Source organism: Antennarius striatus, chromosome 7, assembly GCF_040054535.1.
Source record: "Antennarius striatus isolate MH-2024 chromosome 7, ASM4005453v1, whole genome shotgun sequence".
In the NCBI taxonomy this organism is placed as follows: domain Eukaryota; kingdom Metazoa; phylum Chordata; class Actinopteri; order Lophiiformes; family Antennariidae; genus Antennarius; species Antennarius striatus.
The window spans coordinates 20,262,843-20,378,781 of record NC_090782.1 but is presented as its reverse complement, the minus strand read 5'-3'; the positions used below and the strand labels follow the sequence as shown (position 1 = coordinate 20,378,781).

The 115,939-nt window shown below is 41.1% G+C and overlaps 8 protein-coding genes and 2 long non-coding RNA genes across 18 annotated transcripts; 6 read left to right on the top strand and 4 right to left on the bottom strand.

Moving 5' to 3' along the window:
- The first annotated feature begins 4,855 nt into the window (after positions 1 to 4,855).
- si:ch73-61d6.3 (occludin) lies at positions 4,856 to 25,691 on the top strand. Its single transcript, XM_068318903.1, has 9 exons — positions 4,856 to 5,094; positions 9,405 to 10,005; positions 11,387 to 11,578; positions 11,936 to 12,103; positions 16,078 to 16,241; positions 17,844 to 18,062; positions 21,029 to 21,200; positions 21,820 to 21,861; positions 22,054 to 25,691. The coding sequence occupies exons 2-9, from the start codon at positions 9,424 to 9,426 to the stop codon at positions 22,153 to 22,155; spliced, it is 1,641 nt and encodes a 546-aa protein (XP_068175004.1). The 5' UTR covers positions 4,856 to 5,094; positions 9,405 to 9,423; the 3' UTR covers positions 22,156 to 25,691.
- A 146-nt stretch (positions 25,692 to 25,837) lies between these two features.
- Positions 25,838 to 35,399, bottom strand: LOC137598589 (nuclear receptor subfamily 2 group F member 6-like). Its single transcript, XM_068318910.1, has 5 exons — positions 33,091 to 35,399; positions 31,912 to 32,006; positions 28,342 to 28,676; positions 27,492 to 27,738; positions 25,838 to 27,016 (listed from the first exon to the last, which is right to left on the bottom strand). Exons 1-5 carry the CDS (start codon positions 33,357 to 33,359, stop codon positions 26,742 to 26,744), a joined length of 1,221 nt encoding a protein of 406 aa, XP_068175011.1. The 5' UTR covers positions 33,360 to 35,399; the 3' UTR covers positions 25,838 to 26,741.
- Positions 33,155 to 48,341, top strand: LOC137598591 (uncharacterized). Its single transcript, XR_011036704.1, has 3 exons — positions 33,155 to 33,290; positions 48,038 to 48,149; positions 48,231 to 48,341. It is a non-coding gene; the product is annotated as an uncharacterized lncRNA (long non-coding RNA).
- Positions 43,208 to 52,841, bottom strand: ushbp1 (Usher syndrome 1C binding protein 1). Of its 4 annotated transcripts, none has more exons than XM_068318899.1 (14): positions 52,616 to 52,841; positions 51,089 to 51,312; positions 50,744 to 50,874; positions 50,371 to 50,537; positions 49,951 to 50,139; positions 49,541 to 49,785; positions 48,946 to 49,086; positions 48,664 to 48,752; positions 48,428 to 48,533; positions 48,048 to 48,294; positions 46,634 to 46,792; positions 45,837 to 45,928; positions 44,437 to 44,559; positions 43,208 to 44,280 (listed from the first exon to the last, which is right to left on the bottom strand). In XM_068318899.1, the coding sequence occupies exons 1-14, from the start codon at positions 52,619 to 52,621 to the stop codon at positions 44,115 to 44,117; spliced, it is 2,085 nt and encodes a 694-aa protein (XP_068175000.1). In that variant the 5' UTR covers positions 52,622 to 52,841; the 3' UTR covers positions 43,208 to 44,114. The 4 variants fall into 4 exon arrangements, 3 of the variants coding, with proteins under 3 accessions (XP_068175000.1, XP_068175002.1, XP_068175003.1); XM_068318901.1 differs by having other exon boundaries at positions 50,371 to 50,534; XM_068318902.1 differs by lacking the exon at positions 43,208 to 44,280 and having other exon boundaries at positions 44,464 to 45,028.
- Positions 51,228 to 59,051, top strand: babam1 (BRISC and BRCA1 A complex member 1). Of its 3 annotated transcripts, none has more exons than XM_068318913.1 (9): positions 51,228 to 51,330; positions 54,636 to 55,075; positions 55,167 to 55,225; positions 55,313 to 55,433; positions 55,513 to 55,591; positions 55,710 to 55,734; positions 55,819 to 55,948; positions 56,068 to 56,154; positions 57,395 to 59,051. In XM_068318913.1, exons 2-9 carry the CDS (start codon positions 54,650 to 54,652, stop codon positions 57,593 to 57,595), a joined length of 1,128 nt encoding a protein of 375 aa, XP_068175014.1. In that variant the 5' UTR covers positions 51,228 to 51,330; positions 54,636 to 54,649; the 3' UTR covers positions 57,596 to 59,051. The 3 variants fall into 3 exon arrangements, with proteins under 3 accessions (XP_068175014.1, XP_068175013.1, XP_068175012.1); XM_068318912.1 differs by lacking the exon at positions 51,228 to 51,330 and adding an exon at positions 53,414 to 53,444; XM_068318911.1 differs by lacking the exon at positions 51,228 to 51,330 and adding an exon at positions 53,438 to 53,554 and having other exon boundaries at positions 57,395 to 58,419.
- A 1,028-nt stretch (positions 59,052 to 60,079) lies between these two features.
- On the top strand, positions 60,080 to 66,252 carry plvapb (plasmalemma vesicle associated protein b). Its single transcript, XM_068318757.1, has 9 exons — positions 60,080 to 60,569; positions 60,864 to 61,040; positions 61,668 to 61,761; positions 61,950 to 62,151; positions 62,234 to 62,453; positions 64,198 to 64,347; positions 64,461 to 64,583; positions 65,483 to 65,560; positions 65,882 to 66,252. Exons 1-9 carry the CDS (start codon positions 60,366 to 60,368, stop codon positions 65,888 to 65,890), a joined length of 1,257 nt encoding a protein of 418 aa, XP_068174858.1. The 5' UTR covers positions 60,080 to 60,365; the 3' UTR covers positions 65,891 to 66,252.
- A 1,621-nt stretch (positions 66,253 to 67,873) lies between these two features.
- On the bottom strand, positions 67,874 to 81,902 carry gtpbp3 (GTP binding protein 3, mitochondrial). 3 transcript variants are annotated; one of them, XM_068318756.1, is made up of 11 exons: positions 81,780 to 81,902; positions 79,026 to 79,294; positions 78,616 to 78,702; positions 76,837 to 76,919; positions 76,522 to 76,641; positions 74,210 to 74,282; positions 73,095 to 73,238; positions 71,876 to 72,041; positions 69,686 to 69,816; positions 69,237 to 69,423; positions 67,874 to 69,002 (listed from the first exon to the last, which is right to left on the bottom strand). In XM_068318756.1, exons 1-11 carry the CDS (start codon positions 81,830 to 81,832, stop codon positions 68,771 to 68,773), a joined length of 1,545 nt encoding a protein of 514 aa, XP_068174857.1. In that variant the 5' UTR covers positions 81,833 to 81,902; the 3' UTR covers positions 67,874 to 68,770. The 3 variants fall into 3 exon arrangements, with proteins under 3 accessions (XP_068174857.1, XP_068174855.1, XP_068174856.1); XM_068318754.1 differs by lacking the exon at positions 81,780 to 81,902 and adding an exon at positions 79,606 to 79,902 and having other exon boundaries at positions 79,026 to 79,297; XM_068318755.1 differs by lacking the exon at positions 81,780 to 81,902 and adding an exon at positions 79,606 to 79,902.
- Positions 76,334 to 76,963, top strand: LOC137598522 (uncharacterized). The gene is made up of 3 exons (XR_011036693.1): positions 76,334 to 76,391; positions 76,497 to 76,623; positions 76,852 to 76,963. It is a non-coding gene; the product is annotated as an uncharacterized lncRNA (long non-coding RNA).
- ano8b (anoctamin 8b) lies at positions 81,831 to 110,353 on the top strand. 2 transcript variants are annotated; one of them, XM_068318752.1, is made up of 20 exons: positions 81,831 to 81,990; positions 95,239 to 95,349; positions 96,133 to 96,265; positions 98,830 to 98,968; positions 99,072 to 99,168; positions 99,330 to 99,446; positions 99,645 to 99,772; positions 99,907 to 100,068; positions 100,169 to 100,321; positions 100,563 to 100,689; positions 100,864 to 100,919; positions 101,004 to 101,078; positions 101,261 to 101,395; positions 102,656 to 102,903; positions 103,310 to 103,469; positions 103,621 to 103,998; positions 104,799 to 104,990; positions 105,226 to 105,357; positions 106,166 to 106,276; positions 106,673 to 110,353. In XM_068318752.1, the coding sequence occupies exons 1-20, from the start codon at positions 81,831 to 81,833 to the stop codon at positions 107,444 to 107,446; spliced, it is 3,588 nt and encodes a 1,195-aa protein (XP_068174853.1). In that variant the 3' UTR covers positions 107,447 to 110,353. The 2 variants fall into 2 exon arrangements, with proteins under 2 accessions (XP_068174853.1, XP_068174854.1); XM_068318753.1 differs by lacking the exon at positions 101,261 to 101,395.
- A 410-nt stretch (positions 110,354 to 110,763) lies between these two features.
- dda1 (DET1 and DDB1 associated 1) lies at positions 110,764 to 114,186 on the bottom strand. The gene is made up of 5 exons (XM_068319464.1): positions 113,865 to 114,186; positions 113,260 to 113,340; positions 112,994 to 113,045; positions 112,689 to 112,750; positions 110,764 to 112,546 (listed from the first exon to the last, which is right to left on the bottom strand). The coding sequence occupies exons 1-5, from the start codon at positions 113,871 to 113,873 to the stop codon at positions 112,442 to 112,444; spliced, it is 309 nt and encodes a 102-aa protein (XP_068175565.1). The 5' UTR covers positions 113,874 to 114,186; the 3' UTR covers positions 110,764 to 112,441.
- Positions 114,187 to 115,939: the final 1,753 nt, after the last annotated feature.

Sequence of the window (115,939 nt, the reverse complement as noted above, 5' to 3'; positions counted from 1 at the left end):
TCCTCCTCATCATGGACCGGCATATCCAGTGGACATCATCTTCAGTGGGTTTTCACACCCACCCTTCCTGCCAGGAGCTGTTACTGAGTCTGTGGAAGATGTTTTCAGGATATTCATCACTGGCTGTTCCAGAACTGCTTCCAGTATGGCCATCCCAGTCGTGTTGATCTGCTGTGGCATTCTTGCTGGTTCCATTTTCCTTCTATAGTTACCGGTTTGGGTTGAGTTGGGTAGCGAATTGTGGCTGCTTCTGTAAATAAAAAGATTTATTACAGAAATGAGTCAGCCTTACAAGAATCTGTACGTTGAGAAATATTACAAACCATCGTGACAGAAGTACAACTAATTTTAAAAAATCAAGTGGTTTCCTTATGTGTGCATACATTCCCAATGATCCATAGATTCATGTCTGTAAAGCACGATTTAGCTACTTGTATTGGGCTCCATTCATGAATTCCTGCCCATGTGAAGAACAGAAATTATCTAATGACAGTAAACTATCTTCAGACGGTCCGATGACGTCATCAACCATCTGCGTGCCTTCACGTGTCGCTGATTGATGACAGCTTTTGTTTGGCGATTGAATTCAGTTGAAAATCATACCGGATCGTCTATCAATAATCCATTACACTGATCGACTATTAATATACAACTTCAAATATTTATAAGTAACGACAACAGAGCTGTGAGTGTGGATTAACCGGGTCGTACAGGCTGTGCCTGCTAATCGGCCTGCAGGTGTGGCGACGCTGATTGGTTTAAACAGTGGGCGGGGTGGGCACTGATTGGTCGACAGAAACCGGAAAACGCCAGGCTATCGCTGTCAGCCCTTTTCCACGATTGTGGTGAAAAGAAGAAGCACAGTACAGTAATCTAACGACATACTGACAAGATTTTAAAACAGTGCTTTAATATTAGTAGATATGGAGAAACTCAGATCATATAAAAAAATGATTTAATATCACGAAAACAACAACACAGGTGAATGAAACACGAGATTAAAGCCGAATTGATCAATTGTTTTGTTTTGATCTCAGAAAAACCGATCTGACTTTTATTCTGTTTGGCCAGAATACAGAGGAATTGTTAACAACACAAAGCTTTACACATATAAGCAACAAATTCTTTGCAGGTGTTGAAAAAGAAAGTAAGGAAATGTTAAGCATTATTAAAAGTGTTGGTTGATTTGATTATTTTTGTGTCATGCCGGAGCAGATGTTCTCATAACATCCTCCTGGAAATTACATTGTCAGCAGCAAAAAAAACCCAAACCAAACCAGGGGAACATATTTTACAATAGCACAATCCAGGGAATAATATTCCCACAGAAATGTACTTAATGCTGCATATTTGCTGTATAACCTGTAGAGTTAGGTAGTTTGTTCATTATAGGACACAACATGACACACTTCTATTAGGCTGCTTGGTGCCTCTAAAACTGTGCTGTTTAATCCTCTCTGGAAGAGTCGTTCCTCTCAAACTGTGAAATGAAGCTCTCCAGGTGACTTCACAAACCAAACACACTGCTTCTGTCCTTCCACACTGCTGCACAACCCTAATCAGCAATGCCTGGTTTGCTCTGAATGAGACTAAAGAAGTACTGCCTGTGCTGCAAAAGCCTAGCAGGATTTATTCCCTTTTTGCCATTAATACCTCACTGTTTAATGATCCAAGAAACATCACGGAGCTACACCACTGGACTGGGTTTTCTTTATGACAAACATGGGCCCTGTAGTTTACTTTCGCTTACACACACTGTACACCATCCAGCAGCGTGAAAGACTCATTAGTTTCAAATTACTGTAGTATTAAGGCGAAGCTGAAAATAAATCTCCAACTTCCACTATCTACTGCTGTTTTGTGTGCTGGTTCAGAAAAGATATCACAGTGTCCAACTGTTTTGGAAAATTACCATTTAAAACTGGAAACTGTCTTAATAAACTATGGTGTCTCGTAAGATTAAAACCAGCCTTATTCTTTCACTTGTAGTTTTCTTCATGGGGGTGGAGCTGCAATTTCTAACTCGTTTTATGCAAAGGGGCCGAATGTATGTCAAAAATCCATGCATATTTTTATGTTAAGCCAATATTTATTAAATTCCTTGCTTGTCATTGGGTCTATAGCTTTGGGGAAAAATACACACACCATCAGAGACATTTTGTTACTTGTGCCTTGTTCAAACGCATTCTCTCTCTCTCTCTGTGTGTGTGTGTGTGTGTGTGTGTGTGTGTGTGTGTGTGTGTGTGTGTGTGTGTGTGTGTGTGTGTGTGTGTGTACTTTGAACCTGAAGACTTGAGTTCACAAACAAGGACTTTTAGGCAAAATCCAGACACAAAGTAAATCATTTCCCTCTCAAAATAGAATAATTCTGCATTTTTTAAATGGCTGAAGCAACATAATTATTATTAACTAAATACAAGACGTGTTTGAGGTTTTATCAAAGAAAGAGCATGTAGACGTTAAATTAAGTTCCACAAAGATTATTATGTCTGATTCGCTAATCTCATAATTTACTAACTACAAACTGCAGTTAACTGTATGTTGCCTTGTTTGGTCAAAGGAAAAGTGTACAAAATAAACCAATGCTACCACCTATTGTCTGAGTTTACAACTGCATTACTTTTATGGGTTGGACTCTGAAATTTTAAAACATTACATTCTGTCATATAATAATAATAAAACCTCCACCTGAGAATCTTTGACTTACAATCAGGTCATGTCACTCTCTCCCGCGTCTTCTTTGGTGCTCTTTGACCAGAAAAGGGGGGATCTTTCCCCACTCAAGGCCTACTTATCTGTCTTGGTAATCTGCTGTCATCTTTACGACCCTGCAGCCTGCTTATTGTCATGTTGACCCATCCTTTGCTTTTCACTTCCTCCTCCTTCTTGTATTGATCTCCACAACTATAATGGCTGTCTGTATCCCAAGTGGATGGAGGTAATAGGAAAAAACAAAGGTCTTTAAAACCCACAAGAATTCAATTTGTTCTGATTTGTGAAATGGACTGTAGACACCATTTTTATGCAGGAATGCAACTGAATGTGTTTACTGAAATAAATGGCACAACGTAGTTAGACAACATAGATAACAATATAACATAAACGGTGACAGATCCCTGTGAGAAAAAAGGAACACATGCTGCGAGATAAGAAAATGTAGTCCTCACTGTGATGAAATTTAGACGCAAAAATTAAATCTAATCTACAACAACAGAAAATGTTTAGAGGATGGGTGGGAATCAGGGGCATAGCACTGGAGTGGTTCAGGTCGTACTTGGCAGATCGAACATTCTGTGTTAGCCTTGGAGACTCGGTGTCCTCCTCTGCTCCTCTCTTGTGTGGGGTCCCAGAGGGATCAGTTCTAGGCCCTCTTCTCTTCTCTCTCTATCTGCTCCCGCTTGGCTCCATACTTAGGAAGCATGGGATTCATTACCACTGTTAGGCGGATGACAGTCAAATTTATGTTCCGCTCAAAAAGAAGAATGCTTACTCTATCACTGCATTAGATTAGTGTCTTGATGACATTAAGGCCTGGATGGCTCTGAACTTTTTGAATTTTAACGAAAAGAAAACCGTATTGATGGTTTTTGGTGGCACCACTGGAACACCCCTTCCAGATCTGGGTTCTTTGGCCCAGCATATCAAACAAACTCAGGGTAAAAAAATCTCAGGGTAAAAATGGATTCTGACATCAAGCTTGACAGCCAGATTAGGGCAGTAATTAAGTCAAGCTTTTATCATTTGAGGCAGCTGGCCAAAATAAAACCAATTCTCTCGAGGCAACACTTTGAAATAGTTCTCCATGCCTTTGTCACCACTATCCTGGACTACTGCAATTCCTTTATGTGGGGGTTAGTGATTCTTCCATCTCCCGTCTCCAGATGGTCCAAAACACTGCTGCATGTCTTTTGACCAGCACCCGTAAACATGCACACATTACCCCCACTTTAGCCTCACTCCACTGGCTGCCCGTACATTTTAGAATCCATTTTAAAATACTTTTATTTACTTTAAAATCCTTAAATGCTCTTGCCCCGCCTTACCTCTCTGAGCTTCTGCTCCCTTACGTACCTGCTCGCTCTCTCAGGTCAGCTGATCAAATGCTCCTGAGTGTGCCCAAGACCAAACGGAAGCTCAGAGGGGACCGTGCCTTGGCTGTTGTGGCCCCTAAATTATGGAATAATCTGCCTCAACAAATCAGACAGGCCTCTTCTCTGTCTGTTTTTAAATCTCGTGTGAAAACCTACCTCTTCTCCTTGGCTTGTAACATCTAGATAGACACTGGATTTCATTTTATTTGATCTTGTTTTTATTGCTCTGATTGTATGGCTTTTGCTTTTATCCATGTTGTATGTTTTTAATTAATTAATTTTACTTACAATATTTGAGCCATTTTGTCTTTTATCTACTGTATAATGTTTGTTCTTTTTATATATTCGTCTGTACAGCACTTTGGTCGACTGTGGTTGTTGTAAAGTGCTCAACAAATAAAGATTGGATTGGATTGGATTTATGAACCCAAACATTTGTATTAACTGCATTTCCCCCTCACATATATTTTTTCTTAGCCAGAAATTATTACCCTTGAAGACCTACATTCTCCTGCAGAAGATTATGACAGCAAGGTTCTAACCTCAATTTTATCTAATTTTTGTACTTTTAAAATATTTCTTTGTTAATAAAATAATTGATTGAAGATAAAATGTGTCTTTCTGACAGTCATCCGCCTGGTAAACTTGTTTTAAACCGTAGATAGTCCGACCTCTGGCGGTCAGAGCCTGGCGGTGTAACGGTGTTGTGCGGTGGGCCTCATCACCGCGGACAGGCGGGACAAAGCACTTGTTCAGAGGCTGCTGTCTGTGAAGGAGCCGTTGTTTCAGCCTCGGATAGCCATTAACAACGGACCAGCGACTCCGCGGTTAACCTCACCCAAAGTGGTTCATTTTGCTATTAACAGCAAAATATTTAAAGTTTTTTTTTGTCGGATATATTCTATTTATTCCCCAACTGTTCCAAAGTTTTAAAAAGAACCGGACAGGAAACGGACGGCAGCGCCCAACTTCCCAACATTATTCGCTCTTCATCGATCCTCAGGTAAGATATCTAGACGTAGCTTAAGGTGAATTTAATAACATGAACACTTAAGTGTTATACAGTATATGATTTTACATGCATGAATGTGTTTTATTTATTTGTCTAAAACTAAAGAAGTATGTGAGTGATTTGATCGGTACCGTTAGACCTGTGTCCTTACAGGTGGGACCCCTCATCTTTCTTATTCTCTTGTGCTAGCTAGCTAACAACATTGTTGACTTAAACTAATGCTGAAGCCCGCTATTCATAATTGAATCGGTTTAAATCCATTTCTCGGTGAGAAAAACAAAATATATTGGAGATACAAGTGTTCTTAATAAAGTTGCCCTTCTGTAATAAGTCTGAGGGCTACAGTAATTAAATCTGTAAACCCTATCAATAACAAAGAGTTAAATACCTTACGAGCAGAAATCACAACAGGTCCCACAACAAGAGAATGATCTCTGTAGTACAACACTAATGGTGTGTTTGTGCCTTGATTCATTCCAAACACACAAATAAAGCAGTTGAGATTATAAAATACAGAGGGAAACATTACTATGATAATCACTTGCTTCTCATGACCCATAGGATAACATTTCTGTTCATCCAAGGGTTTTAAAATTAATTGTTTTGTTTATTTCATCTTTGCTTGGGTGGGTTAGGTCTTAATGAAATAACTTGTATCTTGTTTTATTTTGAACTGTTATGAGCTGTCTTAATCTGCTTCATAAAGCAATGACGCAATACAACTCACAGTAATGAATTCAAAATTATACCCTGATCTACTTACATACAGTAGTGTCAAAGATCAAAGCTAGTGCTCTGACCTACTGTCATTGATCAAAGCACTAGCTTTGATCTATGGTCTTACACAGGGAGTGTGCAAAAGGGAGTGTGCAAAAGTTGAAATTTGACCTTGACCTCGTTTCCTCAAGGTCTAGGTCATTATCTCATTTTCATCCCCTTTGCTGTCCCAGTAATGTGCTTTTTGTTTCATCTCACTATTTGCAATGCTTGTGAAGATATTTGGTGGACAGGCGAACGGACAGACGGACAGACGAACACACGGACACTGACAATTACATCACCGCTTTGAAGCGGGATGTAATTAGTGTGTCACTCATCAGTATTTATTGCAGCAGTAATCCTCTTCATCATGGACTGACACAAACCGGATGTCATGCTCTTCTCCTGCTTCTGAATCTGTGGAGGATGCTCACACTGGCTCACTCAAGCAATCCCACAGGTTTTCAGTTGGATTTAGGTCAGGACTCATCGCTGATAATTTCAGGAACATAACAACCCTGTCTCTAGCATGCCTATGGAACAATCCCTGCGAGGCAGATGTCATTTTCTGTCCCATCCTCATCAGTTTTTTCATGTCTTTTTTTTAAATGGGAGGTTTAGTGTACCAAGGTAGAGGTATCTTGGGGTTACATTTTTAAAGGCATCCTGGTTGTCTCTCTAAAAATTGTCTTTTCTGACTCCAGACTACTTAAAAATATCAGAGATGTTTTCTTAAATCGAGTTAATAAATTAGTTTTGTGTTATTAGATTGCTCCCTCTAGTGCATCTGTAAATTTTGATTACCTGTACTTAGTTTATATAAACTTATGGCTAAGAGAAGCTGAGATGTAGTAAATAAAAATGCTGATTTAATACGCCTCAACTTGTGTAATACTGGTGGTTTTAAAACCACCAGTATTACACAGTATTAGAACTTTATTTGTTATAACATATAGGCATTACATCTACAATAATAATCCATCTGTTTTTTAGAAGAAATATTTGAAGACACCGTCTATGTTGTATTTTGCTATTTTAAGTGTGTCACTGAAGTAAGACACATTCTTCAGTACACACAGGCAAAACTGTATTTAAACTGTTCCATGTAAACCAACACATTGATTCGCAATATAAGCTTAGAAATAGACAATAAATCCATCCCAGGATGAAAAATTTGTACTAAGTCCAAAATATAGAACAATAAACAACACATATGCTCAGTGAATATCACAAAAATACGATTCTTTATGTAGACTCACTGAAAAACATTAAAACACAATAATACATGGTGAAAGAAGTTTTAGTGTTGTGTCTAACCATGTCAGAGTTTGCTAGATCTCCCCTCTTAAATCAGTACACCACAGTGTCCCCAAAGTGTGCTGTATTATTTGATAATATGAGACCATATGGTCATGCTGTTCCTCTCATGTAATCAAGGTGACAGGTTTGAGATTGGTTGTAGTTCATGTTTAGATTTAGGCTAATTCCAGAACCACCTCCAGCATGCCACCAGTGTGTTCCCGGTCATGTTACCCCAGCTGTAGTTTTAGATAGGTGTACTAAAAGTATTTGAAACTTACCATGCTTTTTTTTCACAGGTTTTATGGCCAAAGAGATTTTCAGTGGGGTTCTTTTGAGCAGGAAATCTTTGCTGATTAGTGTGTGTATGCCACAGGATTTCAGCCCACATTGGGCAGGGGTCTAATTGTTTTTGACAGATGTGAGGCATGTGACTGTAAGAGTGGAATTCCATTATCAGCAGCAGATGATAGACTCTCTGTGTTGTTGTGGAGTCCAGTCCTGCTGCTGGTGGGTGTTTGGTCTGACCTGTGACTGAGGTCCAAATGCTGCCCAGCTTGAAAATGACATTTATGTGCCAGAAGAAGACAAACTCAACTGTACTAAAAGTCCTACAACTACTACTGTTATTCCTTCTACAGCTGCAGCTGCTAATGCAGAAAACACTGAAGCAATATATCCTGTGCTCAGGGAACTTGGGAAGGGGATCAAATAACTGAAATTCTTCCCTTTAAATGCTAAAAATAAGACATTGTGTTTTTGTGGTACATCTTTCTTGTCGAAGTTGTGGTTCTCGTCATACTCTGTCTTGTCTCGTGTAGTCTATTAGTCTTGGTCAACAAAGTAAACTCAAGGAAAATACGTAAGAAACAGAACAATGTTTCAGTGGACTGAGAGATTTGAGACTGTGTTGTTGAAAATGGATGTTAGGAGGTCAGAATATAGAACACCTGACGCTGCTACACACCCATCCACCTGTCGCCACTGTCTTCTCAACATGCCTCCCTCTAGTCAGGAGCAGCACAGAGGATCCCTTGTCTGATCCTCACTGGACAATACCCCAATTTTTTTCAGCCCAACTCCATGGCAACACTGTTCCAGTGTCGAGCAGCCTTAACTTTTGCTCCCCCTGCTCTGAAAACAAAGGAAAGAAGTTATGGGATTGAGAGAAAGGGGAGTGGGACAGCTGGGGACAGGGGAATTGTGAGGGAGAAGAAGGATAAGGAGGAATGAATGAGCAAATAATGGGAAGGTGTCTGGGATGGAGGCTCTGAGGCGAGTCGTCTTCTGGCTGAGCCTCATAAAGAACAGAAAGTTATTGCCAAGAGAGTGGGCAGTGCCAAGGACGTTCTATCTGTCTTATCTGTCTGTCTTTCGGTCCGTCCGCTCCCCTGTCTGTCTGTATGTCTGCCCGTCTGTCTGTCTGTCTGTCTGTCTGTGGCAATTAAAGAAAAGGTGGAAGCAGGAGAGGTATCACTTTTATTTCTTGGTCCTTGCAGTAACTTTACCCTGAAAGTTTCACATTTTTTAAAAAACTGTTTCGACCCATGGGTGACCAGGTTCCTGTGCATGTCCACACAGAAGAATGGTCATTGTTAAATGGTCCACACTGTGGCCTTGGATGTTGCTCTGTCAGCTTTGTAACAGAAAGTAAGCAACACTTCTAGAGGAAGGTTGGGATGTGAAATGTTCAAAGTCTGGCTGGACATTGTGGAAGCTAGAGAGAGACGCCTACAGCCTGTGAAGAGGAAAAAAGGAAAGTATTGTTATTTAGCTCAGCTCCTCTTCCTGGTACCGACATCTCCACATTGACTGACTTGGCTGGTTCACAGATCTCAAAGCTGAGGTCTTTTGTCAAATATTTATATTTTCTGTCAATATAGGAAAATATGTCCAATCCAGATAGTGCTCTGATAAGAGACATAGATTTTGCTCTCTGTGAAAACTCATCTGTTCAACCTGACAGAAAGAGAAAATTGCACAAACAAACCAAACTTGCGTCTTCATAAATCATACCTCTTTGGAAGCAGTAAAACATTTACACTGTTCTGTTACTGAGTTGTATTACTGAAGACAGTCACGCCTATATTTCCCGTATCAGCACGCAGTGTTACTCTTATCAGCGTTGCAGAAAGACAGAGCAGGACAACACTTCCTACCTTTATGCAATACACTTTACTCTCCTGACGATCCTCAGAATCTCTTTTTCTTTTTTTCTTGGCTGTTTTTTTTTTTTTTTACAGTTTTGGACATATTAGAAGAATGTTTGACAAACAGCGTTACGAGAGTCCACCTGTCTACAGCCCTCCTTTCACACCAGCATCCAACAATGGCTTTGGGCCCCCAGCAAGCTTCCATGAGCCTCAGAGTGAGTACAACGCATACCCCCCTCCTCCAGGATCGTATTACATTGAGGATAAACCACAGCACTTCTACAAATGGTTGTCACCTCCTGGGATTGTCAAGGCCATGCTGGCTACGGTGATCATCTTGTGCGTGGCCATATTCGCCTGCGTGGCCTCCACTCTCATGTGGGACATGCAGTATGGAATGGGAATGGGCTATGGTGGCGGCTACAGTGGGGGTTATGGATCAGGATATGGTTATGGAGGATATGGGGGCTATGGAGGGTACGGCAGTGGAGGCTATGGAGGCTACGGCAGTGGCTATGGATCCTACATCTCACCTTACTCAGCTAAAACCGCCATGATTGCCATGTCAGCCATCAACTTCATTGGGGCACTGGCCTTCTTCATCGCTATGTTCTCTAAATCCGACACTGTCCGGAGTAGGAAGTTCTTCCTGGCTTTGCTGATCAGTAGTGTCATCATGGCTGTCCTGCAGGTAAGACTTACTCATAGTTTTCAGTCTGCATTAATTTCATTTTGTGTGTTCTGCTTTGCTTCTGTGTTGTTTTTATAGTCATTTGAAGCACAAGAACATGACTTTGATTTTGGATTAAGATGTTGATCTCGACTTTTCATTACTTTATTAAGTATTACTTCAGTAATACTTAACAATTTGCTTGTAGGGTGCAACACAACGTGGCTGCCCCCTCGCAAGAGTGGAAAACATAATTTCCCCAAGGGGATCAATAAAGGATAATAAATAAATAAAATCATAGTGCTTATTTTTTTCTGTCCAGAATAGAACATTCATTAGCTTATGTACTGTAAAATGTATTTAGAAGCAGATTATTATGAAGTGCTTAGCCTGAAGAGGATCAGCATTCACACATATTGTGTAATAGACAAAAACACACTGACCAAACATTAGGGACAATTTTTTTTGTCCCCTGACATTAAATTGATAAATGTTATGAAAGACAGAAACCCTAAAATATAAAAGAGTTTAATAGAAGTGAAGACAATATACTTGTTTTATGTATATGTATTTACATATGAATGTATACATTTTCTGTAAAAGACTATTTTTATCACACATCGACAAAGCGTGAATTGGATTACATTTTCAACGTTGCTCATATAACATTTGGACATCATTGACCTGTAGTTGTTTTAAAATTAAAATTTTGATGATCATATTAGATTAGCATTTTCCTGCTGGATCATCTCACACGGATATCTGACATTTGGACGTACTCTAATCATGATAACTTTTGTAAACTCTCGGTTCTGTTGTGAAGAAGCGTGTATGGTTTTGATAATACTTAAATACCAAAGTTATCATCAGGATCACAACTCCATACACAGTTTAACACTGTTCAGAGCCCAGTGGTTTAAAGCACATGTTCATACAGGTGTCTGTCCAGGATCACATTCCATAATATTTACGCTGCAAGTATTTAAAAATACTGCAGATAAAATATCTGCCTGTCTGAGATCTAATCTGATAGAAATGTTTCTGCCTTTAGAGTGTTAGGGTTAGACTGTCTAGATGTTCAACATGTAGAGGGTTTTCAAATAAGTTAATTTCATTGTGTCTGTCAGTTGGACCTTCTCTAAATCAATCGATATTTTCCAGTAGACTTCACTTGATAACATTCAGAGTTTTACTAGACAGATTAGAAAACACCACAGAATCAACAGATGATTGTTCATTAAAAATACAACAAGTTGTTCTTCTGCACCCTGTACAAGACGGAGTTTTCTGATCTGATGCTGCTATCATTCTCATATCTGATTTGAACATTAAGGAGTATCACACCAGTCTTCTTCATTGGCAGTTTTTTTTGTCAGTATACTGAACGGCTGTGTTATTTCAGGGCATCATCAGCATTGTCTACATTGTTGGGGTGAACCCAATGGCCCAGAGCTCCTCCAATATGATGTACAATCCCATGCTAATGATGTGTCAGAACCTCTACCAGACGGGCTACTCACAGATGGGAGGAGTGGGGGGTTTCCCTATATACAACCAGTACCTCTACCACTACTGCTATGTGGACCCACAGGAGGTTTGAAGCTTCTTCTAAACATATCTGTCGATGTCATAGGGTTCAATGAGTCTCTAATGTGATGCAAAAGGTCCAACCCAAGGCCCTCTTCAGGATAATTTAAAATAGATACTGTATAACAGTATAAGATTGAACTAAACTGGCCATTAAAATTTTTTGATTTATTTTTCCCACATTAGGCATATCTTATTTTAATATTTTCCATCAGTGTTCTGTAATTATATGTCATCATGATACAGCTGTACCATGTTGGGTAAAATTGAGCAACAAATTATGATGTGTCTTTGTTCCTGGATAAACTGACTTTGTTATGTACCTTATCTGCTTGACAAACTTCCATCCTTCTTGCTTTTGTAGGGAGTTGCCATGGTCTGTGGATTCCTAGTTGCCATCGCCTTCTGTGTTGCAGCCTTCTTTGCACAAAAAACAAGAGGGAAGATTTGGCGCTATGGGAAACCAAACATCCACTGGGAACAGCCTCTTGTTGGCGGAAAGGCCTCGGAGGGCAGAGATGTAGAGGAATGGGTAAGACAGTTACAGTTTAATAAGACTGGGCTTACATGGGATTTACAAAGAGAAATCATATTTCAACCCTAACTGACCCTGACTTTGTGCATGCACAGCATTTCGTTGAGTCAACCAGGTCAGAGAGAGTTTAAATCCAGACGAAGGAAAGTTGATTGAACACACTGTTCACTGTCAGATTTGATTAGATGATTAAATGAGCAACTGCTCTGTGTTTTTCTGCATGTAGGGTTCAGCCACCAAAACTGACATTAGTTTCTATCCATTTTCACAATGCCAAGTAGGCAACTATCTAGATCATCAGTGAGGTAGTCATCCTGCAGAGTGAGTCATAAAGATAGGTCATAAAGATAGGTTGGATGAATGTGCGCTGATGCATATGCATTAAAAACCCAAGTAGATAAGTGTACATAACTGAGGTTGTTTTGTCACTATGCTTTGCAAAAATATGACCATGTAGAATTATAATCCCCAGTCTGGATCGCTCATGATTTTATTCATCGCCTTTATGAGGATAAAGTCTAACATTGACTTCACATGTAGAGGTTTTTTTCAGTTTATAGGATCGAGCAGGGAAACAGTCACATTACTGTACTGTGTTTCCTTTGACTGAATCACTTTGTTCAGGGTCAGGGCTGATAGCAGTCAGCAATTGTTTGCTCATGATCTACTACCTGGTTTCACTCTAGATAATTATTAACCGCTTGAGAAATTAGTAAGCAGGTAGATGGTTTCTGGAGAGCCTGTCTTCAAGTTTTTAAATGTCAACATCCCACTGACCATATGGGACTGTCAGATATGACTTAACCTGCCAGAAGTGGTGAAGGAGAAAAAAATACTAGGAAAGCGCAAGTAATAGTAGACTTTGTACTTTTACTCTGTCTATTTGGCCTCACTAACCCCTATAAAATACTTGTAGCACTGATAAGTTATTTAAAGTGGGCGCTAGTTATTTGTTTTAGCAAGTATACATGCAAAGGCTTATGCACGCAAGTATGCATTATATCACATTGTTTTCTGTATCTTCGCACTTAAAGGACTTAGAACTACAAAGTGCTGCAACATTTTGTTCACTTTTGTCTATAAAGGATGTAGAAATATCTGTGATAACTTTATCTCTGACTGTACAATATCAAATAAGCCTGAAACAGCAACCCTGTGGTACGTTGCATCACACAGGGCGTTTGTTTATGAGTGATTGTCATTGCCTGGAGCATGCCATCATGTGCACAGAGGTGTGCTAGCAGCGAATAAGTTAAGCCCAGCGTGAATCACATAACAAGCACTAGTGTCTCGTAATAGAGCCATGCTCACTGATGTCATCACACTTACTCTTGGTACAGTAAAGAACTGTGGAACACTGCTTTTAGAAAATCAAATTATAATGTAGATTTTGCAATAAAAAAGTGAAAGCTAAATTTCCTACTCTGTCATACCAGCTTCAACAACAGCCTCTTTATATGTTGGACTGTATCTTTTCCTAATATTTCGAGTGTCTCCATGTTCCATTGCAAAATATATTTGCTGGGTTGCTGTGCTACCTGTATACTGTATTTTTGCCACAGAATGAGTCATCATACTTCTTTAGCTTTAAGCACAAGGCTGTGTTAAGTTTAAGGCTGTGGTTGGGATGAGACTGGAACCATCTCTGTTGTTGAGCTCAGGGAGGCTTGGCATACTCCAATGACCTCACACACTGGCCTCATTCAGCTCGTCCTGAAGAGAGGGGGTAATTGGGTCTGCCGCATGAAGTCATCAGAGCTGCTTTCTGCAGGGTTGACTCTGTGCTGGGAGCTCTGGAGTGTCACACAGATGTGGAGTGCAAGCATCCTTAGGGTAGTCTTCAAAGATGTGGATTAAAATATCCAGATTGAGAATGAACCTGGTGTGAGTGATTTAAGATGGATATACATATGCTGTGCAGTATTTTAACATAAACTAGTCTAATCTCCGTCATGCCTGCAATTTAGAGGGCTTTTGCTTTTCAATTAGGCATTCTTACGTTACATAATTTGGTATTTTTCCTCCCTCACACCACTCCCTGAAATGTAACCGCTTCTGCTATGCTTCCATTTCCTTCTGCTATTCAACTCTATTTTTAATCCTTACTCTGCCTTTTCTACCTTTCCATCTCTTCCTGGGTGTCCTTTGCTCCCTCTTCTCTCATTGAAATTGTTGAGATTCTTACATGTAGTGCAGTCTCCAAATGGGATCCTTAAGCAGAAGCACTCCACCCAACGTGATTATTGTTTTTGAGGGCTAGGCTCCTGTAAGGCTCTGTTACTGCACCTTGAAGAATTCAGGAGACTGAAATACCACCCAAGAAAGCAGGAAGATGTATGTTTTGTACAGGTTTTATACAGTAAAAACATGTATAGAAAATATTCATGCATTCTTGTATGGAGAATAGTTGTCAAATCTCAATTTGGAGGAACATGATTTGCATTTTATGAATATTTGCTCAGTGAGCTAGGGAATTTTATGCATTTTCATGTCAAGTTTAATTTTTGTGGATTTAATCAATTCTGTGATCTGATGTTTTTTTGCATAAATCCCGAGAAAGGCACCTTGAGGAAGCCCTATAGAGTATATTATTTTATTTGGAGTGACCTCACTCATCTTAGTGTTTCAACATTTACAAATTAATCCAATGGTTTCTGCTATCATTAAGTCAGTTTGACTATCAGGTAGCAGAAAAAACAGAACAACCTGTTTAAAGTTGACACTTAACTGCTTTCTTCAGGTTGTGTTAGAGATGTGTAATGATTGATGAATTTGCTGGACCCAGTGGAAGTGGACGTGGAGGAAGCAGTGACCACCCCCGAAGCCTTCATTGTGTGGAATTCCTTCATGTAGGCTGACTGACCTCACAGGAAGGACTTGAAAACACAGATTAAACGTATTTACATGACAGACGTGGTTTCCTTTTGTTTGAAGAGAGAAAGGAGGACAATCATTGCAGGTGTTCATGAAGACGTGGGACAATAGAAAGAGGTGAAAGAAAAGCTTGAAACATTATCAGATAACTTCTGTTAATGCAATCGGAAGCCAGATTGTTCATCACTATTGTATAATAGGATCACTGGCTACATACACAATTCATCATCAGTCTGCAATTACAAAATCAAACAAGTAGCACAGTACAACAGATATTACATGTAACTTTTTTTGGACTAACGCAGTCTTAGCATTATTCAGCATCTCTAGTGTTTCATATAAACCTTTCTGCTGCGCTAATGCTGTAAACATGGTGCCATATCTAGATACCAGCTTCTAGCAGAATTCCTGAGGAATCTCAGCCTGTTCCTCACAGTGAGATGCCTCCAGCTCTGCCATATTTTTGTTTTTTTGCTTTACCCACTTTCTGTCAGTCAAGAAACGACCACTAGAACGATGCAGGACTTCTCCTTGAATGCACTTCTGGCTGGTACATTGTTTTAACATCTGATTTGCTAATGGTAGCTCTTAAGAGTCTTGATACTCAGGATGGTGAATACATTTGAGACTACAGTAGTCATTAAAAGTAAAATCTTAAGTAAAACATTTTAAGAACTGTTCTATGGAGAATTCAAACTGCTCATGTGTGATTTGGTTTGCAAAAAAACATGCAATCCTGTAAATAACAGATAAAGTTGAGTTTACAGTTAATGTTTAGTTTCTTTTACTGTTAGCCTCTGGTTATCTTTTGTTTTCGTTCTCTTGACCTTTTCAAGCATAGCGACCCAAAGAGACAACCCAAACTTCACTGGAGTGTTAGGCTGTGCTGTCCAATTACGTGCCTGACTGCTCTTTCATACTTTAAGAACTAATTGCTATGAAAGTAATCTCTGGTGAGTTTAAGATCTAAGGAACAGAGGCGAAAAATAAGCATTTCTTTCAAAGGATCAGTCAGAAAATAAGCAAGTAGCAGGTTCTGGTGTTAGACATTGTGTTTGCTGAGTCTGTTCCTTCAATTTTTTTGCCGTCTCTTGTAGGTGAACAATGTTGAGGACAGCCGAAGCGTTCAAGATGCTCCTACGCTGCTGGTGTCAGAGAAGGGAGCTGGTCTGCTCAACGCCTCAGCCAACAGCGTCATCTCCTACCCCCCAACCAAAGTCGACAGCAGCTACTATAATGAAGAAGACTACGACAACAATGAGTGGGTGTCCAGGTTTTCTCAACCACCCAGAATTGAGATTGCATGAAGCATGTTTTAGATGATTTATATGTTTGTGAACATCTTATTAAAGTCATACTGGATTTTAAGTTAGAATTTCTGACTACAGCAAGACATATGGTTTTAGACATGGCAGTGAATAATTAATTATATTAAGTACGGCACCAGGATAGGTTCACTCAGGACTGGGCACAACCAATAGTGACCAATAGAAGTACAATGTTAGGGGGTTTCTTTAAAGTGATGAGTATCTATGAGGAACCCTGGTGTGTAAACTGTAAAACAATTGAACCATGTGAGTCACACACATAATATCTGTTCACAGCTCCGTTTTAAAGCCCAGGAAAACATATTGCCCTACCCACCAAAAGTGCTCTGTGTGTGAACTTTGAGCCCTCGTTGGATTAACTTTCCTTGTTTTTACTCTCATGGAAATCTCAAAGGCAGGGAAAAGACAGGATGGTTGTGAACAAATATATCTGTCTTTCTTTGAAGCTACAAATGATTTCTCAAACACCTTGTTTTTGTTGGTTTTAATGTTCTCAAGATTGCAGCATGTGTGACAGACTTTTTTTCAGTTTCAGTACTTCTGAAAAAACGTCCTAAATGACCTGATTTGTGTGGAATAGTCTTCTAAAGTTCAGAGCACAGTTTGTGTAGATAACTGCAAGGATTTTAATTTAGCACAAGCGACAGACTGTTTGGTCATTTCCTCTCTCACTAAAAAATACATAGCTGAGATTTTCCTGCACAGAAGAATGTTATCCTGAAGACAGGCGGTGCTCTCTGTTGACAATAATGCAGCTTTCTTTGTAGGAGCTTATAATATCTGCACAGCTGGATTTGGATTCCCCACCAAATCCCTTTAAACAAATAAACCTGAGCATAATTCTGTCTTGCTGACCTCTGAGGGCCCCCACATGGCCCACTGCAACTCTGTCCTGTGTGAGCAACAGTAATCATTAGCGTTTCACAGTGTTGACCTTCATACATAAGATTTCTGTCTGGACAACATCCCTAAATATTTGTTTCCATCAAACACAGTCTCACATTGAGCTCCTCATGTTATTTATCTATTGCTGCTTTTGGCTTTCTTTGTTGTGTATGTTCAAGGATGGTTTTTACGACATTTTGATAAAATTCCCTCGCAGAAATATATTTTAGGAGCAGTAGGGAACTTAGTTTTTCCTGGATTTTGCCTTTTAGGCGTCATGCAGTCTGACTAATGTTGGTCCTACAGGCAGCCTAAAAAAATGAAGAAGGGAAGGCGAAGAAAATGTAAAGATACAAGAACCACGTTATTTATCCTGAAGTTTTTTTTTTCTTCTGTCAACTAATCTAAACATGAGTTTTCATAGCGGGAGCACATTAGAAATGTAGAAATCTGACATTCATGTTATTTCTGTTTTGAAAGGTACAGTTACAAATTTCATTGTATTCTAGCTGTTTTTTTTATTTAAGTATGAACACCAGTATGAATGTGGAAAATTGAACTTGTTTGGAAGTAAGTCTGTCTGACTTAAACAAATCATTTTAACCAGTATTTTTAATTTTTTAAGGGTGTGTCATGTTCTGGTCCTGCAGGTATTCAGAGAAGCCCACCAGCAGACCGTCAGAAGTTTTCTCTCACGGTGGAGGAACCAGCTCCAGCCCTTCAGAGGAGACTGGCGGGGGCCGTAAACCCTCTGCCAACAGGGGCAAGAGACGCAGACGAAACCCCGAGCTGGATGAGTCCCAGTACGAGACAGAGTACACCACAGGAGGAGAAACGGGCAATGAACTGGACGGAGAAGAGTGGGATAGGTGAGAATTCAGCATCACTGCACTGCTGCAGCTCCTCCGGATTAACGATGGAAATGTCTTTATCTTAAAACACATAATTCAGATTGCAGTAAAATACTGCCACTCCCTCAGGACCTGACCTCCTTTTTTTTGAATGAGCTTAAAGTAGAACATTTTCACCACCACCCCAACCACCACCACCACCACCACCACCAGAGAACAGTAGATAAACCAGTTGTTCAGCAGAAAATTGTGGAAAATTCTCCCCAGTTTGTATACTGTATGCTTCACCCTGTCCAGGAGAGTCACTAATCCTCTGAGGCATGCCACTTCACATGGGTTGTACCAGACATAATTAGCGAATTGGGCCAAAGGTGCAAAACGTGGGAGTCAATGTAGTTTATGAGAATATAGTCCCATTATAATTGGCTGTGGTCTGATCTGCCTGTCTGTCCCTGAGAAAAACAACTGAATCGCAATACATTATTGCTTCATCTTTAGAAGACAGCATTGAATTTTGAGTTCGCAGTAGTCAGGATTTTTTCTTTAACAGAGAGAACTGTGAGAGCAGGAATTTAGTATTTGCTCACAAATTTGGACATCTGATGTGGGAGGAAGTTATTAGGCATTCATGCTATGGGTGTACAGTTGTGTTCAAAATAATAGCAGTCCAACATGAATAACCTGTTTTTGGTATAAATTATATTACTGCATGGCAAATAATTTACCAGTTGCTGTAGTAGGGTCATAGAAAACCAACAGAGCCAAAATTCATGATATGTACGCTCCTGAGTTTGTGTAATTGAATAATGAATTGAAGTGGCGAGTTCAAAAAATAGCAGTGTGGAGTTCTATTAGTGAAGTCATTCAATCTGTGAAAAAACAGGTGTCAATCAGGTGGCCCTTATTTAAGGATGAAGCCAGCACTTTTGCTCATGCATTTCTCTCTGAAAACCTGAGAAAAATGGGTCGTTTCAGACATTGTTCAGAAGAAAAATGTACTTTGATTAAAATGTTGATTAATGAAGGGAAACGTATAAAGAAGTGCAGAAAATGATGGGTTGCTTGGCTAAAATGATCTCCAGTGCTTTAAAATGGAAAGCAAAACCAGGGAGACGTGGAAGAAAACGGAAGACTACCATTCGAATGGATCGAAGAAAAGCCAGAATGGTGAAAACTCAGCCAATGATCAGCTCCAGGATGATCAAAGACAGTCTGAAGTTACCTGTGAGTACTGTGACAATTAGAAGACGCCTGTGTGAAGCTAATCTATCAGCAAGAAGCCCCCGCAAAGTCCCACTGTTAAATAAAAGACATGTGCTGAAGAGGATACAATTTGCCAAAGAACACTGACCAAGAACTGGCTGACCAAAGAGAAATGGAGAAACGTTTTGTGGACGGATGAGAGTAAGATTGTTCTCTTTGGGTCTAAAGGCTGCAGACAGCTTGTCAGACGACCCCCAAACACTGAATTCAAGCCAGAGTACACTCCAAAGACAGTGAAGCATGGTGGTGCTAGCATGATATGGGGATGTTTCTCTTACTGTGGGTGTCGGGTCTATTTATCGCATACCAGGGATCATGGATCAGTTTGGATACATCAAAATACTTGAAGAGGTCATGTTGCCTTATGCTGAAGAGGAAATGCCCCTGAAATGGGTGTTTCAACAAGACAACGACCCCAAACACACCAGTTAGCGAGCAGCTTCTTGGTTCCAGGCCAACAAAATTAAAGTCATGGAGTGGCCAGCCCAATCCCCGGACCTTAATCCGACAGAAAACTTGTGGGGCGACATTAAAAATGCTGTTTCTGAGGCAAAACCAAGAAACGCAGAGGAATTATGGAATGTTGTCAAATCCTCCTGGGCTGGAATACCTGTTCACAGACGCCAGAAGTTGGTCGACTCCATGCAACACAGATGTGAAGCGGTTCTCAGAAACAGTGGCTAAAAAACTAAATATTAGTTTAGTGATTCATAGGAATGCTGAATCCTGGATATTTTTCAGTTTACACAGTAAATATTTCAGTTTGAAAAGTAAAATGAAGACATTGCTATTTTTTGAACAGCCCAATGTTCATTTTTCTTCTAATTTTCTAATTTTCTGTAATTAAAGAATTTCTGCTTTTTTCTTCATGTTTTGATTTAGAATTAGTGCTGTCAGGCGATCAAAATTTTTTATGTAATTACAGAATTTGTAATTAATTAATCTAATTAATTGCATTTTAATGTCATATCTGCTAAAGGCCCCCAAATAAAGAATTCGAATTGTAGGACATTACAAAATTGTAGTGCATGACTAATCAATAGAATACACCAAGAGGAAAAGATTTTTGATGCTCCGATGGACATCCCGGCGGGGGCGGGAGTCGAGCCACTGATGGCCGGGCGATCCGTCTTCAAGACGATTGTTCTACCGCTGAGCCACTGCTGTCCGAGTCGCCCAACGTTTGTTCTTTTCATAAATAAACTTTTCGCCCACAGGTCCGAGTGCGCTTGCCTCGCTCTCCTGTGTCGCGTCCATCTCTGTTGTCAGTCACCCTGCTTTTGACTATAGTTGCGCAGGTACGAAGTGACGTATCACTGCAGCCTACGGGTCCCTCAATGGGCCAAATTTAAAATGCTTTCGCATTGACTTGCCACTCGCGATTAATTGCGTTAATTTTTATAGTGCGTTAATTTGCAGCATAATTAATTAATATAATGTGCAGTGTTCCCAATGCATGGAAATAAAAACCATTATAAGGATTTTGGGTTTTACTCAATTTTTTAAACAGACTGCTATTATTTTGAACACAACTGTATGTTGAAACCAGCAATTACAGTTTATATCCTCAATCTGAGCACTGCTTTCCTGTAGTTCAGTAATAAACTTGATGACCTCAACACCAGCTGTTAAGTGTGATATTCTTGTGCAGGAACACCAATAATGTTTTTAGTCTCATTATTTTTCTCTGATGCTGTCATTTAACCCTTCTCCTCTTCCAGGTCCTACCCAGAGATAACATCCGATGCAGATCGACAGAAATACAAGAGAGAATTTGATGCTGACCTTAGGGAATACAAACGCCTGTGTGCTGAGATGGACGACATCAACGATCACTTGAACAAACTCGGCCGGCAGCTGGACACAATGGACGATACCTCTGCTAAATATCAGGTCAGAGCAAAACAAGAGTCATCTCATAAACATAAAAGATTATCCTAAATTATAAATCAGGAATTCCAGATTATCCTGTATGAATGTTTAGGGTACGAGTGATGGAAATTTTTAGATTCAACAGCACTGATCTTGTGTTTAGAGAAGACCTTTGCGTGAACAATTATCTCCTGAATCGTTCCTGTACAGCTGCCAGAAGTGAGATTTGCAGTTTATATTACACAACTGCAGTCGGATTAAGATATTTCTTGTTCAAACTCCTGCGGAACCCCTGGAATCGCACACTTCGCTCCTTCTTTTTCCATACTCTTCATTTGTCCTGTCCTCTTAGTCCCTGAACACTTCTGGGTGATTTAAGGCTTTCAAGCAAGAACTCTGCAGCAAAGGGTTGAACAACATCAAATATTCAGCATATCTGACTGCATCAAGTTGAACGTGCCCTCTTTCACCTGGATGCTGAATGTTTGTGTAGATGTCAGTTATGTTTTTCAACGGGGAGGACAGTTCTTAATATCAGTGAATAGATGTAGATTCGCGTCGGATGCTCAGATGGACACATAAAGACAGATCCAGTTTGTCCATGAACCATCATTAACGTTTCTCCTTCCTGTTTCCACAGGCTGTAGCAGAGGAATACAACGAGCTGAAGGATCTGAAGCAGGTGAGGAAACATCTCTGGTGATACATTAAATCACTAAATAAATATGATTCTTCCAGTTAGACAGTGTGTGTGGATTCTTTTAATATCTTAGTATTTCATTAAAGATTTATACTTACTACAACAACAAGCAATCTTATAAATTAAAATTAAATATTATCAATAAGTGATTCTACATTTGTTTCCTATGTGTAGACATCAGACTACAAGTCTAAGAAGAAACAGTGTCGCAGGCTGAGACACAAATTGTTCCACATCAAAGGAATGGTGAAAAACTATGACAAGAACCACTCGTGAAGCGCTGAGCCGCTCCACTCAGCTCTGGCTCTCCACAGCAAACACAGACACAGGACAAGAAACACTCCACAACGCTACGAAGACTCTGCAACGCCCTGAGACCAAAGTGACCTGCAGAGGACCGACACACACATACAGCACATGCAGAGCATACTGTAAATGAATAATAATCATCTTGTATTATTGACTAACTCTCTACTGGAAGACACTGGAACGAAGGCCCTCAGCTGTCGCCATTCCCACAGCATTTCCTCTGACAAACTCAGCTGGTTGTTTGCAGTGCCCGGCGGCGTGAGGATCGGATGGCGTGGAGGGAGAGAGGTTGTTTAAAAGTCACCTGACCCTCTGCCAAAATGTGATAACAACTTGCTTGGTTTCTGTGACTGTTTGCGCTCTAGATTAGCAACTTTTCTTTGTTTTATCGAGGCAGATAAGAGGTGGAACAGTGTGGCAGTGAATGTGGTAGTTAATGGACGAGACAGGTAGCTGGGATTGTTTGTGAGCAAAGATGCAGTTTAATTTAACCCTTGGCTTAGTGTTATCTCTGTGACAAATAAAATACAAATTGTCTTTTCTCATCCTCTGCATCAGTGTTTGAAACTAACTGTAAAATCAGTGGAGGTAACCATGGTGTGCTTTACTTTTATCTGTGTCCTAGTTTCTGTCTACAAAGAATTTGATGCTGATCTCAGGCAGCGAGACCAAAAAAGGCCACAGACAAAGATTATGTGTAGTATTGTTGTATATACTGTATTTCAGTGTGTCCTGTTCCTTCTACTCAAAAAAGAACTCATGTCGGTTGTGATGATATTATCTGTCATTTGTTAACACTCATAGTAGCATGTTTTGTTAAATCATTTGTCTTTCAGAATGTGCTTCTGTACAAAAATAAGTTCAGCAGTGAGATTATTTTTTTATATTTTTTACTCCACCAACTGGAAATCATGCTCTGTCACTATAAGCTACACTTTTCATTTGATTTGTCACCAATGAAAATGATCATCTGCTAATTCCAAGTCTTAGTAGTGTAACATTATAAATGTGTTGTTATTTTTATGAAGAACATTGTTGTCATTTTACAAACCATTTGCGAGCCATTTATTTTTGTATGAATTTATTTTCTTTGTTATGATAAAACCATTTTTGTAACTGCAAAAAGGTATGATGTCTAAAAAGTATTATGTTTAGTAAGTAATAAACTTGTCTAATTCACCCAAACCTGTTTGGCTATTTTTTTAGTGTATTTCCATGACTCCTGGTGTTGGGGGGTTTTCAGTGAACGTCCAGCAGGGAGAGCAGAGACTCTTTTTGAACAATGATCTCAGTGTAAACTGTTACTGCCCTCTTTCGGTTAACTGCTGTGATAATCCTCCCCTTATATACATATAATATCATATATACAAAAAACACTGTTAATTACAAACAACTGTATATTTTTTTGCAGTTGATATACCAAAAGATAAACCCTTAAATCATGTCATACTAATAGGAAACTTAACTAAACCAATTAAAAAATATTAACATGAATCATATTCCAACTTTGTGTTGTTACTATCAAATATATCAATCAAGAAGAAAAGAATCCTTTGTACTTTCAGTTGGTGCCATAATTCTGATTTTTGTTATTTAGCAGTTTTTTCAAAAATGGGCAGTTTCTTTTAATGTTCTGTTTCTTTTGCATTTGTGGTGATAACCAGTTTTTAGTACAACGTCCCATTTCATACTCAAAACATAATTATATTCAATGTGTGGTGAACTGGGACACAATTCCTGTAGCTGATATTATAACTGAATATTAACAAACACTAATAATGCACATGGCAGCTCACTGTCACTCTTGGAGTTTTAGTCTCTAAGAGTTACCTTCCAGTGTAATATTTATTGTTGATTTTTTTTTTTTGACTGGTGAATATTTGAAATAAGTAGACACAAGTAGACACAATATTCCAAATCGTGAAAAACAAACGTCCCAGGTTCTGGAAAAATTCTTTTTAAAATTAAAAATAAACTGTGACAAGCTGAAAATCCATACATTATGCATCTGGAGGAAAATTTGTTTGGAGTAAACTTTTCCTTCTTCATAAACAATTCATTACTAAAATTATTTTAGAGGGAAATTAATGAACTAATGATTACCTTTTCAATAAGGAAATCTGATATCAAAATTATTATATTTTTATAGCCAGTGTTTGTGATTCTTACAGATGTGTTTGCCAGTTCTTCAATAATCCATAAAGAAAATGTTCCTACTTTGACTAAAATAACATTTTTTTGTTGTTTTGTTGCAGATTTGGCCTGACGATAGAAATATGCTTCTGTCGAATATATAAAGATACACAGTCAGATCACTATAGTTTATATTCAACAAATAACACAAAAGGATTGAAAGACAGCAATATGAACTATTGATGAAGTTGAATGACAGCATCAGTAATTGAAGCCATTGTTCCTTTTTTATGAGAAAACACGTTTCGAAAATGGCCCAATTTGTTTGTCACTTAATTTGGCAAAAACAACAACAAAACAAAAACACTCTTGGAAGTCAATCTCAGTCATGGACAGAACTCTACTGTGAAGTTTGTGGATGAAGACATCACTGCCCAGATTCATACTGGAAGGAAATAAACAAATCAAACGGTTGCACAACAAATAAAATTGTCTCAGTGTGACCAAAGGTCGCCAACGATAGCGAAACGGGGGCCGTGGCACACCCATTGACATCAAGGAGCTGAGGTGGAGCGGGTGATCAATGTTAAGTCTCAAAAGACATCTACACCCTGATGAAGACAGCAAAGAAGTGACTATTCTTTGTTGGGAAACTCTAGGAGGAAAATTTACCGTGCCAACTTTTACACCGGGGGAATATAAAGCATGAACTGGCTTGAGATGTGCATGATCAGTTTCCATTTAGTGAGTCACATGGTGAGGTAAGGCAGAACCGACGATGAAACAACTCTCACCCCAACCCCATCCTCATCCTCCACTCTTCACAAAAGATCCCCATTTCAAAGCTTATTATTTATTTACTAATTGTCAAACTTTTTATTTTATTTTGAGTAACACAAAGGGACTCGAGCTACAATTTCAATGAATGGTTTTGTGTCATAAACCTTTTATATCAGTACCAAAAAACAACACATAAGGTTTCTTCAGTATACATGATCATATCTGAACGTGCCTTTTCCCCATCAGACGATGCTTTAAGACACTTCTTTAAAACGTGTACCACAATTAAAATAAAAAGAACTACCTCTAAAAGGAAAGGAAAAGGTCTCCTGTTTCCATCAAATATTATACTTCAAGACATTCTTTGTTTTTGTTTTTTTTTGGCCAAAATTTGATGGACATACAGAAGGAGAACATTACTATTTGTGGTTTCTGTATTAAAGATAATTTGATCCCTTTTGCTCATTAATACACAATCTTTATCTGAAATCTATAAAACCTGAGGTAATAATGTTGAACAGGGTTGTGACTGTCTGAAGAGCCAGGATGTGTTTGGGTACATTCTACACTTCCTGTCGATTACTACGACAAGAATGTTAGTATATAACATTCTCTAGTAAAGGAATAGTTCAACAATTTGGCAAATGCATATGGAACCAACAGCATGTTAGTTTAGCTTAGTTCAGCTTAGATTACCAATAAGACTGGAAAGATGGATAAACGGATAACCTAGCTCTAGGTAACAAAATTATTTTTTAAAATTACCAGTTACACTTAACTTGTTGAATCCATTTTTTAAAAACAAAATAACATTTAAAAAAAAATGCTTTAAAACACTTGACTCATTTGCCAGTTTAAAATCAGTGTTAAAGCTTTTTTCACTTCAATTTTCATACCGATTGAACAAAAACTAAATAAACATGTCTGGTGGTTGGACTGTGTCACATCAGAGCAGCTGTTTTGCCTCATTTCTGGTGCTTATATTAGACTAAGCTAAAACAAAAGCTTCCATCGTTAGCTTCATACTTGCAGTACAGATGAGAAAGTGGAAATTCCTCATTGATATTGTCAAATAAATCAAATAAAAGCATTCCTCCAAATGTCAAACCATTCCTTAAAACTTATAAAATGTCTCATTTTGTATATACAGTACAAAATCCATGCATTATCATTGTTTCGAATGCCATAGGCGACAATATTTTGTCGTCATTTACTCAAGCAAAAGTTGGTTTAACGCAACATGTACCGATTGTAATGATAAAAGCTTGGGCTAGCTATGATGTGGCACAGCTATGGCTTCATTTTGACTTCGAAACATAGCAGAGCAAAACTACACAGAGCCTGGATTCAATCTGAGTCACATGGGGATGATGTGGGAGGAGGTAGTACAGGCACAAGGCCTCATGTCAGAGTCTTACATTTACTTAAAGCCCTGTGTTTTTGTCCAGAATAAGAGGGAGAGAGATCAGACTCAGGTCAAAGCAAAATTGACAAGTGCCTCATGTGTATAGCCACATAGATATATAAACCAAACATTACAGAGCTAATGCTAATAAAGCTGACCGCTACGTTCACAAATGTTCAAGCTTTATCGGCTCTGATTCCTTCCAATCTGATCTCCATCCATCTCACCGTGGAGTTCACTGTCCGGATGCGTAGGGCCAGCTGATGGAGCTCCCTGATAGCTGCATGTCCCGGATCAGCGTCTCGATGGGGGTCTTTCCCACCAGCCGCATGAAGAAGAGCTGGGAGATGAGGTTGGCCGGCACGGCCCGCAGGGCCGGGAGGCGCAGCAGCAAGCGGCCGAAGCGCTGAGGCTGGTTGGGATACTGCAGCCTCTCGTACTCTGTCAGGGCGACCTGAGCCTTCTCCTGCAGGGACTCCACATGGGCCGGGTCCGTCAGACCACACGCATCTGTAGGAATCAAGTAGAGGATGCTATCACTATTTGATTCATGCAGCTTTCTTATTAAACATTTGTTGCTTCTGGACTGCCATCTAACGTAAATTCATGCTTTGCAGGAAATTGATTGTGACATTTGGATGATATACCTCTACTACCGGAAGATTTAGGTCACGTTTCCTTTACTCATTACTTTTGTACTATTTATCTTCCCTTCAATGCATCTTGATCTGTTCCTTCGTTTCTAGACTTCATGCATGGTCGTGGAAGTGGTATAAATAGACTGTTTGTGTCCTTTCCATGAGGTCAGAAGTCACATAAAGCCAAATCAAAGGATCCCTGGGATTTGAAATGTAGTTGGCTCAGAAAGTTGAGCTGCCTCTAATACCTCAGTTGTTTTGGTTCCCAGTAAGGAGATCATTTGCGGGTAAAGACATCCTGTGAGTATCATCGTTCAGATAATCTTGTAAAAATTTAATAAACTTACCGGGTGAAAAGAGTGCAATAGCTTTGAGGCAGCTGTACTCGGCCGTGTCCACCTGCAGCCTGTTCAGCTTGTCCACCTGGTCCTGGAAAACCCTGACCTCGTCCATGAAGGACACGACGCGCTCAGCGGACATGGGCGATGAGTGGAACCCTGCGGCCGCCAGCAAAGGAGCCATGTGTATGGGCAAGGCAGACTGAGCTGCGTTCAGGATGAACAGCTCGCTCCAGCTCAGCCTCAGCAGCGCCACCTGTAGGGTCAGTTCCAAATGATGAAAAGAATGCACGCGTTTCAGTCCCAATAAATTTTTCCACTGACATGTAATAATTGAATGTAATTGCAGATTTGTGGTTTCTTTTTTGGAGGAGGACCTTTTTCTTAAGTGATTTATTTATTAATAAATATTTGTTTCCTTGTTTCTTTTTAATCCAGGTTTAAAACTTAATGTGTTACTCTCTGCATCTTCTGACCTAGTCTAGGATATAACAACCAGTTTGTACATTTTTAAATAAAACAATATATAAATTATAATCAATATAACTATCCAACATTAAAGTGTTAAAGTATAAGTCCTGGATAGGCATGTGATCCACCTTAAAATTTAATCACCTCCTCCTCATTCCAATGGTGATTCATTACAAAATTTAATTGAAATCTGTTTGGAACTTTTTAAGCGAGGATTAAGTAATGTGTATGACATCATAACCTAAATTTATTATTAAACAGATATGATATACATTGGCTGATTTTTGGACTTCAATTTCAAAATGTTCTCTGCTCTGAAAATATGTTGTTTTTTTAAAAATGTATTTTGAAATAATACATAACAAGAAAAGTGGATCGCTTGACCCACCTGCTCTGAAACTGGGAGTTCAGGGAAGTATGGGATGTTTCTGGCCCACTCGATGGTACTGAAGAGTAGTCTGGCTGCCAGCTCGCAGATGCTGTCGATGCCCATGACGGAGGCTCCGCTGGCAGAGGCCTGCATCTGGGCCTGGCTGTAGGGGGTCCCGTACCGGCTGCTGGGGTACGGCTCGGCCCGCAGGAGCTGAGAGATGAGCTCTGACACCGGCTGCCCGTTGAAGTAGTCGGCGCCTATGTGACCTGGCACTGCACCTCCAACGCCTCCCGCCAGCGAGTTTGGACTGATGCCTTGGTGAGAGGGAGGGATTCGACCCCGCTGGACTGCTGCAAGATGGGAGGGAAAGGAAAATCAAGAACAGATGCCTCTGAAGAAACAGTCGCCATCAAACCAGAGACCTACAATGACACTGAAGTAAATCTAGAAGAGTAAAAACAAGTAGCATCTATTGATAGTAGATTAAAAATCTGCCACCCACTGACAAAGAACTTATTGGAATACCTTTAACACGTTAATCTTGGTCTGTGCGCTGTTTAGTTAAGACTGATTTGTGTCTGCTGTCAGTAAAAACTGACGTTCAACTTCCTCTCCTTCCAACACGGTGACCTCACCACCTATTTAGTGTGCATTCCCTCCTAAAAGGAGCTTACAGACCTGGTAGTCTGTCAGGAGGATTACACAGTGGACTACTCAAAGGACTCTGATGAAACCTATCAGGATGGATGGTCATGTGACCGGGATCATTACAGTAAATTTTGAGCAGATACAGGAATTTTATTTTGCTCTCTTTAAAGCTGCGGCGTGTCTTTATGTCATGTGACTGTCACGTCAGCTACGTCTTTGAGACTTACAGGGAAACTGAGCTGCCTGCTAGTTTCATTCAAGTGAAAACACTTGTGAACTTTGTTTATAAGACCACGAACCAAAGGAGAAGTTTTCATCACAGTTCTCTTATATAAGAACTGAATCTGGAACGATGCAAGAACATAATACATATCCTTCCCCACGAAGTTCCACAGTTTACCTTTAAAGATTTGTCTAGCTAATTGTTACTGCTTCACATTTTCACTATTATACTGTCTCTGCTTACAATACAATACTTTGCCTACAAAAGACTCAATGTTATCAAAAGTCAGGATTTAACGATCTATGCTTTTTACTGCTATAATACAATGAAGAGTAACCTGGTGGAGGCATCTGGCATCTCTGCTCCTCTTTATGCTTTTGATCAAATCATTGGGTGAATGACAGTTTTGAAGGTCAAAACTGTCATTCATGTATTTCTAAAGTAACCTAGAGGAAAACATTCATGACAGCCGAACCGTTAATGTTCTGTGAAAACCACATCTACAAAGAACTCCCAACATTTTTCACCTTTTTTGTTGTCGATTGATCTTATGAATCAATGGGACAGTAGAGATTTGAAGAAATCTATTTCCTCTAAGAAAAGAAAATGTTTCCACCTTTCAGACAAATGTCCTTTTTAGATAATCCTGTATATTTTATTAATGCATTGAGGTTAACTTCTTTTCTACTCAGAAAAAAGAGAATAACTGTTTAATTAACTTTTGCCAGCAGACACTATTACTCTTTCTTTGGATGTATGAATGTAAGTCCACTGCTTGGTGCTGACTGAACCCTGATGGTGACTTCCTTCAATCATAATATGGGACACACAAAGACTAGTGTTCAGATGCTTGAACTCGTCCCTGCGCGAACCTTTAACAGCATGAAGTTGTTCTTAACTCACAAACATTTATTCATGAGTCACCAGCAAAGCCTAAAAATGTAATTAAAGTGTAATTAATCCCTAGTTGCTGCCCAGCTGCTCTCCGTGCACCAAACTACAACTAAAGCTGTGACTGTCTACTTCCCCAAAGGAGTTGATGATCATCTTTATTTCTATATGATGTGTAGTTCAAACGGCTTCACAGTTCCATGAATAACCAGTCCCAGTGTAACACCTAGCATGGTGTCCACTGACAGTGACGCAAACACAACTACAGTTCATTTATAGTTGACAAGAATAAAAGAAAACAGATTGTAAAATGGTTTATGATGTGCTACTGGGGTAATTATATTTATTAACTCGTCTTTACTGAGGATCAATGAGGACGAGGGTTAAGGAAGCAGGAGGTGAAGCAGAGTGAATGTAATAAATTGCTATTGTTGTTTCATTTTTATTGCTAAGCAAATCAAACGTTGTTTCTTTTGTCCTGAGCTGAGCACCGGGGTCAAAACACGCTTTGGTTGACAGTATAAATATTTTGCTTGGATCACTGGCAAATGTCGGCGAATGTTTCTGCTGAAGGAAGCGCTTTCTCTGCAAAATCAACCATTTCTGATATTTATTCATTTTTAAACGGTTCCTGTTTATTTGTGTTTGTTTGGGTTTGCTTTGCTTACAACTTGTACGTGAATCCAAGGAGAAGAACAGATTTAGGAGTAACTAAATGCATGTTTTTCTGGTACATAAGAAGGATTCTGATCTAATTCAATTTGATTTACACTACTTTAAAATGATATTACTAGCAAATACTACATGATTGATTAATGACCTGTAGAACCTACTGCAGCAAAAATACACTGCTTTGCCATTGTGTTAGGAATAACCAAAGCAAATACTTATTACATTTAATGCAAAATGCTGTCAATATATCTTTACTGCTTCATGTTTAGGTACAGAACTTGTATATTTAAAGAGGGTTTCTTTTTTTTTACCGCTGTTTCTGCTTTTTCTGCTTTTACTCTACCCTGCAGTCACTGTTTGTTCCGTCACTGAAGAGCAACCAGCTTAACAGACAGTCAGGATTTCCATTTTTTAAGTCATGTGGCAAATGTGTTAGCAATGCATTACTCAACAGCCTTATCTCCATGAAAATACGTCCGTATGCTGCTCATTTACAGAGGGATTTACGCTAAGAAAGGAAAAACATTCTGCATATTTTCGGAAATTATTAGCTGTTAGTTTTTTTTAATTCAACTGTATTTGCAGTCACATTTTCAGCTTTAACTCCAATCTGTAGTTCGGTTTAGGCAGCAAAAGCTCTTAATTAATTAGATTGCCAGTCAAAATTTTACTGATATGTTTGGCATCAACACGTTTGCAACACAACTATTTGTACAGGGTTGAATTTCTGCCCAACTAATGAATGGAATTCTAATGTTTACTCTTGTAGCACTGCTTTGGTCTCGACCAGGCCTCAAGGGAAATATTTGGCATTTTAGCTGCTAAACGCTCCACCATGTTTGCTGTTTAGTCACAACTGTCTCTCTCCATTCTGGTTTTTTTGTGTGGCAGTATAAAGCTAGCCTGTCAGAGCGTTTTTATGGAAAAAAAAAAAAAAAGGCTGCATGTTGCTATGAGAAACCTGGCAAATGAGTGTGAATGAAAACAGTGAAGTGGTGATTGGCTTTATTCCCGACTCCAACAATAATCTCAAGCACAGATTAGTAGTTTTTCACCTCTAGCTGTTCAAATATATTCATGTATCTACTAATCCTTATTAAAAAAAACACCTCTTTCCACCTGCTGTGCACGTGAATCAAAGCTTTTGATACCTTCTTTGCGCATTCCCACACGGAAACATTTCTTCAGACGACAGTATTGGCACTGGTTGCGATGATGCTGGTCGATTTGGCATTCTCGATTCGACCTGCACAAGGGAAACAAAGCAGAAGTGAGTCTCGTATGTGGAAGTGAAGTCTCCGTCTGACCTCTGTGATGAGTGAACTGTGCGAGCTGGTGTGGCTGAAAAGCCATCAAGGCTGTGACCTTTGTAAATCATCTGCCCCACACGCCCTAGTATTGTGTTTTACAGCAGGAGGAGGCCAACGCTTCACAGAGAGCCCTTTTCACGCTCTCTCTCTATATATATTTATATACGTACAGTATATATGACTGAAAATGTATCTCCCATTCAGACTCAGTGGGTTATTATGTAAAGAAACCACTCTGTTCTGAGGCTGAGAGTTGTATTAGCACAAGAGTAGAGAACGGAGTTTCATCGCTGTGCTCTGAGGAATAATGGGAATGTTGACCTTCTGAAGCAATCCGCCCTCAGTTGCCTGACCTTCAGGGCTTTTATTTTATTTATTTTTTTTCCTCTAGGACTGTTGGTGAGAATAATCCAAGGTTAGGTCATAACATTCCGTAGTGGGACATGGTTAATGCGTTCTCCCATGAACGCAGATGTCTCTATAATGGCATGTGTAACACTAAAAACATTGTGACATTTTCCTCCACCCACGCAAATTTGGTATTTATGACCACTATGTACTCTTCATGACACACTATAATTTACTATTTACTAAATAAATAAATAAATAAATAAATAAATAAATAAATATATATATATATATATATATATATATATATATATATATATATATATATATATATATATATATATATATATATATGGACTTTTTAAAAAGTATTTATCAGTATACAAAATTTGTGGTCCTAACCCAAACAAAATAATCCTGTGTTATCACAACTGTGTTTCATTGTATTATGATTTATTACTGTAATTAATTTGCATTTAAATCATCTTATAAAAATCCCCTTCAATTTTGCAATATTATTTTCCACGTGTAAAAAAAGTTCACTCGTGTTGAACTGAGTGTATTTAGTGTTACCGAATACACAAGTTCAACAAGAACAGCGAACATAATTATTTGAACAGAATGCAAACAAACCGAGCAAACGACAGGAAGCCGTTTCCCAGCAGCCCTCACCTGCAGGAGTAGTTCAGGTTCCTCCTGATGCTCCTCTTGAAGAAGCTCTTGCAGCCCTCGCAGGTGAACACGCCGTAGTGTTTCCCGCTGGACTTGTCTCCACACACCACACAGTCCACCACGCAGGCCTTGTCTTCGTCCCCGACGTCCACATCGCTGTTCCCGGCCTGAGGCGAGCCCTCCTCTTCCTCCCTCCTCAGGTACGTCTTCTCCTCAAGTCCATTAGTGTCCCCGTTGGGGTTGCCCCATCCCCCGCTCACCATGGCCATATTCTCTGAGACGAGCAGCCTTCCGAGTGGATCATACACAGACCCGCCCTGTCCCCCAACCCCCAGCTATCGGAAAAGTCTTCCAAACACCAAGAGCGGCGGATCCGGATCAGTATTACAGCCTGTTTTTGCTGGAGAAGGTCTTAAAGTGTGAGAGAAACTCCCCGACTCCCTTGCTGTGACCTTTCTCCCCTTTACCGTCTGGTTGTAATGACCTGGAGGTCCTTCCCAGTGTTGTTTTCTTTCTCTTGTATAATCTCTCTGCTCTCTCTGTTCTTGTCTTCCACCCTGTGTTCACCACCCTGACCTCTGATCAGCAGCTCTCGAGGTCTGAATAAACTTCAGAATCACATAGAGCGGTTCAGAGTTCAGGCAGGAGAAAAGGGCGCAGCCCGGCTCTTTTCACAGGAAACAATAAATTACACTTTGACTCCTTCTCTGCTTCTCCCTCCCTCTCACTTTCTCTCTCTCTCTCTCTCTCCGGCACCTCACCTATCCCTGAGCATGGTGTCGAGGGACAAAACAGCCGCTCTGCAAATGAAAAAGAAGCTCTGCCCCTCTCTCAGATCATGACTTTTTCCCAAAAGGACAGGCGAGTCTGAAGAAAAATAAAACACAGCTCCGTTCAGGCAGGGTAAACTTCCCTGCCCTCTCCTCCAACTTCTAAACTAGTCCAACCAGTTCCTGCTGTGCAGAGGTGTTATCTGCTAATCTGAATTAGTTCTAGTCCAGACTCACTGTTGACTTGTCCGGCCTGTCGTGTAGGCAGGAATGATCGTGATGGAAAGGAAAAACAAGATTTTTGCTCCGGAAATACTTAGTCATATGTCCTGAAAGCAGGAAAAAAAATTCATGTAGGATTTTGGATTTTTTTGTGTGGATAGTTTCAGGTTTTGTTCAGAGAATTTTCATCCAGGAACACTTCTGTCAATTACTCAAATTAATTCCAGCTGAAATTGACTCCACTCTTACTATTTTAGTAAGACTATATCCCTTAAGTGTCGGTAAACATAAACCATCAAGTAAATTTTCCTCTCCTCTGGGGTGAAATGATGTTTTCTCCTCATCAGATACTTCTGAGAAGTCCCACAAAACACAAGCTAAACAAAAAAAAAAAAAAAAGCAGAGTTGAGAAATCCTCTCTCAGAGCTGCAGAGTGTCGTCTCTCTTCCTTCTCTTGTTTTGTCAGTGCTTGTCCATCCAGCAATAACAACCAGAGGCCAAAACCTCTCTGCATTCCCTGTCAGCAAGTCAGGGTGTACTGTTGCACTCCTCACTTCTCTGCTCGTCCTTTTTTCTTCCCCCTCTTTGTGCCTTTCCCTCTGCCAGCCCCGGCAGGAATAAATTAGGCAAACAAGTGCAGGGAAAACACGGTCGCCGACTTCGGTCAACAGACGTCACAATGCGGGGCAGCCAGGAGATCGCCTCCTCTCCTGCTCCTCTCAGTCGTCTCTCTGCGCCTCTGCCTCGCTCCCTCCTTTAGGGAGAGAGAGAACGTGTGTCTGTGTGCTCAGGGATTTGACACTGCTATTCAAGCCTTGCCGTTGCCATGGCGCCGGATGCCTTATAAGGCCAGCGGAGTCAAAGAGCATGGAGTGGGCTGTAGCCATGCAGTGCACACACAGCCTGACTGGCTGCTGGTTTCCCCTCTGACCCCTGGGCCAGCCTGGGAGCAAAGGGGGGAGTTAACCCTAACACTGCTGTAAGACAAAGACGGGGGCCCTGGGGTCGACACACTGCGAGTGCACGACACTCACACTCATGTTCTCCACTCCACTCTAATCCTAAAGAATTCCTCCATCTCTGTTGACCCAACAGTGAAGGGGAGGGCCTGTTGTTGTTGGTGAACGACTCGTCAAAAGGTTATACGATACGCTGCCGCCTCTGTTTCACACCTGCCGCATGCACTCAGGTCGACGTGTTCCACAGACTGCTGCGTCCTGGATGGGCGGGTTTTCCTGTGCACATTGTAAAGAGGAATACACGCCGGACCTGTCAGAAAAGAAATGTTGAAATTGACAGAGAGCGGTTGAGGTGGACTGACTTGTAGTCCGAGTTTTGTGCTGCAAATGTGTCCTTTGAGCTGCGAGGTGGAAAGCAAAGAAATCAGGGTGTGTGGGCGGGCGAGCAAGAACGTGTGTCAACTTCCATCCAGACCGGAGTTCACCACCCACCTACGACTAAAACTCAGCAATGGTGTATCACACTCACCTAAAGCTCGAGTTTTAGTTGACCAGATGTGATGTAACCATATTTTTATTTGCTATAAACACAATCATTCCTGAATCATTCCGGTACCAACAGTTGATGCAAAGTTTTCCAATTAAATTTTTAAGCGCCCAAACTCAAGCTGTGGTTTGATTGTCAATTTTTCTTCCCCTTTGAACACGTTACATGGTCGAAAGCTTTCCAAACCCTCCACCTTCACACCTTTCTCATTTTGCAATCAGTGGTCTGCCTCTGACAATTTCTTGTACAGTACTGGTATTTGTACAGACTGCTCTTCTGCATAGCAACAAGACAAATGGGCAGGCTCAGAATCTCTCTTTCCTTCTTGATTTTGAAATTTTAAACAATTTCTGATGCTTTCTGTTAGCACGCCATTGAACATCTGTTAAAAACGGTGTCTTTCTCGCACATCAACTTTTCCATATATAATATTTTGAAAATATCTCAACAAATTTTTTGTATTCATGGATTTCTTTAAATTTTGAGGAAGATCTGTGGAAAGAAGAGGATTCTGGGTCACTTTTTCAAGACGAGTCAGTCCAGCTAACACAACTTTCTCTCTTTATTGAAATTATAATCCAGGTCTGGGAACATGACTCCAAAAACTGTCCGTTCTTCATAGTAACAGAAGCCTTATTACATTCTCCTGTTTGTCAAACCCAGCTGTAATTTACCCGCGAACACATCGGTCATTTTGGCAGTTGGCTGAGCTCCTGTGGAATTTCTGGCCTCCTTTTTCTGTCATACCAAAGTCATGTGAAGATCTCCATGAAAAAGAGAAAGAAAAATAAACCATCACAGATTTCAATGGCACCTTCCACATTTAGGAAAGGAAGCCTCTATCCACCAAAAGTTCTTCACACAGCTTTAGAGGAATTCCCCCACAGTCAAAAACATTGTGTTTCTGTGATCATTTGAAGAAGATGAACGTCGAAAGAACAAAGAGGTAAAACTTTGTAAAAGAACAACGAAAAAAAAGCAATAAAAGAAAAAAAAAAAAACACACGATGATGGCAAGAAAAGGAAGCATTTCTGTTAGTGAGGTTAATTCAGCATTTTAAATCTGAACATGAGTGCATTTGAACCCACAGCCGTCACAGTGACTCTCCCTGTGTGTGGATGGAGCTTTTGTTTGCTAAGAGGTTATCAGGAGCCACACTAAAGCTGTCATGCACTGAATTAATGCTTTCATTTATGAATGTGTCTGTTGAAGGGGAGTTTGGACATGTGGTATATGTTTTTGTAAGACCGATCTGTAAAAATATAATATCTGTAAAAGACTGGATTTTGCATACCTTAATAATAAAAATGAAAAGTTGTAAAAATCATGTTTTTAAACTGAACAAAAAACGTTTTTTGCAAAAGATGTGGTTATTTAAAGTATGCCTTTCGCAAATATATTGTGTGTTTTCTTTGTTTTTGGTTGTTTTTTTGCATAATTTTAAGTTTGTCTTGTGGAATTGCTCCAAAGTTCTTTTATGAAGCACTGTGATGTACAAAAAGTGGAGAATATGTAGGATTGTCCATTAATATCCACGGATGGATGGATGTATTGACGGATGGATGGGTGAATATATAGATAAAGTCGGTTGTGTTCAGTTTGTCATCATAAAGCAGATCACAGCGATCAGTGCTGTGGATGAAAGAAGGATGACCACAGTCTTTACTTCACAGCTTTGTGTCCGTGTTTGTAACCCCTGTGTGTGTGTGTACGTGTGTGTGTGTTTGTGTTGTGTGTGTGCTGAAGTTATACAGGTCATTGTATAACTCGGTGCGTCAGTGGACATTGACGCACTAGTCGTGTGTTGTGTGTATCTGAGACAGAATGTGCCTGCGCCTTTCTGCATAAGTACATATGCCTTTGTGTGGGTGGGGTGTGTGTGTGTGTGTGTGTGTGTGTGTGTGTGTGTGTGTGTGTGTGTGTGTGTGTGTGTGTGTGTGTGTGTGTGTGTGCGTGTGTGTGTGTGTGTGTGTGTGTGTGTTCCTTGCTCTTTGAAATGCTGGTCAGGAATGTGGCTGCTCTCAGCTTGAAGTCGACTGTGGTGGAGTCTGTACATTCTCAACACAGTCAGGAGTCCAGCGCCATCACACAACCTTTTAGAGCAGTCACCTGAGCGCTGCACACACTGACACGAACACACACCTGCAATGTAAACCTGAGGGCTAGCTGGTAATCTTCTTCACTTTAAAAACAGTAATACTTCCACAATTTCTTTTGCTACTGCAAATATTCACTACCAATGACCCTAATGTTCCAAATTTAAATGGTGAATATAAAAGCCTTTGAAAATTTGCTGAGCCATAAGATCAATGAGTATTCCACATTTATTTATTTTTCTATTTTGTACCATTTCTCTGTGACCCTACTGTATATCTACAAGGAATTCTCTCTCAGCAGTACTCCACATATTTGCTTGTAACTCTGATAAATACGTAGCCGAAGTGCAGTGGAATTCAGAAAACGTGGTTAAACTTTAACTCTGGAATAACTTTGGATGAACAAGCTGGAGCACATGACTCGCTGCTCCTTCCTCATTGGCCCCAATGCCCTTTGGCCTACAGGCTAGCAGCAACTCCATCTTCCCCTCTCTCCCCCCTCGCTCTTTTACTTCTCACAACACTCTCTCCATCCTCAGGCCTTTGACCTCCAGCGAATGATGGAGCAATTTAAAATACAGGGCAGCGGATCCTGCCACAGAAAAACATCTGCTGGTGTGACACTAAACTGAAACACACAGTGTCCAATCAATATTTGCCCTCCTCCCCGCCCCGAACCTGTTAGAGATGGTGGGAAACTTCCCATTTGGTGTTGCTTCCTTGTTATTCAAATGTGTTCACTGTGAACAAGGCATCAACCCACTGCAAGTGTCAATAGAAGCATATACTGTCGCAGCAGTGGAGTCTTTTCCCATGTGTCTGCTGTAAAGATAACATTTATCACTGAACGCTGCTGTGAGTTGGAAAATGTTTCCTGGTTTAACCCAATCAGCTCTGATGGCAAACTTATTTACTCATCTTTTTTTAAATTAGTTCTATATTGATGAGAAGTACAGAATCACTTGTATGGTATGAGAATCGAAAGGCAATTAGCTCAGTTTAGCATTAAGTCTGGAAGCAAATGAAATGGTTATTCTGTCTCTGTGTCAGTTTAAAAACATTTCAACCCATTTTGACTCTCATAACGTTACTGTGATTACGCTTCATTCAGGAGAGAGATGTGATAGACTGTCATGAAACATTTACGTTCCGCAGTATGATTGCAATCGGACTGCATTTGCTTTTAGCAACAACAAGATAAATCTCTTCATGGAGTCAAGAAACTGATGGTGGTGGCGGCTGATGACTCTCCTGAGATGGAGGAGGCTGTTAAAGCTAGTTAATTGTGAGCATAACGATACACTGTAGTCCTCCTGATCAAACTTTCATCACAAGTCATTTGGACTTTTTTTTCCATTTGTTGTGACTGAGTTCGTCAGTTACACATCTTGACCTGATGCTAACAATTTCTCCTGCAGAGATTTTATGTTTTCACATTGAGTGCATCAAGCAAATCTTCTGAGGAAAACCTAATGCTCACACGTCTTAATGCAATGCACATTGCTCTGATTCTCTCTGATCTTCTACTTCATTCACCACAACTGTCTGTACAACGGGGATTTTTACTATTTGACTTAATATTTTTGCTTCATTTGTGTGGTTATAGCAATTGACAGGTTGTCAATATGTTACCAGTGGACAGCCCATTTGAAAGATGAACATTCAGACGAGGTATTACCTTAACACTCTCTGCAGCCACAACATATTTGATGGTGCTCCTCAATCACCAAGTTCATTCTCCTGTAAATCTGTGTCCAATCTGTTGCTGGCTGAATGTGCCCTCTGTTATTGACCAGACCATGTCTGTAGGCCAGCTAAGGTGCTTAGGATACCAGAAAATAAACCTTATTAGCTCAGTGAAGACAACTCATATGCTTTAAGGGGATTACAACAAGGCCCCTCCCCCTGACATCTTTTGCTTCTTAACATCTTATTGCTGTAATGCTCACAAGCTAATGAGCTAAGTGTCTTCTTTAGCTCATCTGTCCTGCTGTTGGTCTGGACATTGTTGAGGACAGCTATCAGACATTCTGTGTGATGACAATTATATTGTGCAGAAGCTCTTGAGTTAAAGTCCGACTTTCACGTTTAGAACATTAGCGAATTTATTATTACTCAAAGTAATACAAAAGAAGAATCATCTGCAGTCATCACCAATAAAGCCCACCCCTTCCCCCCCCCCCCAAAAAGATCTTACAGCATATTTTAACAGTTTCAACAAAAACTGGACAGTCTAATCAAACGTAAATATGCATAGCAGTACTGTTGCCCCTATTATGAGTTTGTATACTAAATAAATTCATCACTTGTGTCGGGTTAAGTTAAAATTACACATTTTTCAAAAAGTAGAACCATATGTATTTCAAGCAAGTCTCTGCTTGTTTGTTTTTGTACTTAGGTTCAATCAGCGGTGAGAAAATATCAAACCAGTGGCTGCATGTAAGGTGGAAAAAAATCAATTCTTGAACAGGAAACATGTCAAAGGCTGGACGGTCTTTTCAGAAGAAGAAGGTCTTTTGTCACTGAAGACATGGGTAACAATTACTTCCAGTCTGAAAATACAGCAAAGTAGATCTGAAGGTGCTTGTGTGAACATGTAGCAACGAAACAAGCTATTACCTCAGTTTAATGTGGATTATCAAACTGATTTCATGGAATAAAGACATGTTTTGACGTTCCATCACTTTTTAAAAAAAAACATCTTTGTTTGAACATGACAACTTCCCCCAAACAAGCATTTAATGAAAATATAATCGACCAAGTTGGTGTGAGAGAAGAGGATTCAAAGGACAGGGCTAGATGGAGGAAATTGATTTGCTGTGGCGACCCCTGAAGGGAAAAGCCGAAAGGAAAAGAAGAAGATAATCGACCTACTTTGACAGACATTATTTTAGCATTAGTTTAGGAAAACCTTACCTGTCTAGTTTTGTAATAGTGCTCATTCCTTTTTATTGTTTTATTGATTTATTTCTTACATCAGTAACTAAAAGCTAGATTATACCTTCTTGCTTCATGAAAGGGTCAAATTTCAAGCATCAGCCTATGAGCAATAGGAAAGATATTCCTTTAATAGTGGCCTGAGCATGACAAACCCCAAATTTGGACTCCCTTCAACCAACATCAAGGGTTCACAGTCGGTGGGAGATGTTTGCTGTCATTATCTGAGTGGGCGAGAGCAGAAAGCGGATGTGATCGGCTGTTTGATTGAGGTCAAATCTCTTTCGTGCTTCTTAGTGCCATTTGTGGCCCATTGTCCTGACCTCTTCATCGGTTGGCCCATGTCCATAAGCCGGACACTGAGGCGTCACGTCAGCCTGGCAACCTCCCAGGGCACAGAGCGGAGAATGGAGAGATATAGAGAGGAAGAGGAGATGAGAAGGGATATGAAGTGGTTGTGACAGGTGAGCTAATAGCTTTGAGGAAGAGAGGGCATGGGGATGAAGGCACAGCCTGTGATCTCTTTATACAGCTTACAGAGGGACAACTTATTAAAATGAGGAACGGATGCAGTGAGTAAATGAGTTGACCTAAAACCTCTGGGTCACTGCCCCCCTTCTTGTGCATGTGCATGTGTGTGTGTGTGGGTGTGTGTGTGATTCCATCCACCCCCACACTCATTGACAGCCTTTGCCATTGTCTAATAATGGTTTGGGTACTTTTCCCAGGCACTGAAAGACTCCCTGATCCACAGGCACCGATGGCAGCTGATAGATGTGTGTGTGTGTGTGTGTGGGGGGGGGGGGGTGAAGATGTCCAGATATATAGAGTTTAAAAGTTACTAGATGAGATCCTCACTGCCTTCCATCCAACAAACGACTGCTTTGAACACCACAATCTGTCCTCATGTACTTTGTCTGACCTCTTTATCTTTGGTGGTCATTAATGCACTTTTGTTTCAATGCCTTTATGTTATCACACACACGCAGACGTGCAATACATTTATCAGGAGCAAGATTAGATTAGATATTTCCTACTTTCATGTTGGATAAGGTTAAAACAAGGTGTGCATACACACGTTTGCATATACACACAACACAAAGGCCATAATGTATTGTTACTTGGGATAGGATTTGATCATGTTTAGGATAAACTATTATCAGTCAATTATGTAATTTTGAGTCAAGTTTGTGGCACTATTTTCTGGTTTTGTGGAACTTTCATTTGACACATAATTGCTATTTACATAACAAGTTTTTAAATGAAATAATTACATCACTAAGTGGTTAAATTTAGCTCCATCAGCTCCACCAACCATCTTCCGGGATGCAGTAAAATCTGACATGGTAGATTACCAATTATGATGTCATGTTTCACTGCAGAACGAGTTTTCTTTTAAATAACATTTCAATTGCACTCCTTTTTTTTAATTTTTATTTTACGTTGCTACTTATTTATCCCATTACTGAATAACTGGACATCTATTAAGACATGCATAATAAACAATACCTTTATCCCCCCTCTTTGATTTAAGAGTCACCCAGAGGTTACAACGACCATGTTGCCTAAAAATACGTTTGATGAAGTCAAAAGCTTAACATTGATCTCAGAGAGAGTGAACACAAAATGGAATGATAATTGTATCTCCTGCTCTAATGGCAGCTATTACAACAATAGTGACGATGACCTGGAGGAATAGGGGGAGCGGCGAGGTCAGGCCTTCTGCGATGACCTCTGCTCGGGAAAGGGCAAGCTCAGGCAAAAGTCAGGGCGTCAGGGCTCGCCACCTCGTCTGGCGCACTGAACTCGCCATTCACAGGCTAACACAACAGCTAAGCACCGCTGTGACCCTGTGGGTGTGACACTCAACCTTTGCCTTAACCTCCTGACCGCTGGTCACAGCTGCAGCTGACTGCCTTGAACAGGGTCAGGGCAAAGGGTGAGCTGGAGAGGGGGGGGGGATTGATAGAGATGATTAAGAGATGAGTGAGGAGAGGAGATGTAGGGAGAGGAAATTATGGTAGGAATGAGTGGATAAGTGAACCATATCCAGAGGAAGGTAAGAGAGAGCTGGACCTTAAAAGGTCGCTCAGGACCTTTAAATGCAACAAGTATTACTTCCTGAAAATAGCTCAAGGTCATCACATCATATTTAGTGTAATATTACAAATACAGCATAACAGGGAGTAGGGTTTGTCAGAGAGCTCCAACATATACACATATAAAGTCTTATTTGCAATTATGAGCAATTCGAATATATAATTCAGCTGCAAATTATGATTATTTATTGATTCATCTTATTTGCATCAGGCTCTGTTTTCGGGATTTTGGGAGCACAGCTGCGTATCCATAGAAACCTTTGTGTGAAATGTGATGTTGCCTCATGTGATGTCATTTGAGTCAGTTGAGAATACAAGTTTGAAAAGAGAAGCAATGTGCAAGTCTGAGAACATGACATCTGAATTTGATTAGATGATTGATTGTGAAGTTGCATCATGGGTAACGTAGGTTTTGATAAGGAATACGACGGAATGAATCACCGCAAACCAAGAGCTAATTATTCTCGCTGGAGTCCACAGAAACAGTTTACAACATTAGTTTAATTTATTGATTATAAATGTAATACATAAATAATATACTGTGGTTCCACTGATATACAAGCATCTTTTGAGCATGTTTATTAAAGGGAAAAAGAAAGAAAGAAAGTCATAAAGAGCGTGAAAAGGAGAATAAAAGTACTGAAAAGACAAATGGGTTTGCATCATGTGGACCATTGTCCAGGCCCCCATCCCCCTTCTCAGATTCACAGAGTTTGCTTGTCTGGGAAAAATGACATGTGCACTCTCGAGGTCAGCCCCCCCGAGCTCTTGAATGAGCCTTGAGCCAGATATTCATGACTGTAGGTCAGCTGTTTCACTAAAATGCGACATGTGTCTCATGATGCGTGACTCCTGTCAGACAAAATAAAAGGTAATAGCTCGGTCAGGTTATTGCTGATTTTTACAAGGGTTGAAACAGCAGATCTGATCATGTTTTGCTGCCCTGCATTATTGATGCTCACATCTCAAAAGCAACAGAAGATCACTGAGAAAATGAAAAATAAGTGAAAATGAATATACATCTATATACAATGACAAAAAATCGAGTAGAAATACATGTCAGGTAACAAAGTTAGGATTCTGTAGCTTTGATTACGGCTAATACAAAAGCTAATATAAGCATGTTGGTATGTTCATGTGTAATATTTACAATTTTCACAATTTTAATTTATTATTTTAGTGTGCTAACATTTGCTAACAGAGCACTGATTACACAGTAGATCTGGATAGGACATCATAACATTTGTGGCTCACCAAAAACATAGGTAGCTCCTCAAGGCACCACACATATCAATACTTCAATCCATTCAATCCGAAAAAATATGACTAAATTACAGTTCTGCAGTAATGAGGCTGCTCCGTGGCTGATTTAGCTGTCTGATCGAACACACGATCAAAGAACAGTCTCTTCCCTCCGACACTCTGAGGCCTCTCCTGAAGCTTTGGGTGGTCCACTCTGGTGGGGGTGACTCTCCGTCATGGCTGCCATTCTCTGCTCCAGCCTCCACACCTGTTCCCTGTACTTCCTGCGAATCTGCCGGTAGGAACTCAAGGCTTTACTGGAATGGAAGGAACCCACAAGGTTTCAGTTTACCACCCCCTCAATAGCAAGGACACTGATGAATACTCCGTCTTGGATTGGGTTACAGAGGCATAAAGGTGACAGTTAATGAAGACAAAAACATGTAGTTGAGTTCTTTTCTCTGGAAAATTACCTGTGAGCTTGAGTGAGCCTAGAAATCTGCTCTCCATTGTCCCTCCTTTGGGGGCTTGTTTCTGACAGAGCTGTGTCCGAACAGTCCGGAGGTAAAGCCAGTCTCTTCTTCAGGGCTTGTTCCCTTGAAAGAAAAGTAAGATCAGATGATCGGAAAATCTCAATGGTGAGAGTTATGGACTAAATAATCAATTATCAATCTTTTTCTTGAAAGAATAATAGTTGTTAAACTGTTAAAACACTGTTACAACTGAAAGTCCTGCATGACATTTTTTATGCAAATCTAATTATGAGTCAAGGAAAAAGTTTTTTCCACAAGTATGAAATGGCATTGAAAGAAAAGACTCAAGTAAAATAAATATAAGTCTCTAAGCCTCATACTGAAGTGCAGATGAAACAGAACCGACAGAATCATGGCAGCGTGCTCCTTGTTTTTAAGGCACTCCAAAATCTACACTACATTAGTAACACCATAAACTTGATGACCTTAGAGCTGATGTCTGAACACCCTTGCTTTATGTGAGGGTGTGTTGTACACAAGGTCAGATTGGACAAAGGATCCACAAGTGTTCATTTTCTACTGGTAGTTGTTCCTAAGCAACAGATACAGTAAAACCAGTCAATAGGTAGCAGAATCATTCATTTTCTATGCACTGTTTAGTGTAGCGTATCATAGCATAGCATAGCATAGCATGTCCAAATAACTCCCACAGTGACTAGTTCAGGCTCTGTAGGGCACTGGCGTCGCGCCCAGAGTGTCACATGGTCACACCCCCAGTCAGCTGGGATAGGCTCCAGCAACCCGCGACCCGTGACGGAGAAAGATGAATGAAGAATGAAAATGAATGAATGAATGAATGAATGAATGAATGAATGAAGATGACCATTCCAGACTGAGTTTATCCATCAATGTATGTTCTTATAGATGAGAAGAACAAAATCTGATTATATGCCTTGCAGGTCACGTGTCTGTTGGAGCCTACCTCAGCGGACTACTGGCGAGAGGCAGGGTACACCCCGGATGAGATGCCAACTCACCGTGGGGCCAAAATATAGAAAAACAACTCCACACACTCACAACTACAGACAATTTGGTGTAACTAATTCAACTAAGTTGCATGTTTTTGGAGGTGAGATGAAGCCTGAGAACCTGGAGATAACCCACGGGGAGAACATACAAAATCCACACAGAAAGGAATGAAACCTACAACCTTCTTGTTGTGAAGCAACGAGGCTACCCTCTGGGCCAGTGTTCTGCCCTGGACTTATCTGTTACTATTATCACTGTGCTTTGCTGTAGTTTTTTTAATTGATGCTGCTATTGACAGTAATTTACCTTCAGAGGACACGAACACAGTGTTTGTGCTGTGATTTAGACAATAAACTCGACAAATGACTCACCTCTGCAGGACGACCTGCAGCTCTTTCAGAATGGCTCTGGTTCGAGCCACGTCCCCATCACTTCCAAGGTTAGCTACAGTTTCACAGAGCCTCTGAAACATAACATTCAGTTAGTATGATCTCTTTAGCTCAAATACACCTTTCCAATTACTTCTATGTGACTGAGCACAGAAAGTTTTCTAAACCAGAGGTTCCACACCTTTCAGCTTGCGACATTCAAAGTGATGCAATCTAATTCCAAATCAATTTCAACCAAACAATGATTTAACCTCCAAAACTGTTTCATTAAGACTGATGGACTGATAATATGGACTTGAGTCGAATAAATATAACCATAGAGAAAAATATTTTTAAAGAAGAATGTTTTTTCTATTATCAGTTACTGAGCAAAACCAAGTGATGCTTGGCCTGACCTTGTGCCTCTTATTAAAGTCCATTTGAACCATTTCTATGGAATATTGTAGAAGAAAAAGTCATGTGTAGAAGAACATTTTAACACCTTATGCCCCAAAAAGTACTCTTTCAGCTAAAGTTCTGTCAAGTGTTCTTTCTCACTTGACAATGACAGTGTGTGGTACATTATGAAACTGTGCTGCTGCGATAGGACAGGCCAGCAGAAGACCTTGAAGACCAAAAATACCACATGCCTGGAGGGATTCTGCTTTGGTAGATGTGTGATTTCCCATGTGGGACACCCAGGTTTGAATCGGGTCTGTCACAGTAGACCAACGACCTGCTCCCTCTTGTTCATTTCACCTTGACTTTGGAGTATTCTCTGTTGGTGCTGAGAAATCTACCTGTTGTTCACTCTTACAGTCCTCCAGTTCCTCTCTGAGACTTTCTGGACCAAATGCTCCAGCCCCATCCTGAGCGCTTTGGGCCATTACGCTCCACTCCAGACCTCTCAGCTTTTTCTCTTTCAGGCAGATGAGGCCTCGCAGATCGGCCAACTCCTCCTGAACAAAAGGGGTCGTGTCATAAATCATAGTATAGAATGAGTCCAATGCAAATACAGTAAACCTGTGCTAAAAGACTGGTAACTTTTTTTTAATCAACCAGCAGTTTTTACTGAAACTTTTGGCACACTTGTGAAACATAACAAAGAGAATTTGTAGAATTTTGTAAATGTTTTACAACTTGGGTAACTCTACTAGCCTATCATTGCTTAACTTCTTCTTCTTTTCCTTTTGGCTTTTCCCTTCAGGGGTCGCCACAGCGAATCAATCGCCTCCATCTAGCCCCGTCCTTTGCATCCTCTTCTCTCACACCAACTACCTTTATGTCCTCCCTCATTACTTCCATAGTCCTATACTCTTGGCGCTCCTGTTCTCTTTCTTCGTGCGAACACACTTTCCTCCTCTCCTTCTTCGACCAACAGTAATCCAATTTCCACCGGTAACCTGTAGGTCAACAGCGCCGATGGCGGTCATTGTTAACCCGGGTCTCGACTGATCCGGTATGGAAGTCATAGGTTTGGTTCGCATCTTTGATTTGGCAAAAGTTTTACGCCGGATGCCCTTCCTGACGCAACCCTCTGCTTAACAAAGGCTGGAAACAATGAAACAGCTTGCTGGCTCTGTCTACATGTTAAAGTTTGTGCTCGCCAGAGCCTCTAAATCTCATTACTCGACGGGTTCTTTGTCAAGCAAATCTGAGCTGTGGTTGCTTTGGCAGCATGGCGGTGTGGCGGTTAGCACTGTCACCTAACAGCAGGAAGGCTCTGGGCCTGTGTGTTCCTCCAGTTGGTCTGGATTCCTGCCACAGTCCCAAAACATTGGTGAATTGATGACTCTACATTGTGGGAGCCTATGTGTCTGCAAAGAAAGAGTGAACTGTGCAGAGTGTACCCTGCCTCTCGTCCAGTGTCAACTGGGGTGCGCTCCAGCCCTCGTAACCCTGTAAAGCATAGGCGGTAATACTCGCTGGAAGGACACAGTGGTTCCACAGGGAATGGATTCAATCCAGATGACTGGCTGGTTCAATGGTAGCATTTTCATGACAATTCTTTTTTTGCTTTTAGGATTTGAAGTTTTGGGCTTCTGTAATGATTTGCGTGTTCTTATGCTCATAAAACTAACCCCCCCAAAATCCTTTACCTTTTCAGGTTTCATAAATTAAATACTGTGCTTATTTATTAAAAGCTAAACAAGCTCTTATTCAGTAAAATAAAGCCTTCTGCATTGTTTTCATCACAACTTCAGAGACCCCTACCCTGACAGAGATGAGTTCATGGAAGAGTGATGCTTTCTCTCTCTTGACATCAGGAGGCTTCGTGTTATCTTTAGCCCCATGTCCTCCTCGTAATTCCGGCAGGTGAGCAGTTTTGGGGCTGATTTTTCCTTCAAATCCCAGACTCATCTTCGGTAGGCTGATATCTGCCCTGTCCCTCTTTAGGCACTGAATTTTCTGACGGAGAAAAGCCTCTCGATCCACCAGCTCGGGCATCCTGTGTGGTGAACTGATATTCACACTTCAATGAATCATCTCTGATTGATATTTTAAACTTTTATCTTATACATTTGCAGCTCTGGTCATCACTGACATAATTTCATTTTTCTGAAATTTCTCTTTTCTGCACTTTAAAATGTCACCTCTGGCCTGGGGGAGTGTGTGTTTGCTTCTCCTCTGTGACCCCCGCTGTTGAGAATGAGGTGGACAGTTCCTCTGTTCCCATCTGGTCTGTGTCACTGACCACCTCTGATGGGAGAAAACACTGTGAGCCCACCTGTGTAGTTGTGTGACTTTGAATGACAAGCCTTCCTTTTGTGTATGTAATTGAATTAGACGGCTGAGTTGTAACCAGCATGAAAACACGGCATACAAACACCTGCTGAGTCCATCTGCAGATGGATGTTTTGCTGCTTGGAGGCATCATATAGCGTCAGCAGTTCACAGTAGGCCCCTTCACACTCCTCACTGTCAATCACAACCACAAAGACAACACACAACCTCATCACATAGGAGAAACTACATTAATGCTGTCGTTTTAATAACCTGGATATATCCATTATTTTCTGACGCGTCAAATCACTTTGCAAACAAAGATCAGGGATATGTTTGCAGAGTGCAGACAGGCCTTTGTGCTTGTTTGTGCAGTTCATGTGTGTACCAGTTTCTGAGAGCCATCTGCAGGGCCGAACAGTCAGACTGAAGTCTGTTTAGAGTGAGAAGGATTTGTCTGGACTCTCCCTTTCGTCGCTCCAGAGCTGCGGTCAGACGCTCGTTTTTGGCCCTCAGCCGCTCAATGTACCTGAGATCATGAGGAAAAAGGAGGGAAAGGCAAACTTTTAATCATTTGATTTTAATCAAACAAATGTTTAAGCATATGAAGAAGCACTTCTTCTTGCGGAAAATGTTTTTAGTGTAAATTTAAATAAAGAATATTTAAAAAAACAACAACTCAAAAAGGTTGAAATAGAATTTAAAAACTCAATTTATTGTTTTGTATTAAATACACTCAATCTGAAGACGTTAGCAAAAAAACAAGATTGTCTGCATAATTCACAGTCCTGTTTTCATTATATATAGTCTGAGTGGCTTTGTTAATGAATAATAAATAATAAACGGTTGTACATGAAAATTTTCTCTTCACAAAAAAGGTTGAAGAATTTAAAATCATTTCCTTGTTTATAATGTTTCAGAACCTCCGAAAGCTACAAAACCAAAGCATTGCTATTCAGTAAATGTATTATATGTGATATCACCTGTTGAGTCTCTCCGTCTCAGACTCCAGGCTGATGGGACTGGGACAAGGACTGCAGGAACTAGCAGAACCCAGAGGGGAGCCCTCCTCGCCTACAGACAGAGGTATTACTGCTCTGGCTGCTCTTCTGTAGGGTAAAGGAGAACCTGGGAAGGGAGGAGAGGCCCAGTCCGGGCTGAGAGCCCCAGAATTGGTCTGATGGGAAGAACAAGCACCTGCTCTCCAGAGCTTATGGACACCAACCAGCTGGGAGGGAAGTGGTTAAATGTTTAGTCTTCTATTTTATATTGTGAACTGAACGCAATCTCTTGTAGATACTTCATTTGCAAACATTTTTTAAATTAATTTATGTTTTTGCCATTTTTATATGTCGTACTGTGCAGCAAACAATGACAGAAGAGTATCTCTCACCTTCTTCTTTTCCTCCTCCATCTGGCTGATGGTCCTTTGTGATCTTTCCATCTCCTCCTGATGACTCTGCAAGATGCTCCTGAGAGCAGAATCATGTGTGTCCGGATCCAGGAGGTCCTCCTGATTTTGATCCTTTGACAGACTTGATGGGCATGAAATCCCAAACTCTCTTTCCATGTCTTCTAAAATCTACAACCAGAAATCCAAATTCATTAAGTGCGGTTTCAGGTTTAACATTTGGAATAAGTACAAAAAAATGCTTCACTCTATAAAGAAACTTTTCACATTGAAAGTACTTCTATGGGCTAAAACTTACAATTGCAATCATGAAATTCATTTTCTGAAACGATGCAGGAAATATGAATCTGTTTTCAATAGAAATTGCCAAAGAATTATGGGGATTTGTTGCAGTCTTGATACCTGAGCGGCTTTCACCCAGCTCTCCTGGGCTGCTCTCAGATGCTCTTGGTGCTTGACCTGGTCAGAGGCGGTGATCGGGGCTGCCCAGGACCTTTTACAGCTGATGGAGTCTTCCACTGATGATAAGACTTCCTGGAGTTTTGTCCAGACGACACCACCGCCCCCTACTGGAAGAGTAGCATGGGTACAGTTCAAATATCAGTTGACTATGACTAGAAATACATTTTTATAAAAAAATTACATCCTGTTTCTCCTAAAGATAACATGTCTGCTTTTTTACCAAGTGAATATATGTGATTTTTAGAAAATGTTGTGCTGTTTACTGGTGCATTTATTGATGACATCTAAAGAAAAAGACAAAGTTACACTCAACCTCGGCCGGTCAGAGTAGGTTTAGATGGGGCAGCAGAGTCAGGGCTCCTCTCATTTCTGTCCAGTCTGTGGGACAGCAGGTCTGGAACCAGCGGTCTGGATGATCCAGATGGCCTCATATCCCCTGGTTCACTGCACAATACCAGCAATATTAGCTTTTTTTTTTTTTTGCATGGTAATATCAATAATAATATATTAGTGTCAGACAAGCTCAAAGCAAATCAATACACAATTTATTGATGGTAAAATATGCACAAATGGACATGGTTTAAGCAATTTTTTTTTTAATTAAACCAAATCAATTCATTCTGATAAATCAATCTAATATTCTCGTCTGTGAGGTCACCTCGGTGCCTTTAATGACCCCATCTTCTTATTCAGCTCAGCGATGATGCTGAGGAGTGTGCCCATCTCAGCTTCGCACTGAGCCAGTTCTGCTGGTGAGGGCTCGAGGTTTGTTATGGGGTCAGAGCCCCTGGGGTCGAAGGTCATTTGGTCGATCTGTGTCATCACCTCCCTGTCACGCCCTGACCCAGCATCCAGGCTGTCACATCTGACCAGGCTGAAATCCTACAGGAACATCATTTGGTGAATATAATAGGAGATTTATTTTACCCCTTATTTAAGCTTTCTTCTTGTTTTGATTTGGTTCTACACATACAGTACAGTGCCTTGTATTGCCCCCCCACAAGAACTTTTTGAAATTTTGCCACATTTCAGGCTTCAAACTTAAAGATAACAAACTGAAAATATTTTTCATGAATCAACAACATGTGAGACACAATCGTGAAGTGGAAGCAAATGTATTCAACATTTTATATTGTGTTTGCAAATAAAAAACTGAAAAGTAGGATGTGCAAAAATATTGGCCCCCTGTTCTCTCAGCTCAGCTAAACGACTCCAGAAGTTCTCTGATGACTTCTGAATGATCCGATATTGACCTAAATGACAACAATGACAAACAGAGTTCACCTGTGTGTCATTTGGTCTCACATTTGCACGTCCTACTTTTCCGTTTTTATTTGTTAACACAATATAAAATGTTGAATAAATTTGGTTCCACTTCACGATTGTGTCTCACATGTTGTTGAATCTTGAAAAATATTCTCAGTTTGTTATCTTTAAGTTTGAAGCCTGAAATGTGGCAAAATGTCAACGAGTTTTTGGGGGGTTAATACTTTCGCAAGGCACTGTATATGTGTAACACGTATGTTTTTCTATCTGTGAAGAATCAGCGTTTGGTAATGAGTGGTTAATAAATAAATCTTGCAAAATAAAACTGAAATTATGCATCTAATTAAAAATCTACTACACTCTTGAACTGTCCATTGTTTCTATTGTTTTAAGCAGCGGAAAAGGAGGGAACTAAAACATCCTGAAATCCAACTTCCTGCCTGGCAAATATTTGCATTCCAAACCATGTATTGTTGTGAACAGATAATGTCAACTATATATCTGAAATATGAAATCAAAACGAAACGTTTACCAGACAATACCAAGAGTTTACCTTTGGTATTATACAATGACTGTGTTTTGATCCGAGACATTCTAACAGGTCTCATACAAGCGATGAGTGTTGACATATTTTAAATTCCTGCAGTCAGTAATATATCTGTTATGCCCACCTATTTCAGTTAAGAATCATTGAATAGCTATCTAAGCAATGAAAAACCATGATAATAACTTTGGTTGATCACAAAACAAACAATCACGTTTATATTTTGTAAGAAAGTCTCAATTTCACTGGAGAATTTGAAGGTACAAACAAGACCTCTTGAGTTAGGTTTATACATAATACACCATAGAAAACATATACATCAGTCAAAATGACAGCTACTTAAGCCATTAATATTTTCAGGACAAACAAACGTACCTCCATAGGTCCTGATGACTGTAGCAGTGATTTGGTTCCTGCTCACTCCTTAAATGTTTTACAAAATGAGAGAATGGTTTCTTCAGTCCTGTTATTTCACGTTGTTAACATTTTCCAATCGTGCCACTGCAGGCTGCTCTCCTCCTGTCTGCCAAACAGTGTTCAGTGTGATGAATGAAGTAAGTGGAAAACACTTAGAAAGTAATCCCACCCATTCCCTGTCACTTTGTGAGCTTTCCTGTTATGGCCACGGTTAGCCTGCATGTGTTTTTATAGTAGTCTGTGCTTTAGCTGTAATGTGTTATTATGTAATGAGTGAAAAAACCACCAGGCTAGACAATGACACTGGCTCCAATAAATATCTTCATGGTTAATCCTTTTAAGCCCAAACAATGGGGTTTGTTTTCATCCATTTCAATTTGTTTTTTTGGTTGTCCACAAGTTTAGACAAATTCAACTTCATGAATTTCCATATAATTTGACCAGAGGACTGAAAAATACGATTCCATAAGAGGCAGCTATCATGATGACAGACAAGGCTACAAAATACATTTTTACAAGGATATGAGTTTGACTCGTATAATGAGGCGTGACTGCACACTATTTAAAGACTATTTTTATTGTAATTGTTTGTGTGTTCATGTATGAAGTTCAGTTTGGCATTTTTCTGCTGGCACGAGAATATTTGCTTGACGTTTTGTTTGAATTAAGTGGATTTATTACAAATTGCAACTTCTAATAGACAGCAGGCGGCGAAAACGCAACCGTCTTGTTAAACTTCATTACCCAGCATTCTCCACGACCGCGATTCCGGATTTGACCATTTCCGGTAAGGAAGTCGCCAAAACAAAGCAAATGATAGCTAGTCATTGAAATATTTAGCCATTTCCAATGAGTTTAACTTTATCTTAACCCCAGGAATTTTTGGTTTGTTATCACGTAAGTTTTCTTGAAACAATTCAACTTAAAGCCATGCATGCAAACAGACTAGACTGCCTTGCTGTCATTTATCTTAAAGCTAACTGAAGCTAACACCATCTCGTTGCTGCGCTGTCAAACATCAGTCCGTGCTAGCTGAGGAGATTCACTGTCCGGCTCTCTGGGCGCGTTGATTCATCAGTTTTTAACTAAATTATTCTTGTCGTTGAGTCAAAAATGTCAAACATAACTAAAAATCTTGATTTTGTTACTTCATACGAACTGAATCAAATCATTAGTGTTAATTTCTTCTTTTTGGTACGATCATGAACTTGATACAACGCTAGTGTAGAAGGTGGGGAGGAAAAACTGAGTGTGAGTGTTTTTGTTTTGTTTATTTATCAATACATTGTTGTCCTCCTCCGATAGTCACATTCTGCGAATCAAGGAGTCCATGTTTTGACTTTGATGTATTCATTAAGTTTGTAATTATAATGTCAGAGCAACTGGGAGGCCACAAAGACGATGCATATTGTGATTGAATATTTGTATTACGAGCTGATGTTTTACCACAAAATGCTATAATGCTATAATTTTTTTAAAATCACAAAAATATAGAATTATCTATCTTGATGTCAGGGTGGATATTAAAAAATACCCGCAATCATATGTCCTAAATTGTTATGGATTTTCTAAGTACAGTATTAAGTCACCCATCCGTTCATGTTGCTCTTATCCTTGACAGGGTCAGAGATAAACCAGTATATCGCATGTACTCATATGGATAATGTGAAAATGCCATGCTGGAAGTCTTGATTTGAAATTTGTTTAATTGTTTTATTGCTTGGCATCACAGGGATGCAATGGGCAGCGCTGTCGCCTCACAGCTAGAATGTTCGAGGTTCATACAACGTAGATGTATTGATCATTCCAAATTGTCAGTAGCTGTGTGCATGTGCATGCATGATTGTTTGTCTCTTGTGCGGCTCCGTGTGCACCGGCGTTATGCCCGGAGTGTCCCCTGGGATAGGCCCTAGCATGGAAGAAGTGAATAAGAAGATGAATGAATCAATGTTTTATTGCTAAATCGTTGTGTCTCTAGCAACCTGTGTATCCATGGAGACACCGGAGCCAGGCCCAGCAGACGGAGAGGAGCGTCTGGTGGAGCTGCGACCTCGGACACGGTCCAACCCCGAGGGAGCTGAGGACCGTCGTAGCAGCACTGGCAGCCTCGGTGGAAACGGTAACGCCAACATCTCTCAGCCCGCTGTCGGCAGTCGTGTTGAGGGCGAGGGCGAAGCGTCAACTAGCGACAGTCCTTCGAGTTCCACTACTACATCCATCTCAGCAGCTGCAGCTCAGGCGGTTGCCCCTGCTGCAGTAGTAACTGCTGCCGGTGCCACAGTACTCATGTCCACTGCTGCTGTCGCTGCCAAAGAGCGGCCGAAGCCCACTCAGCAGCAGTTGTCACTGACAACCCCCGTGCCTCCACCAGCAGAGTACCAGCTCAGAGTTCCCCGTGTTAACTGTCCTGAGAAAGTGGTACGTCCACATGACGGATACAATGTGTGTTACTGTACACGTGAACATTTTACTACGAGTCTTTTACCATTTGGTGTTTTCTTCGTGATAGATAATCTGCTTAGACCTTTCTGAAGAGATGTCTTTGCCAAAGTTGGAATCTTTTAATGGGTAAGCTATACTAATGAAATTGTTTAACACCCGGGGCTACTGTTTTCTTTTGTCACCATTGCCTCGTTTGCCTGTCTGTCCATTCAGGTCCAAAACAAATGCCTTGAATATATGCCAGAAGATGATTGAGATGTTTGTCAGAACTAAGCACAAGATTGACAAGCGCCACGAGTTTGCTTTGGTAGTAGTTAATGATGATGCTCTGTGGGTAAGTACAGGAACGATTTAAAGTCATCCACAGAATCTGTGTTTTGTATGACTCAAATGTTCTATAATTTTGTCCTCAGTTGTCAGGCTTCACTTCTGACCCCAGAGAACTGTGCAGCTGTTTATACGATCTTGAGACCAACGTGTGCGAGTCTTTCAGTATCCTGACCTTAACTATAACTCTATAACAATTAAAATAAAAGCCCCACTCTGAATTTATATATCAGACATAAGTCAGTTGTACTTGTTCAATATTAGCCTTAACTTGACACCAAAGACCTGGAAGACCTTCTTAATGTAATGTAAGTAGGACCTAACTGTTAAGCTTTGAAAGGTTTCACAGGAGACCTCACTGACTGTCATCGCTTCCTCTGGTGTCTTCGTAGTCGTCAGAAGATTGAGCTGCCGTTGATGGAGAATGTCCAGACCATCCCTCCTCCATATGTGGTGCGGACTGTGCTCATCTACAGCCGTCATGCTGGACAGCTTCAATTCAGCCCGTCAGAGGCTTTTAGTGTAAGCATGTGAAGTAGTGACATATTCCTCCGTCCAGGCCTTGAAGTATGAAAACGCTATCTCAGGATGTTCTTGACCGCTTTAAACAATGCACTGCCTGTACTTGTGTCGTGCCACAGAAGATGCTGCAGTCTCCATATTTCTTTTTTGATGTGGTCTACCTGCACAACGGGGCAGATGAGCAGGGGGACGAGACCAGCTGGAGGGTGAGTGAAGGAGTTTTCCGTTTTTTTAGCAGCACATGTGTCGTTGGCTGTGTTCATTATGGTATTTCAGTGGAACAGTGGCCACCTTGCAGTAGTTCTTATATTCCCCCTTTTCCAAAGGAATATAGACGTGTAATAATTACTGCAGATGAACAGATTAGTAGTGGAGCGGCTTCAAGCCTGCAGCTCTGACAGACTGCTGCAGAGGCTCATTTAGACTGTAGATGACGATACTCATGAGATACCAGAGTCTCGGTTGTTATCATTAAGGCTGAGGCTCATTAGTGTGTAATGGTGTTATGCTAATGACATGCAGGGGTTATGTATGCAGTGAACTGACATGGCTGTTCTGGCTGAAGATTTTCAGATCTTGAGTAGTTCGGAGGCCAGTGTTAAAAGGATGGATGGATGGATCCATGGATGGATGGATGGATAGATTAGTCATACTTAAGTCACTGGAGCTACAATAAACAGGCAAATAAAGGTTATGTGAAAACACAATCATTTAGCGCTTGGTAGAGGTTTATTAATGCCACAATAATGATGCATGTCACTCCAATGATAAACACATTGGAGTGACATTGATAAACCACTGATAAACACGTATTTTGAATCATGTGTTTATCAATGGTTTATCAATTACCAACAAAGTTGATTTTCCACAATGATTGGTCCATATCTATTTGCAGTCCAGATAAGTCTTCTCACCTCACATACATACATGGGATTCATTAGAATGACCTTGAATCTGCATGATCTGAGCTACAATTTGGTGGCATTGTAAAATCTGTGTCCTTTTTGTATTACGACACTGAGAACCAATGCATATAAGCTCTCTCCAAGTATACAGCTTGATCTCTCAGCTCTGATTTATGGAGCAGATCGTGGTTTAGTGAGACATAATGGTGGAACATGTCTGAGTATGATTGATTGGCATAATAATAATGCTAAATATAATAATACAAATAATGCTGCTGCAGCCATTAACAAGTAATGAACAATAAATGCAAAACAATCATCTGATGCATAAGAAATGTAAGAAAAAATAACTAAGAGAGAAAATACGTAACAAAAAATAAATATTCCCACCCTGACCTGCTGGTGGCACTGCACCTTTGAATGTATTTAGCTGTCCATCTTCCAAAGTTTGAGGAGAACGGAAGTATGTTGTGAAAGCCTTTATAAATAAAACATCTTGGATATTTTCTGTTCTACAATGTGGTGTGTTTTCTGTCTCCAGGACAACTACACCTCCTTCTGCAACCTGGACTCAAAGGGCACGTGCTACCGCTTCGAAGTCTCTCTGAGTGGACCCGCCATCGAACTGCACAACTGCATGGCCAAACTTCTGGCTCACCCTTTACAGCGACCTTTCCAGAGTCACGCGTCTTACAGCCTTCTGGAGGGGGAAGAGCCCCAGGACATTGAAGCAACAGTCTGACACGGTGCACACTCACAAAGCCCTCTTCCTGGGACATTTACACTGTAGATCATCAGAAAGGGGCATTGCAAGTTCACCTCCATTAACTACTGGAATATATTACTGAGAATATTTGGGAAAAGAAGACAAATTTCTGACACACAATTATTTAAGCCTAATGATTTTTCTAACAAATAAAAGAATGAGTCAGCTGTTGCTGATTCTAAACCTGAAAGGCAATAAAATGTAAATTTGTTCATTGTAAAACTGGTGGATGTAAGGATCATTGGACAGACACAGACCCTGAAAAGTAGGAGGAAGAAAGAAGAAATAGAATAACAAAGAAGGAAAACTTAATGTTTGAAGCATCAAGTATTTGGTGTTTTTTCTTTCACATCCATAAGTCTTGAAATCCACTGTCGAAGTAGTAATATGATTTTCTGTAACATTACCTTTCCTTTTAGTTGCAAAGTTTTTGTTTCAGATGCATTGTCCTGTTCTTTTTTCACTTTTTTGTTTTACGGACAATGTACAGTAAAGCGCTATAATGTTTTTCCTCTCTTTTTATGAGCGTCTCTGTAGCACTGATAAATTCTAGCCGCACCCAAAAAAATACCTGAAAACATATAAAGTTTTCGAAGTGTTCTGTATTAAAAAGCATGTAGAAGATTTTTCACGTGCCTTCTTGGTTTTCACCTGGAGGTGGCAGCAAATCCCCTCTAGAGGAAACAATGTAGTTACTGTATAAAACATATGGTCCATTAATCAGACAACACGTTTTCTAACGACTTATATCTGATCATTTTTGTCTTTTTTGATCAGCTTTTACAAACTAAACTTTTCATTTCTATTAATAAGTAAAATGCTAAATTCTGAGTCTACAGCTTTGCATGATAAAAATTAATTGCAGTCACTGCCAAAAACAGTATTAGCTATCACATATGACATGAGTAATACTTTAAATGGCAAAGATAAGCCTTCCTTTGAGCTTAAAGATGTCTCGTCGGTAATCTAAAGAGGGTTTTTCTAATCTCCATCTTCACCCATTTGGTTTCCTGTGTTTGTTAGAAGCTGATCTGATGTCTGTCCTGGCTGTTTCTGTCTTTCTACCATACCTTCATAAATAATTTTTTTCCTCGGTGAGGACAGGTTGTCAGGGAGACAATGGGGAGCAGGAAAACCCCAGGCTCAGAGGACCTCTCCCCTTTCACACACACACACTTGTCCGGCTACTGCCGACGTCATCGCCTCAGATAACAGCACGTGGGGATCCAGTGTGTCTGAACTGCAGGGAGAATTTGTTATATCCTCATCCCCGAAGAATGACAGTTCCCTATTGTTTTCAGTTTTTCACTCCTCCATTGCCATGACTCCTTTCCGTAGTCTCCTGGAACAGGATATGGTGGATTTTTTTTTTGTTTTGTAAATTCTCCTTTTACTCCTTAAATGGTTTACATTGTTTATCCGTCGTCGGGGGAGTGTGGCCAAGAATGATGTGGTGTTCTGAGGTGGCTATATTTAAATGGGACCCAGATGGGCGACCTTTCCTGGTTGATTTTATATAACATGCAGACAGGGGTGGAAAATCACCAAACTCATAACCTCTGCACAGATGCACACGTTTGAGATTTATAATGCAATTTATCATTGATGCGGTTTTTGTTTCATAACAGTTATTAGATGCAAATTTCTAGGTGTGATAAAACAGAATGCATGATGCGTCAAATTGACTTCAACAGTTTTCAATTAAATGCCTGCAGCGCATCACCTACAAGTTGGGGCGGTGGTAACAAAAGATGGAAATGATTGGATCAATCCCCAGTTAGAGAGGTTACCTAGCTCACAGGTAATAGCATCCTGGAAAAGCTCAGTCATGCATTCAGTGGTCAGATTCACCAATTTAATTTAATTTAATTTAAATTTTCTTGAGATAGAACTTTTGGTTTGCTCAAAAACACTTAAAAAATTAAGGAATGTAAAGTATTTGTCGTGACCACCTTCATTGTCAAAATCAGCCTTATATTTTAACACGATTATTTTGTCAGTTTTTGTGACGATATTAAGCGATGAAATTTCCTCCTTAAAATACTGATTTTTGGAAGTCATCCACTGACGTAACCAAATCCTATGCGTGGAACCTCATATGCACCTAAATGAAGTTTTTAAAGTTTTTGAAGTGAGTTCAGAACATGATCTGATGGAGAAATGAAACACTTCAGTGTCTTTCTGTAACTATGAAAGTTATACAAGAGAATCCGATGATTTATAAAGGAGTGTGGAGAGTACAGGTTATTAAAAGAAATCCACAGATTGTCAAACCTGCTGTGGAATAAACAGACATAAATCCAACTTTTCTAAGTAGAGATTTGAAGATTTGCCTGAAGGGGATCTGATGCGATGTGATTTTGTTCTAACCAGGAGGCTGTAACTGTGACAGAGGTCGATGAGGGAGGAGAGGGGAGGGAGGAGAGGGCCGGTCCAGGATGGACTGGAAGTGTGTCTCCAGCAGCATTTATAAACATGGCCTCTTTACCCACCTAAGGGTTATTGTTTACATACATCCATACGCACCAGTCCTGCCTTTACATCTCTGCAACCCTGAGAGCTGTAGAACGCAGACGTACCCACATCACCGCTGCTCCTTCTCCTACATCAGCTTCACTCCTTCAATCCTCAGCAGCTGCTTTACAGAGAGGATCACATCAGACAAGGAAACCCTCGAGGATTTTAGTCAACTAATTCCTACTTAGATCTTCCAAATTCTGCCGCCACCATTTCACCTCCAACAGTCATGTACAGCTCCAACTACTCCCGTGCCAAATTTCGGCATGAGGCGAGGGAGCCTCTGCACCACCCCAAAGGGAAGAGCTGTGGCTACTACGTGAGGATCATCTTTTTCTTCTCCTCGCTGATCCAGTCTCTCATCATCGTCAGCCTGGTGCTCTTCCTCATCTATGGACAGCCTGAGAAGTCTGCAGTGGAGCAGAGGGTCAAGGTAAGGAGTTTCTTTTAATCTGATTGTATTTCTGAAGGTATGACTTGTTTTTGAATCACTGAAAAATGCTCAATTTTGAATGATAGTTTAAGTCTTTTCCACACAACGCTCTCAAACCAGACCCTGTAAATGAAATGGATTTACTTCTGTAAATTCTGCAGCTTTTGATTACAGCAGCATCAATCTGCTGCATGTTTGACATGTTCTGCAACTGAGAATGAACTCTACCATAAGTCTATTACTGATGTCTCCTGATGAAGCTGAGTCGCTGAGTAATGTGTTGTTACTCTGAAGGAGTTGGAGATCAACAACAACAAGCTGGGCGAGAACAACATCCAGCTGAGAAAGGAGAAGGCCGACCTGGCGGCTCAGCTGGGAGCTCGCACAGGTGAGAGAGACGGTCTGCAGAAAGCGATCGAGAAGCTGAAGACCGAAGCCAACATGACCGAACATGTGCTGAAAGGAAAACTGGTGAGTGGACGACTGCAGAGGTCGTTAAAACATCCTGGGAAGCAGGGCATTTTGTGCAGCCCTTAAGCGGTTTTTAATGCGACTTAATCACATTCGGAAAAAATTCTCCTTGCTCAGGGTTAAAACAAGGACTTTTTTATCTGCAAATTCTACAACATGATTCTTTCCGAAGGCATTGTTGTCGTCTTCCTATTGGTTCCCACTGGTGGGGAAAGTATTTCTGGTGCTTTGTGAAAATGTCCCACAATAGAAGTTTTGTTTAAGTATGTGATCCAAGTAATCAGGATGTCATTACAGTTTTATGACTTGCAGATTAATTCAGATTTTTACTTTCACAATTGGTTGAAGTGGATTTTACATCTTAATTGAAAATGATTTTGAAAACTGTACTAAATTTCAAACTAGTTTGTCAAACGATAATCTGTAGATCCACTGAAGTAACGCTGGATACTTTCATCTACAGCAAATCATCACATTACAAAGATTTGATTGAAACAAATATAATTACTATGAATACACTATGAATGTACTGCATTAGTCATTGAGTACATGAGAAAATTACTTATGAAGGCATAAAAATAAACCCCAAAAAAGATTAATAATTGCATGAATTATTTGCATTTGTAGGAAATCTGTGAGAAAAAGAGTGCGACAACACTCAGCATGATAGCCCGGCGTCCCACCACCATGATGCAGCCTCCTGTTCTCGTCACCAGCAGCAGTATGTACTTTAATACTGATAGCATGTGGTTTGTGTTTGTCGACAAGCAAATAGTTTTTTACATAAGTGAAGAACAAATTTCACAGTTTTGTGTTTCATCCACCATAAATTACTTTTATACAGTCGATTTGGTGGCTTAATTTCCTCCCTGTGATAACAATGTTTGTTTTTTTGACTGAACCCTTCAGGTGAGTTGAAGACTCTGCAGAGCCTCAACGCCCAGCAGAAGGCCATGATAAACCTGATTCAGGCAAACTTCACCCAGACCGTTCTGTACCTGAGCCAGGAGAGAGACATGGCCCTCAAAGACCGAGACAAGCATCACCAGGATGCCATCATCCAGCGCCGGGAGAACACCATGCTGGCGGAGCAGCTCACCATCTACAGCAGGTAGCGTCCGTTTGTCCATCAGCCTCATAGCTGAACTCGCAAACATGAAACGTGACTGATCGGCTTATGTTTTCATCATCAGGAAGTGCAAAGAGGACTTCGCTCATTCTTTGGATGGAATCAAAACGGTGACCAGGGATTTCCTGAACAGGATCAACAATCTTTTTCCCAACCAGATGACCTTTCACCTCACGTGTGACAGTCAGAGGGAACAAATGGAAATGTTACGAAACAGCTGCACGAACCTGTCCAGAGACGTGGAGAATAAATTCCAGCTGTATCTAAACAAAGTGGGGGATAAGGTGAGTACATTGTGTTTTATGAGTGTTCTTTTTAGGTATCTCAAAAAGTAATTAAAATACATTTTTGAGATACCTAAATGGAAAGATGATTACAAATTTGATCTTTGGAAAATGTCACATATTTCAAGTTTATTGTGTGTCATTTATGTCAAATCTTGTCTGTCAAAAGTATATTAAGCTGTCAATAAAACTTTTTGGTGGGGTAAAAAGTAAAAATGAGGTGGAACAAAAAAGAAAAAAAATTTCATGAAGTAACTGTGAACCTTCTGCTACACAGCTGTTGAGTAGTAATCTCAGTGTTCTTTCCACCACTGTCCTAACCTCGCCATAAAACGTGATGGAATATTCCACATAACAAACGAGATGGGAAATTAGTTTCTCATGGGAGGAAGTATATCCTCTCCATCAAATGACAAATCTAGCTAAAGAGACAGACCAAGGCAGGGCCAGGGCAGAGGTGAAGTGTCTGGCTCTGCTGACCAAGCAGTGATTCACAGAAAAAAGATGGAAGTTCACGTTTCATTGCTCTTATCAGACATTTTTACCTTTTCAAACAAATTAATCAAATGTCTTCTTCTTAAAACTACAGTGGCTCTTGCTGTTTAATCACTTAATCAATTCATTTAATTTCTACAAAAATCCCAAGAAAATAAATACACGCTAGACAGAAGGGAAAACAAAATTAAAACTACAGGATTGCTGTACCAATTCCACCTTAAATTTAAGGGTTGTCACTAATTTCATTTTTTATTTTATATACTTAAATGACCCCCTAGGGGAAATTAGTGTCACATTCTAGTGTTAGTAATTTGCATGCATACATATTAGTGTGTACAATCCCTGAAGAAACAAGCACACTTAAGGGGCCTGTAGGCATGCAGGGGCAGGTAGAGTGGCGGGCAGCTCCTGCCTGTAGCGCCTAAATGAGCAACTTGTAAGGGGGAATGGAGCTGTCAGCTCACACTCCGGGTGTTTTTTAGGCGGGAGCCGGAATCAGACTGCCGATCTTGCAACATTAGATGACCCGCTCTACCACTGAGTCACTGCCGCGCTCTACAGTAGCTCTTGCTCTTAGCTAAAGCTAAGTTTGCTTATTGGCAAATCTGCCTATTGGTTTCTGAATGTATTGATCGATAACATTAAAAGCTTATAATAAATGAAAAACGCCTTTCATATTTACAGTACCTGAAATGCTTGTCGATGTCTTAAAATGTCTTCTTTTTCTCACCAGCAGTTAAAAATACAAAAAAAAATAAAAAAATCTGTTCATACAAAAATGAGGAAAACAACCAAAAGTTATTGCTGAAGGAACTGGAACCGAGATCCAGGAGAGATCCTGTCCAGAATTTTAAATTTACTAATAAAAATATTCACTCTAAAATCATTTTGAAAATGCTGCTCCTTCATTTTTGAACTACCAGATGTCTTTCCCTCAGTTCCATAGATATGAGTTGTGTCCATTCAGTATAGATTTAATTCTTTTACCGGCTGTGCTACAGGTTTTCCAATGTGAAACTGAGGAAAATGCACATGATCAAATACAGTTCTTGATAAAAGAAGACAAAAACAATTATGTAAGAAGGCACCATTTGGAAGCACAATCAGTGGGGTGCATTCCTAAATCCACACACATCACTTCTGACTGACCCTTCACCTTTTGCTCAGCCTCCGTGTGAAAGAAATAAACATGGTATTGGTTGAGACATATGTCACATTTAATCTTGAGATGACGTCCTTCTTCTAGGTGTCTGAAATCCAAGCCCTTTCCAGTCAGCTGGAGGTAAAAAACGCACACCTGAATACTGACTTCCAGCAGTGTGAACGCAGTCGTAACGAGGCGATCGCAGACGCCGCCAAGCAGCTGCAGCTCAAGCAAAAGACTCACGACGACCAGGTACATTACACGTATGAGTGGTAACCTAGTCTTGTTTGAACAGTAAACCCCCATCATGAAGTGGCGCAAGAGATACAAACAAAAATATAAATAGAACATTTGATTTTATTCAGGTGGAGAAACTCCTGCTGGAGCAGAACCGGCTGAGGGAACAGAAGAAGCTGCAGGAAGACAGTTTAGCCCTGAGAGAAAGAGAGCTGCAGATGCTCCAGCGGATGGTCGCTGCTCAGGCCAAGGTAGAAGACACACAATGGAGCAGCTGTTTATGTGTGTGTATGTGTATGTGTGTGTGTGTGTGACACACAGCAATGCGTTCACATCCGTTATGAACTCAGGACACATGTTTCACTGCACATATTCAGTGTCAAAATCCATTTGACTAAGTGTTGAAAACTTGTGAACACAGGGTAGAAAAATACTTTCAGCACTATTTGATATTTTCAAAATGGAAAATAAATACACACATACATATAAAATTCCCAAAATATAAGGTTTCATGAAAAATATCAGCAGTTCAACCATTTTTGAGTGTTGTTCTAGATACCTGGTATATAATAAGGTAGCACCTACACTTGTTGTGTGTAAAAATTTAATATTAACAAAATATTAATCAGCTTTGAAGAAACTACCTCTTTTCTTTTGTGGTGGGCGACTTTAATGACTCTCTAAATGTTCTGGCTGAGTCAACACACAATCAGTCCGTCAGGGGATTCATGCTGACAACCAACCGGATCAGAACTTCTTCTTTAACCTACCGGGTCGTTGGTCATCTGAAAAAAATGTTCCCAATTCTCCCACTTGGCTCCCAGACAGAAACCATCAAATCGTTTTGATAGGATTTACTCTATTGTTTACATGGACAGTAGTGCAGCTGTGTGTGTGTATGTGTGTGTGTGTGTGTGTGTGTGTGTGTGTGTGGACTCAGCAGAAAAGAGGAATCTGAGGGCAGCAGCAGGAAGGATGGACAGGCCAGATAACACAGAACAAACATTTTACGGAGGCATGAGTTCACTAAACGTCCCGTGTCGAACTCATAGGTTATTAACGACCAGTTTAGGCATCCGTGTACAAGTGACGTTATTCCAGTGTGATATCTGTGTGTGTTGTTATATAACACAGACATCTTGCTTTTCAGCCTGGTGCTCCCAAAGCTTCCTCTGTCCAGGGAAACCCACAGCAGGTGGGACCTCCTGTCATCAGCAAAACTCCAACGGTGAGCGGAAAACTGATGATGACTAATGCTGGATTGGATATCATTAGGTTTGAAGGCATTTAGTCACAGTACAAAATATGGTCAAACTTGAGGATTGAGATAATGAAAAGATGGCTTGAGGATCATGAATGTCCTGGAAACTCCTCCTGTAGACATGTTTCAGTCTGGAAAGAGCACATCCATCCTCACTCTGTGTCTGCGTCTCCTTCCTCCTATCGTCGTCTCTCTTCTTTACACACTTTGCATCAACATCAGTTTACGTATTCATGTTTTGGGGAACAATCTAGTTACTATTTGGTGATAATCTGTGTCGTCCGACAGGTCAGATGAGGTGAACCAGCAGCCTGAAGACTGGAGGAATCATCTGTGAGCAACAGGGAACATTTTGCCTTTAGAGAGTTTCCTAAGGACATGTAGATATTTCGGATACACATCCTGTAAATACCCTGGATCCCATGTGAATGGAATAATTTCTATTGTTGATCTGTGCATGCTTTAGTGATAGGGATGGTTTATTTTTTGTTGCTTTCTTTTTATTGGTATTTGATTTGAAACATTTGCTGTGAAAAGACTTGGCCTCTAACCAGAGATATGTAAAGTGTTCCTTAACGTTACTGTAAATAGTTCTTTAGCGTGTGACTGACTGTGTTCTGTTTAGGGAAGAATTAAAATTACGCTAAATTCAAAAACAACTCCCTCCTATTTATCTCCTCAGTGTTTTGTCACTTTGCCATGAAAACACAACAAAGCCTCAGACGAACCTTTTGGCAGCAACGGCTCACTGGAAGGCAGTTATTCTTAAAATAGCCAGATTTATGTTTCCGAAAGAACATAATTATCTACTGCAATAGACAATAAGTCATAAACGCATCATCACATCTGTGGTTTCTAGCACTGTGTGTCAAATATAAGATGAAGTTTTGCTTGAATTATTGTATTTTTCATGGCTGAAAGCCGAGACTGTAGGATTAATGTCATTTTAATGATGCATTTTACAAGCTTATTAATGTAGCTGCTTTATGAAGTGTACTAAACCTTTACAACTTCCTCTTCCTGTCTGTGCTAGGCAGTTAGCACATATGGTCTGTCAGCACGCAGTAGAAGAAGAAAACCTTCCATATGTTCTATTATAACAACAGAGTGATTTAAAACATTTTGTATAATCAGTTCTAATACAGGAACAGGCCTGAGGGTAACATGATGGAGGGGATATGGATAAAAAGAAAGTCACAGTAACAACTATGCAGGAACAAAGTGTTAAATTCCAGGGTTAGATTGTTGAGGGTCAAACTGTCCAGTTCGATTTGTCTCACGTAGAATTTGGCTTTTTGTCATCCAAGTCTTTTCTTTTCTTAGCAAAAAAATAGATTACTGTAGTTTGTTTTCTGTGGGTTCATGTTTAATTACGCAGAGATTCATAGCAGAAAAACGAAAGAAGGCTGAGTATTTTATATTTCAGTTACTTTTCTTATTAAAGAATAGGGTGATGCTGCAGTTTCCAATTCGTACCGTATTTTTTCTCAGATTTCCTGTGAACATCCAGGAAGCTTCTCCTGGACGTCTAGACAGAACAATTATGCGAGATTCCCTCGGTGTTAAATAAACCATAAAGATACACTCAACCTGCCTCATGTCCTCAGGACGTCCTTTGTTTAACATACAATGTCTTGGCTCCATTTATAGACCCGAATAAAAACACAACTTTAAACGAACAATTCCCCTAAAAATTGAGAAGTCTTAACCGTGGAAGCAGTAGCGTGCACCCCCCCCCTTTGCCTTCTGAGGTGGGGGCACAACCACCAACGTTTGAGGGATTACACAAAATCTACCTGACAGATTTTCATGAAACTTGGTGGGATGGTTGTGTGTCTGGCAGAGAAGAACATGTTAAATGTTGGAATGGATCCAGAGTTATACTCAAAAGCTTTTGTTTGTTTGATTGTTTGTACTTCAGAAAACTTAAAGCAGAATCTTACAGCCGTGAGAATCTCTAGAAGGCTGCTCCGAGTTAAATATGATCGTCAACACATTTGACCGGCTGGTGGGGCTACAGGAACCCGAAACTCATTTGGATTCATCCTCAGGTGACCCTGACCCTAATTAAATTAAGAAATTTCTGTCATCAAACATGCCCGTTTTTCCATTAAGTGTAACAAATAAAGACAACATGGAAAGCACTACTTGGAAAATGTACCTTTTGCTTAAACATATCCTACTTTGTAATTAATGAGGGAGAACATGAACAACAATAAAATGGTTGGCAGAGCAGCATGGAAAGAGGAAAGGCCAGGTAGCCGAGACGGAGTCCAGAGAGACAAAAAGGAGACTGTCGGTTTTGCTGGTGGAGAACAGGGTAGATGTCGTCAGAGACTGGGAGAGACGAAACCGACTCGGGAAGAAGTGTTCGGAGTTCAACGAGGAAACATAAATATTTGATCCAGGCCAGATTGACAGGGGAACAAAAGACTCAGCACTGCCTCCAGAAAATGTCCCGTGTTCCCACAGAGCAGAGAAGGGTGATGGGTAACCCGCCTCCCTCCATCAGCTACGGACTGTTTCTTTCTGCAGTTGGACAAAAACAATCGAAAACAGGAGGGGAATATTTATACTGCCACTCGTCTAATTTCTCATCCCACAATTACTGCTTCCAACATGGCTCTCTTCTTTCTTCGTCCTTAGAAGGACTGTGCAGAAAACAACCATTTCGTTTAAGATAAATAGAGTCCCTGGCTTTTTTTACCCACTTTCTTTGCCATAGAGAAAACCTGGACAGAAGCCATTTAATTAAAGGGGAGATAGACGTTCTACTGACTTCTTATTTTATATCTGGAATCGTTTCCTGGATTAATCACAGAGTTTTGCTAATTTAAAGAATTTTGTTCTGCTTGAAGGTATACAAAAAATTAGTTGTAGGTAGTTTTAAAAAAAACCGCAAGCAAAAAAACACTTGTCAGCAAAGGTGGCATCCGCTGTCTAATAAATTTTAATGTCTCAAAAAGCACAACCGGAATAAAAGACTGTCTCCTGAGTGCAAAGGGATCAGAAAAGAACATGATTTTATTCTTTTTTACTCTTGCTGTGCGTTGAAGCCTGGCACACTGCCGAGGCTGCAGCTTTACCGACACCCTGGGACCAAACAAGAATGCAGCCTTCCTCTCCAATCGGCGGCGAGCTGCATGGACATGGTGTTTTTTGCTTTTACAAATCCAACTATTTTCCAATGCAGAAGTCTTTGAAGATGATATCCAGGATCTCCTCTGCCCCAACCCGTCCAGTGATCCGACCCAGGCACGTGAGAGCCAAACGAACCCCCTCAGCTGCCAGCGCCAGGTCAATGTCTCTATACTGCTGGTACTGAGCCAAGGCCACAACACACTGCTGTAGGTGGGCCCTGTGGCGGGCCTGGGTCAGGGTGGGGGCACCAGCCAGAGGATTGCCACACCTAGAAAGGAAGTTGGAGAACAGAATGATACAGAGTGATTAGCAGCCATTATTTTGTACTTTGTTTTGTATTTTTAATGCATGTCATACACCTATATCTTTAATTTTTCAAATAAAATTTCTAACACTGGCAACACCCGTTTTAATTATCACAATTACAGAAAAGATCCTGCAGCAGTAACTCATTTATGATGTAATCTGACAAAACAAAACACTATAAATCACAGCATCTCACAGGTTCTTGACGCTGCTGTGCAGAACGGCGAGGAAATCATGCAGTCCATCAGTTGTTTGGCAGGAGATCAGACAAACAGGAGGGAGGCCGGAGAACTGTCTCAGGTCGACATCCAGCTTCTGCTTCTGCTCCTGAGGCAACAGGTCTGTTTTATTCAGCACCAGGAGAAACCTGTCTGCTGGATATACTGTGGTAAGAAAAAAAAAAACCCTCAAGTACAGAGACGGATTCCTCTTGATTCCTATTTCACTCATCTTTGTCCAGCCTCGGCACTCTCCTACGGGTCAAGTAGCACTTGAATTACTCCCTAGACATTTCAAAGCGCAAGACGTGACTAAGTGTAACATCGGTACAGTACATATTTATTTGAACATCTATTTATCTAATATCCATTTAAAATACAGCTTCAATATAGTGAAGCAGAGGCAGATGAGGCCCAGATGTCATACCGGTCTCAGTCTGCTCCTGGGGGGGAAGGACGCTCCGGAGGTGTCCCTGAAGGAAGGCTGCAGTTTCCTGAACGTCGGTGGGGAGATGAGAACAGTCCACAACCACCAGAGTCAGATCTGCCTGCTCCACTCTGGAAAAACCAAAGGAGTCTCAACTCTTCATATGATCACTTTAGTCAAAACATGTTTGGATCGTTTTTAACTCTTAAATCCACTTTCCAGCAATCAGCTGTCAAATTATAAACTGTGGTGCACAAAGCTCTTTATACAGTGATTAGAAATAAAATCAACAGGCTCACAATTGTATGGAAAGTCTGTTGTATTCTGTCACAGACGGATCCTGAGGTGCAATCAGAGGGGCAGGAACCTAATTTGCCCCTGGGGGGCCTTGTCCTGCTACCTGTCTCTTTTTTTTTTTCTTTGGTGAAGTCTCAGACATCTTGTGACTATAGTGATTTTGCATTTTTATTGTGTGGGAGGGAAGGATGATCATGACTTCTCATGCAACTCTGATGTCAATGAAAAGTCTGCTGATAAATCTGAATTTGTATTTCCGTGGGGGGGACTGGCAAACCTTATTTGAACGTGGCATCAGTGAGGCAGAAGAGGCAGCTTTGTGGGGAGGGACGACCCCCACATTGGTTTATGTTAACAAGTGAAACAGCAGATACTGCTGTCAGTGAACGCAGGCAGTGGGTTCTGTGTCTCAATAATGTTTAAAAACGTACAATGGAAGTGAATCCAGTTTGACTTCAGCACGCCATTCATAGTACATTCAATGGACAATGTGTAAATAATGCATGAATCTGACAAAAATCTGAAATATAAGAATAAACTTTAAATTCAAATTCTTTTTTTTTGTCCTGACTTAAAAAATAAAAATCAAGTCTTTATGTTTGATTATTTTAAGTAAGAATTTTTAAGCCATAATCCTCTTCCCAAATCATCTGTCCTGTTAACATTACCATCATGATTTGTCTCACAAACGACGCAAATCATGGGAGAAATATTTAAGAGGATTCACTTCGAAAATATTCAACACGCTCCCGCACCCTGGTCCCACACTGAGGCAGCAGCAGCGGATGCTTGTACTTACCACGTCCTTCCTGTAGTGACCCAGGTCATGAGTCTCTGACCTGCTCCCTGCACACAAAGTTCCCCATTGAACATAAACTGCCCACCCTTCCTTCAGAGCCACCAGGTCGCCCAAATAACTTAAACAAACAGCAGAGAAATTACAGCCTGTCTAGGCTCAACATGTTCTTTTTGCAGTCATATTTTTATCTGGACGTTCAGAAAACAATCCCAGACTGTCAGGCAGTTTTAATACCTTTATTTATCGTCCCAATGTGTATGCATGATTCAATACCTACGTTTGTCACTTCTGGCAGGAAGATTGTAATGACTAATACTGAATCATTTCCTGCAGTGAGTGAGTCTGTGTGTGTGTGTGTGTGTGTGTGTGTGTGTGTATGTGTGTGTGTGAAATCTAAAATATATTTGAAGCTTGGTTTTGTTTGAGCTGATTCGCTGCTGCCTATCTTTCCCGCAATCCACTGATAATTGATTTTTTTCTTCCTGTTGTGTAATATAGCATGTCATGTAAGTACATGTGTGTAAAAGCTGCTTCATCACACACACCAGTGTTCTGAATGATGACGATGGGCTTCAAGTACTGCTATTCTTTAATGTTCTACTCTAAACATCGGAAGCAGCTGTCAGCCAATGGCCATATGTGTCCATTCTAAACGCCACGCAGGAAGAATGTCTTATTGGTAAATACTTTACAACGAGGAAAGGAGGCTCTTCATTATGCAACCTCCTGGGAGTGTTTGTCTGGCTTATTTTTAACTGGGGCTCTGCTGTAATATAAACTCTAGCGTTTACATAGACATTACAAAAATATAACGGTTGTACAGATGGAAGTCAGTGACTTATTTCTTCCCTTCTTTGTTTCCAGGAACATTTTTCATTGGTTCCCCTGGCTAATTTGTTCTGAGTTTCATTACACACTTGTAACCAGTGACTGAAGCAGTGATTTAACATGTGATTTAACTTCTAGGCTGCTGCTGCACCAGAGTACATCTCTTCCAATTTTTTGGTCTACAACATCAAAACTTCCAGTCAAAACAAACGGTTGCCCGCCATCGTAACTGTCTTTTTGATATCATGTAATTTCCTTCCCCCTACCTTTCCCGAGCTCTGCGGACCCCCTCCCTCTCCACCAGGTCTGGGCTGTCTCTGAGGCCGGCCGTGTCGCTCAGGAGGACGGGGAATCCACCGACGTCCAGGGCCGTCTCCACCACGTCCCTGGTGGTGCCGGCAATGGGAGACACGATGGCTGCAGGTCTTTGGCCTGGATAGAACAGGATTAAAGGTCGGCGGTACTCTATATTGTGCTTAAAAACCAACAGCAAGCAACAACATATACAGACTAACACGATTTTCACTTATTCATTTCATTTTACAGTCTCTCCACCACACAATAACAAAGATACCAGCTCATTTCTGCTTGTCTTTGCTGACTGAGGGGGTTGAAGAAAAGACTAATGACAGCAGGAAACAATAACAGGATCTAATCTGAAGTTTGACATATCACTCATTATTCTGTTAGGAAGCTGTGAAGAGAGCCCCCACTCCCCTGGGTAGTTTACATAAAGCGATCCTTAATGATCTCCGGATATGATGTCCTAAACACATGTAGAGCAAAACATTACACCATGAAGATAAAGGGTTTCATTACATCGGTAAAAACTAAAAGGGTTTTCATTTGGTGACGAAAACATTTACACAAGTAGCTGATATAGAGAAAAGAAATGACATTTAGATGATTTAAAATATTGTAATTCATATCTACCAAGCGATGGGACAACGACTGTCCAGTGGGTTTTGTGGTGATTATTACAGTATGTTCTTGCACCACGAAGAGGTTATTATTATATGGTACATATTACATCGGAGACATCATCTTAAATGTCCACAATTTCACATAGAAAAAATGGATTCCTACAAAATCAGATGGAAACTAAACACCTTGGAAACAGTAAAAAAAACACAACCGTATCACAAGTAGCTTATAGCTTTTTATCCAACGACCATTTTGAAGTGGACCCTTAGTGTTGGATCTTTGCTGTTTGTCTCTTGCACAGGAAAAAATGTTAGTGTGTGTTTCTATGAGTGGATTTAAATGAAGACACGTTTCACTACATTCTGTGAGTTCCTGTCTTTCCTTCCCAAAGCACGGCTGACACGGTATGTAAATATTTTAATAGGAGTCTCCTTCACGTTTCTGTGTGTGCATGCTTGTGTCGGAGTGTGTGTGTGTGTGTGTGTGTGTGTGTGTGTGTGTGTGTGTGTGTGTGTGTGTGTGCGTGTGTGTGTGTGGGGTGAGTTACTGAGGACTTCTTACACAATGTGTTCAGGAGGCTGCTTTTTCCCGCATTGGTGGCTCCTGCGATCACCACCTGGACTCCGCTGCGTAGGCGCTCACCCCTCCTCTCATCCTTTAAATGTCGTTCTATCTCTGCCTGGAGATTAGACACCAACCTATCCACTGTAGGAGGGTTGGGAGGGGAGGGGGGGCACAGAGGCAGACAAATAGAGAGGAGGGACAGGACGTGACAAAGGTTTTGTGTTTGACTTCACTTTCGTTGCCTTGTGAAAGGAATTTTTGTCCTCTGAGGGAAGAAGGCCGGGCCTCCGATGTCTGACACCCTTCGTCTGGATGAAAAATGGGTCAAGGATCAGTCGCTTTCCGCATGTGGTGGAAAAATTGTTTTGACAACTCAATATACCAACAGCACATAATTTTTCTTGAATAAATATCTGAACGTTTTGAGAATCTTGACTGGCATGAATTCATCTGACTTTGACAAAGAAAAATAAGAACCCTTCAGATGTTAAACTGATAAACATGTTATTTACGGTACGTTTACAGCCGTCAACGGAAAGTATGTATGGCAGATTTGCTATATTTAGAGCCGAGGCTATTATTTACCACATTCCGTGCCACCAAAACAAAGTCGTTCCCAGGGTTCACAACATCTAAGAGCCCCGCCGATGCCAAACAGGCAGCAGACTCACAGGAAACATCCTTCATGCAGGTGTGCACCCACCCAACCACACACACACACACACACGCACACACACACACGAGCATGGGAAACCTGGGGAGAATGTTAAGACTGTACCGTGCTGCTGACAACCTCACTCTTTTGACTGACACGGCAGGTTGGCTTTGAAGGCAACACGAATGCCTCTACCCCCCCCCCCCACAACCCCCTCCCCACCCTTTTCTCCACACTTCCTACAGGAAATTGTCTTTTGAGCCGTTGGATGTCTTTAGCTTCTCAAACACACATGATGAGCTGTCGAAGATGCAAACAGGAAAGGCGGCTGGACCCCCTCAGTCCTCAGAGAGAAGCAGAGCCCTCTGACCCCCCCGCCATCAAACACCCCCCCCCCCAGCCCCCGCCCTGAAAGCCCGAGGGACGACACGACACAAGCAACAAAGTTCATACGTACCTTGGTCCAAGACCCCATCTTCAATGAGCTCATCTTCGCTGAAGTCTATGAAGGCCTCGACGTGAGCCAGACACTGCAACGCATCAAACGGGAGGGGGGACAGGCTAAAATTAAAGTATTTTCTGCACTATAAGGCGCACCTAAAAGCCCATAATTTTCTCAAAAACTGACAGTGTACCTTATACATGAAAAAAAGTTTTGAAATAGGCCATTCATTGAGTGCGTGCTTTATAATCTGATGGACCTTATAATCCAGTGCGCCTTATATGTGAAAAGGTTTTAGAATATGCCATTCATCGAAGGTGTGCGTTATAGTCCAGGGTGCCTTATAGAGCGGAAAATACTCTCAGACGAGTTGATGCCCTCCAAAATAAACATCAATTTGAGGCTCAAATTTGAAGCAAAAGAGAGGAAAACCACGAGTCGTCCACCACCAGACGTTCAGTGTGATGATTGACACCAGGCAGAAACACAATGGTAGTGTGACTGCACAAATACAGGAAGCATCACAATCCCCTGATCCATGCAACCCATTCACGAAACTGGGAAACTGGAGGGTAGAAAAGGGCATTGTTTTGAAGCTCAGTGATGGTTTGACCCCTAACATACAGACAGTTCACTTCTGATAAACTGGATTCCCAGGTATCGGTGTCAGAAATAATGTCATATTTAAAATGCCTCCAGGAAATACACTGAGTGAGCGGTCAACAAGAAGCTGAACGCTTTCTCAAGGGAGACCTCCTGGAGCAGCCGGTCGGAACCGGCGCCAGTAAACAGAAAGATCAGCGCTCTGTGCTCATCAAAACAGATCGCAGCAAAGGAGGGGCTGATGGCGTCCATCAGGTCTGGATGTTCATCTGCGGTCAGTGACCTTCTGCTCTGAACTGACGTGGAAGAAGAACTGGGAATCTGTTTTCAGTTTCAACTCATGTCATTCTTTCATACAGGAGTGATTAAATAAACTTACAATCATCACTGCAACCTTTATTTCATGTCACACTCATCACACGTTCCTTTCATTTCCGGTCTTACGGCAACCGTTTTCCCATATGCCCAGTGCACTCTGCTCTTCCCCCCAATCTGATTTATCTCACCTTCGAGACTGAGTACACTTTCTGACCCTTGTTCATGTGTACGGTATGCTACACAGGATGCAGTGCAGATAAGAAACGCCGTGCTGCAGCAGAGAATACATCAATGTCTGTATTGTCTGCCTGTCTTAAAGGCAAACATGCAGCTGCTGTGTTTTAATCCATCCAACCCAACATGAAAGCCAGATGTACTGAAGGAAAGAAGGAAGGAAAAAACACAAAACCCACCAGAGCGGCTACAGCACGATAGGGTGCAATGCTGGAGATATTATTTTAACAATTATTGTTCTTGGAAAGTCAAAATAAAAACCAGCTGTGATATGTCCTTGAATGCTTATTAGTGGTTTTCCTCAGGAAAGAAATCAACAGCTCAGTGGTGTCTCTCAGCGGCATCAGATCTGGAGCCAAAACAAGACCAGATCAAACTTCCAAAAGCTTGGAAAACTGAAGTCACAGCGCCAGATACTACATAATGAACAGGAGGACAGCATTCATACATTAAGAAAGTTGTGATTTTAATCTGGCACGACATCAACAGCTCTGTGATCAGAGATTGTGATTGACCTTTAAAACCTTTAAAAGAAGACCTGCGATCTATGCAATTAGGATCAATTCCACATAGCTTATTTTGTTAGATTGTAATTGTTATGTGTTATTGACACCATAACCTATTTTAATCTGAGTGTGCAAATTTTGGTTTATTGCATTTTATAGGAATTTTTCCTCCGTTAACATCCCTGCAAGAAAAAAAAAAAATTAAACTTGTCTTTAAGCCAGGATGGGTTTCACTAATTATCAACATGTTCCAAAACCTCCTAATTCTCGGTACTGAATAGAAAAACATTTACAGTACACGCTGCAGCAACATGAAAACAGGAAGGCATCTCGTGAACTTAATCATGGAGGGTAAGCTGCAAAAGCATCTGTGGAGATGGGAAACAAAAATAAAACAACACTGTGTGAATGTGACACTTCCTAGGCCTGACCTGCAGCACAGTACAGGTACTTTCCAAAACATTGTTTCCAGGGAAATGTCCGACACGAACACGGAGCGATCCTCCTCCAGGGGCATATGCAGCAAAGGGGAGGGGGTAAGTAGGAATTTACTATCCGCACTCTGTTCACCTGCGGCTTTGTCGACCAGGTGATACACATTTCTAGAATGTACAAGAATTCATTTAAATTTTTCCAATAAGTTTTCAACTCAGGCTGTGGACCTACCACTTTCAGTCTGTGGGTCCAGTCCTGGTAGAGGCGCCCCAGCTCTCCTGACATCTGCCTGAGGGCCTGTCTCCTCTGAGCTTCCGTCTCAGCGTGGATCAGGTCTGCGAGCCCCTCCACCTTCAAGGATTGTTAAGATTAGGATCAGTTTGTTATGTTAAGGTTTTCACCCTGCTGTTTTTTTTGGGTTTTTTTAAATCACAAATTGATCATCTTTATTTATGTAAAAACGTTTGAATGCAAAAGACAAAAGTAAAATATCTAAATGGAGAAATTTGCTAATCTCATTAATTTTTTCCACTCTTTTCTATTTACCTCTGTCAATCCCAGTTTCCCTGCTTGAAAGGCTCGCCGCGTGAACTCTCCAGCTTCAGCGGGCCTCATGCCAGGCACGCTTCCTGTGCAACAAACGCAGTGAGCAGACATCAGTCAGGCACAAAGCGCACATGCATCTTGTAAACCATCAACACCGACGCAAACAAACCGACGCGCGCACACACACACACACACACACACACACACACACACACACACACACACACACACACACACACACACACAGGGAAGGGTAGAACACAAGGTCAAGGTGTCACTCGTGGTACAACTGGAAATAAAACGTGCAAAACTGTTCAGGATAATTATTTTCACACATTTTCAACCCTCATCAAGAGGAGACCAGAATGAGTCTGAAACCATGTGTATGAAATCATGACCCATCAATTAGAGCGAATTATTCACCTGTTCTTCTAATGACCGGTTGTAATCTCACATTATTAAAACATTTGTTTTGGTTGTTTAAATAGTATTTATTATACAACAATGTCATGTTCAACACTGTAAACTCAATACAACAATATCTGATCGGCGATTAATCTTCAATGAATTTGTAGCTTGCTATAATGCGCAGTTCTGATTATACGGCACTGCCCTCTAGAGGGCATAACGGAGAACTGCAGTAAAGAACAACACATGGAATCTTCGCATTTAGAGGTTGTACAGAATGATATTACTGTATAGGTCACTTTCAAACCACAGAAAGGACATAAAACCGTTTTTGCTTTATAGATGAGCATTCTGGCTTTATGACAGATACCTCAAACAATACAATTGTGCCATTTGAATTAATGGTATATTTTTTCAGATGAAGCAGATGAGGCAGAGGAAGAAGTATGGAATCACTCCATATTGAAGAGAAAAATTAAATAATTTCATTTCCAAAACAAATACTTGCATAGTCAGCATAGGCAAATTAGACTGCAGTTTAAAGACAGTGGCTGTAGAGGATATCAAGCTGTTGGACTGGCCTAATTGCAAGAAAAGTGCTCCCAATAAGAGAGCTGTCATTAAAATAATGGAAAAGATTATAAAACTAATTCAAGAAGGCAGTCTGGAGTGTGGCAACAGATGTTAGTGGTTTCCCATTCAATTGTGTCTAAAATGGGGTGCGGGTAAAAACAAAATGACATCAGAATAGAAAATAGAAAAGGTACAACAAAACAAATGAATAAAAACTTGGTGGAAACACTAGTCAAGATTTGAGAAACAAATCAGCAGAATGAAATGGATTTTCAAACAGAAAAGACAAAGGAAAAGCAGCACTGACACCTAAACAGTAGAAGAGAAGCTTAGAGTTGGACATGGAGAAGAAATGGATGATTGGACTAAAAGCATCTATAGTGAAGAACAACAAATCTGCATTTGTGCGAGAGTTAACGTTGGTTGTCTGGTGACTATTAAACTACACATACAAAGACGACTGCTTGAAGAAAACAAGCTACGTCCCCCACTCTTTTATGATAAGGGACTGTGGGTCAGGTAATTGACCAGTGATGACACAATCACTACCTCAACAGTACGTGATCAGGTGCTCAATGAGATCTTTCACATCATTCCCATTGTTGGGATGCGGGTTTGATTATAATGAAGTCATTTTCAGGAGGATGACGGTGATTCCATCACTTTTCTAGAGGGTGCTGCCATTCGAGTAAGATGTAAACACTTGTCAAAAAGAATATTTTACGGATCGTAAAAAAAAGAAATGTAAGCATTACATGATATAAGTGTGAAATGTATAGAATGACATCGGTGTGTTACCTAGAGCCTGTAAAACGGCACTGATCACAGCAGGACCACCGTGGATGTGGAACTCCACACAGTCCTCTCCTGTGAAACTGTGAGGAGCTGAGAGACAACAGCAAGCCAGTTCAATTTTCACGGGGAACAAAATCATCCTGAGTGTTTTTAATTTTACTTTTATGTTTTCTCTCTCCACAGAACTATCTCACATAACACACATCTTAAAATGAAATCAACTGAAATAAAACCTCAACTGTACTGGCATTAGTTATTTAATTATTTCTCATCTTTTCTTTTGTTGATAAGCCCACTGGTGGGATAAGGGAAGTATTAGTAAACATTTCTACAAGTCTACACAGTACAAATCAAATTAGGATTAAGTAAATAAAATAAAATATTCATTCGTATTTCTATGAAAGAGAACAGACCTGGAAACCACAAGACAAGCCCTCGGTCCAGCACCTCTTTGGATTGGGGGTCGGTGATACTGCGTAACAGGGCTGTGCGTGGAGCGGGGAGGCTGCTTGTGAGCCCAACCATAGACCTCAGAACTGCAGATGATGCTGGACCACTGGCTCGGACCACTGCCACTCCACACCTGCCATGACCAGACGACAGAGCAAAGATGGACTCAGCATCAGCCAGGCCTGCTGGGGCTCCATCGTGGACGCTTCGGAATCTGCAGGGTAATGGTCGTCTGCTTGAGATAGGAAAATATGAAGACACACTTCAATTGAGTCAAATAGTCACATTATTATTATTATATTGTTATTATTACTATTACTATTATTATTATTATATCTTCATATACACAGCATACATATTGTTGGAAAGGGATTTTGTGTGTGTGTGTGTGTGTGTGTGTGTGTGTGTGTGTGTGTGTGTGTGTGTGTGTGTGTAAGCGATTACCAGCTGAATATGTGCCTGGAATAAAAATACTATGGAAAACTGATTGAAGCAGCATTACTTTCCGAGATCAGAGCTCGAATATGAAATATGGAAACAAACCTTGTCTTAAGTGAGTGGACAGCAGCTCTCCATAGTCCGAGACGAATTGATGACTGCATCTTTATTTACCCACAGAAGACAGAAGACCATTAAACTTAATGTTCTAGCTGATGTTCTACACATCAGACCATTACACAACTGACTGTCCTTGGCAAAAAAAAAAATCACTGCTTCCTCATTTACAACTAAGTTTACGTGGAGATACCGTGAATATAAAGCTCATTAGTAAATTAATAAAATCGTAATGTGACCGTTTAAACAGTCTGTGAAAGCATCTTCGTCAAACTCATGCCGCTGACACCTCTTCCTTGAAGCACATATTTTCAACAGTGACGCCGGCGCTCCCTCTGCTGATTCTGATTGGTCGGTGGGCGAGACGTTCTACTCTCCTATTTGTTCAAGCCCGTTGAATCATAATTGAGCCCGCCCACTGTGCGTCTTTTATTTTGGTCCGTGTAGCTACATGTATTTCGATGCAGAGCGTCAATTCACATGGACGACTCCTTTTAATACTAAGTAAAATACCTTTTTATTAGATTTGTGTGTGTGTGTGTGTGCGTGCACGTGCACGTGCACGAGTGCCCCACTGCAGCACCCTCCAGCTGTCAGCCCAGAGAGTGGTGAGTAAGCAGAATTTCTGCTTAATAAAGACGCGGGGCTGTAAATCTTGCGGGGGGAAGACTCACAGACACAGTGCTGTGCTTCACTGTGTCTCTACAGTGAAGCACAGCACATAAGAGGGATGGCCAAAGAGACAAATTGTGCACTTGTCAAGGAGTCATGGCCTGAGGGCCAGAAGGCAATCTTTAACCAAGGATCTCAGTAATTTATCTCAAGCATGACAGCTACCACCTTGCAGCTGTTGGGCATTATCAGTACACAAATATTTTTGTCTTATTTGCTCAAACAGATGTTAAAAAGGCCGTAGATCTAATCAATGAACACAAAATCCTCATGCCATACAAATTATTGCCACCAACCTCACACACCTGCACAACTCTCTCTCACACACACATCATGCAGTTAACATCTGCTCCTGTGGTGTGACATGATCATGCAGTATAATTTATAAGAGGATGTTCTGACTGAGCCTGCTCAACCAGTGTTGAAAGCCTGAGTGTAATTATCCTGCTTGGCATGTACAAATTAAACACACTCTATAGTTTGCTTAGCACACTTTCAAGTTGTGCTTGTAGTTTTTGATGGGGATAGCACAGTGATGAACAGAATAAGCAGACATGTTTACAATGGGTCCACATACAAAGTGTGCATGGTGGCATGTCTGTGTGAGATGAAAAGAATTGCCACTGAAAATTGTGATTGCGATGAAAATTATGATGGTGTTGAAAATACTAAGTATAATATCTCAAACATACTTTTGCAGTCTAGCGCAGATTAAATTGTCAAAATCAATTATCTATTTTTCTTGGAAACTTTGAGGAAATTAATTTCTGGACTTCTGAAAAAGTAATACACCTTATATACTCTGCATTGAGTGCTATTGCTTCCAATAGTATGCCTTAAATGCATGAAAGATAAAAATACATAGCAGCGTTAGGGTGATCACATTAGTAATGTTATCAGGTGACCTTTTTTTTTTTTCAATGAGTTTTGCCTTAATATAGTAGCTTCTATTTCTGGCCCCGGTTTAAACTGCCTGCTGACAGAGGTCGCTGTAGGGAGACAAACATCACATTACTCTTAGTGGACGGCAAGCACAAAAAACACTCATTATGCTCATAAAATATGAAGGTTTTTAGTCTAAATTCAAAAAGTTTACTGTGCCTGAAATGAATGTTGCAACATTATCCACTCGCATTAATTTCCCGATGGAGGAATTCCTTGCAGACAGTCAGGGACAATATTGATCAAATTGTCAGGCTACACTATTGAATGGTTTCAAGGCGTGTGCGTGATGGTGCGTGTGCCACCCATCCTCCCTCCCTCCCCCGCCCTCCCCTCTCTTTGTCCCTCCTCCTCAGTCACCGGAGGAGCGCTCTTCATACAGACGCGCATCTGCTCCGGAATACTACCAGGATGATCCTCCACCTCACCGACAACCTTCACTTCACTTTCACACTCATCTAACCCACCTCTCGGACACCCCCCTCCCCGCAGCTCGCCTCTCTTACACCCATGCTTTGCCTTCCCCCTGAGATGCAACACCACCTCACAATTTCCCGGAGAATATCTTCATCTTCAGTCGCTCCTCGCTGATAGAGAGCATGCCCGACGCGGGGACTGCGGGCGCGTCTGGCGCGTCTGGCGCGACCGCCACCTGCGACAGCGGCGAGAGCTCCCGGCACCGACACCGAGCGCCGCAGGGCGACGCGGAGAGGCCGGAGCCGGGCGCTGCCCCGCCGCAAGCCTCCTCCGGTGTTCTGGGTGAGTCAACGGACGGAAGGGGACGCAGGTGAACGCGATGTGGGGGGTGGGGGGGGGCGAGACGTGCACCGCGTCATGATGCATCCAACGGCACCGTCCTTTTGTTTCCACGAGGGCGCACCGAAATCACCCGACGAGGCTACAGAGCCGTGAATAATTCCTTTGACGCGCATTGTGGAGACGCGCAGCAGCGCCTCCTGGTCCGCTCCTCTCTTCAGGAATAAGGCCAGCTGGGCTGCGTTCTGGTGTTTGGGTTTGACCTTACTGGCCGTGACTGCAGCCTCCCTCTTGTGTTTACAAAAGCACTTTCCAGTAGTCATATGGGCAATAACTTGATGTCTGTTTTCATTCAACCTGATTCTGCTCCATTCTGTTGGTGCATGTTCTGTCATTTTAAACCAACAGTTAATAACAGTTCATTGTTTAACCAAAGTGTGTGTAGAATTATATTATTTACCTTTTTAAAAAAAAAAAAAAAACTAAGGCTATGAAGAGCAAATATACCCCTGGTTTACTCTGAGGATTTGAATAGACCACATCATGGTTTTTCTCACTGCAAGGATTGCAAGAGAGGTTATTTTTGGAGCGAACCACAATATCAGCCTTGGTAGAGTCTCAGCTGCTGAGCCTGGTGGTCTTTCTCGGTGTTGCCCTCTGCTAGTGCTGCTGCAGTGATGCAGTGGGTTGGGACAGAGAAGCGCTTCTTTCCACACTTGGTGGAGGTAACCTGAGCGGACTGCTGGCGAATGCCAGACCAGCCTGGAAGCAGAGTTTAGTTTTATATGAAGTCATCATCTAGAACAGCAGAATGAATGAAGGAATCTGGTGATCCTTGCCTCTTCTGCTGAGAAGGGTATCTGCTCTTTGCTAATAATAATGTATTGATATTTAGTGGAATTGACAATTTATCACCCGGTTGAGGATGAAAAACTTCCACACACATGAGGAACACCTGCGTTTTCAGTTCTATCCATTTTGTTTGTTTAGGAATATTGACAGTAGAACTTCAACCTAACGTGGGTGAGAACAGGCATGGGGGGGATTTTAAGTGGGATTACCATGATATCACATAACCACCGTCACGCGTGTCAATGTCAGTCCGCCGGCATGGCAGCAAATCTCCAGCTGAGATTTTTGGTCTCAGCCTGGGAGGATTTTCCTCACTGGAGGCTTGGATTGCTTGATTGTCTCCATTCCTCCACCACGTTTTCCTAATCCTTCAACAGTAGACTGCGATGACTTTAATCCCCTCACCCATTTCCCTCTGTAGCTGAAATGCTGAAAACTGGTGTTTCAAAGATTAATTAAGTGCCCGTCATTAAAAAAAAAAAAAAAAAAGCAATGCAAAAGTCTCACCAATTAGGTTGTGTCCCCTCTGAGGCCGAAGTTGTTCAGTTTTGTGTCGTAGAAATCAGGTCATCTAATTTGTGGTTGCTAAATCTGAGCAGCGGTAAAAGACGCAGGGTTCTTGTTAGGATATGCTGAAGGGAAAAAAGTACACTTTGTGTTCCTTCTTGCTCAAATTCTAGAAAGTTTGTGCGACTCAATCTCCTCACTTTTTTTCCTCACAAAACTTGAGGATGTAGAAATGATGAGATGTTTTTTTAGTAATCTGAGGTGAAAAAGGAGCTCCTTCAGGTTTGCCACTTAAGAAAAACAGTGGTGGTTCAGAAGTGGTTCAGACAACCACTGGATTTCATGAGACCATGGACGTCCTTCATGACATTTGTAATGCAATCTTACCACCTTTAGATTTCAAAAAATAGGAATTCCATTTTTTGTCACACTATCACGAGTCAATTTGCGTCAGAAAGTAGCTTCAATTCCTTCTCTTTTAATAAAAGATCTGCAGGTTTAGCTGGTAAACGAAATTTAAAAGTATTGAGTCGGAAAACTTTTTTCCCTTGTGGTGCTCTGATTTGATCGTGAAGGTATTTTCTGAGGCAGCGGTGAGATCTGATTTTGTGGCATTAATACACGGTGCTTTACTTTCTGCAAAATGTATGAGGGAAAAATGCATTAAACCGGGACCTGCCATCATCCACAGTCCCTCTTGCCCTCTTGCCGCCTCCTTGCAGAATAGCTTAGCTCCAGACAAATTTATTCAGGTTCGCTGTCACACAGGTTGCTTTTAGATACAGAAGTGTAAGGCAGGGCGGCATGGAGAAGGAAAATGCCTCCTGATAAACCTCCCAAAAAGAAGAGCTGCCTTCACAGCAGCAGACAGATTGAGCAGTTGGATATTCTTCCTCCCACAGCTTCATAAATGAGTGGGCTAATGAGTGTAATGCTCTATGATATAATGACAGCCGTGTGTTGTGCCCAGTGACTCCAAACATAATACCTCTCATTGGTTCACAGATGTTATATACAATCTATTCTTTCCTTCTTTCCAGAGGAAGTGCTGAGCGGCACATCGGCTGCATTAGCAATCAAAGAAAGTCGCCTCCATGCGAGGTGACCTTGCTACACGTGACGCCCCAGCTTTATGAACCTCACCTGATTTTCCACAGCTCACACAGTGGTGCTTTATGGGGGCGGGCATTTTATAGTAGAATTAAGCAGATTGTTATGGTAAGAATGAATATTTATAGCTCTTTAATGATATAAAACATTCAGGTTTTAAAGCTGACATCATTATAGTGAAGTAGGAGCTGCTCAGATAATGCTAAACACAGAAACACGTTTAAGAAATATTCTGCTAGTTTTGTTTTTTTGTTTTTTTACTGGTGTTTATTTCTAAGTTGCTGTTTGTTAAATGTTCTTCTCTTGCTCCTGAGGATGAGGGATGAACCGATCCGTTACTTTGGGTTGATTTTGGTGCCAATACAGACAAAATTCAATGTTTCAGCCAAAATGAGTCACAAATGTTTTTTAGTGCCACAGCAATCTGCCCTGTTTTCACATCGTCTAGAAATGAATTTAAATGAGTTGTTGTCTGTCTGGCATTTAGATTGAAATTATTTTTTATGGAAGGGGGGTTGGCAACGGCATGATAACCTGAATAAAGCCATCAGAATCGATATAAGGGGAGTTTTCTTCCAGAAGATAAAGGCAAGCTGAACAGATGTGTCCTCGAGGATCTGTTTATTTCTTTCCCTGCAGAGCTGTCGGGTGCCGATGATTGACGATGTGTCCTTATTTGCCAGATTTCTGCCATTTCTCAGGAAGATGACTGATGTTGTCTCGAGGTACCAGCGGTTGTTTGAACTGAAGGGAGTGTTTTTTTAATTCAAATAAACTTAATCCCACTGAAGCCAGCAGGCTCAGGTGAATCTGTATTTGTTTGGTGAGTAATAAACGTGACCATACCTCCTACCGAACATACCCCATGCCCTTTTTGCTACTTGATTCTTGATGGCTTAGTTTTCCAAATCTCAATGATCTCATACTTATTCCACCTTTTATTATTAGATGCATTCAGGGGCCGCATACCCCTCTAAGCGCTCTCCATTCACTCTGCATACAAAACCATTAGATGTGGTTACATTCGAGGCAGTTACACACACTTTTTCTGATTTGTGATAAACCATCTGCCTCGCCAGCGGTGATTCACTCGCCCTAGATTTTCAAGTTGTTGATTTTTTTTTTTTTTTTTAATGGCTTAATCATATCACCCATAATGCCTCTTCGCCTCAGGCCAATCAACTCCTAAATCCCCTCTCAGGCGCTGAAGAAATTCACAGTTTTCCATCTATAGCCGAGGAGACGATCAAACTGTAAGCTGCAAATGATAATGCACACTCAGAGCTTAATGCAAGTGCACATAACGCCACTGGTGTCCTGCCTCGTGTGGAAGCTGTGACATGTTGCAGAAACCTTGTCTGTGGGTTTAAGCTTCAACCCGAAGCAGCATCAATGCATTTGTGACCCGTTATTCCTTCCACAAAAAAGTAGCATCAAAGTCCTTTTCAAAACCGTTTCTTACGTCCTCTGTGACTGCGCCGGCTCAGCCTGGGTTCGATTTCTCTTTTCTATTACCCGTTGCTAAGCAAAGCCAGGAGAAAGGCATTGACAATTTCTAAGATAGCTGTTTTTAGCTTTGGTCACAGGGGATTGTCGCACATTATTCACTCGATGGCCCCCGAGGGATGTTCAGGAGTAACACATCACACATGGAGCTAGAAGGTGTTATCCATGTCATTGTTGGCACAGAACCAGCTAATGAGAAGGAAGGGAACGTTAAAGAAATGTCACTCCCTCTGATGACCTCTTAGCTCAGGACTTCTGTCAATTTCCTCTTTCAGTTTCATATATTTGTCCCTCAAGGCTCCGTCTTAGTAGTTCTGTAATTACGTGGGATGGAAGAAGATCAACCTCTACCCCTCTATCGCAGAGTGAAATGTTTAGAGATGCTACTTCATGCGTTCGCGTAGAGCCCGCATTTGTAGACGACAGATACGAGTTCTGTTGAGGGTTCTCCTGAGAGAGTTCCTCTTGCTCCTGGTTAAAGGAGGTATTTTGTCCTTATTTTTGTTCATCGTTTTTCATAATTTCCAAAATCAAAATCTTTTACTCAGCTATGATGTTATTTCTTCTGAGTTAGTTCTCCTTAAACCACCTCTGAGTCATAATATTACTCAACTGTATTTTATTTTCTTTTTTTTTTACATTTTATTTGAAAAAAAAATTAGTTGAAATGATTTTGATGTACAAAAATGTCTATTTTCTTAAATTAAACCTGTAAGGAAAAAGAGGGCAGTAGAAAAAAGTGTAATATGTAGTATTTTGAATCCTGGTTGAAATATCCTTTCTCAGAAGCCGTTAAATGTTCAACTATGATTATCAACCAATCGGCGATTGTGTCTCATTGTGTTGCCGGGCAGGTAGTGATGTTTTTTTTATTAGATTCTTTTAATTGAAAACAACTGCTTGCTGTGTCTGTAACATACAATTAAATAGTGACTAATGTTGAACTTGAAGCAGCTCTGACGGCCACACAGTGGGGAGCTCTACGTTTGTGTATGCATTTGAAAGCTCTGTGGTAACTCTAGGATCGTCGTTTATTATTTCTTGTTGTTTTCGTATGATACTGATCATAACCAATTTTTTATAATTCAAATATTAATATCAAAGCCTAAGACTACATGTGTCATTGTCTGGCTGTGCTGTTGGAGTCTGAACGGATTCAGTCATGTGTGTTTAGGTAGCTTCCTCTCCTTTTTGTCATTATATCTCTATTTCCTTTACTCCTCTTCCAATAAGAACTTGAGTGCAATGAAAGGCTCTTCTTTAAGTGAGGGGGAACGCTCTGTTCCAGCTCATATATTTGCACACTGACAGTGTTGATTGATGAAAGTGGGCAACAGTAAAGCACAGTCTGTTGTTTTCAGCTTCCTTCTCATATAGCTCCACTGCTTTTCTCCCTTGTTTTTCTGTTTTCTGCTGTTTGTTTTTTTCAGATTGCTATTTGTGCCACATCAGCATATACAACAGAACTTAAAATTGCATGTGTCATCGGCACCATCTTGTTGATTTGGATGACTACATTGCATATCCGATATGTTGTACGGTCAGAGCATTGGGATTGTGTCTTTCTCTGCAGCTGCTGATGCTTGGAGAAGTTAGCCGTCAAGGAAAATAAACCATGTTTGCACTGCTGCAACATCCGTATTTGCATTTGAGAGGGAAATACCTGCAACCTTTCCCTTTTCTCCTGACCGGTGTTTGCTAAGGTGAAGGAGTCAGCAGCCATTTGTTCGTGTGGAGCTCTTTCAATATCCTCCATTGCTTCATCTCTGAAAATAAATAGAAATACAGCAAATTTAAAAGACTCCAGTCAGTGTACACTAATGAAACAGCTGCAGTTGAAATTCAGCTGAAACCTATTCCCCTCCCATATGTCTTCATTACATACATGAAAGGAGTGACAGAAGACCAAGGCAACTTAAGCAGAAGTAGGAAGGGGGATTTTTTTTTGGATGTGGTGAAATTTCCAGTATTCTAAGACAATTTTTATATTTACATTTGCTAATCTTGCTAAAACGTTCCGTGTAGAATAAAAAATCAGCCAATGAATCTGGTTGAAATGTTGCAAACATCATCCTCCACTTTCTATTTGAGTGGAAAAAGAAAAAAATCAAAGCTGACTAAACCGTTAACAATGTCTTTTTCTTCTTCTTCTTCCTCTTGTCATTGAGCAGGAAATGGAGGTAGAATTTTGCACTAATGAACAATAATCAGTGGTTCCTCTGGATATTGATCTGACTTCCTCCCATCTTGGCTGTCCGGGATAGAATATCCTTCCATGGTTAGTCCACATTCATCAGAGGGATTGATCCACTGCTGCAGCATCATGAATTCATCCCTTTATTATCCTCATTTCCCATAGAATGTTGCCCAATGTCTGCAGAAATACCCATCTGCCCTTGCTAGAATTAAACGCCTGTGTGGCTAATTGTTATAAGGAAAATAATTATAAATGACCTTGAGTCCCTGACCGAAACCGATTCCACTCATCTTTAGATGAATGCTTTGCTAAAAGGTCATGAAAGGTTTACTAGACTTAAGATTAGACATAGATCAGTAAGATATACAGTAAAAGGCCTTCATGAGGCTCTAATGCCCTTTTGTTTAGGCTTATTAAAAATTCATCCGTCTGTTTTCTTTGAGTCTGAGTCGTTTCTTCCATACGATCCTCTTCCTCCATTTGAAGAAGACAAAACTCTTGTGTCTAAATGAATAAACTTGTAAGGCAGCATGCCTCGCTGTGTGAGGTGAAACTGTCTCCTTAAATTAATATTGACATAAGAGGGTTTATTTGATTTATGCTTTCTTGCTGAAATTTAGTTGAGACTAACGATAGTGAACTTGTGCATTCCAGCAGAAGCTTTCGCCAACAGCAGGTTAGTTTTAACTTAACCTCAGAGACTAAATGTGGGTAACAGATAGCCTTGCTTTCTGAAGGAAACATGAAGGAATAATGACAGAGGAAGACTCGTTTTTTCATCTCATCTCACGTCACGTGAGATGAGATGAATTCAAGATGAATTCAAGATGAATTCAAGATGAATAAAAATAAAGGGTGAGGATGAAGAATAGGTCTTTGTGAGCAGACATCCTGGAACCCATTGTGTCGGGTAGGACGCTGTGCCCATGTCCAGTTTTTATGGTGGAGATATCCAGCTGGGAAGTCAAAGCTGTTTCTTTTTGGTCTTGTTGACTAAAAAGATATTTTCAGAAAAATAAAGTGATAATGTAAGTAAATAAATTAGGTATGTATGTTAGGAATTACCAGAACAACCGGTGAGTATATTTTATTTATCGAGGCCATCTTCATTTTTTTTTCCGCACACTGTATTGAAACATCCAACCTGTTATGTTTAAAAAATGCCACAGAGCTTTTCTTTTCTGTTGGTCTGTGGGTCAATCAGAACACTGTACCCCGACTTTGGCACGACTCAACAACGAGGTCTGTTTTCCACACAAAGGCCATATTCACTCGGCCATACTCATCATCACTCCTCGCTTTCATAACCACTGCTTTGACAAAGCTGCATTCAGCCGGGCAGATCAGCAGTCGGTGGCCGTCTGAAGGACTGGTCTGCAGTGACAGGACTTGAAAGAGTTTGAACTCACTTATGTTCATGATTTGGACCTGACTGAACAGTGGATGGTAACCTTTTCTTCATTTATTCTTTATACCTCACATCTTTAACCTAAAGTTTAATGAGAAGCAGAGACAAACATGGATGGAAAAGAGAAAAATCAGGGTATAGAGAATAGTGATACCTCCACTGTCTTGTCTCCTTACGTGCGTTTGTCTTGCCCTTGTTTTGGCCCACAGCCACTGGTGGCTTCAGTGTCACACATAACCATTGTTTTTTCAAAGCCAAGGACGAGTCCCTTTTAATATCACCTCCGCCTGCAAATCAGGAACCACCGCTCTGACGTCCACCGTGTGTCACAAAGGGGCAGCTGTGGAAAAAAGATTAAGACTAAATGTTAGGATGCTAACCCTCTAAATTAAGATGACAAACATAACAAGCATACCCGCTAAACATCTTTATGTGGACATGGTGATTGTGAGGATGTTAGCATTAAGCTCAAAGTGCATCAGAAGGTAAAAACCTTATTTCTGTGGTTGTTGTCTTGCCTGGCTGTCTGTTACGGTTCTAATTTAAATTAGTATAAACTTAGTTTTAGTTGGTTGTGTAGTACTGACACTGTTGTAATTGGGTTACATGCGAAGTTGTGATTATGTCAGCTGTATTTGTTAAAAAAGCTGCGGACTTGATTACAATGCACAAACGAAACTCACGGGAAAACAGTTTTGATTACAGGCTTCTTTTCAAAGTTCATAGCACAGATGACATGGAGCCGTGTTGATTGTTTTAACGCACCTTTGTTCATCTAAATTTTCAATTTATCGTGCAATCAGGAGTATTTTAGGTAATGCTGGTGATATTAGTAGAACTGTTTTTTTCTGTTTTTTTTGTTCACCCACCTGTCTTCTTTGAGGACGTCTCCCTGAGGGTCTCCAGGTACACGATGGTGACAAATACTCCTTGTAACTGCCTGAGAGAGAGCAAAAGCAGGAGAGCTGAGAGAAAGAACATTCTGCCGAAGGGGCAGAACGGAGGTGAACTCATGTGAAACGACGCGGGAAGAAATGGAGGTGCCTCTCATTGAATCATTGAAAACACGGCGCTTAGTAGAGAAGAGATGTCCAGGATGGAATTGGGATGTTTCGTCCATTTGGTGTACAAATGTCTGCAGACTTCATCACTGGAAATGTGTGATGAGGCTGATTTGGTTCATCTCAGAAATTTCAAGCAGCTTGATTTCAAGTCTGTATTTTGTGTGTTTGAATAAAAACAGGTTTGAAAAGACAATGTTTGCCAGCGGTGTTGCGTTGCAGTCCATTGTGGCCGAGCGTGGAGTCGTCTGTAGAGGACGGCGACGTGGAGTCAGAGAAGGAGATGATGCTAATCAAGGAAATTGCCGGGTATTCAAACCTGATTAGACTCTCTGTCCCACTGGCTGATATGATCATCATAATAGGGCCATTTATTTAAACACTCAGCAGCTGTGACAGTGGGAGTGTTTCCTGCCTGTCTCGATGTAAACTGTTAGCTGACCTCGGTCCGCATCGGCCGTCAGACCTTCAGTCTTCATCGTCCAAAGTGAGGAGGAGGAGGGAATGAAACTGTACAACATCAATTTTTGCTTACGCCATCAAAATACCGCAGCCGCACCGGTGGTGATTCAAAGATGAACATGTCTTTTTTTGTTTGTTTGTTTGTTTCATTTCCATGGTTACAAGTTGGTTTTCGGCTCTTACATCTGGGTGATTTCCTGATCTCAAACTCTTTTGAAAATTTCTCGATAGGGCAATTTGATTTTAGATGAGGCTTTTTTTGAATTAAAGTGGATTGTCAGGACAGATAACGTTTAATGTGGGTTGTGGGTTTAACTCTCCTTTACTGAAAATGAATAAATCATCAACTCTATAAATCATTTTGGTCTAATTATGAGTCTGAGTGGATTTTCAGTCATATCGGTGTCTCAGATTAGAAACACACTGTTTACATCTGTGTCTGATCTGATTAACAGCCCCCCCCCCCATCCCACGCATCCACTCTGAACTTGACTTAATTGAACAAATTTGACCCAAAGCTGTTCCAACAGCGTTATCAAACGCAGCCAGCCGAGATCATACTGACGACTTCTCGATGCACTCATTTCAGTGTTGTGACCTTCATTTCAGTAATTTGCCACATTAATCTGGTATCTCAGAATCACACACAAACTCGTACACAAATACCTGCTTGGACACACACACACTCACATCCACATAAACACCCCACAGGAGTGCTCAGAGAGCGAACAGATCACAGACACCCTGTGTGATGGGCCTCCCTGGCTGCTGGCTGATAAGAACCAGCCAAGGGGGCTGACGTCTCACTGCGAAGCCTAACCTGCTCAACAATGACCTGATTTATGTTAAGAAGCCAGACGAGGTTTCTAAAACCTATAATTCATGAATTTCGGAATGAAAAAAATAATAATTACGGAACGAAAAACTTTTGACTTGTAGCTACAAATATATAACATGTCTTATTTCATTTAAATTCCAGAATTAACTATACAGTGTTTTCAGGGTAGAATCCATAATACTCTGTGGTAATCATTATCTTCATGGAGATCAACAATGGGGGGGGGGGGGGGGGGCATGAGTTTAAATGAATTGTTAAACCAATTGCATTAAGTGAAATGAAAATAATGACAAAAGAATGAGGTAAAGGAATTATAAATAATGGGCCAAGTAATGACTAGATTGTGTATTAAATGTACCAAATGTATCCTATAGATAGAAATAATGTAATCAATGTCAGTATTTTTGAACTAGTGTTTGACACTACTACCTGGATGTGAAATGGTTTATTTCTGCAGAGCCTTTGTCTCTCTGTCGTCTCTCTATTTTCTTGACTTAATTGTTTTGGTTCAGACTTACATCCTCATTTGCATAAATCTCTGATTTGGAGGTAGCAGCTGTATTCTGGTAAAAAGTTCTGGCACCAAGCTGCAGACAGATGGCATTAGCAACTAACAAGTGAACAAAACCGAGCATGTAGCATTGAAAGAAGGGAAGTAAGTATTGGACCTTATATTTGTCAAGTCCAGATGAATGCTAATGCTCTGTATCTGCTGTATGTGTTAACTAGAAGTTTTATACCAACAGAATGGTCCATAGGATGTAACTAGAAGGGTGCTGCCAAGGTCAACAGCCCCTTTTAGGCCATGTTAATCCAGATTCCAACAAGACATGTGCCATGTGGCTGCCTTCAGGGTCTTGGTTCCACATCTTTACCCACATCCATTCCAAAGTTTGATGATTTTCATACCCCAACCTTCCCACCAATTTCATGTTAATCTGTCTAATTGTTGGAATCAAGTTGGAAGTGGAATTAACAGAAATGTTCCAAAAAGCCTGCAACACAAAAAAACCCCCATCCTGGATCAGTGTCTTTATTTGGAGCCACTCCAAATAAAGGGTACTTCTTTCCAACCCGTCGACCAAGTTTCTTCAAAATCCGTCTTGTAGATTACATGTTTCAATTTCACAGTTTGAAAAACAAACATGAACGTTTAGAAACTGCCTTAAACTTTAATGGCTTTCTCCCTGTATTAATACACAACCCTCCCATCGAGTGTTGTGAAAATACATCAAGTGGTTTTTGTGTAACCTGCAGACAAACAAACCAACACCAGTGTCACCTCTCCAGCGATCAAATGGAGTTCGGCGTTCGCTGCTTGTTGCTGCTTCCCCCAAGTGGGCGTCAGTTATTTTAATTAAAATCAACCTGCTTCTCATTTCACTTTTTAAATCTGACGATGTCAATATTTGTAGTCGATGGCGACCTTGAAAAAGGCCTGATGCTCCAGCTGCTGCTGTGTCTCAGCTGAGCGGCTTCACACCAGTTCAGAAGTGGTTTGCTTGTGTGGTGCACAAACACAGACACACACATTAATGCTGACAAATGCTTGTCTGGTTAGCATCATATGTGAGGCGAAGGCTTGATGGACGACACATGAATCACAGCTCATGTTCACCGAGAAACAAAACACACAAACACATGCAAACTGTCTGAATGCACACTCAGAAATCGAAGCACTGTAGAAGCAAGTCTGCTCCAGGAGTGTGTGCGTGTGTGTGTGTGTGTGTTGCTCAGCAATGAATACAGAACTCATTAGAATTGCTGTCATGTCGCAGCTCCTGCCTGCAGCTCTTCATCTGAAGCATGGTGCAGCAGCCAGTCAGATTTCAGTTTCCAGGCATTCCACTCAAGATTTTAGAAAGTGAAAATACTTCATCGCGGTACCTGTTCTTCCTGTTGGGATATTTGCAATATTTTTTAGAGGGGGCGAACAATATGGATCCAGATTAAACTGTCACAACCTCTTTGTAAGTATCGGACGTAGATCATTGAAATAATAAAAAGCTGCTTTCTTAAAGTTTGCATGTAACTCCGACATGTTTTCATTCGTCAACAGAAAGCACAGTCTTCAGCTAAATGTATTAAATTAGGTAAAATTTTTATGAAACGTATTACAAGAGGTAAAGTTGTAATTCTATGACAAAAATTATTGTTACGAAAACAAAATTAGAATATTACAAATCGTCGTTATCTTTATATTATTAGTCTTTTTTCTTTTTTTTTTAAAATTACAGTTGGATTCTTGTGATATTTTGTCTTTGTTCTCATCGTCTGAGACACACAACATAAAAATAACAACTTGCACTTTATAGACACCATTGTGGCTTCATTTGTGCAGCAGCCTTATGTTACACATTTGTTCTCTGGAAAAGACCATCAGGCTTGTTTCTGGGAAGCCCCACTGTGTCCCTCTTTGGCTGTGCTGTGTTCCAGGAAGAAGAGGGACATGTTTCTGCAGTGGGGCCTTGATTGTTTAATGTGACGGGGGTTTATTGGGTCTGCTAAGCTGACAGTGTGATTTACAGCATCGTGCCTGCTGCTCTGATATCATAGTTAAATTTACAGCCTGCCGCGGCCTTGACCTTTCTCAGGGTGTGTGTGCTTTTCTAACCATATAAACAATAAGCAAACTTATTACCCAAATCGTCTTATATTTAAAATAAGATGTACATAAATACCAATCCATGCTGGACGAAAACAGGCATTTTTTTTCCAGCGATCAAATTGAATTCAACATAGAAGAAACATGTGCTGTGCATTATTTCCCGCCAAGCCGTCCCCATAAGGTTGTGTTACAGCATTGCTGTGTGGCGACAGCAGAGCTATTTTTGGTGCGGTGTTGACTTCTACAATACAGACAATATAATTCTGCAGAGGAGCTGAAGTCACATCACCAACCACATTCAGCAGCGTACCTTGAATAGTGTTCTTTTTATTATCCAAGGATTTTTTTTTGTGTGTGTGTGAATGTCCCAGACAGACGTCATAACACTGAGAAATAGCTGAGTCAATTGAGCTGAGTGTGTGTTAGTGGACCCCACGGCTCACAGCGTGGACGGACTGTGACCTCTGGTCTCCACAGCAGGATTCCGCTCTGTCAGTCGCGTCGCGAGTCAAAACGGTGCAACATTTAAATCCGTTATGCTGAGAAGGACGATACTCTCAGGCTGTGTGACGGGGGCAGTGGGGGTAAGACTTTAAAAATGTCATCACACTGTTTCACTTTGAAAAGGTGACTTTCTTTTTCTCTCCATGTGTGTCGTTCTCTCCCCTCCTTCTCTCTCTGCCTGCTTCTCCGACCTCTCAGATAAGTTGTTCGGAAAGCGGCTGCTGCAGGCTGGGAGACACATCATGTCTCACAAGTCTTGGATGAAAACGGTGCCCACAGAAAACTGTGATGTCCTCATGACATTTGCAGGTCAGACACGGACACACACACACACACACACACACACACACACACACAGATGTGCACACACAGGCGGATGTTTGCATTTCTATTTCTGCCTATTGTTGGGCTAAAGATTTAAATAACAGAAGAAAAGTGGGAAAAAAACTTGAAACTTGGGACAAGGAAATATTTGTCAATTTTGTTCAAATAATGAATTGTATTTTGATTTATCAGACATTGAAAATTTTCAAATTGAATTATGTTTCAAAGGTGCTAAACTGGTAACACCCAATTTTAACCCAGTGACAACCAGCTGTAAGAATGTGCTAATGTTCTTGTATCTCAGCTGCTAAGGTTTGGTTATTAGTTCCAACATAAATATCTGGAAGTGCAAAAACACACACACACACACACACACACACACATAGACACACCCACACACGGGCATCATTGAATTTTCTATGTTAACCACCCTTTTATTTTGAAATCAGCAGTCTAGAAATAAGCGAGCTATGATAAAAAGAAGATAAACTTCATGTTCATTGATGTGATGTTTTAAATCTTGTATAAGTTGCTGGTTATACTAAAGATGAGGACAAGACTTTAGTGTTTCTTACCTTTCATGACTGTAGTTTGAACTTCTAGGAAAGATGATGGGAAGAGATGCTCATGTGTTTGTGTAACATTTAACCTGCAGCTGCTGCTCAGGAATAAATAGCACAAGACTGTGGGAGTACTCTACAGCTCCGGGACACAATGATGAGTGGGAATCGTTCAGGATGTATTTTTATTTTCAATTTCCTGCCACAGACACTACGGATGACCACACGTTGCTATGGCTACTGAACCACATCCGGCTGGGAATCCCAGAGCTCATTATCCAAATCCGTCATCACAAGCACACGCGGGTTTACGCATTCTTCGTCACGGCTACATATGAGAAGTAAGGACTCTCCGTAAAGCTTGTCTGCAGCATGTTTTTGCAGCTTTGACCTCTTATGTGTTTAGTATGTACAGTGTGTCTGCAAATAATGATTATTTTGATAACAAAGTATCTCGATAGTTCAACATTTATCTATTTTGTTTGAAGCACAAAATCTTCCAGCTGACTTTCTACATTATGTTCTTGTTTATGCCAACAGAGCTACACATCTAAAGTTCTCTTTCATATGGAATAATCCAGATTTATGGTTTTTACAACATCACTTTGTGTGATCCCTGCTTTGCTGTAATGACCTGATATAAGCACGGTGGTGATATATCTGCTGTTTTAAATGTGTTGATTGTCAGGATTAATCATCACATACAGAATGCAGAAATAACAGACAGAAAAGCACGGTGCCAAATTAATCAGTACACTGTAATATCTGTGCTTTTGCTAGTAGGTTGGATTATTTTTAAATTCTACTACTGAAGTTGTTAAAGACAAAAATATATTTCCCTGTCCTCCGCTGTCACAGTTAAACGATGCCACCACTAATCTGCTGCGGGATATTTAAAATTTGCAGAAGGTTGTATCATCATTCTGCTTACGCTTCCAAAAAAATGCAGGCTTTTATTTTGAAAATCATCCCCCAGGATGCTGAAGATGAGCTCTTTGTCATTTTAATCTCAGCTCTGACTTTTGTGTGTGTATCAGGAAATACAATCCGATGGAGGGAGGTGGCACTGACCGTTCCGTACTGTGTTTCGGCTCAGGGTAAATGCTGATGAGGCCTCGATGCTGACTCGGCATCCAACGGCAGGAAAGAATAATAAATAGAGAGCCCTGGCTGAATCTTTCACTCATGAGTAGAATAGGAATAGTCAGATGTCCCGCAGAAAAAGAGAGAGACAGATATGTAGAGGAAAGAGTGAAGGAGAAGGAGAGCGGCAAAAGAGAAAGGATTGAGAGTGCTTTTTTAGACTGTACCAGGTAAAGTGCTCCAGGAAAAAAAAAAAAAGATTGCTGGGTGACGCTCCTCTTCCTCGCTTACTCTCTCACACACACACACACACACACACACACACACACACACACATACACACACACACACACACACACACACACACACACACACACACACACACACACACACACACACACACACACACACACATGGGTCGACCTACATTTCAAGTGAAAGAAAAGATAACCCAGAAAGTATTCTGTCCTATTGTGCCCTCCCGTGAATAAAGTCATGCTGAACTATAATACCGGTGTAGATATCAGCGTAAAAACAGATGGGGTCACATGTTCTGTACTGTTGTTTGTCTCATTTTTAAATCAGTATGGCCTCCTGTTCGGCTCAGTGTGTACACCTCACATTTATTTGCCACGTTAGCATAATCCTTTTTGAAGTCCTCTTTTGGCTCACTGCTTTCGAGTTCCCTTGGACTTAATTGTTTGCTGAGAAAGAGTATAAAAGTCAATAAGGTTGTTTAACTACATAAGAAAGGGGGGGTTGTTGTTAAATTTCCCAACAGGAGCAGCAGCCCTGAAGGGCTTAGCAGTTATTGACGTGGATTACTAAACGGTTCTACAGATACAGCCTTTCTGTTCTCGGGCCTGGACCTTTATTATGGCGGTGCTGCGCAGTAAGCAGTGTTTGGCTGTGACGGAGAAGCTTACATCTTTCATTCCTGCTGCAATTCATCATGTTGCTGAATATCCTGGGCTCCTCTCTGCCTGGAGATGTGTGATGGATGGACGTTACATCCTACCAGGCTGTGCTCCTGCACGTGAAACATCTGCTCCATCACGTCAGGACGTAACGGGGCTGTTTCTGATTTTTATTTCAAACCTGCCGGTAGGGACAGGAGGTGGATGAGAGAAGAGAGGGCAAAGAGGAAGTGGAAGGATGAGGAGAAAAAGGAGGATGAAGACAGGAAGAGGAGACGGAGTGGCTGGTGAGAGGAGGAGAAAGGGAGGAGGGGCTGATGGGAAATGAGATGCCTGAGCGATGAGGTTGAGGCATTAGAGGTGACTTTACCAGGATGAAGGTCGGCCCGTCTCTGCTGATTGTTGTACCAAACCGACCGAATACCCCGTCTCTCCGTTTTCTGTGTAGCTGGACTGTTTGGAATCTGTTTAGCTGACCAGAGCAGAATTGTGAGTTTTGAATCTTTAGAATGTCGAATCTGCACAATTATATTTCCTATTATTATAACTAATCAAAAATCTTTGTAAATCCTCATATTAGAGGAGCTTGGACACAAAACATTTAACATTTTCAAAAATAATTGATTAACATCAAGAATAAAAAGAAAATGACAGATTTTAGGTCTTGATGATGATTAAATGTTGATATTTTAGCACCAACAGTTCTAGCGAGGAAAGATCATTGTGGAGAAAGAAGAGGTTTTTACTGACTCATGAGGATCTGTACACTGTGTGTGTGTGTGTGTGTGTGTGTTGACCTGATGATGTCTCACTTCACGGGTGCCACCATTAAGATGTACATTATGAATCGCTGCGCCGCTGTTGGAAATGGATTTCCTGCTGATGGCGTCTTTGTCGTCCGTCAGTTTGTTACGAGGAGCTGAGGAGATGGGCCTCAGGAAAACGGTGAAATCTGAATTTGGAGGAGGAACGCGAAACTTCTCCTGTGAGGAAGATTACATCTACGAGAACATCGAGAGTGAGGTGTGCTTCTTTACTTCACAGGTCAGTGTCAGCACACACACACACACACACACACACACAGACACACACAAATGGAAATCAATGTCCTCTCAAGAGCATCAACAGAATCTCCTTCCTCCTGCAGGAGAGGCAGAGCATCATTAAATACTGGATGGACAATCTACGAGCCAAACACGGAGAGGTGCTTCATAACATCAGCTTTTTGGAGGGACAGCCAATCAGTAGGTTCCATCCTTTCATGTTTTTAGTCTGATATTTGTCTTGATTAAACAAAATGATAAGAAGCCAGTGTTGATGGAGTTGATGGTTTACGGATGATGATCTACATTAAATTTATTGTGATTTCAACCTGCTTTATTCCATATGTCGTTATTTTCTACAGTCCCTGAGCTGAGTGCACGAGGGGTGATCCAGCAGGTCTTTCCCCTCCATGAGCAGAGGATCCTCGGTCAGCTGATGAAGTCTTGGGTTCAGGCTGTATGTGAGAAACAGCCCTTAGGTCAGTAGAAGATTCTCCTGCTCCCTACAGGCCCGTCTGTGCTCCTTCTATGTTCCTCCATTCTTCTTCTCCATTGTTCCTGCGTAAACTGAATACTTGTCGACCCGTACCTGCTTCTGTTCGCTCACATTGGCACAACCTCAATCCGACACTGAAGTTTAAAAAGTTGATTCCTGATAATCATTTTTCACTTCACAGATGACATCTGTGATTACTTCGGGGTGAAGATCGCCATGTATTTTGCCTGGTTGGGGTTTTACACCACTTCTATGTTGTATCCCGCGTTGATCGGATTCGTGCTGTGGATGCTCACCGAGTCGGATCAGGTGAGGAAAGAAGCTTCCACAGTTCTGAGCAACGACGGGTTTTTCCGCCAACTGAAAAGCGATTGTAAACGCTGCTGTGGTCTGAAGTCCCCGCGTGGTTTTTTTTCTTTTTTCTTTTGTTTGGGTTGTGTCAGACGAGCCGTGACATCTGCTGCGTGGTGTTTGCACTGTTCAACGTGGTGTGGGCCACCCTGTTTCTGGAGCGGTGGAAGAGGAGGGGCGCCGAGCTGGCGTACAAGTGGGGCACACTGGACACGCCTACCGAATCCCTGGAAGAACCGCGACCTCAGTTCCGAGTGAGAGAATCTCTAAGTTCCCCTCTCACCATCATCCGGTCCTCCTCTCCTTCCATCTCAAGCCCTTTCACACTTTTGCCCCCTCTCTGTCCCTCTGCAGGGGGTGAAGCGCTGCAGTCCCATAACAGGATGCGAGGAGTTCTACTACCCGCCGTGGCGGAGGCGTGTATTCAGGTGGTTGGTCAGCCTGCCTATCTGTATCCTCTGTCTCTGCTTTGTCTTCCTGGTCATGCTCATCTGCTTCGAGCTGCAGGTCAGTCGGCTGTCAGCATCTGTGTTTAATGTGACTTTGTGTCGGTACGGTTTCACTCACAGAGACCTCCTCACCCTGCATCTGTCCTGGCTCGGTTTCGGGTTCTAGGTTGATATAATCGCGCAGAACAAAGAGCGTGCGATGACCTTTTTTAAAAACAGATTGCCCAGCAGTGAAGTGATTGCACAGCCCGGAGATGGGGCTTTTTTTGGAGTAAAAAGCTACAATTTTGTCTCTGCAGGAATTTGTGATGGGGATCAAGGAAATGCCTCGGCTAGCTCGCTTCATCCCCAAAATCATGCTAGCTATCACTGTGACCGCATGTGATGAGGTGTACAGGAAAATCGCCTGCTGGCTCAACGACATGGGTGAGAGTCACGCTTCCTGGTTTCCTTCCAGGCTCAGACCTGAGCGTCTCTCATGGGAGATTGTCCAAATGAAAATGCTCTTCATGAAGCTTTAATAATCTGCTGCAGACTCATGTAATCATGATGGTGGCAAAGTTTGTGCAATTAGAGATGATTTATATGTTGTTTTTACAGAAAACTATAGACTCCAGAGTGCCTACGAGAAAAATCTCATCATCAAAATGGTTCTTGTGAGTGGCTTTTTAAAAACAAATTTCATCACTTTTAATCTACAAACATATGGAAGGAGCTCATTTCTTATTTCTCTCTTCCAGTTTCAGTTTGTAAATTCGTATCTCAGCCTTTTTTATATTGGATTCTACCTCAAAGACATGGAGCGGCTGAAAGAGGTAAGGAGAATTTCAAACCCGGCTTTAACAGCTTTCAATCAGGCGTCGGCTTCAGCGATTCATTTCACCTCCATCATCTTTTGTTGTTTTTTTTTGCAAACCCACATTCAAATAATTTGCTCTCTTTGCTTCCATGCACTGATTTCTGTAACCATCCATTTGCGCATCCGTCCATTGGGAAGATGCTGCTGGTGTTGTCTCTGTTGAGGAGCCTGCAGCGGCAGGTCCGGGTCAATCTGCTGCCCATCCTCTTCTTCAGGATCCAGATGTTTGTGGTCTCTATTCCCTGGTTCTTCAGGGCTTTACTCAGGTCCAAAGTATGATCTCTGTACATATACTGTCTGGGAAGAAAGAGGTCAAAGGTCTATGTGGGACCCCTTTGGTGTTAGCCTTTGTATGCTCCATGCTGATCATAAGAGTAACTTCAGCTACCAACCTGTTTTTTTACTCTTTTTGTCCGGTGGGAGCCTCTAAATGTCACGTTTCTTTTTCCATTTGCTTTGCATAACAACATCACTCGTCACAAACTTGACATTTAAAACCCAGTTTATAAATTCAAAATGTCTACATGTCAATTACGGCCCTATTTCACTTGTGACTTGAAACTGGTTATTTTAGAGGCGTGTGGCTTTCACCACTGAGACATGACAGATAATTGAACAGAGGAATGATTGTTTCAATGAATCTGTTGTGGTACTGGCTTTATCCATCTATGAAATGTGTGTGAAATGCTTTTTCTGCTACAAGTCTCTCCTTTTGTACCTCATTTTCTCACCTTCTGTAAATTTCTGTTACGGGTCTCGGGACACATTGTGTCGTCTTCACCTGATGTGATTGTTTTCACACTCGTGAGCACCGACCAGAACTCACAAGTAAAATTACATTAAAAAATATAACCAGTTTGTTTTCATACAGCGGTGAGATGAATATAAACCTGTCCCAGAGGTTAGAAGACAAACTGTGAAATAAAACCCACCTGGTGTTGTCAGTCCATCCATAACAGTTCTGTAGGTCACAGTGGGAGGGAACAGTATCTCCTTCTCTGCAGTTTCCAGGTCTTCCATCATAGACTGAAAATAGCATCATGTCCATGTCTTTGTCAGAACCCTATTGTGGTTTTATGTTTGCATTCTGTGCTGGAGCTAGCAGCTATATTATATCATATTATGTCTCAGCATTATTGGACTTGGAAAACCTTTCTTGTAGATTAAATCTAATATTAGATAGTGAGCTCTGCGGGCGCTGCATGAACCCTTTGTCTTGTGGATGTATGTTAAAGGAAAACTGCTGCTGCACTGCCCCCTGTACTGACAGATGAAATACAGGGAAGTGTTCAGCAGCAGTTTTTTTAATGTACTTTATGTGCATTTCATTCAGTTTATTTTTTTTCCAATATGGTGTTTTTTATCCTACTGATTCCCATTAAATCCTCCTTTATCTTTCTAGTCCTCTTGAAATCAAGGTTGTTTGCAATTTTTTTTCCCAGGCGGTGTTTCTTTTTTTTCTTTTTTTTATCATGTTTACAGTATGTAATTCAGTGCGGACGTTAACATTGTGCGACTGTCCGTCTCGGACAGATGCTGGCCACTCTGCTCATCATTCGCCAGTTCCTTCAAAATGTGAAGGAGGTGCTGCAGCCTTACCTGTACGAACGCCACAAGCTGGGCGAGCTCACCCTGCGTGCCGTGTGGGACCTCCTGCTCTCAGTGCTGCTAAAATACGCCCGGCTGGCGGCTGGAAAAGCCCAGGACTCTCCTGCCGACAAAGCCGTGCCGGGACCTGGACTGAGGGGCACCAGGCCCGGGTTGGGGCCATCAGAAAGAAGGTGAAAATTAATTTAAACTTCCTCTCATTTGATTAAAGTAATAAGCATATAGTTTAGTAGTAAATTTGTATCAAGAGACCTGAATCTTTCCCAGTTTAATTTTTTTTTGTTTGTTTGCATAAAGACAAACTGACATTTTCTCTTTTCAAATGTGTGATGTGCAATTACATTTTTGTTTTGTCTGTTTTCATTCACACCAACCCTCAAAGCATTAATAAAGTATCTATCTATCTATCTATTAGTCACTACAAACATGCTCGTCAGTTTGAATTAAATGACTCTTCATCGGCACCTGCGCGCCGTCTGCATTCAGTTGTGATTCATGCCACAGAGGGAATAGAGCGCCACAGCGAGCGGCGAACAAACACATTTTATCTGACGTCTCTCTGTCTTAAATTTGTCTCAGGGATAAGAAGTGTTTGAATGGAGGCTGTGGGGTGCCTGATGAGGAGGAGGGAGGAGAGAGGGATGAAGCTGACAGCGGGAGGTTCAGCGAAGGAGAGACGGAGGAGGATAATGTGATCGACTGCGGTTTGAAGCTGAGGAAAGTCAGCTTCATAGAGAAGGTATGATCTCTGTGTTGATGGACGTTTGAGGGTTAATCAGCTCACGCCGGAGCGTTTTGATCATATTTTAAGAAAGGTGCTACTTGTAGATGAATTATTTTACTTAATGTTGATTAGTAGCATTATGGTGGTGCTGTTTTGTGTTGCTAAGGTGGACCGGCGCCCAGCCTGCAGTGGGCCCATCATGGACAGCAGTTTCATGGAGGAGGGGAGCCCCACTATGGTGGAAAAAGGAATGGACCCAGCCTCTGTGTTTGAAATGTGCGACGATGAGGACGATAACGGCATCCATGATGTGAAAGAGTCGGTCGGGGGTGGAACAAGCGTGGTTGAGGGTGCTGTTGCCGGCGCTGCCCCCCTGCCCTCCAGCTCTGATGGCGGAGCTTCGCTGCGACACAGGAGAACGGGCCGGCCTGCAGAACGACCAGAAACAAAGACCAAAAGAGAGTCGTGGATGGACCCTCCTGAGGACAGAGAGAGCAACACCCTGACTCAGGCCGAGATGGAGAGCTGCATGCAGACTTATGCTGTAAGGCTCCCCTCTGCACTTCTTGTAATTGATGGCAGTTTGTTTTATTTTGTTTTTTGCAATTCAGAACAATTCTCTTAAACGGTTGTGTCTATTGACTGTTTGAATTTTCGAGGTAATTTAATATTTCTGCTTTCCATGGAATTGTGATTTGTTTTGGGGATTTTTCTCCACACCATTTATCCAATACATTTATCACCTCTCTAGGATTACCGGAGGTTTACAGAATATGTAATATCATATCCTGATCAATATGGGTGGGATGCCGATGGGATGTGTCTTAGGATGGGATCATTTTTTCAGCCGAAATGTGCTTTTTTTTTTTTTTTCTATTATGTGTTGGAACACAACATTTCCTAAATCCACCTTCAGATCATCATCAGTCCAAAATTTGTATCGTCTGCCCCTTATTGTTGAGAAATATTTAACAGAAAAAGCAAACTAATAAACACGCAAACAAATGACTGATCATCTAATGGCAATAATATAAAATAGCTACAGTAGTAGAAGTAATAGTAACACCTGACATTCTCCACATATGTAGGCCACTTTTCATGTGTGTGTTGGAGAAACACTGAATCCAAGCCTTCACAGTTATGTGACACCTCGTGAGTATCCTCGGTTTCCCGTGGCTACCACTGGGGTTGTGTTCTAAAAACATCACGCATGACTAAGTAACAGCTAGATGACACTGAGACCATAATTTGGTACATTAGTTTCATTTGCAGAAATGTAGTCTTAACATCTTAACTGATCTTATTTGTTTGAACCGTCCCTTAATGCTCCACTCTTCCTCTCAGGACACCTTCCAGGACTACCAGGAGATGTTTGTGCAGTTTGGCTACGTAGTGCTCTTCTCCTCTGCCTTCCCTTTGGCTGCGATGTGCGCTCTCATCAACAACATCATTGAAATCCGCAGTGATGCCTTCAAGCTCTGCACTGGCCTGCAGAGGCCCTTTGGGATCCGAGTGGAGAGCATCGGCCAGTGGCAGGTCAGACGTACGCCGACACGGCTCAGCGGGGTTTACTACAGCAGTAATCTGACTGAATCCATAAGAACTGATTATCGCTATGTTAATGTAACTCTGTTATTATCATATAAATAGAGCAGTTAGAAATAATTGCCTGTTGAGAAATTCAACAGACCTGAACTGGGGTCGATTTAAAATTCTGCTCATTGTGTAAAGTTTGCAGGAACAACACGGTTTTGTTTTTCTCCTCCTTCAGACTGCGATGGAAGCCATGGGCCTGATAGCCATCATAGTGAACTGTTACCTGATTGGTCAGTGCGGTCAGCTGCAGCGTCTCTTCCCCTGGCTCAGCCCGGAGATGGCCATCATCTCCATTGTCATCCTCGAGGTACGGCACCTCTTTCTGCTTGTCTGCCTGGAGCGCTCAGAGCAGTGTTATGTTAGGACAAGGGCATTGTCTTACCCAGAATAAAAAAAAAAAGGCATGGGAATCAGAAAATGTGCTTTCTGTTCAAACACGATGCTTGCATATTTTAACACAGAGAGCCAGGAAATGTCCAGGTTAGGTCAGGGACACAGGCTGTGCCTGTTCTAGCTTCAATTGGAATAATACCATTGATAAAAAAATAAGATTTGTTCAAACTTGTCCACATCACTAATAGTGGGATTAAGAAATCCCATCTTTAAGTATGAGCAGACATCAAGGCTTTTCTGTACGGGCATCAAATGAGATGCGTATAAATGTGAGAAAACCTCATTCCTGGCTATATGATAGCATCCATGGACCTGAGTTGTAAGGATTACATCTGAATTCAACAGTGATGCATAGAGGAGGGTAATGGTTCATTTCCCCACTGGTGTCTCACAATAAGTATCTCCAGTTCTGTCAAAGTGAGTGAGAGGATCATGAACACATAAACTGTAGCTCTCTTATCTGGAACATATTTAGCTACTTGGATCTGCTCTCTGTGCCTTCCTATATTTGGAAAAAGGTAAACAGCCTACAGCTCTACCTTGACCTGATAAAGCAGTCAGGCCCATCAGGAGGAGAATTTCACATTCCAAATGATGTGCAAGAATAGGTTCGAGTTTGGTTTCCTTAAAGAGTATTGTGTCTCACATCCGATTTGGGTTTCATTTCATTCATTTGTTTCCTTCCAAAACATCCTTTTTCCAACCTGCCTGTCTGCCTGCAGCACTTTGCCATCCTGCTGAAGTACGTCATCCATATAGCCATCCCTGACATTCCGACATGGGTTCAGGAGGAGATGGCTAAACTGGATTATCAGCGCAGGGAGGCCTTCAAGGTGAGAGATCAGACAGGACAGAAAGAAAAGTATTTTATTTGCTGTAGAAGACTTAGCAGGAGATACGTGTTTGAATTCTCCGTTTGAACAAACCCTCATGTGAAGAGTACTTTAATATCTAATCTGTATTGTAGCTATCAGTGGTTCTCGGCTAATTTCTTTTTTTGAGGGGGGGGGATCATTTGTATGTTCTAAACCTCTGGGGATAGTTAAACAATCATACTTTACACAAACGCAGAATTTGTAGAACACAGTAAAGCGATGAGGCTGAATCGGTCCCTGCAGCGCTGACGCAGGCCTCTCAGGAAGAGAGTTGTTAGCTGACTAGAACTGCAGTGTTGTATTGCTGATCCGACAATGATTCCAAATTGTGCGAATGTTTCCCTTCCCGTGCAGAAACATGAGCGGCAGGCGCAGCAGCATTACCAGCAGCTGCAGAGGAGGAAGAGGGAGGAGGAGGAGAGGCAGAGGCAGGCCGAGCACATGGCCCGCAGGGAAAGAGAGCGCGATGACAGCAGGGGTGACTCCTCCGGTGATCACCACCACGACAAAAGTCACAGCAGCAAATCGCGCCCCGGTGGTGGAGCTGGGGGGAGCAGCGGGTCAGAAAAGCCCAAGAGGCCCAGCTCCCTGTTAGCCAACAACAACGTGATGAAGCTGAAACAGATCATCCCGCTGCAGAGTAAATTCTCCTCAGGCGGCGCCCGTTCCCCGCAGTCACCGACGGGTAGCGAGCCAAAATTGCCCGGGTTCCTCAGCTTCAAATTCCTCAAGTCACCCGAAAATAAGAAGGAAGGCGCTGCAGCTTCCGTGGCCGCCACATCAGCTTCTACCGCCACGGTGATGGCGTCAGCGTCGTCATCATCATCATCATCATCAAGTAGCAGCTCTCAGGAGCGTTCTCAGTCACCCAGCAAAGCCTTCAACCCTGGGAAACTGTTTAACTTTGGGAAATCTGAGGGGGGGACGTGTGTGAACGGGGCAGCACTGCCAAGATCTGTGGAAGGATCGTCGTCGTCATCATCATCATCGCAGGTGTCCGATCCCAGACGCCTGACTCCATCCAGGTCTGACTTGAACGGCGTTCCGGATGAGATCCCCTCGCCTGGAGGGGACGGATCAGAGAACGGACATTCAGCAGACTTTGATCCGACCAGCTCCAAAGTCTAGCAGCTCTTCAGAGAGCAGACGTGTCGCTGGTCGCGTCGGAACAGAAGAACTGGTGCGTTTACTGTGAGGAAAGACCCGACCTACCTTCTGTGTGTCACAGACATTGTGCAGAGTACTTGAAAAAGAGGAAGAAAAGGATGAAGAGCCGATGTGAGATGACTTCAGGTTCGGTTAAAAAAAAAAACAACAAAAAAAAAACAGGCTTTAAAAGAAAGATGTAAGCTCATCTGTCATGACAAATAAAAATGCACACACACAGACATACAAATCCTTATCTGCAATACATAAAGAAATGCATGAGCTGCATTTCTTTTATTTTTCAGCCTTTAAAGCAGAACTGCTTTTTTTTCTCCTTTTCTTGACTTTGAGTCAATGAATTTTAATCATCCTATCAGCCAAAACAGTCTGTGGTGGAGAGAAAACAATAATTAATGTATACAGTGGTGTGAAAGGTTCACAGATTGTGCATCAAGTAACTAATGAGAGTGTTTTTAGATGTCACAAGCGATCATTATACAGTATAATGTCTCATTTTTAACTGTGAGGAAGTCTTGGACCCTTCGCTTTTATATCGAAGTGGAGAAATTGAAAAGCAATATCAATCAGTGTTTTAATTCTTATCGATCGTCGTGCATAGCCCTCCTTTTCTGAAGCATCCTCGATCACCAGCTTTATTTTCAAAGCAGAGGTGACATCTGAGCTTTGTAGACTTCCCACCATCCTGTGACGGAAGATTTGTCCAAAAAAAGCACAATCTAGCCGTCGTACACCAGTTACTCCTCCCAGGGAGCGAGAGCAGAAGACAAAAAAAGCAAAAAAACAAGACAAAAAGCGAGCAGAAGTAAAAATATGGTGAAAATAGATCATGACTGTGTGTCGTTATCCATCCAAACCCATAGAGCGCCTTGTAATCGCAGATGGCGTTCCCTCCCAAAAACTCAAACCAGACTTGGTAAACAGGTCTAGAGTTATCAAAGTAGCGTTTGCACTAAACCCCTGCATGGCACCCTCCCACCCTCCAAATGAGGGAGGACCAACACCAGACTGCCTCATCACATTATGCAAGAACCGGATTGTTTTCACTCCCGCCTTTCACACATTATTTCTACTTACATGCATCTGCTCTCAGCCATTATGGGATTTCCTAAACATTCTGTTTTAGTGAGGTCCACATTTTTCTCATATGCACAATTTTTTGCATTGCTGTTGATGATGGGAATGTCGTTTTTTGTTTGTTTTTTTTGTTTTTTTTACCAAAGCTGTATTTTTCAGGTTATACTGTTGATAATAATCAACACTGTTGATCTATTTATGTCCCTCCATTATTCAAAACCCGTCATCTACCGTTAGTTTTTCACTTCTGTCAGGTCTCCAAAAGATGGCGCCAGAGTTTTTTTTCCGCATAGCAAAATGTGTCGTTCTGATTCCCTGTTGACTCTGAATTCCTAACATCAGCAGTTTAAACGTATTAAGAAGAAATTAGACAAGGGAGGAACATTTCAGAGGCCATCGCACTGTAAGCTGTAAGAGGGAAACATTAACTATGCATTTCCACTCCATCTCTCTGGCAAGAATGGTGGCAATAACACTTGAGTTGCAGGAGACTTAACATGTTAATACTTTAAAATCGAGCTCCCGACAGCACACATTTTTACTGCATTATAGACTCTATGCATTTTTTCTTTATGTCCCCTCATTTGTTTTTTTTACCTTTAGCCCTCACAGCTCATCCCCAGTATGTGAACATTGTCCCCTGATCACACGTCAAATAATCTTATCCATCTACTTAGATATGCCTAGTCTAGGGGTAACGGTGTCACTGAGAGACTTTTTTTTGTATTCTGTGGCTGTTTTAATGTGTCTGTAAACATTTTACAATATGTATGAACCTCTTAAGTCAAAGGCCAAAAAAAAAACCCCCACATTGGACCAAAATGTCCTTCACCATTTGGCACAAAAAAAACCCCCACAGCGACATAAATGCAATAAGGAAACAAATTTTTGTCACTGCATCATTATATTGTCAATCTACCCTATGTCCTATTTTATAATTGGATGTCATGTTCATTATAAATGGGTAGTAAAACGTAGGCTGAAATCTAACTCGTGTTTCAGTCTCAAGGGCTGGCCGTTATTAAAAGGACATGCGATAAGAAATGGGATGTAACTGATTATAGTCTCGTAACAGTTCCATTTCTGCAGCGTTTGGATTCAAGGGATGAGTGACGCCACCATGTGATCAATTCAAGATATCTTCATTTTAACCTTCATGTTGATAAGAATCGGTTTCGTAGGAACAGACGAGGGCGTTGGCTGATGCTGGCACGACAGTGGCATTTAGGTCGTACCTGACTATGTAGTTACTAATTCATAGAAAACTTCCACCAAATCAAAAACATTAGCCGACATATGACTGACATATTCTGCACATGATTACTGGGGTCTTAAAATGAGCACTGATTACAGTAAGCTAAATTAACAGATCTTGAAAAAGTTTGGGGTCTCGGCAAAGGCTTCACGGGGCAAAATGTCGACGACGGCCCCCGTGTTATTTCTTTGCATCAGGACAGCGAGTCACAAAGAAAGCAGCAGTTCTTTTAAAGATTTGGGCTTCTCTAGACCTAACACCTCGCTTTAATGTGAAATCGGTAGGAAAGGACTGAATTTTGTAAATGCACTGTCTTCTGGATTTAAAGAGTGGATTTGAACTGGTGAGATTATCACCGCAGCTACATTAAAATCTTACTCTAGCCTCAGTTTAAGATTAGACATCCTCATGGAAGCCTCACTTGCTGAACATCATACGCTCTTCCAATGTACCACTGTACAAAAAAAAAATCTTTTAAACAGAAATACGGGAAATGGGATTATTTATTTCTTTTAATTTATTTTGTCATATTTTTGTAAGACCTGAAAAATAGTTAATAAAAGTATTTCAAGTCAGTTTTTCTTTTGTTGCATCTCGTTTTATTATCCATGACTGCTTTGCACGAAAAAAAATCTGTCTCAACATGGAAATAACTTTTAGTCTAATTATGCAAAGGAATGAAGTTTTTGTTCCTCTCGATGAACCCACACATTGGCAGACATAGATCAATAGTGTACCACAAGCTCATTGGTGATCGGTGATATTGATTTCCAGGTGATGACAAGTCTTTACTGTAAGTCTGAACAGACATGAAAGTAAGCTAGTTTGTCTTGTATGAAGCAGATACTGTAATTTTACTCGCTTCCCAATGTAAATTTCAATGACAGACATCAGAATCTCCTCATGGCAATCAGTAAAAAAAATCATGACATGGTGACACTTGGAAATACTCAGTTTAAATGCAGTTTATTCCAGTGAAGCTAAAAAGAACATGTACTATACAACCTACCACACCAGATGAAGCGAGGCCTAGCTTGTGGTAGACGATCTATCTGAGCGGAAGCAAAGTGATTTTACGCTTCAGAAACTTACTATTTACAGTCGAGCACTTTCAACACACACTGCAGCATTATTTGAAAAAAACAAAAAAAACAAAAACGTACAGAAACGAAAGGAGGCTTCGATGTGACTCTGCTGGGCAGTGATAAGATCATTTTAAGAAAAGCTTTATTCAGTGTTGTACAGTATAGGATACCAATACAAACTGAATTTCAGGAACAAGGCAGGATGGCAACTGCACTTAACTGTGCATGCTTATTGTGCATTCTATGGCTAAAAATATAGCGTATTTAAACCCCCATGTTCACCTAAGCCAGCTCTCAATTCTGTACCTACCCTGGGCAAAGGGGTCCGATCTACCGCGGCATTTGTAAGGCCTTTGGATTTCATACCTTCCAGTCACACAAGATGACACTACACCACTTCTCTAGGAACATAACACCCAGCCATCAACATGCAAGGCGAGGTAACATTCACTGACCTCACAGCTCTTCCACAAGGTCATCTATCGTTTCCAAGGGTATGTAATGTTTCACAAAAAGGCAGACACAAAGAAATTCCATTTAACAAACGAATTGCATTTCTGTCAATTATGTACACACTACTATTCTTTCTCCAGACATATCCATATCTATCCATGCTGTTACCATGTGACACTGAAAATCCAACATTATGGTCAAATGGTTTTGTTCTTTCAGATCCTTTGTTAAAAGAACATCTAGGACAGGGAGAAAATGTCATTTGTACCAGCCTTGCTTAGTCAGGTGTTGCTAGGTGTAAAAAATAGTTCTCAGAAACACCAACACAACATTTATCCAATGAGCATAAACTCCAGAACAATATGTATATTTACAATAAATACACATCTAAGGGTATTCTGGAAGAGTTGCTTCTACTATGTGCTGTTCCTCACAGTGGATTCTGTATTCTATTTATTCAAACAGTGTGGATAAACGTTGCCGTGCCCCCGTGTGGTTGCCTAGAGGTGAAACTGAGAGGGCGGGCACTGTGGCTAGAAGGAAGCTCATCGCCATATATAAACAAAATTAAAACAGTAACAATATGCTATCTTTTTGCACAAATCACGACAGTCCCTCCAGGTGTCAGAAAGCTACTCAAGTCATGTACCAGTTATGAGACTGTTTTTAAGTGTAAAGTCCATGTCAGATCTTAAATATAATCTGACATTTTCTCAACTAATCATTCACCTCACACACAATACAGAACAACAAATAATAAACACAGCTCAAAAACATTCAGCCACACATTTACTACACCACACAGGGAATAGCCAACATAAATGGGAAGTTTCCTCAATGACAACAGCTCTGTTCAGGTAGTAACTTTGAGATTTTTTTTGAGTGACAAATATTCAATGCCCAACTTTTACAAAAAAACAACAACTCTGTTTCCATAGTAAAACGTTTGCTGGGACGTTATCCTGATGTGCCATCGAGCAGAATTGCCAGATGTCTTAATTTGGACGGGATTAACTTCTGTTTCTATTATTTTATGATGACTATATCCTGTAGAGGCAAGCACAAACACACACTCTCACACACATACTCTTATGAATCCTCATTCATCTCTTGGCTGTCTGTCCTGGCGATCTTCCTTGGAGGCGCTGGGCTGTCACTCTCCGCTTGATCCTGCTCCCTTTTCTTTGCTGCATTCTGTGTGACACACAGGATTACACAGCAGTCAATAAATTGGTATTATTAATAACAATCCAGCTGCCAAAGACAAAACATTCACTTAATGCCAATGAGTAAAATAAGACTTAGACGCTTAACTCAAAAACTAGTACCTACTGACCTTTTTGTCCCACTGTTGATGGAGGTAACGCAAAAGGATGTTGGTTTTCTCTGTTACAATAACTGCAGGGCAAACATCATTAGCATGTTAATGATATATCTACATACAGCTCACTGGTTAGAGGACATTCTAAACGAACAATATCAGTTTTTCCTTAGTAAACATTTAGCAAAAAAACAACAACATGTTATGCTCAACTCCAGAAGTACTTTGTCAAAACAACAGTAGCATATTATGTAACATACACTAATTAAGTGTAATTGTGTTTTCCCACAGATGTTAAGCACTGCATGTTTGTTCCTTACTCTGTTCAGATGGGTATTCTCGTGTTGGAAGATACACAGAGGGCCTCCGATTCTGTAAAACAGCACATATTGAAGATAAATTACAGTTCTGCTTTCTTCTTCTGGATTTTTGTGTATAATTTAGCCACGAAAAAATCACAGCCTTTCCCCAAGAGATTTACCTCAAGTATGAATACTTATTTTAAACACTACATTTTATTCATATCACATATACATGGGAATTAAGCGCAATAATCTGAGGTGATGAATAATTGTAAGGTACTTACCGATGCTTTACACACTGAGTCTGCATGAAATCTGCTGAAGTTACTCTTGTTATAGACAGGAAGTCCTTTCAAGAAATCAGCCTGCAGGAGGAGGGACAGGTGATCACACCTCACATACATGAGAGAGTGCATGTGGCTACTTTCATTTTGCATTTAATAAAGCCCTGACCACTGAAGGCTCCAATAAGATATCTTTGATAAACTATTTACATCTGTGATATGTCATAAAAGTCGTCCAAATGACTGCTTAATATCACGAGGTGTGAAGATGGGAACACTGTCTGCAAATGAGTCAGGATGCACAAGTCAGCCAGTCACTGCTGGGCGTTCCCTCATATCACCGACCCACGCTAACGGGCCTCGACCCCGGTCAGAGACGAGCTCAGTTCGTCCTCAGCTGGAGGTTCAGACATCTGTTAGTGAGAGTTAATACTGAGGAGAAGCAAACGATGCCGGTTTGGCCTTGATAAGCGTGCCAACCAGAGTAGCAGGTGTGGCAAGCAGCTATCTGTTATCATGAGTTAGCTTGCTCTGCTACTAGATTTCTCTCAACTCTAGTCCATCTTGAACTAACGTGGTGTTTCTGACGGATATGGAATAATTACCTTCTCCATGATGATGTAAGGAATTCACCAACGTCAAAACACCGACTTGTGATTCTGCTCGGTGTCTGTTGTTGTGGTGGTGATGAAAGGCAGTGAGAATGCGTGTTAGCCGCGCTAGCTTATCAGCTAGTTATCCGAGATAACGCTCCTATCGTGTCCAACGGGCGATGAACAAATATATTCAGACACAACTTGTTGTTTCCATTATATATCCAAATTTTCATTAAAAATACTATATTCGGGAGAATAAAATCACCCAAGTCGTACCGGAATGTTACGAAGCTAGTTAGAGGAGACTTCTTCTCCAGCTAGCATGACGGCTGGGAGGACACAACGGATTCGTGGCCACGCCTCCAAAAGCGCTCATTGGTCTACGTTTGTACCCACGTGGTCGCAGTTTGCCCTGAGAGCGAATCATTAGACAGAACATTTTTAACCCCTCCCTTCAACTTTGAGAATTGATTTCTCACATGGCGAGTTTTGTAAAAGAAACATCCCCTACTTCCATGAGGTGTGTGTTCTCCAGTGTTTTTTCTGTGACACGCAGATTTACAAAAATCGTTAACTTAAAACCAAAACCCACAGGAAATCCATCAGGATAGACCGATCAAGTTTGGTTGTTTTAAGATCGGTTTGAGGTATTTCATTTATTTGGTTAATCGATGAAACTTAAGAAACACAAACATTCCTCAGAATTTAAAAAGCGTCACACAATAACAAGATCAACTACAATTTAACAGATAGGATAACACAACGTCCTCTGTGTGGTTATGACCTTGATGGAGGCCAGACGATTCGAGACTTCAGTGTTGCTACATCCCTTACAGACACTAAATACGACTAACTCTAAATTAATTCATTATTACACTATACTTGCTCACATTACATTCTGAGAGCCAGAAGAGTTGTGATGGCCCCAAACCACAGTTTAGAAAAGGAAGCATTCCGCTTTCTTTTTAATGTTTTTTTAAAAAATCTAATAACGTTTAAACGGAGGTTGAGTTCTACAACATCACGTCTCACCTACATAAAATAAAGTCAGCATAAAAATAACGTAGATTAAAAACTTTTAGCTGTTAAATGTGAAACAACTTTGTTCTTTTTATTTAATCTCTTCTGTTTTTTTTATTTATTATTGAAGTCTTTAATGTAACACCTGTCTTGATGGTTATGAAAATTCAACAAAATATCTGTTAAATGAATGAATGAATACTTCAATAATCCCAAAGGGAAATTGTTTCTTATTCATTCATCACAGTTATTCATAATATCCCAGAACTGTCATGTATATTTGGAATGTATAATTTCATTGCTGTTTTGGCGATCAATGTATTGTATATTTAAATATAGATTAATCCAAGAAATAGTGTTATTAATCATTTTTACTTTAACAGTCGAAATTGATACTTTTGTGATTTCAAACTAAAATTTTGATATAATGTGAGCAATATCACCACAAGGGGCACCAGAGATCGAGAAAAACAAAGGAAAACTCGAATTTCAAGAGATTTTATTTATTTATTATTTCCAAAGTATCTTGGTTTTAATTTCTGAATGCTTTCTTATGTGTGGTTAATTTATAACGACTCTACCTTTTAAAAAAAAAAAATCTTGATGCAATAACACAACCATGACACATTCAGTGTATCAAAAAAAAGACGCGCGTCCTGAGCGTCACTTTTCACGTAAATCGCGACTGGCAGGTTAAAAACGAAGTGAATTCAAGTTGGGTAATAAACAATCCTGCAACCACTGAATGCATTTTAAATCAGTCTTTTTATTTTAATGACATATTAGACGTCTGTTGCGTCACAGAACAGCAGGACGCAGCTCTTCACGTCCACGACCCGACCCTGGATTGTCACGGGCATCTGATGGACGCTCACCTGCGCTCAGGCGCGTCTCTGTCCGATACTCCATCATGGACCATGAAGTCCATCCGTGAACCGCAGAAAGATGCTGTCAGTAGGCTGGAGTTGTCCGCCATGTGTAGCCTACCTGCAGGGCAGCGGGATCCACATAAATTAGATTATTGGATTGACTGCAACAGATTATAGCGCTCCTACTTCCTCCAT

Excerpts from the sequence above, each read along its gene's own strand:
- ushbp1 (XM_068318899.1), bottom strand. Across the intron at positions 49,087-49,540 it reads GAGACGGAGAGACTCAACAG|GTACATTGAGCGGCTGAGGG; the intron begins GTGATATCACAT and ends TCATGATCTCAG. Across the intron at positions 44,560-45,836 it reads CTGCAGGTCGTCCTGCAGAG|GGAACAAGCCCTGAAGAAGA; the intron begins GTGAGTCATTTG and ends TTTTCTTTCAAG.
- ano8b (XM_068318752.1), top strand. The coding sequence starts at position 81,831 with ATGCCCGACGCGGGGACTGCGGGCGCGTCTGGCGCGTCTGGCGCGACC. Across the intron at positions 100,690-100,863 it reads CTGCTGGCTCAACGACATGG|AAAACTATAGACTCCAGAGT; the intron begins GTGAGAGTCACG and ends TTGTTTTTACAG. Across the intron at positions 103,470-103,620 it reads AAGTCAGCTTCATAGAGAAG|GTGGACCGGCGCCCAGCCTG; the intron begins GTATGATCTCTG and ends TGTGTTGCTAAG.
- plvapb (XM_068318757.1), top strand. The coding sequence starts at position 60,366 with ATGTACAGCTCCAACTACTCCCGTGCCAAATTTCGGCATGAGGCGAGG. Across the intron at positions 60,570-60,863 it reads CAGTGGAGCAGAGGGTCAAG|GAGTTGGAGATCAACAACAA; the intron begins GTAAGGAGTTTC and ends GTTACTCTGAAG. Across the intron at positions 61,762-61,949 it reads TGTTCTCGTCACCAGCAGCA|GTGAGTTGAAGACTCTGCAG; the intron begins GTATGTACTTTA and ends TGAACCCTTCAG.
- LOC137598589 (XM_068318910.1), bottom strand. The coding sequence starts at position 33,359 with ATGGCCATGGTGAGCGGGGGATGGGGCAACCCCAACGGGGACACTAAT. Across the intron at positions 32,007-33,090 it reads AACCTGAACTACTCCTGCAG|GTCGAATCGAGAATGCCAAA; the intron begins GTGAGGGCTGCT and ends TCCCTTGTGCAG. Across the intron at positions 27,739-28,341 it reads AACTCCCAGTTTCAGAGCAG|GTGGCGCTGCTGAGGCTGAG; the intron begins GTGGGTCAAGCG and ends CTGACCCTACAG.
- si:ch73-61d6.3 (XM_068318903.1), top strand. The coding sequence starts at position 9,424 with ATGTTTGACAAACAGCGTTACGAGAGTCCACCTGTCTACAGCCCTCCT. Across the intron at positions 12,104-16,077 it reads GCAGAGATGTAGAGGAATGG|GTGAACAATGTTGAGGACAG; the intron begins GTAAGACAGTTA and ends CGTCTCTTGTAG. Across the intron at positions 21,862-22,053 it reads AGCTGAAGGATCTGAAGCAG|ACATCAGACTACAAGTCTAA; the intron begins GTGAGGAAACAT and ends TCCTATGTGTAG.
- babam1 (XM_068318913.1), top strand. The coding sequence starts at position 54,650 with ATGGAGACACCGGAGCCAGGCCCAGCAGACGGAGAGGAGCGTCTGGTG. Across the intron at positions 55,226-55,312 it reads AAGTTGGAATCTTTTAATGG|GTCCAAAACAAATGCCTTGA; the intron begins GTAAGCTATACT and ends CTGTCCATTCAG. Across the intron at positions 55,434-55,512 it reads TTAATGATGATGCTCTGTGG|TTGTCAGGCTTCACTTCTGA; the intron begins GTAAGTACAGGA and ends TTTTGTCCTCAG.
- gtpbp3 (XM_068318754.1), bottom strand. The coding sequence starts at position 79,664 with ATGCAGTCATCAATTCGTCTCGGACTATGGAGAGCTGCTGTCCACTCA. Across the intron at positions 69,817-71,875 it reads GTCCGCAGAGCTCGGGAAAG|AGTGGAGCAGGCAGATCTGA; the intron begins GTAGGGGGAAGG and ends TGGTTTTTCCAG. Across the intron at positions 69,424-69,685 it reads CCAGGAGCAGACTGAGACCG|TATATCCAGCAGACAGGTTT; the intron begins GTATGACATCTG and ends TTCTTACCACAG.
- dda1 (XM_068319464.1), bottom strand. Across the intron at positions 113,046-113,259 it reads ACTCAGTGTGTAAAGCATCG|AATCGGAGGCCCTCTGTGTA; the intron begins GTAAGTACCTTA and ends GCTGTTTTACAG. Across the intron at positions 112,547-112,688 it reads ATCAACAGTGGGACAAAAAG|AATGCAGCAAAGAAAAGGGA; the intron begins GTCAGTAGGTAC and ends TGTGTCACACAG.